The sequence below is a fragment of the Puma concolor genome, chromosome B1, assembly GCF_028749965.1.
Source record: "Puma concolor isolate L17-30 chromosome B1, mPumCon1.1.hap2, whole genome shotgun sequence".
Taxonomy (NCBI): Eukaryota; Metazoa; Chordata; class Mammalia; order Carnivora; family Felidae; genus Puma; species Puma concolor.
Window position 1 is genome coordinate 149892778 of NC_141670.1, and position 144179 is coordinate 150036956.

Genomic DNA, 144179 nt, shown 5'->3' on the forward strand with positions numbered 1-144179 from the left:
ATAAGTGTTAGGGAGAGCCTGTAGAAGACAGATGGATCTTGCAGAATGACAGTGGATTATTGTAAACTCAGTTAGATAGTGATTCCAGTTGTAGCTGCTATTCCAGATGTGATTATGTTACTAGAGAACATATAAACTGAGGCCCTTATACAGAACCATTCCTTGAGGGGGATCTGTCACCTAGCTGGAACAGGTTATTATCAACATAATGTTGAACTACTTCCACTATGGGAAGACCAGCACTTTGTTCTCACTGGAATAGACACTTAATCTCTATATAGATTTTCCTTCTCTGTACATAAAGTTTATGCCAAAACCACCATCCATGGATTTATAGAGTGGCTTATCCACTGTCATCGTATTCTACACAGCATCACTTACAATTTTTTTTAAATGTTTTTATTTATTTTTGAGACAGAGAGAGACAGAGCATGAGCAGGGGAGGGGCAGAGAGAGGGGGAGATGCAGAATCTGAAGCAGGCTCCAGGCTCTGAGCTGTCAGCACAGAGCCCGATGCGGGGCTTAAACTCATGGAGTGTGAGATCATGACCTGAGCTGAAGTCGGATGCTCAACCGACTGAGCCACCCAGGCGCCCCCACACAGCATCACTTTTGATGAAGGAAGTCTTTGTATAGAAATGAAGTGTGGTAATGGTAGTTTCCTCATAGAATTCACCAATCCTACTCTATCCCCCATCACCCTAAAGCCACAGATTTGAAAGAATGGTGGATTGGCTTTTTGAAGACTCAAATATGGTACCAGCTAAGTAACATATGGCATACTTTGTGCAGCTGAGGCAACATCCTCCAGGATGCAGTATATGTTCTAAATCAGATAATGTATGTGGTGCTTTCTCCTATAGACAGAATTCATGGGTCTGGGAATAAAAGGGGGTAAAGATGGGAGTGACTCCTTTCATTATTATGTTATATATATATTATATTACATATATATATTTATTAATATATATATGTATGTTATATATATAATATTATGTTAATAATGTATTGTATATATTATTCATATATAATGAAAGGAGTCATTCCCATTTTTACCCCTAGTGATCCACTAGCAAACTTTTTGCTTCTTGTGACTTTGGGTTCTGTTGGTATACAGGTCTTAGTTCCAAATGGAGGAATGTTTTCACCAGAGGACACAAGAATGGCTCCATTAAGCTGGAAGTTGAGACTGCTATCTGTTTACTTTGGGCTCCTCATGGTAATCAATCAACAGGCAAAGCAGGTAGTTACTTACTGTTCATGGTGTGGTGATTTGATCCTGACTACCAAGGGGAAATTGGGTTACTCCAGCACACTGGGGATAAGGAAGAGTACGTTTGGATTGTGGAAGGTCTCCATTTTACATGCTCTTACTCTTCCCACGTCAGGTGATTTAAGCCAAGGGAGGAACTACAACAACTGAGTTCAAGTAGGATTAATGATCCACACACTTCAGAGATGAAGGTTCGGGTCACCCTACCAGGCAAGGAACCATGACCAGGTAAGAAGCTTGCAGAGGGCAAATGGAATTGATAGTAGTTATAAATACCAGCTACAACCGCATGACCGGGAGTAAAACTCAGGACTGTAATAGTCATAATTATTAAACTGAGAAAATTACTCTAGCCAAATCAGTGATTATACAAACTTCTGAAGGCTTTACAGCATTTACCAACTATTTGAGTTTATTCTGGAATTTGCACTTCTAAAAGGAAAAGGATTTCTTAAAAGTCTACTTTTTTTCATCACCTACAAGCATATTATATAATATTAAATCAATTAAATGCTGTTCACTAAGGGTTGTGATTTACTATTTTACATACTCAAACTTAGTACACAGCTAAGGCAGTGATGACTTTCTGGTATTTGCTTTAGGCAGAGATTCCTAAGTAGTATTCATCACTTTATATTCTGGTTATTTATTCACTGATACATTTCCCAGGCTAGACTACAAATTCCATATGGGGATATTTTTCCTCTGTTTTATATGCAGCACCCATCTAATGCCTAGACCCTAGAAATAAGCCATGTGTGTGTGTGTGTGTGTGTGTGTGTGTGTGTGTGGTGGGGGGGGGATGTTTTCAGCATGTGTGGTTGTATAAATGAATGAACTAACGTTACAGGTAATTTGAGTAATTCTGAAGTGACTTCAGAATTGATGATTGTAAGTAAATGTCCTTATAATCATTTAAGAAAGGTATAACGAAATAATTTTGGTATCAAAAAGATGGGAGTCTGAATGCTGTCTTTGCAATTTGTTAGTTATTAAGCATTGGGCGCCTTACTTAGTCTCTCCAAGTCTAAATTTCCTCTTTTGCAAAGTAAGGTAACATTTTGCAGCATTGTTATGAGGGTTGGAGGTAATTTGTACACCTGACACAGGGCTTAGCTCAGAGTATGTGCTCCAACTTCATTAAAGACAGTTCTATTATTATTTACTACATGTGTCCAGGAGTAACTAAACAACTCTCTGTATGAATTAATAAACTCAAATTATTCAGAAAACAGAAAACAGTTTATGACATTCTGGCTCATACCTGGAATCGTTTTAAAAACTTAGAATACTCTTATAAACCTTGGGAAATTCCCTCAAACTTTGGGTTTTGAGAAATCTTCATCTATAAAATTGGTATCTCAACACGTATCCTACCTATATTATAGAATTATTAGAAGAATCAAATATGCAAATGAGTTTTATAAACTATAAAATGCTAAACAAATGCTAATTATTGTTATATCTTTGACCTAAATGCTTCAACCATAATTGTGAGAACATTTTTTTTGTCATTGCACTATTATAGCAATGCATTTTTATCTCCTTGTCCATTTCCCAAAGAGCTGAAACTTGCCACTTGATTCACAAAGCTATCTTGAGGCCCAATGACCTAGTGTTTGCTACAAATTCATAAAACTCTCATCCTTAGAGACATATACTGCAACTGCCAAAAGAAGTTTTAAAGGCAAAATGTTACGTATTTTATATTCATCAGCGTATTCTGCTGGTTGAAAACCTACTGTTGTTTAAGTAAACTTAGAAACTTTAAAAAAGTCAGTAGCACATTTCATCAGCTACCTAATGTGCTATTGACTCTCCCCATAACCTTTACCTTAGAGACGTTAGAACAAGAGCTTTGTATAAACAAACCAAGATGGCCCTAGGCAGAATAGGGACATTGACTTTGTGTTTTTATGTGAAGTGGGGGTCATGTTGTTTTCTGTTTTTGTGTGTGTATGTGTTTTTTAATGTGGCTTTATAGCTAGCAGTTCCTAAATTTAGCTGAGTATCAGAATTGCCCAAGAATTCACCCCAGTTCTACTGAGACAAAATAATACAAGGAGGAATCCTATAAACAGTATTTTGAACAAATTCCAGGTCCTTCACATGTAATCAACTAAGTATCTCTGTCCATGGACCACTGGGAAATTGGCTCATCTTGCCTCAGTGTTGCTTTTCTCTTCTCCACTTCAGTGCTCTTTCCTTTGCTAGTGGTTCTTTACTTTCCAGGGTCCCCAAACGTCAGGATAAAATCTATCTGATATGTCATTAACACCCTAGTGTGACTTAGTTTAATGTGTCATTTCTTCAGAAATGCTAATGGTGTGATGTGAGAGTCTATGATAGGTTGGGGTGGGGGTGGTTGAGGGTGGGGAAACTTTGCTTCCTGGCCCCCAAAATGACTTTCTTAGACAATAGCTTCCTTTAAGGTCAGCCTTCCCATAAATAAAAACTTTTAAAAAGGCAGCCTTCCCATAAACTCAGTCCTATATGTAAATCACTATATGGAGATGAATTTGAGGAATAGAGTGAAAATGAAGTCCAGTGAAAATGGAAAATGTGGATAGCACCTGGAATCTAGACTTGCAGGTCCCTATAAACCTTGCTGGTTTTGTTTTTTGTTTTTCTTTTTTAAAATTAGAGTAAATGTCTGTGACCTTTCTAAGGAAATAGTGGATTATTCTCACTAGAGTTATTTAACATGGGATGTATCTCCACTTGGCAGAGATGCTGTAAACAAGATTCAAATATTGGATCAGAATCTCTCAATAACCTTAAAACTTTTTTCTATCTCAAAGACTTTATGTTCTCTGATATAGTAAAATTATTTTTTGGTTTGATATTTCCCCAGTTTGTAACAAGTTGGATTAAAGTCTTTACTTCTCATACATGTCTGTTAGCTCCTTTAGCTTGACCTTTACTTTGCAGCCTATGTCCGGGACTGCCATGAGGCTTATAGAGGGCACTTTCAGGAAAATAGGATTTCCATCATTAGTACAGATAGGTCTTGAAACATGTATATACATGTTTATTGCAGTATTATATACAATAGTCAAGACATGGAAGCAATGCAATTGTCCATCAATAGATGAATAGATAGATGTGGTATACATATACAATGGAATATATTATTCAGCCATAAAAAAGAATAGAATCTTGCCATCTGCAACAATATGGATGGATCTGGAGGATATAATGCTAAGTGAAGTAAGTCAGTCAGAGAAAGACAAATACTATATAGTTTCACTCATATGTGGAATTTAAGAAACAAAACAAATAAACACATTTAAAAAGAGGCAAAAAAAAAAAACCAAACTCTTAACTGTAGAGAACAAAGTAATGGTTACCAAAAAGGAGGTGGGTGGGGATGGGTGAAATAGGTAAAGGAGATTAAGAATACATTTATCATAATGAGCATTGAGTCATGTATAGAATTGTCAAATCACTCTATTGTACACCTGAAACTAATACAACACTATATCTTAATTATACTGGAATTAAAAATAAACAAATAAATACATTTAAATCCTTCGATACATTATTAACAAATACATATTGAAGTAGTTATATGACAATTACATTTTGATTAAAAACATAAATAAATCCTGAGGTAAAATCAGAGGGAAGAAACAATTAAAATGCAACAATAACCACTTCCTTTAAACAGTATCTAAGAAAATAAAAACACACGACTTACTAGGTTTTTCCTAAGTACTAGATACCTCACAATTCTATGTGGTAGTTAATGTTACCTTTATTTTTACAATTTGGGAAAGCAAAGCTCAAAGATTGAGTAATGACCAGTTACACAGCTTGACAGTGACATAGCCAGAATTTTATGAGAATGTGACTCTAAAGTCTTATGTTTTTCCTAATTAAGCTATGTTGTTAAAGAGGGAAACATTATTCTACAAATATCATTGCTGATTTACCTTTTCCTTTCATACCTTCTTTTCCCCAGTGTCCTTTGTTTCTTGTGACAAGGATCTCATTGGTCTCTTGCATTTCCTTTTCCGTTAGCTCTCAGTTTAGGAACACACTGGCTTCAGAATATTCTCTTAGCAGGTGGAAAACTTGTCAAAATCCCAAATACAGAGGAATTACCAAATTTAGAAGTGAGGAAACTGCACCAACCATCTCTGAAAGGATATACAACAACAATATCTTTGAGAAGTGGATGACTAGAGATGAGTGGCTAGAGGCTACCTTACTCTGTGTGTGTGCATATATGCATATGTGTATATATAATCTTGCATGGCTTGACTGTTTTTTAAACACTGTGTTCACGTATTACCTATTTTAAAGAGGTGATTGTTCAGAATGATGCCTATTAACAAAGGCTTCTTGGTTATTTAGTATCTTGTGTGTCATTTGATGTTCAGAGACTGGGCTCTGGTTGTACCCTAGCTTTTGCCCTCCTAGGAAAAGCTAGTTGATGTGATTACTTCTCCTTAGCTGACTAGTAAAAACCACTACCACCTTATCTTTGTAAATATGGCCAGAGGCGGGGTGCATGAGTAGCTCAATGAAGCATCTTGATCTCGGCTCAGGTCATGATCTCACACTGTGAGTTTGAGACCCCCGCTAGTGTTCTCTCACTCTTTCTCTCTCAAATAAATAAAAAACTTAAAAAAAATACATATATGTATATATATATATATATACACATATACATATATGTGTATATACATATACACATACATATATGTGTATATACATATACACATACATATATGTGTATATACATATACACATACATATATGTGTATATATATATGGCCAGAGGTGCTCTATTCCATCATTCCTCTTTCTAAATATCCTCAATGAGCTTTACGCAGTATCATCTCGGCATTCCCACAGAATTCAGTTTTGTAACCACCTCATCTATTTGGATAAACAGTTCCTGTCAACTGTGTTGACAATGTGTTCTGAGAGCTCCCTCAGGAATATAGGTCACATTTCCAGTCTTGTTCATATTTGACATGGGAAAAATGGGCTATTATCAATATAAATCATACTCTTATTTTTATTTATATTACTATTTCTTGATAGTACATTTCATTAAACAACAAATTTCTTTTCTAGAGACAAATCTTAACAAGCTAACTTTAACAAGTGCAGAAACTGTAGTATTTAGAAGTTTATTGGTCTGTCACGTGCCGAGCATAAAGGGTATATTTTATTTCTTGACAGAATGGTTTTCCAAATGCAATCTATGGGAGAGACCTAAACATTGTTTAGCATGGACTTGTTAGTAGTGTCAATTGACAAAGCAGACGCAAGAAACACATCGCTGCAGCAAAGACAAATTTTTGAGTTTGTGGCTCCAGTCGATCAATTTTCCTTGTCAGATAAAAGAATGAAGCAATGATAGTGGTGATAAAATGCACCTCTTTGTCTTTCCTTGGAAGTAACTTTCCTGAAGTTCTCTTGCATCTAGTCAATGTAATAAACTTCTTCCTTTAATCTTGGATGATGAATAGCATCTTAACCACAGGTTACACAAATGGGCACCATTTCTTTATGGTACTTCACTTCCATCCTTTTTCCTTTTGCCACCCTAGGCTTATTGACATCCTTGGTTCATGATTTTTTTGTTCCTTTCAAATGCAAAGAAGGCTGTGGGGTGGGACCTTTAAGATTAACTCCACTTCATTGCATATCAGAAGAAAAGTATGTTCACCTCCAAGAATTGAGGGGCACAGAGAATGTGTTCCTTCAGTTATTTATTAGTAATCAAACAATCATCCCCTTCCAGCTCCTCTCCCAGCTCACAATAATGTGCTCTTTAGAGTTAAGAGGACTTCTTTTGAAAATTCTTTCCTAGCAATGAGAGATGACTGTTTTTCTGTCCTCCTTATTCTCTCCTAAATCTAGTGTTTCTTTCCACCAATTTAGACTAGCTCTACCTCATAAATCCTTGTCAAAGAAGTAGGTTGACACTCTGTCAATGCTACTCAGCATGTAGTACTATAATAAGTGTCAAATGACCATATCCAAAGAACAATATGCTTTATGATAGAAACCATGGAGGAACTCTCCTCTATATAAAGCTAATCTCTGCACCAGAGCTTTGATGCCTAGTCCCTTTCACCCTTCTAGGAACCCTCTCATCAATTATGCCTATTTTCTCTTGGTTACTCAATTAAATCCTTATCGACTGAATCCTTGCCCAACATCATTTCAACATGTTCTAATCGAACCCAATTTAATCCAAACAAAGCAAAATGAAACGCACTTTTGACCTATACTTCCTTTACTGACTTACGCCTTTTTCACCTACAAAATCAAACTTATTTTGGACTTCTATCTCCATTTCCTCATCCCTGCTTTATTCTGGCCTCTGCTATCACCCCTCCAAACAACTGTACACAAGATTCCTGAAGGCTTCCCATAGCACTAAATCTAAGATACTTTTTTCTTGTTCTCATCTCATTTGACAGGTAAGTAACGATCTTAGTAAGGACTTGACACTGGTGAATACTCCCTACTTCTTTCCAGAAATACTCCGTTGGCTTTCTTTAATTTGCTTTTAATTCTCTTACTGATCCTTCTCTCTTGCAACTTCATTTTCCTCTACAGGCCATTCAATATTGTAGTATCTCACTTCTTTTTAGGCCTTCTCTCTCTAACCTTGATCCTAACAATCTCATCCAAATCAGCAGTTTCATTTATACTGACAACCCCCAAATGAATATTTTTAGGACAGATTTCTCTGGCTTAACACAAAATGGGGTTGACTTGCTTCCAATATCTCTACATTGAATTCTAAACTTTACCCACCCATCTCTCCCAACTCCAAATAACAATCAAATTACGGAAAACAATATTCCCCTCTCTAACGTAGCTTCAAATCCTGTTGATTCTACTTTCTAAAATCTCAAATCTTCCCTCTTCACTTCCATCATCACTACCCTAGTCAAGTCCCTCGGTGTAAATTATTTGTCCAAAAGTCTTTTTATTTCCATGATAAAAGTTTAGTCCTAGAAAGTGCTATACTTATTTGGGTTATAATTTTATTTTACTTTATTTTATTTTATTTAATTAATTTAAATGTTTATTTATTCTTGAGAGAGAGAAAGCGCCGTACAAGCAGGGGAGGGGCAGAAAAAAAGGGACACAGATGGGGGCGCCTGGGTGGCTCAGTCGGTTAAGCGGCCGACTTCGGCTCAGGTCATGATCTCACGGTCCGTGAGTTCGAGCCCCGCGTCGGGCTCTGTGCTGACCGCTCAGAGCCTGGAGCCTGTTTCAGATTCTGTGTCTCCCTCTCACTGACCCTCCCCTGTCATGCTCTGTCTCTCTCTGTCTCAAAAATAAATTAAAAAAAACGTTAAAAGAAAGGGACACAGAGAATCCCAAGCAGGCTCTGTGCTGACAGCACAGACTTGCCACTCCAACTCACAAAGTGTGAGATCACGACTGGAGCCCACATCAAGAGTCAGATGCCCAGTCAGCTCCCCAGGTGCCCCTAAAATAATATTTAATACAACTTTTAAACCCTGGTGTTCCAGGGGTCCTGGGTTCCAGAGTAGCTCAGTTGATTGAACATCCAGCATTTGGTTCTGGCTCAGGTCATGATCTCACGGTTTGTGAGGTCGAACCCCGGATTAGGCTCTGCATCGACAGTGTGGAGCCGGCTTGGGATTCTCTCTTTCCCCTATCTCTCTGCCCCTTGCCCGTGCTCTCTCTCTCTCAAAATAAACAAACTTAAAAAAATAAAAATAAAAACCTGGTGTTCTGTAAGTCATTAGTGTCCATTTACAAAACTTATTGTTCTCTTTATATTATCTAGACATATATAAATCTAACCATCACTTTGATATTTGGTCTGTAAGCCTATTATTATATATCCCTGACTGCATAGGGCATAGCATCATGCTCAGAACACAAGAAACACTTAATGATTATTAGATAAATGAATAATTGTTAAAAATTAGTTTCTATTCTCCCTTATGTTCTATTTTAATAGTGTTAAATATTGGGTGTTACTCCTGATTATAATCTGCAAAATTTCATTCTATGCATTGAGATTGCTAATCCATTCAGATTTGTGTATTATGGAGGATGGCTTCAGCTATTAACAAAATGAAGGCAAGAGTAAATATGGGCAGAATCCCTAACGTTCACGGACTGTGAATTCAGATGAATACTGAAAGGGTGATTGACATGATCCTTGGGGTTTGCTTTAAAATATTCCAGCAAAGAAAAAAAATTGGGCGTGGTGGTGATAGATAAAACAAGACTGAAAAGTGTTGATAATTTCTGAAATTCTGTCATTTTATTATACTTTGAGATTTTCTTGAATAAGCAGTTTTAAATCTTTCAGCTTTTCCTATTTTTTTTTTTTTTTAACTCTCAGAACTCCCTTTTGGTTAATAATCTGTGATGGATCCTGGACCCTGGAGGAGGAAAACTTCACAACCAGTCCTTTTGCAAACCTCTGCCTGTCCACCTGTGAACACGCTAACTTATTACAGGAGGCTTTATTTTTGCTATATACATTATCAGCAGATAAGTATCTATACATTTCCTTTTGAAAAGAAAGTTGTGGGGGGCACCTGAGTGGACTGGACTGCTCAGATCAAGATCTCAGGGTTTGTGGGTTTGAGCCCAAGTCGGGCTCTGCTCTGACTGTGCGGAGACTGCTTGGGCTTCTCTTTCCTGCTCTCTGCTCCTCCCCTGTTCTCTTTCTCAAACTAAATAAATAAATAAACTTAAAAAAAAAAAAACAAATAAAGTTGGCCTTTGGCACAGATCTCAAATTTACGGGGTACTAAACCTCCTCCGATATTATACCAACCTCTTTATAACCAGAGTAGCACAATTCTTCCCAGAAACGGCCCTGTTGCCCCTCACGTCACGCGTTTCGGGGACGGTGCGGGGGCGTCGCCAAGCTGGCGTTCCACGACTCGGCCCTCCCCAGAGCAAGAAGGCCTTCGCCTCGTCCACTTCGGGCCTCAGTTTACATCGAAGGAAAGAACAACCGGGCGGTCGGACCCAGGCCCCGTGGCCACCCCCCCCCCGGGCCTCCGGCAGCCCCGCCCCGAGGGCGGAGACCGGGCGGAGCAGCGCGCTCTCCTCCGCCTCCTCCCGACTCGTTGCTGCCCCGGGTGCCGGCGGCGCATGTGCCTGGCACCCCCTCCCCGGCCCTGGATTCCACTCCCCCTCCGCTCGCGCTGCAGCCGCAGCCGCCTCCAGGCCCCGCGCCGCCTCCGGAGTCCATGGCCGGGACGCGCTGGGTGCTCGGGGCGCTGCTCCGGGGCTGCGGCTGCAACTGCAGCAGCTGTCGGCGCACCGGCGCCGCCTGCCTGCCCTTCTACTCGGCCGCCGGCTCCTTCCCCTCGGGCGTATCGGGCCGTCGCCGCCTGCTGCTGCTGCTCGGGGCGGCCGCGGCCGCCGCCTCTCACACGCGGGGCCTCCAGACCGGGCCTGCGCCCGCCGGGAGGCTGGCGGGGCCACCCCCCGCGGCCGCCTCCGCCGCCGCCGCGGCCGCGGCCTCTTACCCGGCCCTGCGTGCCCCTCTGCTGCCGCAGTCGCTGGCGGCGGCCGCGGGCCAGGCGCGGAGCTACAGCCAGGTAGGTGGGCGCAGCGAGGGGCCGCGCGCGGGACCCTTTCCCGGCCGCGCGCACGCGCTCCCGCGCCCCTCCGCGTGCGCCTCTCGTGCACGCCCGGGGATCCGCGGCACGCGCCGCGCACCCTCCCCCCCTTACCCCCGCCCGCCCAGTCCTCCTATTGGGCCCCAGAACAAGGGACGCTCTCCCAGGCCTCGGGTTTTCTCCTTGTTTTGTTCTCTCGAGTCTCTGGTCGGTTGGGCAGTGTAAGTGTGGCTAGGGGTGAATGTTGAGGCCTTGTTTCCCGCCGGCCCATGGTAGGTTTTGTGAGGCTGTTGATGCCCCCACCCCGCATCCCTGTCGCTCTCCGCCCGCTGGTGGTGAAGTTGGGAGGCTGGACCCGCGGAGGGTTGGGAGTTTCCGTGCAGTCAGAGCACTAGGCCTAGGCGGCCCTGGTGCGCCTCGCAGCCTGCTGATGGGGAGGTTCACGCACAGAGTTACGTGGGCTGGGTTCGTGGGGAAGGAGCCTCGTCGCCAGCGCTCCCCTCTCCCTCGTGTCCATGGGGAAAGGCGGGCTGCCCCAGTTTACTGAAGGTCACCTCTGCACTTCACCTCCTCTAGCCGAAGGTCCTTTGGGACCATGGGTCGCCGCCGACGGGAGGACGGTGTGGAGACTGAAATATTGGGGGAGGGGACCTGGAAGAGGGGACGCTTAGGGGTAAAGCCACGACTTGGGGACCCAGGAGGGAGGCTACAGTGTTTTCTTTTTTAAAGTCAGTGTGTGTCCTTTAAGAACTCGGATTGCAAATATTTTGTGCCTTGTAGGAAGCTTTCTTTTCTGCTTGTTAACGTGGCGTCTGGGAAATATCAGTACACGTTTTGACTACCCACTTCTGATACCTTGGATCATATTTATCTAATTCAGTTTGTGCTTCTCCTTGAACTTAAGGGAAACTGGGAGGCTAATCAGCATGGCTTCTGCCTGCCAGTGGCTGAGCTAATGGATTTGAATCCTGGCCCAGTACTTTGTGCTGCCCTTTTCGTAAAAGCTTGTGATGCTTGTGGAATTCTGGGAAAATGGGGAATGTTGCCTTTATTAAAAAACACAAACTATCTCTAATAAGCCTTTGCCAGCTGGCTACTCTCTTGATTATTTTTCTGTGAAATTGACTATAGTATCTGTTGAGCCTTTACTAGTGTTGTTACACACCGTGCTTACATTTATCATTGACTTCTTAAAATTCTATGTAAGTCTTCATGAAAATGAGGAGAACATACAGAGGAGTGAAGTATCTCTTTAGCCCGATAGAGTGCAAGTCACTTGTCTTAAAACCTGAGTTGTCTTTCCACATTGATAATTGTGCTTGTTGCATTTTTATTAAGTATGTAAGAGACTTCTGCTAGAGGTTTACATTTATCATTACTTCTTGTAGTTAGACGTAAGTCTTAATGTAAACGTGGGATGGTCCAAAGGAATCTCTTTCCTTAGGCCAGTAGAGTGCAAGTCTTAAAATTTCAGTTGTCGTTCCTGGTTATGGTTGTAGTGCTTATTGGAATCTCATTAAATTCTAGCGTTTGCTTAGTATTGTAAAATAGAGTTCTTCGGGTATGTCTCAGGTTTCTGTCACCTTATACTACTACTGTCACCTTTTATGATCTTTCCCTTATTCAGTTGGTCGGATTTGCCATTTGACAGATTAATCTTTACACGCCTCCTGCTGTCTTGTTTTACCCAGTCCTATCTTTTATTGACTCCCCTTTGCCTACCAGGTTAAGGGAACACATTGAGCTTGACACTCAGGTGCCTCTGCTATATGGTACCAAGTTCCTTTTGCCAGCTCATCTTCTTTGGCTCCTAATTGTCCCTTGCAGTTTAGCCAAATGGGATTATTGCAGGTTTGCAAATGGACTGTTGTTCATGCTGCTGCTTCCCCTCACCTCTCAAACTGGAATGCCCTATCTTTTACATATGGCTGTCAAAATTCTGTCCTTTCAAGGCCCATCATATATTATGTCTTGATTCTTCTGTTAATGCTCTGTTTTGAATTCTTCTAATAATCTTATATCTTAATTACAGCACTTAAAGCATCTTGTCTTGTAATGCTTGTCTTAGTTTAGATGGTAAGCTTTTTGAGATGAGGGCCTAACATGGCACATGGTGAGTAGGAGGGACTTGTATTTGTCAGATTGAAGGGACTCTTCTTGTCCTCCCTTAACTAAAATACTATTGTTATTGGGGCTGATGAATTTAAAAACAAGCCCAGAATAAAATTTATGTCCTGCCAAATCACTGGGATATACCTGCCTGTTGCTTTAGAGTATACAATTTAAGCCAAAATAGGATGGGTTAGATTGGGAAGTTTATTTCTTGCCTCTGAAATAGTAACTGTCTCCTAAGAATAACATTCGGAGTGTTAGTTTGCGGGAATAAACAATTTCTAAGTAGGTTGTCAGAGAGGTATTTTTACATTTTTCCATTTTTCTTGGAAGGAGTCCAAAACGACCTACCTGGAAGACCTTCCACCTCTCCCTGAGTATGAATTGGCTTCGTCCAAGTTAGGAGAAGAAGTGGATGATGTTTATCTCATTCGAGCTCAAGGATTGCCGTGGTCGTGCACTATAGAAGATGTGGTTAACTTTTTCTCAGGTATATTTTATGTATGTTTGAAATATGTAATTTTGTCTGAGTTTTTACTCAGACAGGTAGTCTCACAAAACCCAAGTTAAGCTATGCTATAGACGTCTTATTTGATATTTGGGAATTGTCTAGTTCTGACTGGTTTCATATCATACCAAGTAACACCATGTGTACCATTTGTGGCATAGGCCAGGTTTAAAGACTTTAAATGCAACTAAAAAATGTGGTGTTCAAACTACATGGTAGAAACCAGTTTTCTCTGAAGTTCAAAAAGCAAAACCTGTTAATGATAGCTCTTTATATGTAACACATACATTTAGAATACAGGATCACTTAGTGTCAAGCAATATAATTTCCTTAATAACATTTTTGGAATGTTTACATATCTACAGTTAGTTTTTAAGTTCTGTATCTGACTGTGATTTTTAATATTCCTCTAAAAGACCTTTAGAAGATGCCACCTTAAATGTTATAAAATCATATAATAATATATTGTGTACTTTCATGTGCATAACATTGAGTGGGTCAAGTATTTTATGAAGCCAGTTACATCTTCAACTAGTTGCCATTATAAGTATGCAGTATGGGGATCTTTTCCTTGGTAATGAAAAGGGGGCACAATCAATTATGGTAACAACATTATTCTTATAGCATTTTAGAGTTCTTATAGTTACGATTGTAACAAAAGAAAACACTTCTATATAAATCTAATCATATTTTAATTTTTTAAGTGATTTGAAACTGATTGTAGAAGCATTGGGAAGGGCATAATTTGTTCTGTGTTGAGCTTGTTTGCTGTTGTAATGATCAGGAGATTATAAGCTTATATGTTAAGGTTTGCTGTCCTTTTCAAGTGGAACATCTTCCAGACATCCACCTTATTAGCATTCAGACGCCTTCAGTGATGGGGGTTTCTGTAAGGAATATGATAGGCATTTTGGTTCATGCGTTGTTTTGTTGTTGGAATTGGAAGATTGCATTCTAGTGACTTTTATAATTGAAGTAAAAGTTTGATTTCTGGTTTTGATTTTACTCACATACTTTCAGACTGCAGAATTCGCAATGGTGAGAATGGAATACACTTCCTCTTAAATAGAGATGGGAAACGAAGGGGTGATGCCTTAATTGAAATGGAGTCAGAGCAGGATGTGCAAAAAGCCTTAGAAAAGCATCGCATGTACATGGGACAGCGGTATGTGGAAGGTATGTGAAGTCACGTTCTGGCTTTTTGTGATCAGTATGTTAGCCTATACTGTCTAAGGCAGTTCATTTGATCCTTAGCAATAATGAAGTAGTTAGATGTTAGGAATATATCCTTTTGTAGGCTGTGAAAATGAAGCTCAGAGATAATCTCAGTTTCTTATTTATAAAATGAGGATGTTGACCAAGTTTACTTCACAAGATGGGATGTTTAAGTCACAGCTGGCACACAGTAAATAGTCAATAAATATCATTTGTTATTTTAAAATTCTTGGATAACCCAAGAAGTGTGATTTTTTTTTAATGTCTTCTTCTGTTATGTAAATTTGCGTACTTTTTGTGCTTTTACATTGCAGTTTATGAGATAAATAATGAAGATGTGGACGCCTTAATGAAGAGCCTGCAGGTCAAATCTTCACCTGCGATAAATGATGGTGTGGTTCGTTTGAGAGGACTTCCTTATAGTTGCAATGAAAAAGACATTGTAGACTTCTTTGCAGGTGCTTTTCAGTTATATCATGTTTATGAATTATATCATGTTTATATCAGTATATCAGTTACATTATGTTCATGCCTTGTTTTTTCCTCCTGTTGTTTCCTTTTATATCTTAGATGAACCTTTTCTCCTAGGTAACTGCATTCAGTTATATTTGGTTCTTTAGGGGAGAACTCTTCACTCAGATTACCAATGTTTATAGAAATGTTTTGACCTATCATGCTGATCTTTGGTGGACGCCACATTTCGAAATTATTTCATGTAGGTTTATTTTACTATTGAGAAAGGTAATCTCTCATAAGAGTGGCTGTATTTGTCTAAGACAGTAACAATTTATATGGTTTAAAAGCATTATCATCTAATTTTAGCTCTAAAAAATGTACCAATATTAGTCATGTTAGTCTAAATTCTTATTTCTCCTACAACACAATTAATGGCAAAAAAAGAGAGGAGAGATTGTGTGTTTTAGATGGACTGCATGGATTCTAAACATTCTGGAAATACAGATGTGTAGGTGTAGCTGGATAATAATTTTCTTTCCATTAGGCATGTATTCAGCTTAGAGACTAGCAAAATACACCTAAAATTTTAATAATAAAATTTAAAAAAATTAATAGTGTGTGAATGAATGTGTTATATTCTAAGGATAAAAAAGACTCCTGTCAGCATTAATTTGTAATAATTTTTTGGTGTCCTAGGACTGAATATAGTAGACATCACCTTTGTCATGGACTACAGAGGGAGAAGAAAAACAGGAGAAGCCTATGTGCAGTTTGAAGAACCAGAAATGGCCAACCAAGCCCTCTTGAAACACAGGGAAGAAATTGGTAACCGGTAAGTGAAGCAGATTCTAATAATGTGGAAGTATCATACATTGGGTCATTTTATGAATGCGCTGTGATAGAACTGTAAAATTATCTAAACACAGCAGAGAGGATAGCATGATGACATACAAATGCCTGACACTTAGGATTAACAAATTATTAACATTTAATATATCTGTTTTTTTCAGTAGGCATCTTTAGAAAGCATTTTCTTACCTTATGTGATCCAAGTATTATCACATCTAACAAAATTAGCAGTAATTTATTATCTAATGCCAGGCCATAATCACTTTCCTAATTGTACCAAAAATGTCTGAGTTGGTTTTTTTTTTTTTTGGTGCCGGAATCTAGACATGGTTCACAAGGTGCATTTTGATTGTTATGTCTCCATTTCTCTTAAACTAGGGCAAGTTCCCTTCTCCTTTATTTATTTTTTTTTTATTCTCTTCCCCTTTTTAAATGCAACTAACTTGAACTAACTTGAATAAACTGAATCAGTCGTCCTGTACAGTGTCTCGTGTTTTATATTGATCTTATTGCTTCTTCATTGTGTCACTAGTTTCTTTGTATCCTCTCTTATTTCCTGAAAACTGGAAGTTAAAGCTAAAGTCTTAATTCTTGATTCAGGTTAACATTTTGATATGGATACAATATAGGTGTTTTTGTATACTGCGTATTACATCACATTAGAATGCATATGATGGATGGGTTCATTTGTGTCAAATTTGGAGGAGTACTCAAAAGTGTCAAATTTTAGATTGCTGTTTTACTGCTTTCTGGCTGTGTTATTTGGCTGCTTTGAAGTTTAAAAAAAAAAAGAAAAGCCATTTTAAAGTTGTGTATTTCAGGATCTTTGTATAGAATTGATTCAAAGGTCTTTATTAAATTTTTAGATAAAAATATGTATGCAAAAATACCCTCTCCCCCCATTTTCTTTCAGTAGTTTTCATGTTTTCTTGTATGTCTTAGGACAAATACATCAATGTTTTTATGTGGTAATGTTATGGCAGTGTATAAATCTCTTCAATAAATTAAGAAGTGGTGCCTATCTAATAGTTATGGATCTGTAAATACAAATGATTTTTGCAATTCAATCTTGATAACTTAATTTGGAAAAGCAGTCTTGAGGGAAAAAAAAACACAAAAAAACAAGCTGGTTCCAGAAGCTTGGATTTAATAGATAATCCCACTGCCAAGTAGATAGCAAGTCAGAATTGACATTTAGTTCATGAATCCTCATTGACGTCTTGGTGTCGTTCTGGGGGAAGTTAACTCCTCATATACTGTGAATTTTTTAAAAAATACATTTATTTTGAGAGAGAGAGTGCGATTGGAAGAGGGGCCGAGAGAGAATCCTAGGCAGGCTCCATGGTCAGCACAGAGCCCAACACAGAGCTCAATCACATGACCATGAGATCATGACCTGAGCCAAAAATCAAGAGTTGGACACTTAACCAGCTGAGTTACCCAGGCGCCCCTGGTTTTTAATATCTTATACAGATATCATTAATTTTCACAGAATTGACTTGTGAGGCTTCAAGAGATTGATAACCAACTATAAAAAACAAAACCTTTCTTACCAGATTATTTTCATACACACAATTAATCTTTGCATAGTTGTCCTCATGAAGCAAGACAGAATAGAAAATACTGTTAAAGGGTGCCTGGGTGGCTCAGTTGGTTAAGCGTCTGACTTCAGCTTAGGTTATGATCTCAGGATTCGTGAGTTCAAGCCCTGCATCAGGCTCTGTGCTGACACCTGGGAGCCTGGAGCCTACTGCAGATGCTGTGCGTTCCTCTCTCTATACCTCCCCCACTCATGCTCTGTCTTTCTCTCTCAAAAATAAACATTAAAAATATAAAAACTAGATAAACATTAAAAAATTTTTTTAAAAAAGAAAGAAAATACTGTTAAAATGTATATGAAGAAAGCTGTTATCTTGGGCAGGGATGTGAGAAAGATTGAATCAGTGACCTGTTCTGTTGAGAGTACTTTTCATGGGCTAATATCTATATCTTATCTTACTTTTCCTCCATCACTTGTGTTTCATAACACCTTTGTGTTGGAAATATTATATATGTATGTTTTATTTTAAACGAGTTCAGTCTAAAGTTACTTTGCATTGCTTGTGCCTGTTTACTTTTGCTTTGACATAGATATATAGAGATATTTCCAAGCAGAAGAAATGAAGTCCGAACACATGTTGGTTCTCATAAGGGAAAGAAAATGACATCTCCTACTGCTAAGTATATAACTGAGCCAGAAATGGTCTTTGAAGAACATGAAGTAAATGAGGATATTCGACCCATGACAGCTTTTGAAAGTGAGAAGGAAATAGGTAAGGACCTGCATCCTGTTGAGATTTAATAAGTCTGTCTTGTGATACTAAAACATTTTTTATGAACATGTTGTATGAAATGATTAGATTATAGGACCAAGGAATTGAGTTGAAGATTTATCGGTCTTTGAGTGTAGTTATGTACTTTGAATATGTGCAGCAGGGCTTAATTATTTCATAAAGTTTTTTTATTTAATCATTTTTGTAGATTCTGTATAAAAAGCTGGGTAGCACAAATATAAAAGGAGGTAAAATGTCAACATTTACAGATGAGGGGTGCCTGGATGACTCAGTCAGTTAAGTGTCTGACTCTTGGTTTTGGTTCAGGTCATGATCTCATGGTTTGTCAGTTCGAGCCCTGTGTTGGGCTCTGCGCTGGTAGCGTGGAGCCAGCTTGAGACAGAGTCTCCCCCCGCCCCTCCCCTGCTCGTGCTCTCTCAAAATAAATAAATTTAAATAAACAAAGATGAGAAAAGATGTGGGTAGAGAGCAGAAATGTTGACTGAATTAAAGAGTTTTGTTTGCCTCTGTATTTAATTATTCCTCTGATTCCTGACCACTAAGCAACACTGAAGTTTGATAAATCCTTTTTAAACTGGTGCTATGGGATTATCCCATTACCATATTTATTCTTTTTTAAGTGGCTATAACCCCCCAAATTTCTGTTGCCTCTATTTCTTCACTCATAATCATTTTTCTTCTCTTTGTTCTTATAGAAAAATCTGTAGTTTGTAATCTGGTATTAGTTTGAGGCACTAAATCTTTGCACTAAATATTCATGGGGGTTCAGGTGATATTTGTTAGGTGTCACACATTTCAGATTATTTTTGCTTTTAAAATTAAAGCCCTTCCTGGGGCTCCTGGGTGACTCAGTCGGTTAAGCGTCCAGCTTCAGCTCAGGTAATGATCTCGTGGTTCCAGAGTTGTAGCCTCTCTGCTCTCAGCACAGAGCCTGTTTCAGATCCTCTGTCCCTCTCTCTCTCTCTGCCCCTCCCTGCTTGTGTGTGCTCTCTCTCTGTCTCTCTCTCTCTCTCAAAAGATAAAAAATAATAAAATTAAAGCCCTTCTTTACTGGTTCAAGAAGAATTGAATAATTGGACATAAAGATTATGCCTAATTATAATCTGTTAATAACCCTTGAAGCCTTTATGTTCCTGATAGTGCTTTTTGTTCCACTTCCCAGAATTACCTAAGGAGATGTCCGAAAAGCTTCCAGAGGCTGTTGATTTTGGAACCCCATCTTCACTACATTTTGTCCACATGAGAGGATTGCCTTTCCAAGCTAATGCTCAAGACATTATAAACGTGTGTGGCAGTAAGATACCCAATCTCAATAGGTTTGAACAAAAGTTCTAAAATTGAACTTCTATTAATTTGGGAAAGATAGAGAAGAAAATACCATATTTCTGAACTATCTTTGGACAGTAAGATGGCATCTCCATTGTTGTAGAGGCTGAGAAGTGTGGGTTTTATTAAGGTCAAATGTATAATGATAAAGAGGATTTTACAGATACAAAATAATGTGGTATATGTTTAGTATTCTAATTAAGAAAGTTTGAAAAAACAAAACACCAAAAGACAGATAAACACAGACAAAAAAACGAAACAGGAAAGTTTGGGTTTTCTCCAAAATGGTTCATTTTATTCATTTTTGAGTTTAGGAAACAGACTCAGAGGGAATTTGTCACAAGGCAGTTATATACTAAACAAGAATCTAGTGTTCCTATGCTTAGAACCATGTAGGCTTCTTCGTCAGGATTCCGTAATTCTTGGAGAAAAGGAATTTTAAAAATACTCTTATAATAGATAGTATATGAAAACAAAAGGAAGCAACAGCCATATTGACTTCATGAACTTGAGGACATATACGTAAGGTAGATTCCAGCCTAGACTCTTCAGTTAGTGGTGGGGCCTCAAAATTGTCTTCATTATTTTAAAAAAACCCGATAGGAGTCATATCTTTAACCAGACGGAAGTTGCACAATCTCATTAAAGTATTACATTCGTGTTGCTTTGGTTTGAAATGATAACCATACTCAGTGTGGTAGTGGTTTATGTAGTGCTGGTAAAAAACCTGATTCACAGGTACATGTCTGATGAAAATATGGTAAAAACGACTTATTAAGAAATGAAGTATATTTGATGGATGCTGTTTAGAAACAGGGAAGGATAAATTAGGGAGGAGTAATAAAAATAGTCCTTGTTGGCATAAAAAAGTTTGAGTATTCTTTGTGTAGTGTACTTATAGTTTACGTTTCCAGTGAACAAATATTTGAAATGTAACCTTGAGTTCCAAAAGGATCAGAAAAGCCAGAAGAGATGGTAGATGTGTAACTACATTGTTGCCTAAGGAGATTTCCTAAAAACAAATTTATTGAGCGTATGAATCAGAGTCTGAAAGAAAAAAATGCAGAACCTTAAGACTTCTAGAAATTGGGCCTCCTACCATTATGTTCCTTTTGGCTTCTTTTGTTGTTTAGTTTTTTGCTCCACTGAAGCCTGTTAGGATCACCATGGAATATAGTTCCAATGGGAAGGCCACTGGAGAAGCCGATGTGCACTTCGATACCCATGAGGATGCTGTTGCAGCTATGCTCAAGGATCGGTCCCATGTTCGTAAGTGCTGCTCATGGTTTCCATTGTCATTTTGGATGTCTGTCTTTGCTTACAAATGCCTTTCTGTATTTTGAGTTTACCTAGACTTTTTACTTGGGTAAACTTGCTCTGTTAATACTACTAAATTACATATAAAAAGGGCAAAACACTATATTGTAATGAAAAGCATTTGTTTGCTAATTCTGCATATTTCTATACAGAGTTAGGTAGGGGTTTTTTTGCTTGTTTTTAGATTTTGTTTTTGTTTTTAATTAGGAAAAGTAATGGACAAAGGGTTTGAGTTGCTGTCTGAACTATGAGAAAATGGCTGCAGTATTGTTTCTCCCTTTTTAAAAGCTTTATTTTTTTTTATTTTTATTTTATTTTTTGAAGTTTATTTTGAGAGTGAAAGCACGAGTTGGGAAGGGGCAGAGAGAGAGAGAGAGAGAGAGAGAGAGAGAGAGAGTCAAGCAGGCTCCATACTGTCAGCATGGAGCCTTACAGGGGACTGGAACCCATGAACCCCTGAGTTCATGACCCTTCAGCCAAAGTCAGACGCTTAACTGACTAAGCCACCCAGGCACCCCTTCCTTTTCAGTTTCTTAAAATGAATCTTTTTTTGTCATTCTCAGACCATAGGTATATTGAATTGTTCCTGAATTCATGTCCAAAGGGAAAATAAGACTTCCAAGGACTCCAGATAATAAGGTAAATTTAAAAGGTACAATTGTGGGAATTATTTTCAGTTGATAAATTAAGCATTAACTCATTTATAATATGGTGGAAACCATTTTTTTTTTTTAATGAAGATCAAACTAATCATGATATTGAGCATCACAAAGAATCTTTTGGCATCATTCCCAATATTCATGAATCTATGTGCCTAAAATTAATTTTTACCTTTAATACCTATTAATTATATCACACTGAAAATGTGCTTACTACGTTAGTTTTTCTTCCTATAAAATTTAAACATATTTTCTCAGTTTCTAAGATATTAAGATGTTTAAAATGATTCTCCTGAAATCGGGGTGTACATTGTTATGTTCACTTAATGTAACACTGTCTCTTTTCCTAAAAAAGTGTTATGAAAATGGTTGTCCTAGGAAGTACATGATTTCATAGTTAACCTATGACAAATCTAAATGTTTTGATGTCCCCTCCCTTGACTAAATGTTATGTGGTATCTTTTATTTCCCTCTAAAATCTTTTAAAGTATTATAATCATTTTTTTGTATATAGTGGTACATTTGAGACTGTTAACTAGAATGATTTCCTGGAAATACATGGAGCATTTCTTTACTATAGTTGTCATAGGCTATTTTTGAATATTAAGTCCCACAATCTTGTGATGTTAGATATTAGTTAAATCCATGTTATATGTATTTTGTGCTTAATTGTGAAGATCTACTGTCTTCATACCAGGCTGTAAACACTAATGCCTAATAATTGTCCTTAACTTAATGGATTTGTCACCAAATGGACTTGCACTAAACCAGAAAGAAAAGAATTGATCATTTTAAATGGTCTGGGAATGGCAACGCTTTTTTTTTGTTTGTTTGTTTGGGCAACACTTTTTCATTGTGAGTAAATGTCCAACATTTTTCATTTTATTTTCAGGATGAAACAGGAAGCATTTCATTTGCACATCTTTCCTGGACGTGGAGTATAAAGTTCCAGTTTTGTAGCAGCAACTGCTAGAGAAAGGATTTGGGGGTTTTGGGTTAATTGCTTATAAGACAAATTACATAGTGGACTATTTAGAAAGGAAAAGGAAAGTTTCAGTTTGGAATTATGAAATAAACCACAAATTTAAATTTTTGTTTAATCTTCAGGATCTGATTTAAAAATCTGGTTTTTATTTTATACGATTAAACACTTTGTTTTCATAGAAGTTATGTTACCCAGTGTAAAGACTACATATTTTTTTTCAGCACTGTCCTTGAAAATCTTCCTCCCATTTTGCAGATGATCTGTTTGAGGTTTTGTCTTTCTGCCTGTGAATTGAGAGCTCTGATTGTAAAACTTCTCTGGAATGAAATGCTGATTTATTTTAACCAAATACTCACCAAAGCAAGGAAAGGTTTCAGACCTTCAAACCATTATGGTTTGGCAGAGTAGTTATAATTTTAGGTGTATTAGATTACTTAGGTAGGGGTAGAAATTTAAAAGAAAGAATCAAAACAAAAAATAAGTACCACAGGTTAGTGAGTGTAAATGACAACAATTTGGCAGTTTTAGGTCTTTAGAAATGTTTTGCCTTTCTACGCCTTGTGCTAAAGGCATTTGACATTGGTGCCTGTAATACTAAAGGAGAGAATTCTAGTCTCAACTTAAAAGTTCACTGAACACCCACCCCCAACGTTTTTTGATTTTGGGTAAATCATAAGGTGTGTGTTAGTCTCAAAACTGTGAAGTGACATGTGAGAGAACAGTCCTGACTGGTAAGGACATTAATGGCTTCACTTGAATTTAAACCAGCTCCCTAGAGGAAAAAAATGTGTCTCCTCATTTGCTTTTTCAGTGGGATAGCATATCCCGTATTTTAGAACAAGTAGGGGTGCCTTGCTTAAATAAAAATAGCATTTAATGTATAATTGTGTGAAGGGTTTATGGATAAAGCTGTACTTCTGTCACATTGTGACAGTACCTTCTGCTTAATATTAAACAGCTTGTTATTTAAATATTGGATCAAAATGGCTGGCTTCAAAATGTAGTCGTTAATAAACTAACTTTCTGTGCACCTGTGTAGGAGAATCAAAGTCCTGTATACTTTCTTTGCCTTGTTCCTGTTCTCAGGGTGACGACTGCCACATAGTTACCAGGAGATACAATTCTAGTTCTTAAAATTGAATTAGCCCAGATTTCTGAGAGGTGATATCTGGAAGAGAGATGATGCCTTCTCTCACCTAATACATAACCATATTTGATTACCAGCTAAGATATGAAATCACTGTACTGTAAGTAGTCAATAAATGAAGGCTTGTTTCAGGCTGCAGATTACCTAAGAGTATTTATTTTGGAGTGTGTGTATCAACCAAATATATTTTTGTTACATCAAGTCCTGGTATAGTGTAAGAAAACATTGTTAATTTTCATTTGTGTTTTTATCATATGAGCTTGAAGTAACCATCTTAACATCTTCAGTATTACTACTTAAATAGAAATGTGTTTTCATATATGGTTGAGTGTATCAAGCTATCAGAACTGGTGTCTATAGTGGAGTGATATATTACAATATGATCTTTTCTCTCTGTTTAGCAGTAGGTATCTAATTTGCCATGAAAAAAATCTGTAGGAACTGTTGGGATTGGGGTTGGTGAGAAATTCATTTGCAAATATTTTAAAGCCAATGAATTTTCATTTGCACATCTCTAGGAAAAGAATGAGAGCAAAGCTTATGTGGTGGGTAAGCATGAAGGGGTGTATCTTACCACACTAATGACTGAGTACTGCGTACAAAAGGTGGCCGTTCTTGGGAAGTCATTTTATAAATTCAGACACTTGACTATACTCCTTCCTTGAATAGGTGATAGCTTGTAATTTAGGATAGTAAACGAATGATTGCTGAGACGGCAAATGTAGTTACTGGAAGGGGAAGAAAAGCACGTAATAGCTTAAGAGTAATCTTTTATTCCATCCAATCAAAAGACATATTTCTCTCTCCTGAACTTTGACAAGACTGGATTGTGTATTATTATTAGCTATTGAAAGAAGTAATGACAGTGAATTTCGCCCTTCTGCTTGGGTCCTTTTGTGTCTTTATAATCTCTTTTGTGGTAAAGCTATAAAAATAGCAGGTTTGGATATGGCCAGGTTACCCATCCTGCTTTAGATAGCTACTAGAATTGCAGGAGGGAACTCTGTGTAGACACCCAGGAGGAGATGGCTAAAGATCATGATCTGATTGATACACCCGCTGATAGGAGAGAATGAAGCAGGGTCCCAAAGTGTTTGTCCTTCTGCCTGGTCGAATAAGGCTTCTGCCAAGTAGGAAAGGAGACTGTCCACTGTGGACTGGAAGTCTCTGTGGTGTAGGGAGGAGCAAGCAGGAGAAGGCCACTTACAGCCACATGCCCTTTTGAGGCAATGGCCTTGCTCATTATTAATCAACATGCCCTATTGGCATCCTCTGCCATAAACAGTCCCTTAGCAGATTCTCACTTGGCGAGGTTTTTTTTTGAGTTACATTCTATTCACTAACATTCCATTGTTCTAAGAGTTTCCCCTAAATTATGTGAAAAGGTTCACATTCAATTGGCAGGACCTTATTATGGAGTAGAATGGTTTATCGGCAGTAAAGTAGAGGCAGGCCTAAGTTCCAGGGGCTTTGAAAAAAATTGCTGTAATGTAGTAGGAATACATTTTCCCTCAATTCAGCAGATTAGAAGAGAATCTCTGAAGTTTGTAGGAAGGGAATAAAGCTGCTATAAACATTCATGTGTAGGTTTTTGTGTGTACATAAGATTTCAGCTCATTTGGGTAAATACCCAGGAGTATGATTGCTGGATCATATGGTAGGACTATGTTTAGGTTTGTAAGAAACTGCCAAACTCTTCCTAGGTGGCTGTGCCATTTTGCATTTCTACTAGCAATGAATGTGAGTTCCTGCAGCAATTTGTTCTTCTCAGCATTTGGTGTTGTCACTGCTTTGGATTTGAGCTATTCTGATAGATATGCGCTGGTTCTCTTGTTTTAGCTTGCAATTCCTTGATGACCTAAGATGGTCAGCATCTTTTTATGTGTTTATTTACATCTTCATATTGCCTTTGGTGAGACGCCTTTGGTTTGGTTTGCCGCCCAGTATTTTAGTTAGGTGGTTTTCTTACTGGATTTTAGGACAGGGATATATATATAGGAAGGTTTATTTTGGTTCTTAAATCTGTATGATATGAAAATAAATGGTGGGGTAATTTGTAAGTTGCTTATATTTTATTTTTTGAATGAAATAAAATCGAGAGATATGAAAGGGTAAACAGTGAAGTCTCCCTCCCATCCTGTTCTTCAGCTACATAGATCCCCTTCTCAGGCAACCCTGCCATCAGTTTCTAGTGTAAACATTCAGTGATATTTACTGTGTAGATAAGCAAATATTAGTAGATATTTTCATTTTAAAAATGTAAATTTATAGTATACTAGACATGCTGTTCTGTGCCACTTTTTTCCATTTAATACATCCTAAAGATCATTTTATATCCGTATATAAAATCCTCTCATTTTTTAAAATGTACAGTATGGATGTACATAACTTAACCTGTCCCTTACTGGTGAACAGGAAAATTGCAATCTTTTGCTACTGTAATGCTGAAATGAATTACCTTGTAATAAACTTATGTCATTTTGTACATGCATAAATTTCTCTAGGATAAATGGTCAGAGTATGTGCACTTGTAATTTAGATCTACAATTAAACTTATGTCTATAATTTGTTTTTTCTTAGTTTGCACCAGCAGTGCAAGTGCCCATTTTCCCATAGCCTCATTAACACAGCATATCAGCAGTCGGTTCTTGGCCAATCTTGAGAGGTTAAAAAAAAACCCAAAACACAATGGTATTCTTCTATGAGGTGGCATTTCATGTTTAAGACTTGTGGGATTTCCTTTTCTGTGAATTGTCTTTTTTTCTCTCTTAAAATCTCCATCTACTTATTCTCTTCATATTAATCTTAAAGCAGATCCAAGACATGGCATCATTTTATCTAAATATATTTCAGTATATATATTGTCTTTAAAAAGGACTTTAAAATAATACCACCATTCCTAAAAATACTAATTTCTTATCACAAATATCTGAAAAATAATGTTTTGAAAAGTTGATTTGAATCAGGATCTAAACAACAGTCCACACTCTGCAGTTGGTTATGACTTTCCCCTGTAATATTTTTTTTTATTATTATTAAAAAAAATTTTTTTAATGTTTATTTATTATTGAGAGACACAGAGAGACAGAGGATGAGCAGGGGCGGGGGGGGGGGTGCAGAGACAGGAGAAGACACAGAATCCGAAGGAGGCTCCAGGCTCCGAGCTGTCAACACAGAGCCTGACGCGGGGCTCGAACTCACAAACTGTGAGATTATGACCTGAGCTGAAGTTGGACCTTAAGTGACTGAGCCACCCAGGCGCCCGGCCTGTAATATTTTTTAATAAAAAATTTCAAGCATACAGAAAAGTTGAATTATACATATACCTATAACTACACCTAATAATATTTTGTCTTATTCTCTTCCTCACTTTATATCTGTATATTCATCAAGCTATCTTTTTTTCTTTATAGATGTCAAAGTTGCAGACATTGATCTTAAGCTTTGATTGATCTTAAGCTTGATCTTAAGCTTTTTGGAATACATATTGTTAATTAGGGTTTTTTCTTGAAGTAAAATTTACAGTGAAGTGAACAAAAGTGTATCTTCCACTTGATGAGTGTTAATGTACAATTGTGTAACACAAACCCCAAGCAAGCTATGGAGCATTTCCATCACATCAGAAAATTCCTTTTCCCAGTCAATTCCTACACCACTCCCATCCCTTCTCCCTGTTAGAATTTTGTTTTCACCATAGATTAGTTTGGCCAATTCTAGAACTTCATATAAATGGAGTCATACAGTATGTATTCCTGTGTAAATTTTCACTCAGCATGTTTTGAGATTTCATTAATATGTTTCAGCTCTTTGTTCCTTTTCATTGCTGAGTAGTATTCCATTGTATGAACATTTCACAATTTAACCTTTCACTTAGGTGAACAACTGGTGGACAATGGGCTGTTTCTAGTTTTTGGCTCTTATGAATAAAGTTGCTATGAACATTCTTGTGCAAGCCTTTTTGTGGATCTATGTTTTAATCTTTGTTTTCAGTAGTAGAATATCCTAAACTGTATGATTGATTATCTTTTTAATTTTACTAGAAATTGACATACCTTTTTCCAAAGTGGTCATCCTATTTTATATGGACCAACAATATGAGAGTTCCAGTAGGCCCACATCCTCATTGTTTGGTGCCAGCTTGTAATTTTAGCCATTCTGTGTGTAGTGGTATCTTGGTTGTGGTTCTAACTTGCTGTTCGTGACGATGTTGAGCATTTTTCATGTTTATTGGCCATACAAATATCTTCTTTAATGAAGATGAAGTGCCTATTATTTCTTTTAACCCATGTTTCCCCGTCCATTACTTTTGCCCTTATTTGAAGAAATAAGATTTATTTATAGAGGTTTCCACAAACTGAATTTTGCTGATTGCCTTTTTGTGATGTTTTTATATTGTGTTTGGGTTTTTTCTTAATAGGAGCCCTTCTTTTTTTTTAATGTTTTTATTTTTGAGACAGCATGAGCAGGGGAGGGGCAGAGAGAGGGGGAGACACAGAATCTGAAGCAGCCTCCAGGCTCTGAGCTGTCAGCACAGAGCCTGACGCGGGGCTCAAACTCATGGAGTGTGAGATGGTAACCTGAGCTGAAGTCAGACGCTTAACCGACTGAGCCACCCAGGCGCCTCATGGAGCCCTTTATTCTTGCAAGGAGCTAACTCTATGAATACCTTTCCCTCTGGCACTTTGTCATTTTGGTTGCTTATCATGGTAGAAATTATTTTTATGGGGGCTCTTGGGTGGTTCAGTCAGTTAAGCATCCAACTCTTGATCTCAGCTCAGGCCTTGATCTCAGGGTCATGAGTTCAAGCCCCTCATTGGGCTCCATGCTGGGCTTGAAGCTTACTTTTTTTAAAAAAACAAATTATTATTATGTGGTGCAATTCTTAAATCTCCCCTTGTATGGCTTCTAGGTTTTGTGTCACAATTAGGACATCCTAGTGAAATGATTTTGAAAGTACCTGGTAACAAGGCATGAAGCCAAGGTGGATTGGAATATGGATGGACCTAGTGAAACTCACAAGGATCACCAAGATACATTTAAGAAGCCGCCTTCCAAATGATCCAGACTGAATTTGAAGTCCACAGGTGAAATTTCACAAGTAATTTCAAAGACCGTGATTGCAAAACATAACTGGTTCTAACTGAACTAAAGAGGCTCTCAACCTTTCTTTCTGCCACGTGACAGTGACATTAGGGAATAAAGACCAAGAGTTAAAGAGAAACTGAGTTATTCACAATTTCTGGTAGGCTGGCTGTAATTCCATCCATTTCTTGTCCTCTTGAGAAAGCAAATGGGGGAATACAAGCCCAATACAAGTTGGGCTAATTTTTAACCTTTGACTTCTAAGAATAAATTTTTTTTTGAAGTTTATTTATTTTGAGAGAGTGAGTGTACAAGCAGAGGAGGGGCAGAGAGAGGGAGAATCCTAAGCAGGCTCTGTGCTCTTAGTGCAGAGCCCGCGGGGGGACTTGATTTCATGACCGTAACATCATGACCTGAGCTGAAATCAAAGAGTGGGATGCTTAACTGAATGGACCACCCAGGGGCTCTGAGAATAAATTGTTTTTTGACAGACCTTATAGTTGAATATGAATGGATGCTATTGTGTCGGAAAGCAGCACCCCCCAAATGGTAAGGCACTGTTGCTGCCTGGGGACTTGTATAGCTTTTCTACTGAACCTGCTTGTTGGAGGCCCGAGTGCTGTGTCTCTATCAAACTCAATTATTAACTTGTAGGAATCTGACATCGTCAGCAATGCTTACAACTGGTCACTGGCTCTATTTTTAACTAATTTTACATTTCAAGATAATACGTTGTCTGAATAAAGTTTGCCTTTTATTCTAAAGTTTATTTTTTAATTTATCTTGAGAAAGAGACAGCATGAGCAGGGGAGGGGCAGAGAGAGAGGGAGAGGGAACCCCAAGCAGGCTCTGCACTAGCAGTGGAGAGCCCCATGCGGGGCTCAAGCTCACAAACTGTGAGATCTGGACCTGAGCCAAAACCAAGAGTTGGTTTCTTAACTGAGTGAGTCACCCAGGCGCCTCCAAGTTTACCTTTCATTCTAGGTGTAGAAATGGTATTTCTCAGATACTTGATTTCTGATTTGATAGACTAAGATGCTTATAAGATTCTCTTATACAAAAGTAGTTGTGTTAACAAAATTAATTTTCCTCAGGAATGTTGACAATAAAAGATCTCAATAATTGACAAATCTTCAAGCCCACCAGCGTCTAAGAATCCTTGAGATTTGACCTGAGGGACTTTTAAGTGGATATATTAGGCTAAGTTATTTGAAAGATGTTTTATAATCAATCAAAACGTGGTCACTTCTGAAATACAATTCCTTAAAAAAGGTCTACATTTTCTGTTGAGCAAAGCTGAAATGAGGTTATAATAGACAGCGGTCCTGAGAACTACTTCAAAATCACTAGTCTGTCGTTGAGTCCTTTCACAGAATGGTTAAGTTCCCTTTAAGAGTTTCATCATACATTTTTATTGACTTACTCTGAGGAATAAATCTGACTTAAAATCCTCATTCTGAGGAAAATTCTTACTCTATTTGGAAATAACATCTAGGGAGTTAAATTAAGTTCTATAAGGTTAGACCTATAGTTAGGAGTATGAAAACACCCTTTTTTAAACTTTTAATTTCAGGATAGTTTTTGGTATACAAAAATATTGCAAGAATAGAATTTCTATATGCACCTCACCTAGTTTCACTACTGTTGACTTCTTACATTGCTACAGATTTGTCATAACTAACATTAGTACATTGCCATTAACTACATTCCACACTTCAGATTTTTTTGGCTTTTTCTTCATATCCTTTTTGTCTCCAGGGCACATTACATTTAGTCATCATGGCTCTTTAATCTTAGACTTTTTTATCTTGGATGACCTTGACAATTTTAAGGTATACTGGTCAGGTACTTTGTAGAATGTCCCTCAATTGGAGTCTTCTGAGGTTTTTCTCCTGGTTAGACTGGGGTTATAGGATTTGGGGAGGAAGAACACAAAGGTGCCATTTCACTACACCTTGTCAAAGATTCACGTTCTAAGCGTGACCTATCACAGGCATCAGTTTTCATGATCTTGCCAACATAGAGTTTGCTAAGTGACTATAAATTTCCTTTTATTTCTTTCTATATCATACTTTTTTGAAGCAAGTTACTAAGCATGGCCCACATTGAAGAAGCAGGAAGTTCCATCTTCTTGAGGAATAGTAGCTACATAAATCATTTGTAATTCTGTGTAGATGTGCCACTTCTCCCTTACTTATTTAATCTTTTATATCAATATGGACGCCTAAAGTTTTATTTTTTGGCTTATAATCCTATATTACATTATTTTGTTGCTCCCACTGTTTTTGGTTTTTATGCCACTTCCTTACTTTCTGGTATTACAAGATGTCCCAGACCTAGAATCAGCCATTTCTCCAAAGAGCCCTCGTTCCTTTTATTGGAGAATGGTATTAGAAACCAAACTTGTTTCTTTTTATTTTTTATTTTTGAGAGAGTATGAGCAGGACAAGGGCAGAGAGAGAGGGGGACGGAGGATCTGAAGTGGGTTTTGCGCTGTCAGCAGAGAGCCCAGTGTGGGGCTTGAACTCCCAAACTGTGAGATCATGATCTGAGCCAAAGGCAGGTGCTTAACTGACTGAGCCACCAGTCCCCTCAGAAACCAAGCTTTTGTTTTTTTTTTTTTTTAAATATGAAATTTATTGTCAAATTGGTTTCCATACAAAGATTGAATGCTGGGTTGTGCCCGTTGTTACCAAGTGTTGGCTTCCAGGCCCTTTCAGCAGAGGGAGCTGTGTACCAACCCATATTCATCTTCCCCAACCGAAATTCTGTATCCACTTTCCCCTTCCCTCAGCCTTTGGCAACCACAATTCTACTGTGTCTGAATTCGACTGCTCTAAGGAGTCTTGCAAGTGGAGTCATATGTCCTTCTATGGCTGGCTTGTTTCACTTATAATGCCCTCAAGGCTCATGCATGTAGTAGTAGATGTCACAATTTCCTTCCTTTTTAAGGCTGAATAATATTCCATTGTATGTAACTATTGCATTTTATTCTTTCATTGGTCAGTGGACACTTGGGTTGCTTTTCACATTTTGGCTATTGTAAATAATACTGTGAATATAGGTGTATAAATGTGTTTTGAGTCCCTGCTTTCACTTTTGACTACAGTATACCCAGAAAGGGAATTGCTCTATTACGTCTTAATTTTAATTTTTTCAGGAACCATCACACTGTTCCACAGTGGCTGCACTGCTACCAACAATGCACAAGGGGTTCTAATTTCTCCACAAGTTAATTTTGATGAAGTCCAACCTCTGTTATTTTTTGTTGTTAACTGTGCTTTTGGGGTCTTACCTAAATTTTTGCCAAATAGTTGTGATGAATTTTTTCCTCTTTTTTTCCTATGAGTTCTAGTTCTAGCTCATTTGTTTAGATCTTTGAACAATTTTGAGTTAATTTGTGTATGTTATGTAGTAGAGGCCCCACTTTTTTTTTTTTTTTTTTGGCATGTGGACATCCACTTTTTGTCAACAAATTTGTTGAGAAGACTGTCCTTTAAGCCCCTTTTGGTCTTGGCACCCATCTCAAAAATCTTTAGTCCATATATGTGAAGGTTTATTTCTAAGTTCTTTCACTTCATTGGTCTAGGTCTTTATGCCAGTACCATGTTGTTTTGATCACTGTAGCTTTGTAGTGAGTTTTGACTTCAGAAGTGAGACCTCCAACTTTGTTCTTTTTCAAGATTGTTTTGGCTATTTGGGTGTCCCCTGAGATTCCATATGAATTTAAGACAAATGCTTCTATTTCTGCAAAAAATATGGGTATTTTTGATACGGATACTTGGAATCTGTAGATGGTTTTGGGTAGTATTGACATCCAATTCATAAACATGGAGTGTCCTTCTATTTGTTGGTATCTTTAATTTCTTTAGGCAGTGTTGTATAGTCTTCAGTGTACAAGTCTTCTGCCTCTGGTTGTTTAGTCCTAAGAATGGTATTCTTGTTGCTACTGTGAATAGTGGAAAGAACAGTTTTTAAGGAAGACAGACCTATGAAGTCAAGCCTTTCATGACTTCGTTTCCTTGCTTTTGTTGACAGCTACACTAATAACAGATCGTTGGAGCTTTGTTTCAAAAAGAGAAAGGGCTGGGGCGCCTGGGTGGCTCAGTTGGCTGTGCGTCAGACTTCGGCTTAGGTGGTGATTTCACGGATCATGAGTTTGAGCCCTGCATCTGTGGTCAGCACAGAGCCTGCTTCAGATCCTCTGTCCCCCCGCCTCTCTCTGCCCCTCCCCTGCTTGAGTGCGTTCTCTCTAAAAAAATAAAACATGAAAAAAATGCTAAATAGCTTATGTGTACGTCTCAGTAAAATCTCAGTGGCTAATTATTCTTCCTCATATTCCATGTACAGAGCTGCCTCTTTTCAATTTAATTCAAAACTAATTATAAATAACTTTTGCTAGTTTAGGATAATTCCCCATATTATCTGTAGCACTTAGAACAGTGCTGAAAACATGTAGGTGGCCAAAAATAAGACGAATGAAGAACCACACACACACACACACACACACACACACACAGAAATATTTAAAGGGAAAAAAACCAGTCAACAACCTAGGCAAGACTATTAGATTTTATTCTTTCCTAGTACTCTTATAGCTCAACTTCACCATGTAACAAGCCAGACTTCCCGAATAACAACTCTTTCCCAGGCTATAACCCTTCTCAGGAGACAGAATTTATCAAGTATCATGGTTCCAGGATGTTTTCACCCCAGAATTCTAAACCAGTTACAGAATCGTATCTTCTTAGGTCTTAATTGGAATCAAACAATCTAGGCACATGTAACATAATCAAAATAGCATATACCATTTCTTTGCTTCCCTTGTGGAAAGCACATTCCTCTTTTCCCCCAAAGGGTTTGTTATGAAGAGATGTTTGAGTGTCACGTTTTCCAAGAAACCTGTCTACCAGTTCAAATTCTTGGCTCAGAATAAGGTATCGCTTATTCAAGAAAATTTAATAAATATTCTGATCTAATTGTTCTCAGACATGGACAAATTTGTTTTACACGCAACTTAGCTTTGCTTTCAATAACTACTTGCAAAAGTCAAACCCTATCTTTAAAATATCTTACAATTTTCCTTAGGACTTGGGAGAGCAGGGAAGGATGAGGAAGGGAGTTGGCTTATTTTTTAGTAGGACATTCTGAAAAGGGCAGATATTTACTTTTGAAGTCATTAAGTGGATAAACTGTCAAGTGTTTCTCTTGTTCTGATATTGAAAACATTTATAGCCCAGGGCCTTTCTGGTCCTGAAACTATAATAAATTATAATATTGTTTTAAGTACATTCAAAATTTATATTACTCTTTAATTTCTTTTCCCTGAGTTTGGGTTCACAGTTTGGTAGAGATACTTGAAAGAGGTAGTTAGTGGGGGTGAAGAGGAAACAATGTTTATGTCTAGCAGCACCCAGGGAAAATATATAATATCTATTATTTTGATCTCAGGTAACATTTATCTTTCCTCCTTGAATCTGCACATTAATAGAGGGAGATAATCATTTTCCTTCTCTTATCTGTTGGACTCTCTCTCCTATTATATTTACCCCAGTATTATTATCACTATTCATAAAAATGAATAGCCCCTCCAAAGACAAGCTACAGAATTAAGCCTTCAAGGTGGGATTGTTTAGATTTAGAAGAGAGGGGCTCAACTGAGTAACTTTTATTCATACAGTCATTAGGGAAAATGAGCAAACTTTCCAGGACCCCCAACTACTCACTGCCTTTTCTCCCTGGACCTGGTTTATTTAAATCATTGCTATCAACTCTGGAGTTGATTCTAAGGTCTGGGTTCTAGGAAATCTTGACATCTAACACAGGTACAGACACTGGTCCAGGCCTTGGCTTCCAGTCTTACGATGGGCTGGCGGAATACTGTTTCATCAGATGCTCATGGCAGGGATTGCAAACTCGCTCAGGCTTGATACTTGAGGGAAGAGGCAGTTCATTTGTTGAGCAGGCATCACAGAACGTTCCTCTGCAGTTCTTACACATATTCTACAAGGAGAAGAGGAGGTTAGGTGGGGGATAGAGGAGCAGGGCATATAGATGCATGGAATAGAAAAGGCCAAATATGGTAAGTGCTCAATACCTAATTATTGACTAATGTCTGCTATGTGCCAGATAGTATCTGACCAAACACAGTTTCTGTCTACAAGGAAGCCTACTGTCTAGTTCTTAGATCTAAATGAAGAGAAGCAGTGCCACAGAATTCAAAAGAACAAATAATACACAAATTGCTTACTTTTAGAATGTTCCCACCCATTATATTCACTTTTATGTGGGCTAATTCTAAAATTAGTTTGCAAGTACTTAAGAATACTCCAAATAAGGCAGGCAGGCAGTGAGTGACCTAGCCATGGACTGGGTAGCGGTAGCCAGCCTAGGATTAAAAAACTTGCTGAGCATGAAGTGAAAGTAGAATTCTTAATACCCTGATGTGCTTAATGCTTCCCTGTAATACTCTACAGACATATCTTTTGGGATATCAGCGCAGCAGGAGGACAGCTTCCCTGCATCCTCTTTATAGGGAAATCAGTCTCTTTATTAAGCATTTTGAATATTTAGTGGTCATGCAATGGGACAGCACGTGGGTCATTATGGCAGTGTCACTGGTAAGGCTGTGTGATAGGGTGGCACACACATAGCTCCAAGGGTCCCTAGTAAAGGCTGTGAAGAGTAATTCCCCCCGTTAATAATGCTGCTTTCTCCCAAACAATTCACCTTCCTGAGGATGCAGCAGAGGTAGGGGGTCACTTTTATTTGAAAGCCCGAGAGGGGGGCGCCTGGGTGGCGCAGTCGGTTAAGCGTCCGACTTCAGCCAGGTCACGATCTCACGGTCCGTGAGTTCGAGCCCCGCGTCGGGCTCTGGGCTGATGGCTCAGAGCCTGGAGCCTGTTTCCGATTCTGTGTCTCCCTCTCTCTCTGCCCCTCCCCCATTCATGCTCTGTCTCTCTCTGTCCCAAAAATAAATAAACGTTGAAAGCCCGAGAGGAATTTTCCTCTGACATATTGTAGTTACTGTGCAGAATTAGAAAAGCCAGAATTAGATTCTCTTCCAGAAACAGACATTATTTCTGTAATTCCAACTCTATAAAGGCAGTTCATCTTTATCTGATTCCGTTAAGACTAGGTCATATTATAGTTTTGCTTGTTAAAATTCAGCATGATCACAAAGGGTGGCATAGAGGCTGCAAAGGCAGAATTCGGCACATTTCCTCATCTCTTCCAAGCACTTGTTTCTTACAGTCATTTGCCCATTTCTTGAACATCTATGAACTGGGGACCACATGACATGCGGGGTGGGGGGGTGGATATTACTATGAGCAGGTCAAAGACCTGGCTATCAGAACACTTGCTGTATCTGAACACTTCCTTCACTCTGCCTACTCTAGCAAACTGGGGAAGCGCTCAAGCAGAGACCCTTGAGGACCCGAGGGGAAAACAAGTGGTTTTGGTGGAGAGAGCTCATTTCCCTCTCGGAGGCTGATTCTCCAAATAATTCAAAGAATCTCCCTTCCCCAAAACTGATTTGTTCTAAGCAGGATGGAGTACTGGAAGAGTACAGACTTTGGGGCCAAAGTCAGGCTGCAGCTGGGCCTTGCCACTTATGACTTGAGTAACTTTGAGAAATGTGCTTCACATCTCTGAGCCCAAGGTTCATCTACAAAATGATGTCACAGAGGAGATAAGCTTTACAACAGGGACGTGGTCTACGCTTTGCTCATTACTCTTTCTCCAGCACATGAGATAGCACATTCTACACAGCAGGCACTCAATAAACATTTATAAATTTGTTTTAAATTCTTTATATTTGTGTTCATGGGGATTTACTGACATGACATACTATGACTGAAAAAAATGGGTACACAATAAATGCTTGCTCCTTTTGCTTTTTCTCCCCACTCTGCCCTCTACACAGCAAAGTCCCTGTTACTGAAAGGGACTAGTGGTGTAACGGACATCCTGGTGAAGAACCTGTTTGGTTCTCAGCATCGTTACCTTTGCAAGGCGGCCGTCTTGCTGGCACAGCTGACATATCTGTGGCTTTGCGGAGAGCAGCGGCTGGTCCTAAACCACATATTGAGCCAGTTAGTTTCTCTTGGTCTCAGAAACATGAATACTTTCAGAATACTCATTTTTTTTAAGTTACAAAATTAATACAACCACGCTACAGGCTATCTGGAAACTAAAGAAACAAATTGTATACGGTCCTCACGCCTTAATACAACTCTACTAATCCTATCACTATCCTTGGAGCTCTTTTCACTTTTATAATAAAGTAATGTGATTTCAGTTATAAAAAGAAAATTCAAGTATACAAGTATGAAGTCAGAAGTTTTAAAAAGCCCCATCCCTCTTTTCCTATCATATCATCAGGAATAGAAAGCAATACTCTATTTTTCTTCTTTTTTCTTTTTTTTAAATTCCTAACAGATAAATGAAAGGGGTGACTCAGTCATAGCAGCCCGTCTTTCTCATGGGTTGTCATATCCTATTATATATGCAAAGTATCTTACAACCATTTATATTTGTTTATTTCCAAGTGAGCAAGAAGTATTTTTTCTGTTTTATAGAAGAGAAAACTAAGCGAAGAGGAGGTACTCTCTTAGGTCAAAGAGAATTTCTAAGAAGTGAGACGTGCCATTTCCTTAGTAAATTGCTCAGAGCTGTACTACTTCCTGTGAGAGTTTCAGGCCAATGCGTGTTTGTTGAGGATACTGTTAAAAGGACGGGGCACTGAGGCCTGTGTGCATTCATCTACTTCCCGTGCCGCCTGTGTTCAGCTAGGAATGGGACAGCCAACTACATCATTTACACGAGACGTTTGAGAACGGGAGATTCGGTTACCTGTTCATTCGCAGGGGGAGACGGCAGCCTACAATGGAAAATTAAAAACAGTAACAAACAGCAACTTATTATATTTCCATGTGAATCATTTCAAAAGCAAAGAAAAAGCATTACCATGGTTCTTTTATGTTGTTGGGACTGACGTAATTATTAATCTTGACCTCCAAGGAGAAGAAATTTTTGTAGTTAAACCTATTACTAGAATCTGATCCTTGACCTACATTATGGTTCCTGTTTAAAAATGGATTTGGAGTTACATTTGTTGTTTTCTTTTTACTGCCAAGAAAATAGTTAGCATTTGTATCCCAGCCTATAAAACTCCAATGGCCAATGCTATACATTTTAAAAGTTTCTTTTTTCTGATATTATAGAAACCTATTATATGTCATGTATTAATCCCCTCTTCCAAATATTCTTAAGATGTGAACTTTAGCAAATTAATGAGGGGGAGAATGGATGAGTTTGTCACAGTTCTGGGGATAATGCACCACACATCCACAGTGGCTCCAGTTCTCTTCCATCGAGTGGCAGGGTGACCACCAGAGTGACCAGGTTCTCAGCTGTTCCTTGGACCGTAATCCCAAGAAACCTGGGTATGTTTTAGGACTGCAGTTCAGGATCTGGGAGCTGCTTTAGACAAAGGACTTATACACAGAAGACATGGTAAGTAGAGGCAACTTAGGTGTGCCACCTTGCCTCTCTGCTCCTCAGTTTTCGCATCTGTAAAGTAGGAACAGATGATTAAACTTTCCTAAGAATTAAAATGTTAAGGAAATAATGAATGTGACGTGACACAGACATAAGGTAGTCTTGTCTTATATTCCCAGGGCCTAAATCAAAACCTGGCATGTAAGGTCCTCCTGATTGTAAAGTACTTGGTTTTAGGCTGGAATGGGGCCGATTCTGAAAGGCTCTTTTAAGTCCTTGTAAATTTTACAGCCTTTCTAGTTCCTTTCTGTGGCCCATGCTGATCTGTGGGGTAGTTTAAGGTTAGTCCTACATCAGACCATGCTCTCTTTGGGAGTAAACTTAAAGGCTTTGGAATCATTCTGGCCTTGGAGGCCAAGTGCCCGCATAATCAGTCTACTGTTGGGACTCTGATTTATCTTCTCCAGCAGCTACTTTGCTCAGGTGACACACGGCCTTATTCTTGAGGCATCAAAGCCTAGACAGGGACAGCTGCCAAAAATGTACACTGCATTGTTCTCTCCAACCCCCACTGTGGTGTCTTTCTTGTTATTAACCTTTGCTGTTGTTGTTGTTGTTGTTGTAACAGAGTGAATTTTGGAGCAGTTTTAGGTTCACAGAAAAACTGAGCAGAAAGTACCAACATTTCCCAGAAAGTATTTCCGATATACTTTACCGGCCCCCCATGCTCCCCCAATATCTACATTCTGTAACTGGGAAGGGGGGGAGGGGGTAGACAATGTTACAGTCAGCAAACCTACACTAACACGTCATAACTACTCAAAGTCTGCAGTTTACATTAGGGTTCACTCTTGGTGTTGTACATTCTATGGGTTTGGACAAATGTAAGACATGTATCTAGCATTACAATACCATAGGAGTATTTTCACTGTCCTAAAAAATTTTTACTGTGCTTATCCATGCATATCCCCTAACCCCTGGCAATCACTGTCTCCATGGTTTTGGCTTTTCCAGAATGTTATACAGTTGGACCACCTTTGTTTTTATTTTATTTTATTTTATTTTAATTATTTTATTTTTTCAATATATGAAATTTACTGTCAAATTGGTTTCCATACAACACCCAGTGCTCATCCCAAAAGGTGCCCTCCTCAATACCCATCACCCACCCTCCCCTCCCTCCCACCCCCCATCAACCCTCAGTTTGTTCTCAGTTTTTAAGAGTCTCTTATGCTTTGGCTCTCTCCCACTCTAACCTCTTTTTTTTTTTTTTTTTTTCCTTCCCCTCCTCCATGGGTTTATGTTAAGTTTCTCAGGATCCACATAAGAGTGAAAACATATGGTATCTGTCTTTCTCTGTATGGCTTATTTCACTTAGCATCACACTTTGTTTTTTAATGCAGTGGCACTGTGTAATATTTTGTTATATTTCTACTTGCTAAAATAATTGTTAAAAGTTCACTTCCTTGATACTATCCTAATACTTTTCATAGTGAGCAAATCAGATGAAGAGTTAAGAAAAAGACAAAGAGTTAGGCTGTTTGAGACCCTTAAGAGAAAGGACACGAGGGAAATGAGAGGATTTATGTGAAACATAGCTGCCCTCCACTAGCTCACAAGTGGAAACAAGTCCTACTCAAGTACACTAAAGACCCTGAGAAATGCTATGACTTGTACTTCGTTCCTTTGTGATGCCAATCCAGTAAAGATGAAACATAATCTTTGAAGTGATCATGTGAGTTTGAGGACTAACCAGGGGAAGAGTCGGAGGACAGCTTGATTATTACCCTGCTTTCTTCTAAAATGGACTAAATGGGTTTGGTTTTAATACGTGCTCTCTGCTTGACTTGTTCATGCCCCCTTTGAAATAACTTGCTGGAGTATTACTATTACAAGTCAGTGTCTGGTCAGTGCCATTGCCCATATGTATCGAAAGGTCCCTCTTTCCACCCAAAATACATTTATATCTTAGTATTTTATTAACAAACACCTGTGGCTTTCGTCCAGGGGCTTTTTAAGTTTAGCATTTTCCTCTTGAATTTTGTGCTTCCCATCCTGCCAAAAGAAAACAGCCCAGTATATTAATTATTCAGAATGCTAAGCAGTGATGATGCTGCAGACATTTTCTTCTGTATTGACTTAGCTTAGGCATAACACTAAGCAGCTTTATTATTATATGGAAGGAATTTACCTTCCAGAATATTTCCTCATTCTTTAATCACTTTCTTAACAAATTATTCTGATAGGGTTTGCAACAAATGATTTTCAGAGTAGGTATTCTCCTTAACTCTTGCAATTCAAATAAAATTCAGAATATATCCTATTTACTTGCAAAGTGAGCTCAAGGTATCAGTTACTGCTTAGGGTATGTTAGTTACTTCTGTCTATCTCTATATATCTTCACCTCCCACTCCCCAGTGAGCTCTGGATAACTGGTAAAACCAAGCATGGCCATATATAGCAGACTATAACCCTGTGGACACTCAGTCAAGCAGCTGCCACAACACCGTAACAACTTGCATAGCCTAGACACTGGAGTTTTGTATTTTGAAGGACCAATGTAAAGTTCCAAACATCCACTCTACCAAAGTGTGTAAGCCCTGCCTAGGCAGTTTTCAGTGACAAATTCTTTCTGTGGACACTGCTGTCTGCCTTGAGCTGCTGTCCATCAGCCTCCAAAAATAGAATGCACATTCTTAGACCACTCAAGTGTCAAGGAAAGGAGGTTAATGCAACATTTACACTCCTGGAACCCCTACCGCAGGACAATTCCAGATTGAGAAACTTAAGGCCTCACTGGAAAAGCAGGGTAAAAAAGGCCAAGAATTTAAGTAAATCTCTATAAGCCCTTCTAAGTAGATTTTATGTTTGCTAAACTAAAATAATGAAGTTGGCATGCTACAAAAGGAGTGGTATTTTGTACACTTTAAATTGCAGTGAATACTACTACATAATAAATTTCTATTTACCATTATTTTCTGCTCTCCAGCAAATTAGCATCTCTTTCTCTAGCAATTTTAAATTAAGAAGCTTATAAATTTGTCCTGCTTTGTTATATATGATGTAAACAAAGAAGATAATTTTTTCCCTGTGTTTGTCTTTGACAGAAAATGTATTTCATACGTTTCTGATTTTATTATTTAACAACATTGGCTCCCATTTCATGGATCCCAGAGATGGACTTTTCCGTTTTAGCTTCCTAACCACTACAGGAGCTGGGAGTCTCACTCCTAAGACTGTCCTGTAGATATGTCTACTCTTGCTCTTTAATCACTCTATGTTCCCTCTTCTAATTTCCCAAGAAAAGTAAAACTGGAATCCTCATGATTCTGAAAACGGTATACAGAAGCAAATCCATATTTAAGACAATTCTGTTAAATGGAAAATCAGGGTGGGGAAAGATTACTATAACATATTATTGAAGATGTTAGCCAGTAGAATCCCAAGGAACACCAGTTTTTGTTAAGATACCAAAACAATCTTAAAGCGAAAGGGATTAAGAGGGTCACTGGAAATCATGGTTACTAATCTTCTTTTCCAAATGAAATCAAGTCAGAGAGAGTGTCCAGAGACAGACTGAGAATCAAGGCCTTGTGTTTACCCCAGGTCTTGTCTGCCATCTACATACTCAAGGACACAGCAATTAAGCTCATGTTCCAGGAGAGAAAACTGTCCAGCCCATCGAAGTAGCCTCTAAAAATTAAGTAAATGAACAAGGGAATAACAAATATTACCGTTTTGGGTTCTGGCTTCTGAAAGCCCTTTCCTGGGATGTTCCTGTTGTTTTGTAACCTTCTTTCTCTTTCCTGTTTTAGCTCTAACTCAAGCTGGTGCCTGGGACAGATGGGAGAGGAAAAGGATGAAAATTTGGGTTTCTGCACTCATAATCTCTAAAGAACGCCCAACCCTTTTCTTAAAGCTCAGCAATTACATTTTAATACTTGATTAATAAAAGGATACCAGATATATATGGGCAATCAGGTTTTAAGGTGTTAAAATATAATACAGTAAAACCAGTAACACTAAAATACAGACATTTTAAAAATCTTTCTTGGGTAATTAAGAATGTACTTCAAGATCTCCTAGTACCCAAGGGTCACCACTCTCTGAATATCAGTATTAATATTAACTCTTTTTTTTTTAAGAGTCTTACAATATTTCTTTAACATTTATTTATTTTTGAGAGACAGAGAGAAACAGAGCACCAGTGGCAGAGGGGCAGAGAGGGAGACACAGAATCCGAAGCAGGCTCCAGGCTCTGACCTGTCAGAACAGAGCCCAATGCGGGGCTCGAACCCATGAACCGTGAGATCATGACCTGAGCTGAAGTCGGCCACTTAACCGACTGAGCCACCCAGGCGCTCCTAATGTTAACTGTTAATAAAGAGTTGTGGTCAACTGAATGGCAATTAGTAGGATTTGCTATAATGAAAGACAGTATTTACCAATTTTCAACAAGAAACAATATGAAAGCACTAACACTGTAGTCCCATTTCGTTTTAATTAGCTGGTCTCTCTTTATAGTTATGTGTTCAATGCCCAGTTACATCATCAGCCACTAATGTCCTTAGTAGCCATGTGCTTTTATATCTAACAACAAAGTTCTCTTTGTTTGAAGTCAGTGGCTTCTGCAGAGAATTGAGTCTCATTTGACAGATAATATGGAAGAGTTGTTAAGGACTTGCGAGTCAAGAGAGAGACAGGCTTTGAGAATGCTGCCACTGACTAGCTGCACTGTGTCAATCTGGACAAACTGAACCCATCTAAGCTTTAATTTCATCTGAAAATGGGGGGTAATATAGTCAACTACTAATAGGGTTGATGGGAAGATGTTAGGACAGAAAGCCTGTGAAGTACTTTGTGAAGTTTCTGCACACAGTAAAAATTTAGGAAATACCATTATTAGTGTTAGGTTGGCTATTAATTCTCTTACTCCTTTCTATTTATTTGGGACCTTGAATTCTAATTTCCTAATTCTTTGGTTGCAAAGCATGTTGACAAGATTTGGAAATGTTGATACAGGTGAAGCTTTCTGAATCTAATTCCAGAGAAAGGACATTACAAAGACAGAACAGAGGGGGCTGGATCCTGGGACCTCCTAATCTTGCGACTAGCCTTAGAATTACCCACGACCACCCTGTCAGCTCCTGCTGCCCTCTCTTCACCGCTGCCTGGTGAGCTCCTCCACTTCCAGCTGCAGACTGTTTATCTTGTCTCCGAAGTCCTGCTTGAACAGCCGGTTGTCCAACTCAGCAGACTGGCGGTCTCGCTCAGCCTGGCGCAATCTGGATGTGAGCCACATGAACTTGTGATAAAAAACAAAAGCCATGGTGGGGAGGAAGACCAAGTTTACAACACAAAATAAAGCAACCCAAGGAAGAAGGCATGGAGAGATGTGGCGGGGTGGGGTGGGGTGGGGGGGACAAAAAGCTTTGCAGGACACAGGGGAAGAAATTATATGGAGGAAAAAAGATGGAGAAGAAACAAATTCCAACGGAAAGTAAGATGAAGGTGAACCAGGCAGAGGAAAAGTTGATTTTCCAATTTTTTTTTATTCTAGTACTACAGTTTACAGCCATTAGATGATAAACAATAAAACATCACTTTTTAGAAAATCCATATCCAAAGCCAACCTCAAGTACACAGTAATTAAAGTCAAATCCACCTTTTGTTTGTGTTTATTTCCTAATAGGTTTGGTACCTCATATTTCTGCTTTACACACATAACTGGAACTTGCAAATGGGCAACTACCTTATTATATGTGGAATTAGAACATGTTCCTGGTCCTTTCCCTACACCACAAATTATATTAAATCACGGACATTACACATTAACCCTTACCAAGGCTTTTCAGCTGTTTCTATAAGGAAAAGCCTTTGCCAGAGTTTGGCCATCTCTTTCCTTTTCCATTCCCACCAGGTTGTGTGTGACTAAGTGGACAAACAACTCAGCACCGGGCCTATGTAAGATTCCTGATCGTATTCTCTGGAGAATTCTAATGAATGTTTTCTTCTATATATCCCATAACTTTGCACCTATAAAGAAGCATGTTCTAAAAGGTGAAATCTCTGGGGCTCTATATAATAGAATTTGAAAGCATGCTATCTGTAGTCTTTAAAATGTTTTATTTTAGTCTTTGAGCACTCCTCCCAAATGCTCATAGAAAAGGCAATTCATCACCACAAAAGGTTGATGAAGATAAGAACAGGTGCAAAATTATAAGAACTAAAATAAGTTCAAGAGCACAGGATATTCCATGAGGTTAGTCATATGCTCTTTGACTTGACTTTGGTTCAAGTCTGTAAGGACCTATAGAAGCACAAGTGAAATCTATCTTACTCTCTTAATTCTGGTTTTTCCAAGAAGAAGGTAAAGAGTTTCAAAAGCTGGAAGCAAAGGGGGGTTATCTTTGTTCCCACCTAAGCAGCTGAAATGCTGCAAATCATACCAAAATGAGAAAAAAACATTTTTTTGTCAAGACTTTTTGAAGGAATGAAGGCTTATGTACAGCCTGTTCCCCCATATCAAAAGTCATTAAAAAAAAAAATCCAAGTATTTATAGGATTATTTACAATGCAAAGCCTAGAAAGGGGTAGATCTGGGGTCACTTAGAAAAAGAAGCCCTGCTAATTAATCACTCTTGTGGTTATCTACTGGGAATGTTTGTTTTTAGACTAAATAATAATAAAGAGTTTATTATGTATCTATTTCCTACCTTGAGATGGTTTTCTAATAAAATTAGATAGTTAGTTTCCTAGAGACTAGCAAATCCCCATCTGAACAGAAAGTAATAGAAGCTCTTAAGTCAATGTTTCCAGCAAGGAATGACAGGTGGGGAACCATCACTCATGTCTATACCTTGTTGTCTTTGCTTCAAAAGGAAAAGCAAGATAGATTTGAAAATTGTGTAGTGTTTTTTTTTTTGTTTTGTTTTTTTTAATAGACGAGTTTTTCATTAAAATTGTTCTCTCTGAGCTACCTAAATAGGAAGTGGCACTGCAGGAAAATGGCAGAGGTAGAAGATGACAAATATTAGGAGGGTTTTCCAAGCTTCCACATTATTACGTTATCATAAGTTACCTAATCACTACCTTTATCTCTATGTACTTTAAAGAAATGTAATGATGCGGGTTTCCCACCCCCTCCCCCCCCAAAGTCACTAAGGCAAAAAAGTTGCAAGCAATCTTGGTTACTGAGAATAGAACTGTAGTGAGATGCTAAGTACTTATCCGTGGCTTGGGGAGTAAACCTACACAACAGAAGTGGAAAGGGGCCAGGGCCTAGGAGACACAGAGCTATTTTAGGAGAGTGCTAGTCCATATGCTGTCACCTCCTGTTCACTACGTCGCAGTGGCCGAGCAGGCCTGCTGGTACACACAATGCACCTAGAATCTTATATGGTCAGGGACTGCTTGTAAAGGCATCAATAAAATCTGCACACTGGGTTTTAATTAATTCCCTAGGCTTTTCTTGTGTGTGTGTTTTTTAAATGGTGTGTTTATCGGTCAACTCAGAAGTAATTTCTCAAAGTTTATTTGGCAATTAATTGAGAACTTATACTAAGGTTTCTAACTCTGGGGAGAAAATAAAAAAACCCACAGCCTATATATCAAACTGTTTTTTTTTTCCTTTCTTTTTTTTTAAAGTCCCAACAAATTCAAAGTCAATTTTTGGTGACATTTTATGTAGAATCAGAGCCTAAATGTAGTAACTTCCAGATTTCTTTCTTTACAATTAAGTTGTACGTCAGACTTGCGAGGTGACCACTTGCAAAGTGCCTAATGATGTTTGGGGATCAGTTTATTCGCTGCACTATTTAAGGTCTTTGCCTGTTTCACCAAATCCTTTTCACTAAATTAGTAAGATAAAAATAAAAATGGAGTGAAAGGGGAATGAGAAAATGAATAAACGGGAAAGACAAAAATAACAAGAGAAAAAGTCAGCTTAATATATGAAGAAGGAAGTCATTGTTTTAGTTCTGTCTACTTTAAGTGCCACGCCAAAAAACTATCAAAAAATAATTTGCACATTTCAAAAATACAACTTATGAACACCAAAATTAATCTGTTAAATCATAAACATGTAAGTGCTCATGAGCAAGCACTTAGAGAATGTCCTAGTTAGACCTGATACTCTTTTATTAAAAACCAGTCAAACCAGAAGTTTCAAACTTATTTGCTCATTTGCAATTAACTTGTGAGTTACCATTAATATGCAGTGCCATTTAGGACCACTTCCTGGTCAAGCATCATCTGAATAAAAGAAGTAACCCATTCATCCTTTCATTCACGCACCAGCTAAGTGAACATCTCGCATGTTTCATGGCACTGAGGCAGATCCAACGAGGGAACTTAAAAAATTCATTAACTAACCCTGAGAACTCACACTCTCATCAGAAGGTACACACACACACACACACACACACACACACGGCTGTAACGTGAGGCAGAAAGTGAGAAGTAAGCATTATGGGCAGGTATGGATATAAGGCTCTGGGAATTCCAACAAGGGCAAATGGGTAGATTACTGTTATCAGAGAAGTATCAGAGGAAGCTTTGGAGAGGTGGCATTTGAGTCTGAATGTAAAAAATGTATGTCAAGAACAAGGGAGTGGGAAGAGGAAGGGCATTTCTAGTTGGTGGGTCCACTAGGGAAGGAATGGATGGGGAAAGTGGAAGCATGTGCAGGGACCAGCAACTGTGTAGTGTTGCTCAAGTAAAAGAAGGGTGACCAGTGGGTGTTAAAGGTGGCATCACGGGCTGGCAACACAGAATGACCGTGGGTGCCACAACTCCTTCACAAGAGGATGTGTTTCGGGCAGACTGAATTGTAGGTACCAGTTGAAACAGCCAGTCAGAAGACGAAAACCCAAGACTGGTCTCCAGAGGGGACAGAGCTGGAGACAGACAAATTTAAGATAGCGGGCAGGGGTGACAGTGGGCACACAGAACCGCTCAGAAGAAAGGAGACACAAGAGGGAGATGGTGGGGAGGAGAGAAAGGAGCTAAAGCATTAGAAGGGCCCTCAGTACCCCTGACATCACTAGCACCAACGCATTCCGAGACTTCAATGATGAAGAAGAAAATAACAACTGTAAACATATTTAAAAGTGCTTTCATCCTCACAGGTTATCCCTCCTCCAACATGACACTGAAATGGGATGATGGAAGAGGGTTACTGTTCTGCTGTTCAAAACAGTCACAAGAGGCTGATATGTTTCTTAAAAATGTTTTCAGTGACATCTTAGAGAAACACAAAATTTAACTGGCTTTCTACCAGCATGCCTGGTGTTAAGTTGGGAGAATCTCATACACTTTGTTTGCCAAATGCAGAGCGCACTTCTCTTACTTCCAGCACTAAAAGCCCCAAGTGTTTCACTAAAGAAACAGCACTTTTACCTTTGTTCGAGTTGTTTGATGGTAGCAGCCATCTGATTAGTCTTCTCTTCCAAGCGACTGTTTAATTCACTTTTCTGTTTCACTCCTAAGTCTGAACTCTGTTACGGAAAAGAAGTATGAGTGATGTACATATAACGTAAAGTCCTGAAATAAATCACACAGGCCTCTTGAACCTTACGAGTAAGTGGGAGATAGAGAAATAGAAATGCTCATATATTTGTATACCAGTTAATTTCCTGATGGGGAAGAAACAAAAAGCAATGTTTAAAATTAATACTGCTGTAAGCATCTTTGCCACAAAAATGAACATCAGAAGGTTCATCAATTTATCACATTTCAGTATAAAAGCTAATGGAATACAGAACTCAGTTGGCAGGTTAGGCTGGAGAGTAGAAATTATCTTATGGATGTAACAGACCCCCTTTCCCATTACAATCTGAAAAGTGACCATGGCTTTCCAGAACAGCAACACAGGACCCTGCAATGGTCTGATTCTTAAAGTGGTTTATTGGCAGCTAGCCTCAAAATGAGATGCGACTCTGGGAAGCCCAAGGATCTTGGAGAGCCAGTGAGCCTATTCCTCTTATTCCCCCTACCTGCAGCTTAAAGGCAAGTTCATGCTTGAGAGCCCTGAGATCATCCAGCTGCTGTCGCAGAGACACCAGGGCGTCCTGCTTCTCACAGACATCCTTCTCCAGCATCTTCATAGCCAATTCCATCTCCTGTCGCATGCTGATCTGGATCTCCAGTTCTTTTTCAACATCCTGCCCCCAAAGGTAAATAAACTGCTTATTCTCTTTCATCAACTAAGTTCAAACTCTGTAATTCCAAAGGAAAAGGTGTGAACTCTCAGGTCTGAATATTTTGGCAAAATAGCTACAAGTTATCATTCAATGCAGAGACATTAACAACAATAATTAGGATCATCACAAAAATATTTACTCAATAATTTACAAATCTGAAAAACTTGGTAGGTCAAGATACTGCTATTTAATCTGTGTAAAATATGCACATACTTGAGACACTCCGTGATAGTAAGAGAAGGGATGTCATGTCCTATTATGGAAATGTATATAGAGTGCTACAGTAGCTACCATAAAATGAAATAGATGCAGTTCTCTTCAATGTGGATGTTACTGACATATTTAAGAGCTCAAGAAACCCAAAAGATACTTTAGGTCCCCAGCATAAACATCTCAATAACGGGGAATGATTGATATGGCTAACTGAATTTTTATATTCACTTAACATGAAACCCATTTTTGTTTCAACCATTATTAGTGCAACATTATTTGGAAGATCAAAGATACAAAGACCTGAGGTTCTTCTGCATCCATGCTGTGCCTGGGGCATATCTAGGACCTACTTGCTTGATTTCTTTTCTTTTTTAACAAACATGTATCTTATTGTGACATAAGGAATGTGGAAAATTTTGTGTGAGATTTTGATTTTGATGTGCCATCTGAGGTACTTCTCTGTGCATGGGTAGCATGATTAAATGAGACTGCTTCTTAAAATGCTGACATATATTATTTCTAGAATCTTCCTCATAGAAAGTGTTTTGAGATCTAATCCATAAACACATAGAAGGAAAATGATAGTCATTTCAAGGATACTAAGATTATATTGCTGTTTTCTCAGAACTCCTGAAATTCTATTCTTACACTGTTAGTTGGTGATAATTTTTAGTACAAAGCAGGGCACCTTTATTTGCAGGCTTTTCCCTATTTTCAGAAACACTATTGGTGGGGGGAGATCCTTTTGTCTGTCATATTATCAAAATTGTAGGAGTTAATATATCAATACCATTGATATATTAATATACTAATATTAATATACTAATACTTATTAGTATAATAAGGGGTGTCTTAATATACTAATACTTATATAAAATCTATTACAAGAGTATTATTCATTATTATACATTTATGCGCGCACACACACACACACACACACACACACACACACACACACACACACAAGGAGACAAATCAGAATCTTCACAGGGGCTTGGATCATAAAGTTTAAAAAGGTAGGTCCCATATACCTAATGTTCTTGTAACAGAAACTATAAAACTACAAAAGCTGTCTCAGAAAATGGACTGAGAAAGCATTATAGGGAATATGGGTTCAAAAAGAGTGAGGAACGGGGCTCTGGGGGGCTCAGTTGGTTAAGTGTCTGACTTCAGCTCAGGTCATGATCTCACAGTTTGTGAGTTCGAGCTCCGCGTTGGGCTCTGTGCTGATGGCTCAGAGCCTGGAGCCTGCTTCAGATTCTGTGTCTCCCTCTTTCTCTCTGCCCCTCCCCCACCCATGCTCTGTGTCTGTCTGTCTGTCTCTCTCTCTCAAAAATAAACATTAAAAAAAAAAGTGAGAAACATACACCTGAAACTAATGTAACACTGTGTGTGACCTACACTCAAATAAAAAATTTAATTAAAAAAAAGAAGTCATAGAAACAACTAATTAAAGTATCATTACAAGAGTCACAGAAGAGCTCTGTATGAACAATATTCTCATTAGCAAATATTATGATATGAAAAAATCCACGCTAAGACTTAGCTAAGAGGGTTTTCTAGATTTCGTTTTAATTGAGTCAGATAATTAAAAATTTCCTACCATTTTTAAATATTTTTTAATTTAATTTTTTAAAAGTTTATTTATTTTTGAGAGAGAGAGAGAGATAGATAGAGGGAGAGAGAAAGAGAGAGACGTGAGTAGGGGAGGGGCAGAGAGAGAGGGAGACACAGAATCTGAAGTAGGCTCCAGGCTCTGAGCTGTCAGCACAGAACTCAAGGTGGGGCTCAAATCCACAAACCCCAAGATCATGACCTGAGCCGGGGCTAGATGCTTAACTGACTGAGCCACCCAGGCGCCCCCAAAATTTCCTATGGTCTTCTAATATGCACTGTATTAATCAATTAGCAGCTAGCCCTTCCTATGGAAGAAGGTAATATCCTTGGTTAAGAGTGTTTTATACAACTAATGCCCAGTGAAGGTAAAAATCAACCATATGAAAACTTGCCTTTATGTAGAACCATATTCACAATAAACATACTCAAAATTAAAAAAAGAAAAAAGAAGAGTGAGAAACAGTTTTTTAGGATCTACAAAAATCTGTTAGGTCACTATTAATGTTCCTGACCCTGGTCTGTAAGATCAAACCTCTCTAAGTGGGCCTTTATGTTTAATGGGTTTCTGAACTACTAGAACGTAAGTGAAGTTTACCAGTCGCAACTGTGTCTCCTCCTTTAAATGCTTTCTGGCTTCACTCAGTGCTTGCCCATCTGAAGTTCTGTCCTGCTTAGGACCCTTGAAGAGATACATGAAATAGTAAATATATTTAAGGATTAAAAAAAAAAAACACCCTGTATAGCGTTAGCTGACACTAGTACTGCTGTTTAGTAAGGAAAAATGATTATATGTGGTTAAACGGGTGTAACAATGAATGAAGACAACAAAGAGATTGAAGAAGCTTAGTAAATAAAAAATTCTGTTCTGAGAAATCACATTTGTTTTCATAAAGTCCACACACGTAAGCCAAACCCATTACTCACAGCAAACGACTTCATCCCCACTCAGAGCCTAGTTGCTTTCTTTTTAGAAATAATTTTAATAACTATGGATATTTGGATTCTTAGGTCACAGAAGGTTAGAAGTATGAAGATAAAAGGGAGTGGGGAGACACTAATACTTTCAGGGAGAAGCAACAGATGCCAGTGACATCATAATAGCAGAGAAAAAGCACCCAGAGCAACCTGGAAACATTTAAGTATAGGTGCTAGAAGCTCTATCAGTTCCAACAGCCCCTACGGTAGCATCACTGTAATGTAGTACAGAATTGCCACTGTTGGTAATTATGATTTTCAGTCATCATAAAGGGCTAAATGTGTTAAATTATGTCCTCTATCTAAGACTGCTTAGGATTGTGTAGTACATAAAAGGTTTGCAAAAAAATCTGTATAGACATATATAAAAAGTTTGATACTTTAAGGGGTTATCTGGTAAACACATGTACATGGTAACTCCCAGTGGTACCAGATAAACACTTCTTAGAAAATAGTACCATGGACTAAAAACAATGATATATTTAATATAATGAATATAACCTTGAACTACAGTGCAAATCATTAGTACAAAACAACAAGAAATTGAATGAGACCTGTTCTTGGAATCTTTAAACAGATGTAGGTGGCAGAGAAGCCAAGGAGCATCTGTAGGAGAAGGAGCCTCACTCTGGCATAACCTCCATTATTCACTCGATTCTACATGGAGTCTTAGTAAAAACAGCATGCTATATGTCAAGTAGCTATACGTTTGCTACTTCCAAACAGTCCTCTAGAGTAGAGGCCCTCCCCACCGCCCTGCTAACACATTAACACATTTCTAGGAATGTTTTATAAATCCAGTAAGGTTAACCTTCCGATTGGATTCCAATATGTAGGAGCTTTCCTCTTTAACTCGTTCCATTTCTTCTTGCAAGGTAATAATCCTGTTGTTTGCAACTGCAAGCTGTTGAAAAAATTTAAAAGATAATCTTTTATTTTTCTTTTTTAACAGAGGATAAGATAATTCATGATCTGCTAGGACATCATTTTCAGGCTTGAATATTCTTAGAAGGAAATAAAGCTTTCTATGACTGCATAAAAATGTTCTCATGGTGTGGGAAGTTAGGAAAAGTATTTTTAAACTAGGTTAGGTAAAAATAAAAAATATCTACTGTTGCTTTTTGTGTGAACTCTTTTTCAGGACCAAAATGTTAACTTAAGATTGTTTATCTCAAGGGTATTCTCATGGGTAATTTATATTTTGTTATAATACCTATTTCTAAAATGTTTAATAAAGAAGTCACCTTGGGGCACCTGGGTGGCTCAGGTGGTTAACTGTTGAACTCTTGATTTTGGCTCAGGTCACGATCTCACAGTTCGTGAGATGGAGCCCTGCGCGGGCTCTGTGCTGACACCGTGGAGCATTCTTGGGATTCTCTCTCTCTGCCCCTCCCCTGCTCGCACACACGCAAGTATGCATGCATACTCTCTCTCTCAAATAAATAAATAAACATTATATAAAAAAGAAGTCACCTCATGCCTTGGGATTCATCTCACAAATGATACATAAGAACTTTGATAGATGATTTTTAAGAGTAAAGAAATGAACTAAGTCCTCTCTCTAAAAGATACCATTAAGTATCAAAGAGACTTTTTTATTTCAGCACCTAAACAGGTAAGGTAATGTTATTAGCAGTACACTGCTAAGGGGAAACATTTATATCCCCATTCCAACAGGAGGGGATCTCCTCATGAGCAGTGAGCATAGGTTCTGCTTAGTTCTGGTTCTAGTGTGTAAGTACAGAGGAACCTGGGCTCAGGCTGCTTTCTAGAGATGGGTCTGGAAGCCCATTTTTCCCTCTGCTCCATGGGCCTCACGGTGCATAAAAAAGTTAACTCTGGACAAGTGGGTCTGCTTTCTAGATCCAAAGACACCCTCAAATGGGTACTTCCAAGATTTTAACATCAGAGAAAGTTTTAGGAAACTATGTCTATATCTCCAAGTGGGCCTTCTAATTCAGCTTTATCAATAATAAAGTGGATATTTTTAAATTTTTTTTTTCAACGTTTATTTATTTTTGGGACAGAGAGAGACAGAGCATGAACGGGGGAGGGGCAGAGAGAGAGGGAGACACAGAATCGGAAACAGGCTCCAGGCTCTGAGCCATCAGCCCAGAGCCCGACGCGGGGCTCGAACTCCCGGACCGCGAGATCGTGACCTGGCTGAAGTCGGACACTTAACCGACTGCGCCACCCAGGCGCCCCAAAGTGGATATTTTTATATCATCATCTGTTTACAACTTCTCACTTTATCACACTGATTCATTCAGGAAAAGAAAAGAGGGGTTTTTTTTTTGTTTGTTTTTTTGTTTTTGTTTTTTTACTGGCCCTCTTAAATCCAAAATATATGGAAAAGAGATCTTGGTGGAAAAGACATCCAGATATAGATATATGGAAAAGGAATGAGACATATGGAAGAAACAGATCTGATTTGCCTTTTCTATTCTTTATAAAGCCTATACACAGTGCTTACCTATCTCTACAAATCCAAGGTTTCAATAAAATAAATGTTACTGGTAAAATAAGTACATGAATGAATAAATTAATATTGCTAATAAAATAAATCTAGGTCAGAAGGACAAGTTTTATGACTGAGGGAATAAAATTAATAACTATATTTACTGGGTGCTTATGATGTGTCAGACACTGGTCTAGGCCTTTATGTATTACCATTTAATTCACACAAAAACCTTACTATTATTTTATCATCCCCATTTTACAGAGAAATAGATCAAGAAATAGAGGCTTAAGTTATTGGCCAGGATTAGAAAGTTAGCAAGTGCCAGAGCTGGGACATGAATCCATGTAGCCCAGATCTAGAGACCATGCTTCACTGTTGGGCCTTATTGCCTCAACAGAGGAGCAGCAGAAACACAGCAGAAAATTTCTATGCAGAGTATTTCAGAAACTTTGTAGAGGGGCACCTGGGTGGCTCAGTCAGTTAAGCCTCCAGCTTGGGCTCAGGTCATGATCTCACAGTTCATGAGTTGGAGCCCCACATCACGCTCTCTACTCTCTGCTGTCAACACACAGCCCGCTTCGGATCCTCTGTCCCCCTCTTTCTCTGCCTGTCTCCTGCTGGTGTGTGCGCATTCTCTCTCACTCTCTCAAAAATAAATAAACATTAAAAAAAAAAAAAAAAGCTTTGTAGAGTAAAATTCTAAGGACCGTTTCCATTAAGTTTTAATATAATTTAAGAATCTATATCCAAAAGTGAAGCCCACAAGGCTGAGAAATAAGGAAGCTGTTTGAAAGTTGTAACAATGAAAATGTTCTGAAGGAAAATGTTTAAACAGCATCTTCCCGACCAGTGCTTGAACTTGGGTTTTATTTAGACCAAATCTATCTCACAGTACATAACAGGGTAGTTATAATCAGAAATACATAAGAGAAAGTCTTTGTCACCTGAAAATTTTATGTAACATTTTCCATAGAAACATCTAATGCTATTGAAGAAAAAAAATGTGGCTTAGCCGCTGGCAAATTAAAAAATTTCTTTATTAATCAGAAGCGAAAATGAGGTCAATATTTATTCTTATTTTGGGGACTTTCCTAAGGATTTTCACATATATATTCTCCTGTGATCTTCAAAGCAACAGTGAGGCTGAAAGGGGAAGTATAAATACCCTCATCTGCCAGTGAGGGATGGGGCCTCCTGGAGGTCAAGTGACTTACTTGCTCAGAAGCACATGACTCGTAAGCAGCGTGACATAAAAGCAGGGAATGCTGGTGTTCTGACCAGAGCTCTTTATATTATCTGCCCTACCACCCCAAGGAGAAAATGAGATCCTGGAGGGTGGGAGCTTGCCAATCTGGCACACATCAACCAATGCACACATAAATCTCTCTCTAGCTCTAGCACGTAAGCAGTACCAAATGTTTGTTGAGTGAACAAACGAACATCAAGCTGTATGCTAAAGGTTAACTCTAGGCTAGCCCAGACAAAACATTCATGCAAAAGAAAGCAAGATATCTGATGGGCCCAGGTTCTACGCCTTCATAGTCCAACTGGATAACAGACACCCCTGAGATAAGCCAGCTGGCCATTCTCAGTCAGAACAAGGGATTATGTCCTATTACAGACATTATCTGAAAAAGCCAAGTCCTTTATTTTCAAAGGAAGGACTGGTTCCACTAATGCACATTATTAAATTCTATGTCAATCAAAGTGTTTCCAAAACACTTACCTCCTCTGTCAGTTTAGTGTTGGATTTTTCTAATGCATCCACTTTTGCCTGAAGGTTGTTTACAGTAGCACTATCAAGAAAGGAAAAAAAAAAAAAACCCATAATGGTTTCTCTTGAAAAACAGAACAATATCTTGTACTTTCCATTTAAACACCCATCGCATTTATCATTCATTGTCTAAAGTCCACAATTCGTGATAGAATTGCAGGTTCTAAGACAGTTTACAAGTGGCTGTGTGTCTTAACTGTTACATCCTGGCCACTGAAGCTTGTATTTAAGAAGTACTTGTTGGATGAAATTAAGGAGCTGATGCACGGCACAGTATATAATAATGAACTACATGAATTAAGTGCTTGCCATACACTGAGCACTTTTCTAAATTATTTTATTTGCATTATTTCATTTACTCCTTTCAACAATCCTATGCATTAGGTATCCCCAAAGACAGATAACGAAGCTGATGCATGAAAGAGTAAATAATTGTCATGCTTCTATTTCACTATCAAATGTAAGCATACTTCTGCTTGACTAACATCTCCATTAATTCACTGTAGTCATTATTAGTTCTTGGTCTCCAGAGAAAATATACTTAAACTGCTCTGGAATTTTCTAGCTGGAACCAAGACTACTCAAAATTTATACTGATACTGGTATAATCATATAATAGGTCTTACTTTATTAAAATTGTTATCTTTTTAAAAGAATTGTAAGCAAGATAATAGTTAATGGATGGAGAGATCAATTTTTCTGAATTATTCAACAGTCTTTAGCATAACAAGAACATCAATGTACTTGAGGACACCAACAGAATTTGGATCGCTCTCCTCACGAAAGAGGAGATGGTTTCATGTTCTGGAAGTTCTGAAAAATACTTAGTATTTGGGAAAATAATGGTAGTGATGGCAAAGAGAGGGTAAACTAATACAATCAATTCAATGTATAAATGACAAATCCAAGGGACCAACAAGATTAATCGAAAGGTACCAAGGCAATGAGTGGATTACCCAAGATCACTCTTGAAATATGTGGCTGGATCTACTGAACGAAGAAGGCTGCTAGTTTCAGCTGGGTATGTCACATGGTTAAGAATTTTTAACTGAACATAGTCAATCACTAGAGTTATAATTACATACTAATCTTAAATTGCCTTTCACTAAAGGTCACCCAAACAGTTAAATGCCATTTATTTAGTGCCTAGCTCAGTGCCTGGTAAGCAGGAATTCAATTTATTTTTATCGAGTATTGCCTGAATTTATCTCATGGCTCATCAGTTTACTCTTTCCTTCCTTTGCAACAAAATCCCCAGTAAAGTAAAAGTATTGATTCATTCTTTACTTTAGATGTCTGTTGAGTTCCTCTACATAGTTCTTCTGATCCAGAATTGCAGTAATTTGGCCATCTCTGGGATGGGAGGGGAGAGTTGGAGGAAAAAACAGAAATAAAATAAATAACATTAGAAACACCAAGATCCTCCCTCCATTAATCTTTTCATATAACAGAGAAAAGAAAATTGTAGCACAGAAACCAGAAGACAGACCTGATGTATAATGCCCTCAAACAAGAAAGACTCAGAGATTTAAAAATGAAACAAAAAAATTCTCCATATTAACAAAGCCTTTGCTATAGCTTAAGTCCCTTAATAACTCAGGTTATAGGTATAACACTGTAATTTATCAGAGGCATTTAAAAATAAAAATTTTCATCTCACAACTGGTAGCCTTTTTAGCTTTGCTGGTATTACTTATGACAATGACTCTCCTGTGAGATCAAGACCTGAGTGGGGATCAAGAGTCGGATGCTTAACCGCCTGAGTCACCCAGGCGCCCCTCTGAGGTCTAATTTCTAAGGGCCATGTGGATATTCTGAAGTAATTTTACATTTACAAGAGCTGTAAAAGCAGTGCTGAGTTTGCGTTTATTCTTCACCTCATTACCCCGAATGTTAACATTGTACATAACCCCATATCGTATGTTTAATATTTCAAATTTTAAGAAATGGAGAATGCAATTTTCTGATCAAGAAGGCCACGTTTTCAAACACTACTTCAAGAGAAGGAGCAAGGGATTCCTTTTATAAACCTTTTTATTTTATTTTGTTAGCCCCTGAACCACACAGTAGAAAACCACTTAACCAAAACCTTTTTAGGGCTTAGCATGCACAATAGTCAGATACTTTTGGCAAGATTCTATTAAAGCTATATCATTGGAAATTCTTCCAGCAAGTGTGTTAAAGCACTACTGTTGTAAACATTAAATGCTATCGAAGAACATTAAAGAGAAAAGAAATTTAATTTTCTTTGTACATACCCTTCACTACCTTTACTGCTGTTCCCATCCTTGAGATACATTGAAAAATCTATAACTCCAACCTACAAAGAGAATTTTCAGAATTTAACATAAAATTAGATACTTTTTCCGAGGCATAATACAGTATCTCTTTCTGGGCACTCAGAACAGCAATGAAGTCATGACAGTTATTAGGAATTTTGATGAAAATGTAATGTTTTACTTTTATAGGACCAGAAGACCAGATCATGCAAGTCAACAGAAGATTTTGACAAGAAAGTCAAGGGAATGCTTAATATAAATTTAAGGTTTAAAGTTTCTTTCTCTTTTGTGTCTTTCAAGTATTTTGCTACTGAATCCCTATTCACTTACAGGAATAATAGTTTAAAAATGATAATTACAAAGAGAATGCACAGTTCCTTAAAGAAGTTTTGGAAAATATGGATAAATAAAAGGATGTAATACAAAACGCCCATAGTCCCAACCACCCAGATAGGACCACTGTAACAATTTGATATCTATTCTTCCAAACTTTCATTGATGCATTATGTCTAAATTTTTCAGGAGTGCTATTTCATTATTCAGTTTACTTATTTTTTTAATATAGGTCAAAATATCATATTTCCTTTTCCATTTTCTTAGACTAAAATGTAACAGAAATTTGCTGTAGTATTTCATAGAGAAGGGGTGAGAACGAGTCAGAATGAAAGCAACAGCTTTATTTAGTAAGCAATTAATACGTGCCAGGCCCTGTACTAGGTGAATTACATTACTAATTCTTTTATTCCACACAATAACTATAAGACATAGATACAGATACTCTTTTTTAAATCCCTGTATTTCAGCTAAGAAATGTGAAGCATCAAGAAACTACAAAATTTATTCAGTTAGAAAATAAAGAAGCAGAATCTGAACCTAAACAGTTTGGCTTCAGTCTGTATTCTTTTTTTGTTTTTATTTTTAAAAATTTTTAATGTATGTTTATTTTTGAGAGAGACAGAGACACAGTGCGAGCAGGAAAGGAGCAAGATGAGAGGGAGACACAGAATCCGAAGCAGGCTCCAGGCTCTGAGCTGTCAGCACAGAGCCCCATGCGGGGCTTGCACTCACAAACCGTGAGATTGTGACCTGAGCCAAAACCAAGAGTTGGACGCTCAACTGACTAAGTCACCCAGGTGCGCCAGTCTGTACAAACTATTTTAAACAGGGGTCACAGTCAAGAGAAAATTTGAAAAACACTCATAATACATAAATGAGTCAAATTAGAAGAAAAAACAAAGTAATTGCTTATATTCACATCAAAATTTTTACAAATACTATTCATGACTCACAGAATTTCTCTTAATTTGGTTGGTGTAATCTGATCAACCCAAATTCTGAGCTAACAAAACTCAGAGTGATGCACTTCGTAACTGAGCACACTGTGCATACCTGAGAGTCCAAGTCTTCTCCTTTCATACAGAAATTGGCATCAATGACGTTGAGACCCACCAAGAGACCAGCAATTATGGCTCCTTCTTCTTCCATCATGAGGGCGTTGGGTTCATAGAATTCGCTGTAAGAGAAATCCACAGAATACTCTGTTGTAACAAAACCTCAAGAATCCAATGATGTAATCATGAGACAAGCAGAAAATGCTGGCCTCATAGTTGAATATGGGTACTATGATAATAGAGAAAAGGTTAAAAAAAGGGGGGGGGGGAAGGTCTGAATACTTCATTTTAGATAATAGGTGCATGAATAGACTCTAGATAATAGACAGCCTAGCTGAAAGAGAAGTTGGTAGTTTCACTGAAGTGATTATTTATACTTTCCCCACATATTTGTATTTGAGATGCAAGGGATCATTTTTCCATCTTTAATGCATCTTTAAAAAATGGTTTTTTAAAAATTTGCCTCGGAGATCTGCTTTATTTGTAGGTGGGTGTGTATCACATTGTTGTTCTAATTTGCATTTACATGATGGCTAGTGAACTTATGTATATACATATAAATATATATATTTTAAGGTTTATTTTAAGAGAGAGAGAGAGAGGGAGAAAGAGAGAGACAGAGAGAGAGAGAGAGAGAGAGAGTCAGTCCCAAGCAGGCTCTGTGCTGCAAGCATGTGGGGCTCAATCCTATGAATCATGAGACTGTGACATGAGCTGAAATCAAGAGTTGGATGCTCAACCCACTGAGCCACCCAGGTGCCCTTACATTTATATTTTTTTAAAGTAATCTCTATGTCCAACATGGGTTTGAACTCACGATCCTAAGGTCAAGAGTCACATGCTCTACCCACTGAGCCAGCCAGGCACCCCTCTTTTTAATGTTTACTAGCCATTCTGATTTTCTCTTGTGAAACGCCTGTTCAAATCCTTTACCCATTTTTACATTTGCTCATCTATCCTTTTTTGAAAAAAAAAAAAGAAATTTTTTTTAATGTTTATTTTTGAGAGAGAGACAGAGCACGAATAGGGGAGGGGCAGACAGAGAGGGAGACACAGAATCTGAAGCAGGCTCCAAGCTCTCAGCTGTCAGCACGGAGCCCGATGCAGGGCTCACACTCACAAACTGCGAGATCATGACCTGAGCTGAAGTTGGAGGCTTAACCAAATGAGCCACCTGGGCGCCCTTGCTTTTTTCTTACTGGATTGAAGGAGCTCTTCACATACCCTGATTCATATCATTTATTCAATATATGTGTTACAAATATCTCCTTTCACACTCTATGGATTGCCTTTTAATCTTGTGTCTTTTGATGAACGAAGTTCTTCATTTTAATGTAGACCAATGTATCCATTTTTTCTTTAACAGGGAGAATTTTTTATGTCTTGTTTAAGAAATTTTTGTCTACCTTATATTGTCTTCTAAAATTTTTACTGTTTCCTCTTTGCCATTTGTGTCTATAATCCATCTAGAATTTTGTGTGCTGTTTTTAAATTGAATGTAACATGTCAACTTCCTGTCTTATTGCATCTGGGTAAATGCTAAGGTTGAGTCAAAAGCCTTTCCTGTTTTCTGGGTGTATTAAGTTTTAGCCTACCCTGCAAAGGACCATATATATGCCACAGTGACAGACTGAACACATGTAATAAACATCTATTCTTGGGTATGTGTGTGTGAGGTATGGGAGGAAGTATTAGTTGAACTATGTGAAATTGTCATGAAACAACTGTTTTTGATCTGCAAAAACAGCAAATTTATATGATTTGACCTCATATAAAATATAGAACATAGCAAGAAAAGAACAAAGTTCAATAAGATGTTCATACCTGAGAAGTTCCTTCTTATTGATCAAAGCTTTCATGTATTCTGAGAGTTTCTTTTGCATTAATGCCAAACGAAGCCAGGCTCTTCCTCTGCCTACTGGTGTCCTACAGAAACACATGAATCCAACAACTACAAGTAGCAGAGATAGAGGCCATAGTGGGACAGATTCACTTACTCTTGTCAATAGTCCCCAGTAATAACATGCACACTGAGCTCCTTACAACCTATTCTCCCACATTCCTATGTGAGGAGTTCTGTGTGGGCTGGTGGGACTGGGGTGTGTTTGGGACAACTGCTCTTGTGAAGCATGAATTACTGAGACTACAATTTGAAGATAAAAACCTCTGGGAGTCCCAAATGAAAATGTTCTATCACATTAGCATCGGTAAATCCTCATAAACTTAGTGTGGATCATTTAAGTGTCCAAATACTCGCAATGTGGACACAGTCCATTTAGGCCTCTATCTGATTAAAGTTAAACCAGTCTAATTTGAGAAAATGATCAGTCTTCTTTTTGAGTTCTGAGGCAGGTTCCCAGTGTCAGTTCCTGAGGTCCACTTGACAACGGTTTTAATCTTGGCTCTTAAAACTTCATTGAACACATTCTTTTTCTTAGTTGGGTCTAGCAACCTCCCTCCTAAGATCTGATTTCTTGAGACTCTAACTGATTCCCACAAGTACTTTTAAAAAAATAAGAAAAATTTTGGCATTTTAATATGAATACAACCTCTTTTAAATTAGTGATAATTATCCCTCACAGACACACTTCTCTTAATATTCTATATTAGCAAGTCTCTTGTAGTAGTACATATTCATAAAAACAGCATGCATTCTGGACTGTTATGAAATAAATGATTATGGTCATCATTATCTTTAGACTTGAAGGCAATGGTTAATGTTTTCCTAGCAGAATTGTGGACCTTAAACTTACTTAAGTCCTGGAAGATCTTTAACACTTGCTGTTATCTCTGCAGCTTCTGGAACAAGCTTTTCTACCAGTTCTAGAGGCCCCCAGAAGGATTTATTTTGTCCAAGAAAAGTTTTCTTAGCTAAGGTGATAAAAACAAAGCAATGTTTTAATATCCCTTGCAACATAAACATGCCCTCCACACACAAACACATATACACACTTCTCTCTCATCTATTTAATCCTTTTTATCAGAGAATTAATTCTGCATTATCAGACAGTTCTGAAATTATTCATGCTTTCAGAACAGATAACATTTTGTAAAAACCAAAAATCCCCCACTCCCCAAGACTCAGTCCTTCCTCTTTCAGGAAGAATTTATAACTAGACCTATAATAATAATAAAAGGCTTTAACAATATAGTACTTAAAGCTGTGTGGTACTAGTGAAGAAAAGAGTCCAATGGGAAAGAATATGTAACCTGCTTATGGTCAAGTGGAAGAACACAGAAGCAAGACTCAGGAGATATGAATTCTAGCACTTGCTCTGCCCCCACTCACTGTGTGACCTTGGGCAAATTACCTCCCATTCTAGGCCTGTTTCCACCTGTCCAACAGAACTGCCGTATTGGATTAGATACTCGTAATGTCCTTTCCAGCTCTAGCATTTAAGGATTTAAGCCCTGCATGTCTTTTAATTCAACCACATCCCTGTCTCCCTGTCTGTGCTCATATAGGGTGCGTTCCAATAGATTAATATTATTAATTCAAGCCTCTTATTCTTTGGCTCCAGAAAGAACACTTTTCTTGAACACGTATTGCTAGAAAATGGCTGCGTGCACATTTGCATTCTGGGGCCAGGGCCTACCCTTCAAGCCGTGTTTCAGGCAATGTTCCATCACCACGAAGAACTGCTGGAGGGGTGCATAGTCTGAGTCCAGAGTTCTTCCCAGGTTCAAAGCTGATTCAATCAAGCCCTTGATACTCAGCTTGGCCATGTTCATCAGGTTCATGCGTTCGTTAGCCATGAGATAATTAGGATCTACAGCCAAAGAGGGAGAGGATGGAGCCTGGTTAGTGGAAACAGCACATTTAGAAATTCAATGTTTCATTGTGTTGACGTTAGCATCGAAGGTGCAAAAGCAATGGTGGGTAGGACTGTTGGGTGTCTTGGCAAGAATGGAGACAGTGGTTTTGTATTCTCTGCCAAGTACTTGCTGTTAAAAAAAAGAAAGATGCCAGTTTCCTTTAGGAATATCCTTGATGCAACAGTGAAAATTACTTATTTTATCAAATTTCAAGCATTGAGTACAGTCTTAATAACCTCACCACCACCTCTGCCCTAACCTAACCTGGGTGCCCATCCTAGCTCCCTCACTATTGCACAACCTTCACACTGGTCTCTGTGATTCCACCCTGGCCCTGCCCACATCATTCTCTACACAGTTTGTGAAGTACTCTAAAAATTAAAGGCAATGTAGAAGAAAAAAAAGTACTTAAACTTTGTTCCAAGTATACGATTGACATTATTAGTATTACTATTTATGTTAATTAGCATTATTATTATTTAAACTAAACATTACATAAACTAAAAATAATTAACCGTATTAACTCCCAAAATTTTAAGACTTAGCATAGAGTGTGATAAATTATTTGATGAAAGGGACTAAGTACCACATTTTATCCGACAGAACTTGGCACAATCCAGGCACCTGCTACCTTCACTTACTGGGGCCTATGCTGTGCCAGGTACTGTGGGCTGCTTCTGACAGTTACAATTTCAATCCCTCCTTACGTCAGGCTGTGAGACAGTTACCAGTAGCACCAACTTACAAATGAGGCTAAGTGTGTGAAAGAGCCAGTCCCTGGGCCCAGCCAGTAAGAGACAACAAAGCCAGAGTTCCAACTATATAAATCTGGCTTTGTTGTGCTGTTCTCTGAGGTAGTAGTTTTAAAGAAAAAAAAGTCAGAATTGGTATATATATTGCCATTAATTCTTCCTTGCACAACAAATCCTTTAACACCAGGCCTCAAATGTGACTCTCTTTCCTCAGGGCAGGTAAGTGTTGAGACCAGAATAAGCTCACAACGTAAAATGCACAACAAAACTACCCCCTAAAACACAGCCGCTAAAACCAGTTTTATCAGACATTAATTCCCAACTTTGTTACTGGCATTTATGTGCACTCCAGTGTTTCTAACCTCCCATAATCACTGGAAGAAATGAATGGGATAAACGTGTGTGGGTGTGCATAAATGTTTGTGGGCAGCAACTAGATTCTGTTTAACCTCCCAATAGATGGCAAGAAAATGTCATTGGAGAGCTGGATTGGAGACTCTTGCCAGAATGGTGATGGATTTACACTTCTACATTGCCTCATGTCATTCTTCTTACAATCAGTAGCAACATGTTCAAGACATCTGTTTGTGGCCTGGGGTGCATAAACCATGCAGAAAGATGAACTAATGCCTAGGGAAATTAAATTCCTAATACCTCGGATGACTTAGTATGGTGCTATACCCTATTGAACTAATCTACATCAAACACAAACAACCCATTCATTCTTTAGAAAATACTGCTCTCAACTTCTGCACTACTAATGTTTTGGCCAGATAATTCTTTTTTTTGAGGGGGTGTGGGGTTGTTCTGTGAATTAAGTTTAGTAGCAACCCAAGCCTTTACCCACTAGGTGTCAGTAGCATCCTCCAGTTATGACAACCAAAAATATCTCCAGATACTGCCCAATGCCTGTCCCCTGGAAGACAAAATCAGGTTGCTTCCCCACTGAGAACCACTACTCTAAACAAATAATAAAAGAAGGTCAAACAAAAATCAGGGTAATTTGACATTAGGCATAAAAAGCTCAAAAGACTTCACTGCTCATTATTAATTATTTAATGCAGAAGGTAAAATGTTTATTATTTAATGCTTATTATTATCATTTTTGTGAATAGTATATAAGAGTATGGGCATTACAAATCATTTTAATTACATTTCCTGGTTAGTACGAAATCAAACTACTGAAAATAATTAGCACTTAAAATTAATTATTTCTTTGTTCCATTTTCTAATGTTGGGTACTAGTAAAGATCACCAAATCACTAACTTAATTTGTCACAAAATAAAAAATAATCTATTCAATCAGTTTGCTACTTGTCTTAAATCGTACTCGAGTGTAAAATGATTTTGTGGAATGAATATATGCTGTTAAAAAGGGTTGCAGCAACCCAAAGGGAGCATGGAAGGACTTCTGGGGTTCTGGTTTTTGGTGTGCAATTGTTGAGTGTGTGAAAATTCATTACACTGAATACTTACAATGTGATATTTCCTGTATATTTTATACTTTTAACCATAAAAGTTTTCATTTTAAAGTTTTGTTATATTGTATAGCCCAGAAAATTTTTTTTTTTTAATGTTTCTTTTTGACAGAGACAGAGACAGAATGCGAGTGGGTTAGGGGCAGAGAGAGAGGGAGACACAGACTCCGAAGCAGGCTCCAAGCTCTGAGCTGTCAGCACAGAGCCTGACGCGGGGCTCAAACTCACGAGCTGTGAGATCATGACCTGAGCTGCAGTTGAATGCTCAACCAACTGAGCCACCCAGGTGCCCCCCAGAAAATGGTTTTTAAAAGTGCATGGTTGGGGCGCCTGGGTGGCGCAGTTGGTTAAGCGTCCGACTTCAGCCAGGTCACGATCTCACTGTCTGTGAGTTCGAGCCCCGCGTCGGGCTCTGGGCTGATGGCTCAGAGCCTGGAGCCTGTTTCTGATTCTGTGTCTCCCTCTCTCTCTGCCCCTCCCCTGTTCATGCTCTGTCTCTCTCTGTCCCAAAAATAAATAAACGTTGAAAAAAAAAAATTTAAAAAATTAAAAAAAAAAAAAAAAAAGTGCATGGCTTTCAGGGGTGCCTGGGTGGCTCAGTTGCTTGAGCGTCCGACTCTTGAGTTTAGCTCAGGTCGTGATCCCAGGGTTGTGGGATCCAGCCATGTGTCGGGCTCTGCACTGAACGTGGAACCTACTTAAGATTTCTTTCTCTCTCTCCCTCTGCCCCTCTCCCCCGCTCGTGCATGGGCTAAAATAAAAAAAAAAAAAAAGTGAAAACAAATGCATGACTTTCACAATGTTATGTCATATTTTTTCTAGGAGAAAAATAACTAAAAACGTTTAACAATGCTAACATTTAACACTATTATTTCAAAATCTGAACTTCTGTTCATTCATTCATTTTTTTCTATAAATAGTGACCATCTACTTGGTGTTAGATATTTAATGCTGGGATTCCAGAGATAAAAGACCTAGTTCCTGACATCAAAGTGCTCACTATTTATCAAACTTGGTTTACACAAATGTCTGGAGAACGAAAACAGGGCAACTTACAGAGAACACTTGAAATTTCACAATAAACATTACCATCTTTGACAAAGATCAATTTTATTTCAGAACAAATAAAATTAAAATGTTTTTATATTAGGTCAAGTATCCTCTTTCTATGGAATCAAATGTAAATTTTATATAAATTTTAAGGCTAAGATACTAGATGCGATATTAATGTAAAATTTCAGACACACTGTATACAAGTCTAATACAATTTCTTCTGCCACTGGATGTGGAAAAGTTTGAGAGGCTGTGTAAACGTACTGTAATAAGAACACTAACAAAAGTATACACAGGATATTATGAGAATATGCACAGAAGAAAGCTACCTGACCTGGCTCCCTCTTTCCTTCAAAAGAACTTTTTTTTAAGTTTATTGATTTATTTTGAGAGAGACAGAGACAATGTGTGTAGGGCGAGGGCTACAGAGCCTGACGCACGGCTTGAACCCATGAAACTGTGAGATCATGATCTGAGCTGAAACCAAGAGTCAGATGCTTAACCGACTGAGCCACCCAGATGCCCCTTCCCTTCAAATTTAAAGGGCAGGTATGTATATATTAAGTTCTCAGAGATGAGGCTATTTGGTTTTAAAAAAATATTTATTTATTTTGAGAGAGAGAGTGAGAAAGAGAGCAAGTGAGAGACAGTGGTGAGGGGCAGGAAAAGAGGGAGAGAGAGAATTCTAAGCAGGCTCCATGCTGTTAGCGCAGAACCTGATTCAGGGCTCAAACTCACAAACCATGGCTTGAACTCACAAATTGTGAGATCATGACCTAAGCCGAAATCAAGAGTCAGATGCTCAACTGACTAAGCCACCCAGGCACCTTGAGACTGTTTTTTTTTTTTCTCCAGCTAATAAAATGTTTTTAGTCACTCTGTAGCATTTTAAGAAAATTAAGAAATACATATTAACATGGCTAATTCTGAACACTGTACTGAAAGTGGAAGAATGCAATTAAAGAAGATAAAGAAATTGGAGACATATAACCTGTGAAAGAGTGGGTCAAACATTACTCCTCTCACATGTTCTGTCTGATTCTACACCCAGAAAATCAAACAAAATATGCAAGAAAATATAATTCATTAAGGTAACAGCGTACAAAATTAATATACAGACATTATTAGGTGCCATACACATCGGTAACAGAGGGTGAGACTTTTGAGTTCAGTCTTTTTTTTTTAAATTTAATTTATTTTTTTTTAATGTTTATTTATTTTAGAGACAGAGAGAGACAGAGCGTGAACGGGGGAGGGTCAGAGAGAGAGGGAGACACAGAATCTGAAGCAGGCTCCAGGCTCTGAGCTGTCACCACAGAACCCAACGCTGGGCTTGAACTCACAGAGTGTGAGATCATGACCTGAGCTGAAGTCGGAAGCTCAACCGACTGAGACACCCAGGCACCCCAATTGAGTTCAGTCTTAAAGGACAGAAAGACATTGGTTTGGCAAAGAGCTGGGAAGGGAGCAGAATGGAAGGAACAGCTGGGGCAAAGGCACTGAAGAATGAAAAGAACTTGGCACACTAAGAAAAATAAAATGGAAAAAGTGTCATAGTTTATGGTACATATGAGTAAATGCTGTGAAATGAGATGAGGGAAATAGGTAAAAGACTGCTAAGGATCTTTGTTAAGGAGTACGGATTTTACTTTATCAGTAAAGAGTTTAATGAGAGGTGTGATGTCACAGATTTGAATCTTATTTATTTTTTAAAGTTTTATTTATTTAAGTAATCTCTACACCCAACATGGGGCTTGAACTCATGACCCCAAGATCAAGAGTCACATGCTCTTCCGCCTGAACCAGCCAGGCGCTCCACAGATATGAATTTTAGAGAAGCCATTGTCACAGCCACATGGAAGACAAACTGGAAGGGTGTTAGAACTCAATGCTGTGGAGCAAGTAAGGGTCTCCTGCAATAGTTGGGGAGAGAAACAATGAGGGAAGAGCCATCGGAGCTGTGGGGAGAAGAGGGAATTAATTAGCTTTGGGGGCTGTTCTAGGGGTAGGATGTCAGGATTTCAGGACTTGATGACCACTTAGATGTGAGAGGAGGAAGAGGAAGAATGGAGAGTAATTTTCTAGTTTTGGTGAATAGATGGGTAGGGGTACAAAGCACCATGGTGGGGAACACACCAGGAGCAGTGGACTAAAGAAACTACAGAAATGACTATAGTTACAATAATAAACTATATTAATTGATTTTCAAACCAAAGTTCTTTCAAACATATGTGTATGTTTACTATAGGTCTTCAAGACTGCTAATTTCTATATGAGGAAATATTAATGAACTTTACAGAGTAACGAGGCTCATTTAGTTAATAGTGATGACAAAAGTGAACCCAAAGTCACATAGCTAAGAGTGACACTGAGTCACACTGTTCTGCAAACCCATCATCTGACCAAGACCCCATTCCATCTCTTTAGTGAAATGACTAATGTTCATACAGAGAAATCTTGAAATATTTTAAGAATAATTGAAGAAAATTAAATTATACTTAACATATATTAATATTAAGTATGTTATATTGTACCCAATTCTGGGTAAGTCGGGAATAATTCGTATGTAACACAAGCAGTTACTCTTTAGAATTTCCTGGTTATTTGACAGATCAAAAATTTAGACTATATGAGAAACAAAAGTTGCCATACAGAGATTTTCAAAAGATACCTAAGAACATTAACATGAGATTAAAAATGACAAAATAACAAAGATATAGAGAGGAAAGCTTACTGTGTTCAGAATGTTTGAAGGCCAATAATTCCTAAATAAATCTATTTTGAACCTTTTCTGTAATATTTCTTTTTTTAACATATTTATTATTATTTTTTAAGTGTTTTATTTTTCAGAGAGCACGCAAGTGGGGGAGGGGCAGAGAGAGAAGGGGACAGAGGATCCAAAGCGGGCTCCGCACTGACAGCAGCAAGCCCAATGCAGGGCTCAAACCCACGAACCACGAAATCATGACCTGAGCTAGACAGACACTCAACCAACTGAGCCACCCAGGTACCCCTGTACTATTTCTTAAAAACTGGGCATAAAATTGCTAGTCCTTGATAGTGAACAAATTACTGAAAGCACTAGAAGATCTTATAATAAAACACAATTTGACTATTCTAATGACACTTGAGAATCATGAACTTTGACTCAATCCTCATTTAAGAATAATCAATAGGGGCGCCTGGGTGGCGCAGTCGGTTAAGCGGCCGACTTCAGCCAGGTCACGATCTCGCGGTCCGTGAGTTCGAGCCCCGCGTCGGGCTCTGGGCTGATGGCTCAGAGCCTGGAGCCTGTTTCCGATTCTGTGTCTCCCTCTCTCTCTGCCCCTCCCCCGTTCATGCTCTGTCTCTCTCTGTCCCAAAAATAAATAAACGTTGAAAAAAAAAAAAAAGAATAATCAATAGATGGGGTACCTGGGTGGCTCAGTCAGTTAAGTGTCCAACTCTTGGTTTCAGTTCAGGTCATGATCTCATGGTTTGTTCCAACCCCATGTTGGGCTCTGCGCTGAGAGCATGGGGTCTGTTTGGGATTCTCTCTCTCTGTCCTTCCCCTCGCTCACTTTAATAAATAAGTTCTCCAAATAAATGAGTAAACCTAAATAGTATTAAAAAAATAATCAATAGATGGGGTGTCTGGTTGGCTCTGTCGGTAGAGCATGCAACTCTTGATCTCTGGGTTGTAAGTTTGAATCCCATGCTGGGTGTAGAGATTACTTAGAAATAAAATCTTTTTAGGGTGGCTGAGTCGGTTAAACGTCCAACTTCAGCTCAGGTCATGATCTCACGGTCCCAGCCCCAGGTCAGGCTCTGTGCTGAGGGCTCAGAGCCTGGAGCCTGCTTCACATTCTGTGTCTCCATCTTTCTCTATCTCTGCCCCTCCCCCACTCATGCTCTGTCTCTTTCTCTCTCTCTCTCAAAAATAAATAAAAACATTAAAAAAATCTTTTCAAAAATGTAAAAATAATCAAGAGTCTTAGGACCCTTAGATTACCTATGTACCCATATCTATCTATTCTCCTTAATGCCATTCCAAATACCATATAAAATTCTACTCGAGTAATAAAGAGGAAATACACTTAAGTAACATTTTGTCTGGTTGAAATCTTAAAGACGTTAGTCAAGAAAATTTAACAACAAATTTGTTTATCCTCATTGCTACCTTTCCTTGGTAATAGCGTAATCAAAGATATGCTTCACTAAAATCCATCCTTATTATCAGGAACACTATATCCACCCACTACTCTTAATCTGCTTGATATTAATCACTTCTTTGTACCAATTAACTTATGACACCAGGCAAGGAGTCTCATTTCTTTGGGGCTTCAATTTCCTTATCTGTGAAATGAGGGTTAAGCTTGTTCAGTAATTCTTTTATCTGGTGGAAACAACACACACCCATATCGATCCTAATGACTCCCTGCAGCACCAATTCTCAAGGGGTCGGGGGAGTATATTATTAACTCTGGAATGGAGAGAAACAACAGGTTTTGGAAAACCCCACAAATGACCCTGATACCAAAAGAACTAGATCCTTGCCACTGCACATGTAGCCCTGGCATCAAAATTGGCATCACCTGGAAGCTTTTGGAAATGGGAGGCCTTAGGCTCCAATGGTACTACTGAATCAGGTTCTGCACTTTAACTCGACCCGAGGTGATCTATATGTGCATTAAAGTTTGTCAAGGCACTGACCTACATGACTCTTCCAGCTCTAGCATAACTTAATTCCATGATTTCACAGAAGCTTCCTCAAGGGCAACCAATAAACACATATACCAGTGGAAAGCCCCAGGAAGAAGGGGTAATAAAAGATTAGAACAGAAATAAACAGCACATTAAAGTACTGAGAAAATCAATGAAACCTGAAGTTGGTTCTTTGATAAGATCAACAACTGACAAATATTTAGCTTGATTGACCAATAGAAAAAGAGAGAAGACTTAAATTGCTAAACTGAGGAATGAAGAGGAGACATTGTTGACCTTACAGAAACAAAAAGGATTGGAAGGGAATACTACTGACAACTGTATGCCAAAATATTAGACAACCTAGACAAAATGAACATTTTCTAACAAAGATACAGATCACCAAAACTGACTTAAGAAACAGAAAATCCGTAACAGGTAAAGATACGGAATTTGTCAGTAAAAAAAACATCCCATAGAGGTGCCTTGGTGGCTTAGTCAATTGAGCATCTGAGTCTTGATTTCGGCTCAGGTCATGATCCCAGGGTCGTGGGATCAAGCCTCACATCAGGCTCAACATGGGCACTCTCTCTCTCTATCTTCCTTTGCCCTTCTCCCCTGCTCGCTCTCTCTCTCTTTAAAAACAAAACAAAACAGGGGCGCCTGGGTGGCGCAGTCGGTTAAGCGTCCGACTTCAGCCAGGTCACGATCTCGCGGTCCGTGGGTTCGAGCCCCGCGTCGGGCTCTGGGCTGATGTCTCAGAGCCTGGAGCCTGTTTCCGATTCTGTGTCTCCCTCTCTCTCTGCCCCTCCCCCGTTCATGCTCTGTCTCTCTCTGTCCCAAAAATAAATAAACGTTGGAAAAAAAAAAATAAAACAAAACAAGAAAAGAAAACATCCCACAGAGAAGAAGCTGGAACCAGATGGCTTCATTATTGAAATCAAACATTCAAAAAAATAAAGAATGAAAATAACCCTTCATAAACAATTCTAAAAAACTGGAAGATGGAACATTTCCCATTTCATTCTATGAAACCAATTATTACCTTAGATAAAAATCAAGCAACTGTATAAAAAAACTATAGATTAATAAATACCTCTTATGAATATAGATGCAAAACCCTCAACAAAGTACTTACAAACCAAATCTAGCAACATATAAAAAGGATTATACAACATGACCAAATGGTTTTTTAAATGACACCAAAAGTGGGGCACCTGTGTGGCTCAGTCGGTTAAGCGTCTGACTTTGGCTCAGGTCATGATCTCATGGTTCAAGGGTTTGAGTCCCACATTGGTCTCTGCGCTGATAGCTCGGAGCCTGGAGCCTGCCTCACATTCTGTGTCTCTCTCTGCCCCTTCCCCACTTGTGCTCGCTCTTGCTCTCTCTCTCTCAAAAATAAATAAATACTAAAAAAAAGAAATAATAAATGACTCCAAAAGCACAGCAACAGAAAAAACAACCGGATTTTATAAAAATTAAAAAAATCTGTGCTTCAAAGGACATCATTAAAAAGTGAAAAGAGAGCCTACATAATGGGAGAAAAAAATCACATTATATCCAATATCTAGAATATACAAAGAACTCTTACAATTCAACAAAAGACAACCCAGTAAAAAAGAATGGGCAAAGGATTTGAACATTTTTTTCAGAGAAGATATACATATAAATGGCAAACAAGTACATGAAATAATGCTCATTAGGAAAATGCAAATCAAAAACACAATGAGATACCACTTCACATTCACTAAGATGGATGTAATTAAAAAAAATTTTTTTAAAGGAAAATAACAAGTGTTGACAAGAATGTGGAGAAATTGGAACCCTAGTTCACTGTTGGCAGGAATGTAAAATGGTACAGCTGCTTTGGAAAACAGTCTGGCAGTTCCCCAAAGGTTAAACCATAGTCACCAATATGACCCAGCAATTCCCTTTTTAGGTGTATAACCAAAAGAAGGGAAAACACATGTCCATTTAAAACTCATACATGCATGTTCATAGCAACTTTACTCATAATAGTCTAAACATGGAAATAGTACAAATGTCCATCAATTGATGAATGGACAAATAAAATGTGGTATGTTCAATGAAATGTCATTCACAGCAATAAAAAGGAATGAGGTACTGATACATGCCATGTTATGTATGAACCTTGAAAACACCATGCTGAATGTAAGAAGCCAGGCACTAAAGGCCCCATGTTTAATGATCGTTTACATGAAATGTCCAGAACAGGCAAATCTATAGAAACAGAAAGTGGGTGAGTAGTTGCCAGGACCTGGGGGAAAGAGGGATAGGAACTCAATGGTAATAGATATGTATAGGGTTTTTTTTGTAGGGTGATGAGAAGGAGAAGGCTCAGTAGCTCAGCACTGGTCTTGTATAGGGTGATGAGAATATTCCGGTAGTTGTGATGGAGGTACAACTTTATAAATATAGTAACTACTAAATGATACAGCTGAGAGTGGTGACTCTTATGGTATTGTGGTATGACTCTTATGGTATGGTGAATTATATCTCAATAAGGCAGTTCTTTCAAAAAACTAGAGACTTGCTGGAGGGGAAGGGGGCAGGGGGATGAGTTAAATAGGTAATGGGTATTAAGGAGAGAACTTGTTTTGATGAGCACGGGGTGCTGTATGTAAGTGACGAGTCACTAAATTCTTCACCTGAAACTTATTGTTACACTCTATGTTAACAAAAAAGAATTTAGATAACAACTTGGAATGAAAAAACAAACAAATAAATAAAATTAGGAAGATAATAGCAGTATTAAAAAATTAAAAAATAAAAAAACTACAGACTTAAGATATATAATAATGTATATTATGTATGGATCCTGATTTGAATAAACCAATTAAAAAGAGACATATTTAAGACAAGCAATCTTTGAAAATGAGCTGAATAAATAGTAGGTACTATTAAGAAATTATTGGGGCACCTGGGTGGCTCAGTCGGTTAAGCGTCCGACTTCGGCTCAGGTCATGATCTCATGGTCCGTGAGTTCGAGCCCCGTGTCGGGCTCTGTGCTGACAGCTCAGAGCCTGAAGCCTGCTTTGGATTCTGTCTCCCTTGCTCTCTGCCCCTCCCCCGCTCATGCTCTGTCTCTGTCCCTCAAAAATAAATAAATGTTTAAAAAAATTTAAAAAATAAAAATAAAAAAATACAGATCTTCTTCAAGATACGATGGGGTTACATCCCAACCAACGCATTTTCCATTGAAAATATCATAAATTAACACCTAACTTTTAACAGACCTAGCCTATCTTAAACATACTCAGTCACATTAGCCTAGAGTTGGGCAAAATCATCTAACAAAAGCCTATTTTATCACAAAGTGTTGAATATCCCATGTCATTTATTAAATACTGTACTGAGAGTGAAAAATGAATGGCTGTATGGCACAGGATGGTTTTAAGTGTATCAGATGTTTACCCTTGTGACTGCGTGGCTTGACTGGGAGCCACATTTCTCTGCTATTGCCCACCATCATGGGAAAGCTTGGGAAAAGGTGAAAATTCACAACGTGAAGTATGGTTTCTACTGAGTGAATATCCCTTTCACACCACCATAAAGTAAAAAAGTCCTAAGTTGGGGGTTGTAAGTACTCCAGGAACAAAAATATGGAAATTGATGAAATAAGATCAGCAAATATTGACAATTATTAAAGCTGGGTGATGGCAACTTTAGGCTTCATTACTCTATGTAGTTGAAAACTTCCATAATTAAAAATAAAAAAGAGGTTCTGTTTTCTTTTGCTTCAGGTCAAGGCTTAACTGCCAACCTCCAATGAAAAGACCTACCTCTATACTGTTTTCCCATCTCTGAAAATAACCAAAAACCCCTTCTAATTGGCATTAATACTGAACTGAATGATCTTATTTGGTGATTTAATGTTTCCAAACCATTCTTTTATATACTATCACTCATTCTTGATAAGGCATTGTGAACTTTATATGTATATCCTGAACAAAGAGCTCCTAAAACCCTTAAAATTTCCTAAGTGATAAGAGCCATAGAAACATCTTTTGTTATATGTGGTTTTTGTCCCTGGCTCCTGAAATAGCTCCAGAGTTAAGGGTAAAAGAAGCATTTTTGGAAGGTCCCTAAGGATGGGGGCTGGTTACCCAGGAGCAATAGCCATGTGATTAAAGGGTTGGAAGTTTCAGCTGTACCCCACCCCCCAACCCCAAGGAGGGGAGAGGGGCTGAAGATTGAGTTCAGTCATCAATGACCAATAATTTAATCAATCAGGCCTATATAATGAAACTTGCATAAAAATCCTAACCAAAAGGGATGGGACAGCCACTGGGTTGGTGGACACACTGAGGTGCTAGGAGGGTGAAGCACCCAGAGAGAGTATGGAACCTCTGTGCTCCTTCCCACACACTTAGCCCTATGCACCTCTTCCACCTGGCTGTTCCTGAGTTGTATTCTTTTGTAATACACCATAATCTAGCAAGTAAACTCTCTTCCTGAGGCCTGAGCCATTCTGGCAAATTATCAAACTTTATGAGGGGGTCACAAGAACCTCTGATTTAGACCTAGTTGGTCAGAAGCAGAGGTGACAACCTGGCCTAGCAATTAGCATCTGAAATGAGGGGGCACCTTGTAGGAGTAACCTCCTAACCCGTGGAGTCTGCACTAACTCCAGGTAGATGGTGTCAGAATTGAACTGATGCTGGCGAATTGGTTGGTGTGGGAAAATCCCCCGCATAATTGGTGTCAGAAGTAGTGTGAGCAGTAAAGGAAAAGTGTTTTTCTTTTAGGCATCCACTATCTTTAATGTTTAAAAGATGTCCATTTACACACACTCTTTTCCAAGAGTTTCCTATGAAAATGCACTGGTTTCTTCTTCATTAGGCTCCCATATCATAATATAATCAATTTTTGTTTTGGGAGCTTCCCGAACTCAACACCACAGAAGAATACCTAGAAAATTTCCGGGAACATTTATAAGTTAGGACAACAGTCAGTCGTCTCTGTTTTGAAGCAACATAAGAAATTTAGGAGATAAGTACAAACCCAAAAGTTCCTTGCTTTGCTCAGCTTATTCCATAGAAATAGTTTAAATGTTGAGGGCACCACTGTGACTAAGGACAGCTAGAGCTCTGATATAGAAGAGTTAGATCTCCGTTTCTCACATTCCCTGATACTGCGAAAATTTCTCATTTCTTTGTATTTTACCTGTAAAATGTTGGGAGAGACAATCCTCCTTGGCCCTCTTGTGCCATTACACATCTTTACTGGGTTGTATCAAGACTGCAACAAGACCCTGACCACTCTTTTATCTGGGTCATCTGTCAGGGCTGTTTATGCAGCTGATAGTCATGAGAGGTGAGGCTTTCTTACTGCTTCCTATAAAAGCAATGGGTTCTCCAAAGTCAGTGTTCCTCAGCTGCAACACCCACCCACCACATGCAGAGCATCTTGCTGAGCCTTATGGTGTCTACTAGGTGGGACTCTTGTGCAAGACACCAGTATGCTGATGTTCAGGCTGTTTGCAGCGTCATGAGTAATAAAGTCCTTTGTCTCCCACTAGGAGTCTTGTATCTTTTGCCAGTATCTAAGAACAGAATCAGGCTAATTGTTCAGCTTGTAAATAGGGTAAACTCCAGACCTGACCAAAAACCTGGAATAATCTCGATCTTTAGGTTAATGCCGGGAATACTGTACACCTGTGTTCCAAATGAGACACCACCAAATACTGTAGGATTTGAGGAAGACCCTCAAGGTGAAATCACAGAAAACACGGAAGAATGCATTCCAAAAGGTGGGAATGGGTGTGTGAAATGAGGTGAAGAGAATTGGAATGGCATGGGGAGAGCTGGCAAGCATGGGAAAGGTGACAGAGGTGACAGAGTGAGAAAGGTGACAAAGTCAGGTGACAGAGGTCTCTAAAAGCAGACAGGTAATGAAACAGGTAATGAGAACCACTCTAGGTTTTGAGCAGAGAGGTGGTGTAATCAAAACTTTGAAGATGATGAGTCTGAGAGGATTATGCACAGTGAATTTGGGCGGGGGGCAGGGGGAAGAGGACCAAAACTGCCTGCCATGAAGGACTGTACCAGTTAAGGAAACAGAATAGTCACGAACAGCCAAAGTTTTTGCCCCGTGAGACTGGAAATGAAAATGAAAAAACTGAGTAACTATTTGGGGGTAAGGGGTAAAATCAGGTCGGTTTCAGATATGGTAAAGAACATTTATGTGGAAGTATTCTCAACATATTTTTTCATCACATAGCTGTAAATACAAATTAAAGTTTGAGGTTGGATAATCATTAGCATAGGGATAACAGTGGCAATTATTAGATGCTTTCACCAGAGGAGATGGTTTATACAGAAACAGAAGGATGAAGGGTTAGTTGCCCAGCCTTTGGAGGATGACAATAATTGTATGCAGGAAACAGAATCTAAAATAGAGCCATTTCAGGAAGAGCTCTCTTTCTTAGAGCTTAGTACCTACAGCAGCTTTCAAACTAAAGGTCACACTCCTTAGTGGAGTATAAAATTGATTTACTATGTCTCACCATAGTAAGGTCATGTATTGATACATGTTCTAGAGGTCATGTTCTAGGTACATACAAATAAATGATGTATGTACTGAGTTTTGATGAAAACATATTTTTACAGTGGGTCTTAAGTCAAATAGGTTTGAACTCTGGTGTAGTGGTCAAGGGCACAAGCTTTGGAGTGAGCCTGTGGGAGTTTGAACTCTACTTGAATTCTACCCTGTGCGATTCTGGGAAAGTTTATCTCTTTTTTCTCTGCACCTTTTTTTGAGATAATTGTTGATTCATATGCAGTTCTAAAAATTGTAGTTGTTGTGTGTACCCTTAACCTAGTTCCCCCAAATGTAACACTTTGCAAAAACTAGAGTACATTATCATAACCAGAATACTCATATTGAATTACAGTTAACACACACAACGTTGCCATCAACACAAGGATCCCTCATCTTGCCCTTTTAAAGCCAAACTCACTTTCCTCCAGCCCCCTACCCTCTCCTAACCCTTGGCAACTACTATTTTCCATTTCTATACTTATGTCATTTCAAGAATATTATATAAACGTAATCACACAGTATGTAACTTTTTAAATTGGCATTTTTTCCCCCCACTCAGCATAATTCCTTATATTCATCCAAGTTGTTGGGTGTATCAATAGCTTGTTCCTTTTTATTGCCGAGCAGTATTCCACCTGGCAATTTTCTTCACGGGGTAGGCCTCACTTTCTTCATCCATAAAACAATACTAGGGTTTTGAAGACTAAACAAATTAGTATGTGTTAAATATTTAGAAATGCTTGGGACATGCTAAGAATAAAACATTGTTAGTGATTAAAATTATTATGGTTTTCCATAAGTATAAGTGCAACAATTTAATTTAAAATAAACCTTTACTCAATGACTATGTGACACAGTGTTACATGCTAAGAATATCTCTTAGATTTGTTCCTTCCATTTTTCACCATGGCAGACATTAAGTCTTAACCCAAAAGAAAATGTCAAGGAACCAGTAAGCAATCTTGATCAAATAGTATGTCACAAAGGTGTATCATTTCCCTAATTCAAGTAACATCCCAACTATTTCAATGCTCAGAAAGGTGGGCAATAATCTGGACAACTGCAAATTCACTGAATCCATTTAAGAGGCTGGTAATGAGTACAGAAAGGAATTTAATATTTGAGAAACTAAAGATAGTAAATTATCCGCTTTTATTATTTCATTTAATCTTCATAATTTTCTCGTGAGTTTCCAAACTTTTAGACACAAATTAATAGTGTATAATGAGATGGGATGCCAGATGATTGATCAGTGTTGTAAGCAAGATACATTTTCATCCTCAGAAGACATTTCATATTCTGTTAGACAGGAGTGACAGACACACTGAATGTAAAACCAACAACCATCACTGTAAGAAATCAGTTTGCCAGAAGAAACTTCAATCTTGACAAAATTTAAAACAAAACAAAACCCAAAAGCTAATAGTTCTAATCTGCAACCTCCTAGAGTTTGTTATGTTAAAAAGCAAATTTTCAGGAGGCTGGAGGCCGGTGTTAACACTTCATCTATTAAAAAGTCAACTGTTATGACACATCCATAATAACAGATAAGAGACAGAATTGAAACAGTTCAGCGGTAAAGGTCTCCTGAAAAGATCTGAGTCTACATACATCTCAGCTTTCTCAGATCTGAAACCAGAACCCACCCCAGGCTCTGAGTTGCTAACTCTGTTACATGTGGGCAATACTCTTTAACTCATGTTTATTCTTGTAACAAGCACTTTTATAAAAACTCTTGTTATGTAATAACATAGTAAAACTCTAGCATTTTACATAACTGAAATGAGGCAAGAGAAGTAGAAAATGATAATAAAAAAGACAGGGATGAATGACTCAAAAAAGTTAATGAGTAAAGCCCCTTCCCTTCCACCATTCTGATTGTCATTTCTTTTAAAAAACTCCATTCCAGAAAGACTTTTCTGTAAATACGTTCTTGACCAACATTACCATACACTACATGACTGGTAATTTACTACTATCATCAAAGTATTGACAGTTCACATCTTCTGGGCTTTTATATTGTTACAATTCACCTCATTTCCCTTTCTGATTTCACCTGTGGCAATCATTCACAAAAATTCCCACAAAAACAAGATGAAAAAGAGGAGGCTGACTCTCACAGTAGGCTTGATTCTTTCAGTAGTACTTTGTATTAAAGAAATGGAATTTTGTCAGGTTGAGTCCTAGGGAAGAAGTCTTCAAGAAGGACATAGATTTTTTGGCTTTTATGCAGCATTTTTTTTTTACTACCTAGTCTATTAAAGGAATCGAAACCTTATACCTGTGTGGTGCCTGGTAAATAATAGTAATAGCAACTAACATAATAGTAAACGCTACTCACTGAACGAATCAACACCCTCCTCTTTGTTTTTCGTTGTCTATGAACTGTCAATCAACTAGGTAATACTGATTTGCTTTTTCATCGAATTATATGTAACTGGTTATATTAAAAGATGGAATAAAGACATAGTTTGACTGTGGGAAATGAGGTGAAACTCATAATAATTTACCCATTCAAAGTAAAGTGAAGAAGAAACTACTCGGCATCAGTAGAGACAGAATGCCTTAGTCTTGTCTGGTGTGACCAAATGGACTGAGCACAGTACCACCCCAGATCTCACATGGACACCAAGAAGTTTAAGACAACCTCTATTCAAGGATATTACACTTGAACTAGGACGATAAACACAAAAAGGAGAGAACAAGTAAAAAGCCTTAAGCTCCAAGTTCTGAAGAACTTGAGTGAATGGAGAAATGAACGTGGGCCACAGCTGTCAAGCAGCACTTCCTTCCTGGAGCACGCATCTGGGCTAGAGGGCGGTGCCCCAAGCACAGCGGGGCGCAGGGCAGGTAAGGGAGAAGGGGAGTAAGTGCTCTGGGTGGAATGCTGCAGGTACAAGGCAGGAGAGGAGGCTGACGGCACTCAAGGCACTCAAGGCACTCAAGGCACAGGCAATGAAAAGGCCAGTCTGCGCGCAGGGGCAGTCTCCTGTGTGTGCTAGGAGAGTGTGTGCTGAAGCTGGGGGACGTTTAGTGCCCAGGCAAAGTGGGAGAATGTAAATGACAGAGTGCAGTGGAGCCAAACTTCAATTTTTCTATTTTTATTATAAAATGTATAAATTACCTTGAGCTCCCTAAAGTTTGGTGCCGATTTCAGAAGAAACGATTGGTTTAGGGAAACTTCATATATTGGAGCATATGTGCTACTTTTGAAAGTAATTCCACTGGAAAGTAATGCTAATACGGGACCAAGATGAAAGTGCTTCATGTTATGGAAATCTACAAATCAGAACAACATTCCAGACTGGATACTTCAGATTCCTGGGATTGGTTTGTTTTTGGCCACTGTGGAATTCACAGAAATATATTTTTTCACAAATGATAAAAAAATGTGTTTACATCTTCCCAACAAATGAAAAAACAGCCTAGAAAAATTTGACATAATTTTGAAATAAAGTCCCCTTAAAACATTTATTATTAGGATATTTAACAAATATCCTAAAGGAACAGCATAAACATATATGCTTTACTTGGAACCACAAGGATAAAGATTTTAAGTGCAAGACTCTGAAAACCCTAATCCTGTACAAATGAAGTACCTGTATGGAAAATGTAGCAAATATTTTTATTACTCCAATTATTGCCATGGGAAATAAAACCTAAAGCTGACAGTCTCGCTTATGGAAAACAATCAAAAGGTGGTTAGAAATTAAAAAAAATAATAAAAAAAGAAATAAAGAAAGAAAAGAAAGGAAAAAAAGCTGAAAGATGTTGGTGTGGCACGCACCTTCTGTATCATCGCGCATTTGCTCCACCAAATCTGTCAAATCCTCCCAAGAGTCTTTGCAAACGGCAAAAAGAAAGGAAAAGAAAGATAAAATGTCATGCAAGCCAAGAAAGAAAAGTGCTATTAAAAACAAGGTTTCAAAAGGATAACTGAAAGGGAGATTTCCTAGAATTCTTTCAGCTTAACCCAGAGATTAACAGTGAAAACGGCTGGAAATACTCCTGAGAAGGGGTAGGACTCTAAGCAGAGACATCGACTACAACTATTAAATTTGTTTCAAAGCTAAAATCATTTCAAAGTTTCTAACAAAAGGAAACAAGGATTCATATCCCATAAAAAATAACAGATTTTTTTCCACTGAAAAGCAAGATTAGGCTCTTTGTATTTTAAGTGCACACAACATTGGCCTCATTCAACGTTTGTTTTGACCACTTCAGTGGAGCTGGAAAATATGTGGAATGCTTTTTAGAATCAGGCCAAATATGATACAAACTAGTGACTTTTCTTAAAATAACCACAGAAAAGTCCAAATACCTCTCTCAAAACCCTCCACCCATACAGTTCTTCCCCAAACCAAAAATAAAGGAAAAGATGCTGCTTTGAAGACAAAGTAAATCATTTATAATTCAATACAGATGTGCCTTCAGTTAAAAGTATAGTACTCTCTCCTTTTTCTATAAATTCAATATTCCTGTACACAGAATATTCCATGTGAGGGAGAAGGACAGGAAAGAATGCGAAGATTACAAATATAATAGGTACTTCTGTGTCTTAAAGCTGTAAGATGACTTTGGAAATAAGAGAACCTATAGAAATTTTTCAAAAAGTACACCAGCTTCGTCGTTCAGTAATTCTGAAGCTATTATATTATACACACCTGCAATATTCATATTCAAACTCACAAAATCAGGTGAATTTTGTGTGTGTAAATATGCAGCAAATAAAGGGACATTCTCAGAGGATGAAGCACAACAAAAATGAAAATGGGCACGATAAGCCTTCCATCTTGAAAAGTGTATCACAGAAACCAGCACAGGATCTGAAGCAACAAGTGGAAATCACCATTTAGGAAAGGAATTTATCATTTGTCCTGCTTTTTCACTAGTTTATTATATCATCACTGTAATTCTTCAATTCAACTGGTTAATTTCTAGCTCTGCTGTGGTATAGTGGTTATTCAAGTGGGCTGTAAGGGCACATTCTAGTTAAATAAATAAATATATGATCACTTATCCTGCAAAGATGTGCAAAAAACATACAAGTATGTAAAACATTTCAGTTTAAATTCAGAAAACAGGGAAGCAGATGAGGATGTAATATGTGATTATGTTGGTATTGTGATGTTGTGATTATGATAATATGTTGATATGTGATTAAAGTAGCAATTTTTGAAAACTATATATAGATTGTTGGTTAGGCCAGACATGGGGACAGGCAATGCAAGAAGAGTGCAAGTATCTATAACCTTTTACACTTGTACTGTCTCCCGATTAAAAAGTCTAGAAATTAATAATTAGAAAACCAAGCGCAGATGTAGGGCACAGGGAAATAGGATTAAATCCCTAACTTGCATCAACATCCCAAGGAAGTCACCTTACAAAGGGAGGCAGGAGAGCACAGTTCTGAGAGCAGATTCAGGATCACTGGGGCTGGCATCCCAGCTCCACCCCTACTCGCCCTATGACCTTGTCCCTGTACTTCATGTCTCTTACCTCAGTTTCCTCATTCTGGAAAACAGGGAAAAGAACAGTACCTATCTGACAACACTGTTGTGAGGAGCAAAAGAGTAACACACGCCAAGTCCTTCATGTTAATATTTTCCAGCCAAATATATTTTGAAATTCAGATTTTTTTTTAATTTTAGAAAGGCAAAATGGTAAATACTGAGGCCCAAACCCCCCCACAAAACCATGCAGAACTAGCAGGCTCCGAGGCAGCACTTCACAATCAAGCACATTAATATTTCTGCAGGAAATAAATGAATGTTCAAATTAAATAGGATAAATAAAGACTATAAATAACCTCAAATAAATTCAGGTCATGTCTTAGCACCAAATGAATTCAGGTGAATTTATGAAAAATGCTCTTGGTTTTCAGAGCGTTTTTGGATTCTGCAATTGTGTATATGTATGTGCAAAGCACTTAGTGTTTCATATAGAAAAAGCATAATATAAGTGCTAGTTACTATTACTTTATAGTAAATTAGTGCTAAAATACATTACATATAGATATATTTCCATATATCACTTTCAATATCCTGACAATATGCTACAGATTTATATTACATAGGATTATAGGTTTATAAGAATGTACTTCTTAAAAAAATTTTTTTTTTAATGTTTGTTTATTTTTGAGAGACAGAGACAGAGTGTGAGCAGGGCTGGGGCAGAGAGTGAGGGAGAGACAGAATCTGAAGCAGGCTCCAGGCTGTGAGCTGTCAGCACAGAACCCCATGCAGGGCTTAAACTCACGAACTGCCAGATCATGACCGGAGCTGGAGTCGGATGCCTACCGACCGAGCCACCCAGGCGCCCCAATAAGAATATACTCTTAACCATCACATTAGTTTACAGACTTGCTATGCTCACCTTGTGAAAGTCAGCAAGGTGAATATTACCATTTATCCTTCATTTTCTTCACCTAGAAACTATATTTGTCACCTAATAAAATAAAAGTACCTAATTATCGAAATGAAATATAAAGATCCTCTGAGATTCATGCACAGAAGAGCTCTGGAAAGTGAATTTCTAGGTAGGAATGGTTGGTGAGTACAAGGGACCTCTCTGACTTTCCCCTTCCGTGTCCCATCTACAAGTTTCCCAGTCTACTCTGACCAGACATATTTTCTGTTTTGTTTTTAAAACAAAAAGGTTCTGAGTATCAGGGTGATGGAATCAATTTAAAAGAGCCCTCCTCCCCTGAAAGATAAGAGGTGTGTTTTCTCCTTCTAAAGTTGTTCTCCCCTTACCTCGGCATGCTCAGGATTTCATTGCAATAAAGAATGGATACTGTGCTGTTCTTTTACATTCCTCAAAGAAGGATTTACAAAATATTTTAAAAATTATGCTATCTGGAATATGTTCAAATTGTCAAAACAACAATGAAAGTGTCTAATACATGAATCAAAGAAAGTACTAGCATGGATAACTCTGGTCTTGTCGCCAGAACGTTTCATTTTTCTAGGGATTATCCTTTGTTACTCTCAGCATGTTTTTGCCTGATCTAAAAATCTATGGTAACTTTAATTTGTGTCATAATAATACATATTCACAAGTTTCAGAGAGCGGTAACCTAAAGGTTTGCTAGTTGCTACAGAAGATAGTCCTGAATTAAAATCTTGCTATAGATAATGAATAATTCAGAGTTGTACCAGTCAGAACTGTGTCAAATGTACACTGTAAATGTTAAAGTAAATAGTAAAGGGAGCTTCCAAGGTTACTCTGGCTAAACAGACAGCCTCATTCCCACTCAGAACACTGATTCCTTATGAGTGCATAGCTTAGAAATGCCAAGTGGACTGTCACTGTGTGTGCTGCCCCAAGTCTGGTAATGAAACATCAGGACCACCACACCACTCTAAATGCTTGGATTACATGGTTTAAAATGGTGCACCTAACAGATTCAGGAGAAGCATGTGAACAAAGACATTTTCTAAAGTCAAGAAATAAGAGACAAGGCTGGAAGTGTACGAGGGCCCCGAATTAAGGAAGCATAGCTGATCTGAGGTTTAATGAACTATTTTCTTGGCTATCGTTCTGTTTCAAGTCTAAGAATGAGTAAGTCAGCAAACTAATATATATGGCACTATAAATAACTAATTAGCAAGTACCGTAAAATATTTGCTCTTACAGAACATGGTGACTCAATGGCAATGGCTGTGTGGCCTGGTAGGAGGGACCTTGGCTTTGGTACTGATATATATTTGGGGTAGGACCACTGCTCTCACAAAGCCTTGGGCCCTGTGTAGTTCCATCTTTTTTCTCTGATGAGGGAAGTAGCTGAAGCTCCTTCTCTCCTGAGAAATGCTTGAATGTGCTCAAAGTGCCTCGCCATTGTTTATGTATCCAGGGCTGTGAGATCTCTCTTCTTGATGGATTCTTTTTCCAGGAGTCTTATAACTATGGACAACAAAGTTACAGCCAAGTTTAGAGAAATATGTAACCAAGTTACATTGTCTCCTTGATGCTAGGTGACTCTGATTTAGAGTGTTATTTTTAAAAAGCTTATTAGTTTCTTGGGGGAAAGCCTTCTTGAAGCCCCAACTACTGATCATAAAGCACTCTTCAATGGACTGTTATGAAAATGAAAGCTAACTCATTTAAAGTACTTAGCACACCTTAGATTCAATGTGAACTTTACCTTTACAAGAAACTAACAAGCTGGATTCCACTAAGTATATTTGCCACAATTAAAAAAGAAAATAGGGGGAAGTGGGGTTAAAGAAAAAAAAAAAACAACTAATATTAAACAGGGTAAAAATAAGCCAACACAAGCAGACCAAATGACAAGTTTAACAGCTGAGATACTCTTAAACTAACTAGTAACATAATTAGCTTTAGTAATATAAAAATTAGTAAAGGAACTGCCAAACTAATTTTAAAAAGTACAAAGAGGTTCTGTTCTAATAAACCAGTAGTTTAGACCAAGATCTATTTCTTCCCCACAGTAGAGTTAAAAACAAAAATATCAGCAAAGAAACACAAATGGTCTTGGAAAAAAAGTAATATTAAGTGATTGTGATCTTGTGATTTATAATAAATATCTATTTGGTCTTCTTCCCCAGTCCCTGGCACAGGGCTCCCGAAACCCCTGTAAATTCCTAAGTGATAAGAGGCCTACAAGCATCTTTTGTTCTAATGAGGTGATTCTAGGTGGGCTCCTGGATGGGGGCTGGCCCCCAAAAAGACCAAGCCATGCTTCTAAGTTTGGAATTTTCAGCCCCACCACTCACTTTAGAGAGGGGAAAGGGGCTGGAAATGGAGTTTATTGATCATGCCAATGGAGGAAGCCTCCACAAAATCATAGTAGTATGGGGTTTGAAAGCTTTCCAGGGGGGTGCACACCCCAAATCCACCAGGAAGAAGCTCCTGCATTTGGGACCCTCCCAGACCTCACCCTATGTATCTCCTCTTCATCTGTATCCTTTTTTCATAACCTTTAATAAACTGGCAAACTTAAGTGTTTCCCTGAGTTCCGTGAACTGTTCTAGCAAATCACTGAATCTAAGGGGAAAGCGGTCACGGGGACGTCTGATTTGTAGCCAAGTTGGACAAAAGTTGTGGGTAACCTGAGGATCTACTACTTGTGATTAGTATCTAGAGTGGGGGGCAGTTCTGTGGGGCTGAGCTCTTAACCTGTGGGATCTGACATTACCTCCAGGTAGGCAAAGTCAGAATTGAGTTAAACTGTACACCCAGCCGGTGTCACAGATTGGTGTTGGACCACCCGCCCCACACACATACATCTGGTGACCAGAAGTGTTAGAAGTGAGGCGTCCTGAGTGAAAGGAGAAAGACACAAGAGAACTATAGGTTTTCCTAATACAGTTATCAACACTTGGGCCATTTAATACTTAGGCTTTATGTTGAACAAAGGCTTTTACTAAGGCAGATAGTACAGTGAGTTTGTACAGAAGTCACAAGTATGAAATATCACAGGCACTTCCCTTCAGAACTAAGTAACTGCGACATGAGGTAAACAGAGATTGGTATTAGAGAGATAAGAGAAGATAAAATGGATTCCTAAATCAGGTGAGCAGCTACGTGATACTGGAAGACTAAGGAGGACACGGCCTGATGGAGAGTGAGAGGATGAGGGAAAGGGGGCCTCCCCAAATTAGTAGAGCCTTTGCCACCTACCTGAATGGCTGCAATGGAAGAAATAATCATGAGGTGTCTGATACCTCAACTGGGAAGCTTGCTGCCCACAGGCCTAGACATTGTGGGATTCTCAGGTGAAATGTAGTACACCCTGAATTTTACAGCTCTAGGAGAAAGAGAAATCTCAGCAGCCTTTTCATCCCAGAAAACAAACTCCAGCAATCAAAAAATTTCTCATTGTACATTTAACAGTAAAACTCATTCTCTTCTACCTAAGATATTGTCACTGGCTTAAAGAAAAAAAAACCCAGATAAAACATAATCATGGAGTTTACAGCTGCTGAATCAACTGTTCTAAAAACCACAACTGTTTCATTTGGAAAGTTCAGATTTTAGTACTGTGAGAAACCACAACCAACTGCAGTAGCGAAAGACAAAAAGAAAAAGCTAATACGAAAGTTCACGATACCATGCTATTAAAATTTTTTAAAATGTTTATGGCAGCTTGGAAATGTGTATAAAAAATTAAAATATATTACTATTTGACCCAGAAACTCCACTTCTAAAGATGAAAATTGGTAAACTGTTCAAATTGTAAACATAATTTGGGTAAAAATACCCCAAATGAAAGTGGTGGCCAAATTTAGAAACAATCTAAACGTCTGTAATAAGGAAGTCAAAGAAATTATGGCATATCCAAAAAACTGAAGACATTAAGTGAGGTGATGCAGATTTCTATTTACTGTGGTGGAAAGATACCGCAGAGGGAAAAAGGCAGGTCACACAACACAGGAATGGTACGATTTTGCATGTATAAAAACTGTGTGAGCTTGTAAGTGAACTGTGTGTATGTATTAATAAAAAAGAGAATCTGGTTACTAAATCTTATTAGTGGTTATCAATAGGTGCTAGAACCGGGGCACCTGGGTGGCTCAGTCAGTTAAACATCTGACTTCTGCTAAGGTCATGATTTCATGGTTTGTGGGTTCGAGTCCCGTGTTGGGCTCTGTGCTGACAGTTCAGAGCCTGGAGTCTGCTTCAGATTCGGTGTCTCCCTCTTTCTCTGCCCCTCCCCCACTCATGCTCTGTCTCTCTCTCTCTCTCAAAAAATAAATAAACATTAAAAAAATTTTTTAAAAATAGGTGCTAGAACTTTAGGTGACTTCTACTAGTTTGTGTTTTACACTCTTCTGTATTCTGCAACTCTTACAATATGAATATATCATTTCTATAACTAGAAAAATAAAGTTGCTTTCATAAAATACTTATATACATAATAAATATTTTCTAAAAAAACATTATTTTCAGCAGACTGACACATATATGTTTTATTTTGAGAATATTTAATTATAACGAAAAATAAATAATTCCTTAGGGGCCATTTGTCAACAAATCTATTTCTCTGTCCCTCTATACATGTGCTTCTAAGCTCATCAAATCTTTCTATCTGTTCTCTGGCAAAGTTCAACTATGAAAAATTGCAAGGAACAGTTTTTTGTGTTTACTCCCCTGGACTCAAAAGCACTTCACAGCAGTCAGAGTGAATTGGTGGGGGTTGGAGGAACCACAGTGGAAAACTGCGCCCCATTATGCTTTCTATTTCCCCACAAAAAGGAGGTACTGACAAAACTCAAAATACAGAACCACAGCTGAAAAGCAGAGAATCCTGTGGGTACTCTCAGACGATAGCACTTGCCCTTTCCAGCCACGTCTTACAAGTACCCAGGTTTGGGAATCCAACGACTTGAATTCCAATCTGAGCTCTATCACTGAGTAGTTATCTAATCGGGTACAGCATTTACCTCTGGAAAATGATAAATATGTCAAAGAGAAGTTTAGGAGGAATGACCTTCTGCACTGGAAGCTGATAACCCAAGGAAGAGTCACTATAAACTCCATTAAGAAAGGCACAAATTAAAGATTAAAGAAAAAGCTCTGTTCTCAGAAAGGTCCAGAAAGGCTCACCAATAGAGCAAAGACAGTAAGGCACTGTGATTACGACAGTGCACTAACGTGGACACCAGTGCAGGCATTTGAAGGAGTTGGGAAGGAACTGGAATGGGAAGGAGAGTGCTGACTTCAGGGAGAGCACATTACAGTCAGCTCAGAGGCAGCACAAAGCTCTGCTGATATTTCTCTCCCAGGAAGGATTTTACAAAACTTGGGTAAAACTTACCTTGAAAGGGTGACTAGCCAAGCTCTTCCACAGCAGAGCAACAAGAAAGGGATGAACTTTGTCCAAAGAACTTTGCCCAATAGGCTTCCAAGATGGTATTACAAGCTACCACATCCACACTTCGAAAAGTTCACAAAGACTGCCTTCTGCACACGTAATCACAACTTGGAGAACCTGACAATATAAATCTGAGGCTATCAGGGCTGGTGGCAACAAATGTTCCCGTAATCTCACTGAGGGCAGATTATAAAGGGAGGTGTGCCATATTGAAAGCCAAGAACAGTAACAGGATTCCGTTTAAATCCTAACAATTCAGGCTTTATTTTCTGAACACTTCTGAAAGGAATAAATCAAATGCTGTACCGAATGCATCTAAGTCTAGACCTTGTGGGTCACCTGGTGTACTGCAGGCAGCTTTTAGAAAGCTCTGAAAACAAAGCATGCCAGTACACAAATACAGGCCTAGGACTCAGAAAAACTCAAAATATCTACTAGAAATATAAAAAAAAATTATTCTGACAATGGATGTGAAACTGTTAAGTAAAGTACTTATTAAATACAAGTCAGGCAGATGATCGCACACCTATACTGATATAGCCTTTTGCTTTAAAAAAGAGCATTTTTTTTCCTGATTATACTAATATACCCTCTTGCAGAGTATTTGGAAGACATGAAGTTTAAATAATGTCATAAAAGTCACCTGTCGTTCCACTGTCCAGAGGTAATTACTTTTTACGTATTTGGTACATTTTGTTTTACTTGTGGTGGATATGTACCCCTGCATTTAACACAAATTGTGACCACAGTGTATGTAGTTTGGGAAACAGCTTTTAAAAATTATATTCTAGGGGCGCCTGGGTGCCTCAGTTGGTTAAGTGTCCAACTCTTGATTTCGGCTCAGGCTTTGGTCTCCCAGTGTGAGTTCGATCTCCACATCGGGCTCTGTGCTGACAGCGTGGAGCCTGCTTGGGATTCTCTCCCTCTCTCTGCTCCTCTCCCGCTCTCTCATTCTCTCTCAAAATAAATAAGTAAAATAAACTTTAAAAATTATATTCTAAACAATTCCCTATGCCATTAAATATTCCTCCACAATCATCTTTTAGGGCTTGTTGTATAGATGTTCTGCAATTTACTGAACCACTTTCCTATTGGGCGACTCGGGTTGCTTTTAAAGGTCCTGCTACTATAAATCATTAAAACGGGGACTTGCCTGTTATTTCTGATTATTTCTTTAAGACAGATGTTTGGTATAATCATTGGGATTTAACTTGTCGAGGCTCTTGATTCACAGGGTTAAGTGAACCCCAACAAAGCTGCACCCATGTGCACGCCTACCAGCAGAGCCTGTGCCCAACGCTTCCCCTGCTTTCATCAGCACTGAATAGTATGCTTGGATTTAGTAGAAAACAACAATAAGGAACTATTACATTGTACAAAACTTCAACTTTCTAAGTAAGATACAGTCAATCTGGAATAGGAGATAAATGACTAAAAGAATTAAATTAAAAAAACTCAAGGGGCACCCGGATGGCTCAGTTGGTTGAGTGTCTGACTTGGTTTCAGGTCATGATCTCACAGCTCGTGAGTTCAAAGCCCCATATCAGGCTCTGTGCTGGCAGCTCAGAGCCTGGAGCCTGCTTCCTAGTCTGTTTCCCTCTCTTTTTCTGCCCTCCTCCCGCTCATGCTCAGTCTCAAATAAACTTAAAAAAAATATTTAAAAAACCTAAAAAAGCACAAATTGTGTGTGATGGAGGGAAGGTATTCCAATAATCTTTTCTTTCACCACTGATTATTTTCTGGAGTTATGGGGCATTACTGCATTCACCCAAAGTGTGTTGGATAGCTACCGTAAGCAGTACCTGGTACTACGAGGCCTTCTGAAGGATGCAAAACAAAGTTTTGCCCAAAGAACTTTCTATATAATTTCATAAATGAGGGATCACATAGATTAAAATGAATCACTGGAGAATGATTCCAAGTGCATTCAATCAAGTGGCACAGACACTACCCAATGATTCAAGGCATATGATTCAGGAGATGAAGAGTAACGGACATGCTAGAGAAGGCCTTCTGGATGAAGGGAGTCAAGGGGCCTTTCCATTTCTTGATATGATGTCAGCATGGAGAATCTCAAGAGGGGATAGTGTAACAGCAAGAATAATCAGGGTCCTGGCGAAGTGAGAATCTACAACCTGGCTGAAATAGGTTAAGTATGGAACAGGAGTATGAAAAAACACTAGATAAGTAAAATTACCCAAAGAAGGGCATGGAAATACTTGGCTAAAGACTAAGGATTCAATGTAGTTACTATTTCAATCCATAATCATGAACATTTCTCTTACCACAAACAGCTTTTCACATCATTTTGTACATCTACCTCAGAAACATTTTAAATTTAGCACATAAAGGTGCTGACCTGCCAGCCAGGTCAGTTTTAGCAGTGTGCCGCTGTTTGGGAGTATCTCTGCAACTACGTAAATATTTTCACGCACTTCATAAAAACGAGTGGAAAGAAGAAAATGAAAACAAGTGGATAAAAGCTAAGATCTCCACTTCAATTAATGGCAGTCACCAAGCATGCCCCAACTAGCATGCTTTTGGCCTCATTTTGATGTTCACTGGACTTACACTGGCCACTGCCGTGATCAACTGTGTACAAAACTGCTAGAAATAGGTCACCAGAGTAGACGCCCTTTGTTACATGCAGGTCTATTGGTAGACTTACATTTTACTGAGTTTTGCTATAGGAGTGCCCCAAGCAGACTGAACTGTGGATGCCTGAGTTTGAATCCTGGCTCTATCACTTACTACATTCCCAAATGTCAATTAGTAAAATGGGCGTAATAATCGTACCTAGGCTCAAAGGGTTGTTGCAATGATTAAATGACATACTATATACATATTACTTGGAACAGTTCTTGGCGCAAAATAAGTGTTCAATAAATGATAATGTCTCCTCCTGTTCCAACGCCATTACCACTTTTTCAGGAGTACTCTACATGTAATACAGAAGGCTGCCTGAAACAGGGCTCTTGTACAAGAATGAAAAGTTTGCTTTCATAAAGACTCATTTGGCAATTTTATGAAGAATGAATCAGTATAGGAAGAGAAATGAGTTTGGAGAAAAGCTGAAAGTAGGTGTAGGAATCTAGATGTGACACAATTAGCTCCTGGTAGTTGTACAAATGAAAATAAAAGACAGAATTAAGACTTTGTTGTGGAACACAGCACATATATCCTTCTTTTATGCCCTAACACATGTAGCACTATTTGCTTGTTTAATCATAACAGAAAACTATAATAGCCAGATGCCTTGTGTGTCTACAGGTGTTGTGTAAAATTCAGAAAGATCACTTATATATAGTTTAGTAAAGTGCTTTTGATACAAATGACATATATTCACTTATGAAAATTGGAGCCTTGATTTTTTGTCAACTTCAGTTGAAGTCATTTCACATAAGAACCTTTGAGTATTGCATGCTTATAATTTTCTTAGTAAATACATGTTCATCATCAAAAAGATAAATGAATGTTCACATATAAATAAGTGAAAATAGAAAGTCTGATCACAAATCTGCAGGTTACTGGGATTCAACATTAAGAGTAATAGTTTTGGGATGCCTGGGTGGCTCCGTCAGTGTCCGACTTTGGCTCAGGTCATGATCTCGTAGTTCGTGGGTTCGAGCCCCACATTGGGCTCTGTGCTGACAGCTCAGAGCCTGGAGTCTGCTTTGAATTCTGTGTCTCCCTCGCTCTCTGTTCCTCCCCTGCTCATGTTCTGTCTCTCTCTCAAAAATAAATAAAGCTTAACAATTTTTTTTTTTAAGATTAATAGTTTTGTTCTTCTATTAATTGGGAGAAATGACTATTAAGTCTTATTCAGGAGAGCTATTAAAATTCACATATAATATATGCTTATTTTATTAAAGTATAGGAGTAAATGCACATACATAATGAACTTATTGTTAAAACACTTAATTTTAATGTTAAAAAATTAACATTATGCACAACCAGAAGGAAAAAAAAACCCTACTACTTTCATCACTACTCCTAACATTTTGTTCCCAGTAAAGCATGTGAAAACTTACTGGAGAGGAAATTTGGAAAGGGGCTGAAAATAAATACTAACCACCTTTCAGTTCTGGCATTTGAGTCTGTGTAGTTCTTCCTCCCCATCCCCACCCCTTAAGACTCCCTTGCCTCCAGTTTATATCCAGATAACTCCTGCACATATTTTAGGTCTTAGCTCAAACATTACTTCAATTGGAAATCTTCTCTGGAATAAGATTTTTCACTCTGTACTACTGTACTGCAATGACTGTCATTTTACTTGCTTGAAGTACCCCGCCCTACACCTCCCAACCTATCAAATAAGCCCAGAAAATCCAAAGGACCATACTTGTTCACTTCACTGTACTAGGACATAAATTATAAGTGTGGGGCATAAATCATAAGTAGGATACTTAAATGCATGTTGAATGAAGGGCCAAGGTCTGTATGATAAAAGCTGAGTTTTTAAAGCATTATTCGTTTTTCCTTTGAGGGTTCTAATGGACACTAAGGATTTTTCTACAGGAAAAAAATGTCCAGATATAAAATTTTTTGAATGATAATTAGGATCACGGGTCCCAGGTTTAGAAGCTCTGCATTATAGTGAATTCATGCTCTGAAGTTTCTTGGTAAATAGCCCTTTGGTTTCCCCTGCCAAAACGCCCATTGGGACAGGCAACTTTTTCATTAAAACATACACATTTCACCCCAAGCAGGATGGGGTTATACTAGGGTGCAGTGATATTGATGAGTAAAAGTACATTAGTAAATGTCAATGGAGTGATCTCAGCATGAGACACTTCCCACAGTCACTGAATAATAAACACTTTTCCATTACATCTTTAGGGGATTTTTCCTTGCTTATTATATCTTATCAGTAGAATATTCCCTATTGTATCTGATCAGTAGAGTAGTTCCTATCAAATGGAAAAACCTGATCACAAATCTGCACCCATAATCTACACCCAGACTGTCCTTCAGGAAATGTGAAGGGGTGTCTATTTATTTCTTAGTCCCTAGAACTGGACTTTGCATCAAGGAATGCCTAATAAATATTTCTGACCAACAGGCAGACCAGAACACGTCCTTGTATGTCAAGGACAGATGTTTCATATAAACTACCTCTTTATACATTACAGATGCCAGCTATTCTAATGAACACTGAAGCAAAATGACACCACCAGGGCAACTGCAGAGTTATGCAATAATAGCATGTATTAGGTCTGCCATCGCATATAGTTCTCTACAATACCCGAAAACTATCGTGTCTGTCCAATATGTCACTGCCTCCATAGTCTGTCTCTTATTATCTGTATCTGAAAAGGAAGTTTCCTAAGTCAAAAAAGTAATTTCAAAGCTTATACCTGTCTTTGTAACCAGATGGTACATTTTACTGTATTAAATTGATCATCTGTGGACATCATCTCTCAACATCAGATTCCCATTCTTTAAAAGGTTAATAGGAAAACAAGTATTGCTTGATAACTAAGTTGTATTTTTAATCAATTACTTTGTTTTATAGAGCTCCAAGAAAGGATAATGCTAAAACATGAATTTAAGCTACTAATGGTCTACTTTAGTCTGTCTAGTAAACAAGTTCAGAGTGCTCCAAAAAATTAGACATAAAAACAAAAATATACATTAAAATGGTAATGTATTCAAAAACATGCTGCAGTTCAACCTAAGGCTCCATGAATAACTATTACACACATAAGTAACATTTATAGGGTTTACATTAATTATCTCAATTTTTCTCACCTACAATCAGATAATTACCACCCATAACTACTTGCTATTCTCCAGCTTGACCAGCTCTCCATGTACTGCTGGAAATGTCCCCCCTCTTCACCCTGCATCTGCCTGATGATCACCTAATTATGTACAATGTCCAAGCCAGTCTCACTCATTAAATGAAGCCTTTCCTGAACCCTCTCCTCTTCTGTGGAATCGGTCTTGGGCTCTTATCTTAGGGGAAATCTACTCACACAGATTTATAGATATCCTCCTGGTTTTAAAAAAAGGGTACTGAGAGAGAGATCACTTCCTTAACTACCAACAAGCACTGACATGATGACATGAATGTTTCTATTCCCATGTATTTTAGGGCTAAGCTAGGCGGAAACTCTAGGTCCAGGCCTGCACTGTGGGCTGCACAGTGAGAGGCATGAGCTGTTTTCAGAAAACAAAAGTTGGAAACTACAAATCTTCTAACTGAGGCCATGCCCAATCTTTATTCTTGTCTTAAAAGGGTATATGATGCTTTTTGTCCATTTTCTCTTGTGGGAGTCAGGGTGCCTCATTGCAGGATTTGTGTGGTTGGAAGGCTTTCCCTCCAAGAATCAGCTGGGAAGTATAATGTGAATCCTCCTGTGTGTCCAGGTACCAGGTGCTCCATTTTGTCAACAAGGTGAGAGATTCACAGTATCACTGGCCTGGCGATAACTGCTTACATGCTGATAGCTAAATTATACCTAATACTTATCACTGGTATTAATATTAAAGCAGACACTTCTTGAGTCCAAATGACTGTTCAGACATCCTGAGTTAGCCAGTGGAGCAAGGAAATAAAAGCTCTGAAAAACACCACCTTGTTTCCCAGGTCCCCAAACCCACAGATGTCTGGACTTTCTTTTATTATATCCATTTCTAATCACTTGAAATTATTGTTTCTCTTGCCCACTTTAAGGCAAAATTCCAAAATTCAAGGACAGTATTTCCCTATTTTCCTTCACATCCTCTATAGCTGATTTTAAGGTATTGGGAAGTTCCTATTTGTCTCTTTTCCTTAATCAAAGAATGTGCCACTTAGAGCTTAGGCTGCAGCCCTCGTACAGATTTCCATCACAGATTTCTCCATGAAGGATTCATACAGAACCACTATAAATGCTTACATGAACCATGAGCTCATTTTTGCTCACTCATAGGAATCCTGTTCAAAAAACAAATATAAATTCAAAGTACTAAAAATGTTAAAAATTATTTATGAAACACTAATATACTGGATTTTATAATTAAAGGAATATTTCGTATTATATTACTTTCAAGATGGATGAGAGTATTTTTAAAAACAAAATATGTAAATTGAGGCATTCACTAAAAGATTTCTTGGTAGCCTTCTAAAAACGTATTTTTCTTCCCTAAAGATTCCTAAACCTTTGGGGGTTGTTTTAAACAGTACTGGCATTCTATGGATTTCCAACTGATGTCTGCCAACCCCTGTGCACATTTCTGAGACTTAGAGCCAAGGAAGCTGTCCAACTGACAAACCAATTGTTAAAAGACGCAGCGGGTCTTAAAAACTACTTAAATATTGCCCTTAAAGACACACCCAAAATGACTGCTTTGTGTTCTGTGGTATTCATTCTCTCTAAAACTTTCTCAAGGCTAAGCCTAACGGGGGAAATAAAATCCTTTTCAGACATAAAGGGTGAGATCTGAGTCACGCTAAGATTGCAACACAAGGTCAAGGGCAAGGAATCACTTTTCCTAACCCAATCTGCTATGTGCAATTCACCTTATGCCCTCCATTCAGCAGATATGCCTAAATACCAGGCAGATGTTGATAAAGAATTTCTCATTTGTGAGCATTTCTGCATTATTTCAAAGCTGGAGAATAAACACTAGTTAAAAGGTCATTACATAAAAAACAAAATATTTGTAGCTATGACTTAAATTAACTCTCTTCCTTATGGCATTGACTTAAGAGAATTAAGGGTACAAGCTAAAAACCTGTGGTAATTTAGAAAAGGTTCTGGGAGAAAGTCACAAGTCAAGCAACCTCAAAGGTCTCAAAGGTACTGACAGTGGAAATTTCAAATGGGTCATCACAGTTACCACAAATAACTTATAAAAAGCAATGGCCAATAGATTCTATGGGTAGAGATTACCTTATTAATCATGTTTAACCTTTTTGAGGCATTATGCTTTTTAAAGCATCCATATTCATTAAATAAGCACTGAATGGAAAACTGCTTATCTACGGTCCATATTATTAAAAAAAAAAGATAATGTTTGATCAACTATTTTCTAGATATCATAGCCTATTTCACAGGTTATACCCTGATATCCCTTGGTAAAACACCTCAAGTGTTTCAACTATGTCAAGTACAATCCTAAAGTCATGCTGTCTTAACTTAATCTATTAAGAATTATTGTAATTTCTATAATATTTTAGTATATAATCAATATTAATAGCTTTTTCATTATCAATTAGGGCCAAATGTGATAAGTGACCTCACATGTTCTCTTTAGGGGCTTAAAGACAAAGAGCTCTAAATAGGCACCAGCATCTTTTGAAAGGATACCTCAGGGGGCAGGGAAATAATATTTTTTCCCAGTAAAGTAGAGAAGGTAAACTGGGTAGTAGGTAAGGAAAAAAGGTTGTCATGGTTGTTAACAGGTTAGAGTACAGAGTACGGGTTCTTCCTACCTCTCCCTGACCCTCCCAGCTTACTGTAACAATGAGGACGCTGGTGAGACACTAGTGGACGGGTTCTGACCATACCTTCATGGGTAGGCTCTGGGTCAGGTGTAAGTGAGATGTCATCCAGCTCTCGCAGGCAGAGCCATTCTCCATCCATAGACACTCGGAATTTGCAAAGGTAGATGGTCTCCATGGCAGCCTGTGTGATCTTGTCAGTGGTGGGGGTTGGCATATCAGTTGGAGGCGTCAGAGCAGACATGATGACTCAGCTGGGACCACAACACACACACACAAACACACACACACTCACCCCAACAAAAATAAATAAAACCTCCTTACCCCAAAACCCCAAATCCAAAGCTCTGAAACAAAGCTCTCAGGAAAAGGGGTGGGGGAGATTAAAACAAAACACAAGGAAAAATACCTTACGGTTTAAGAACCAACTGTTCAAGACAAGCAATCCTCTACTATCTTTTCTCATAGACAGTTCCTACCACATAGCAAAATAAAATGATGCCTGTTTTCTCTAGCTTCTGTTCTTTTATCTTCTCTTCCCTGCCCCCTCCTTTTTCAGCTGGGCTATAGGCTTTAAACGTTGCACAGCCGATGCCACCTTAGCTGGCTTTAAAAAACTGGTCTCTGAATGAATAAGTGAAAAATCCTCCTTTGTGCAGGAAAAAAAATACCCCCAAAAAATCCCAAAAAATAAACCAATATTTTCAATTTAGCTTAAAAAATATCCTGAACTGCAGAAATCACTTCCAGGATCTGCTCAGATGAGCCGGGATGCTGAGTTCTAATAGGATTGGTTGTGCGCAGTAAGCAGGGTGTTGACCAAAATGGCTGACTAATGAACTGAACTGAAAATCCAGGCTCATGTGACCAGCTGCTCTGAACGTAGGGCGAGCAATTCCCAGGATGCTTTATAGATGCTGCTGATGCAGGGAGAGCAATTAAGCTGCTGCTCTCATCCTGTACAACCCACTTCCAGACTGTGCTAGTCAAACTGTGATCAGACATAACACAATGCACCTATCCTCATCAATTCCCTCACTTTGGGATAAAAGGGCTAGATAACAGGAGGACAATTAACACTGGGTAATACTTCATTGCAAAGATGATGAAAGAGGCAGTTAGATTAATTTAGTAAGCACATAATTCACTTCCATCTTTTACCCTCATATACCTAGCTATCAAAGTTCTTTACTAAAGGTGGTGTTTTAAGAAAAGCCAAAGCAGATTTTCAAGTTAAATATCATACTCTCAGGCATTTACAATCTCCTTCTCCAAGGTACAAAACCTGACTTTTTAGACTGGATAGAAGTGCAAGAAAAAAACCTTGATGCTAAAAAAGTAAAATCCTTTCCAATTAATGGCAATCCCCTGCCCCACCCCCGCTTTTGAAGTTGTTGTATTTACCAAATTTCTTTTTTAATTGTTTTTAATATTTATTTTTGATAGAGACAGAGGGTGAGTGGGGGAGGGACAGAGAGAAGGAGACACAGAATCTGAAGCAGGCTCCAGGCTCTGAGCTGTCAGCACGGAGCCTGTCATGGGGCTCATGAACCTTGAGATCATGACCTGAGCTGAAGTCGGACGCTTAACCAACTGGGCCACCGAGGCGCCCCTACCAACTTTCTGCATAAAGTATGTATTATGTTTCTAAGTAAAAGATAAAACTATGTTATATTTTTAAAAAGCCTCCCATCCTGGAACATCCTAAGGGCATATTATCATATATTATCAACTCACCAACCAACCAACTCACCTACCCACATACATGTCTGTATTATCCAATGAGGCATTTATACCTTGATAGCAAAAAGTTAGGTGCTTCCTTTCTGAGCTGCAATAAATAATGAGATAAGGGATGATAACGATTTTCTTTGAAAATGTTTTGGACAATTGAAAACAAGTATTTTTTCTATTTAAGGATCTGGTTTTAAGGTGGAAGCTACAACTTCAAGAAATATATGCCAAGACGATTTATTCTATTTTAGGAATTTCATTCAGAAGGATACCTTGATTTTTGAAAACTAAAAGAAAAAAATTCTCCTTGAATATTATAATGACATTTTATATGTATATTACATACAAATATAATCTTTTTTTTTTTTTTTAATTTTTTTTTTCAACGTTTATTTATTTTTGGGACAGAGAGAGACAGAGCATGAACGGGGGAGGGGCAGAGAGAGAGGGAGACACAGAATCGGAAACAGGCTCCAGGCTCTGAGCCATCAGCCCAGAGCCTGACGCGGGGCTCGAACTCCCGGACTGCGAGATCGTGACCTGGCTGAAGTCGGACGCTCAACCGACTGCGCCACCCAGGCGCCCCGATACAAATATAATCTTAAAATTTCACAAATGTTGCATCCTAACTTGAGATTGAGCCCAAAGAAAAAATGCTAAGAATCAGGTTCTGTAGGTAAACAGGCATTTCTCATACTGTTAGAGGGAAAGCAAACTGGTACAACGTAAAAATGCATATACATATATGATTATTTACAATTAGGAAGAAAATCAGCAAATTACTAAGGAAAACAAAATACCCCAGGTTTATTCATTTCTATTTAAAATCTTTCAACATTATCCTACATCTGGACCCAAAGCTATTCATCGACTAATTTTCTCATTTAGTAAATATTCAGTCAGAGTATTCCACATGTCAGGCAGCGATCCAGGCACTGGGCATGCAGTAAGACAAAATCACCCTTTCAAAGAAGCAGAATTTATGTACCCAAATACTGAACACAAGTCTTCGTTTAACACATTCACATTTAATTATAGGTCGATTCCTTTCTAGACATACATACTTCCATCTTATACATTAAAGCTTAAAGGGGACAGTTTATAGTTTCACCATGCAATACTTTATAACCTAGTAAGCAGTCATTAAAATCTTTAAACTTACACTGAATAGTTCCTGGAATCACAATGCCCAAGAGCCCTGGCTTCTGTACGTACAACACCAAGACTGTAGGTCACTGACACATTCTTGAAATATAGAATAGTGAAAACAAAGAAAAATCTGGATGCTTTGAGATTTCCTGGTTCCATGAATATCTGAATTGAGCCTATCACAAACCATGACAATCTTTTTAGCAACCAATATGCATTTAATAACCTTAAACAGATTTGGATTGATTACAAGACACTAGCATACAAGAAAATCTAGGTCAATAAACAGAGAAGACCTGGTCAACATTCCTTCCAAAGGTCCTTCTCTCCAGGTAGAAGATATCAGGAGGGAAGCCCAAAGCAACTAACACTTCTGCCAAGGAGAGAAAAACCTTCCTGCACTGGTTATCTCTCAGTTTAAGGAGGCATTAGGAGTCATTTCAGAAATAAGAACTGTGGGTGAGCAGGAAAACCTGTCTTTCCACTATCTCAGTCATACCTGCTTGCAGGTAAACACCTTTGAGTCTTCAGTGTGGACACTTACTCACTGTTCACAGGCAATGAATTTCCTATGAGAACAAGCACTGTTTGTAGAAGACTAACAAATAATTCTAAACGTTGTTTAGTACTGTTTTTACATTTGGGTCTTTACTAGGTAAACATATTAGCTTAGGTAACATGAAGTCATCAGTGAGACAAACCTTGAACTTTGTTCTCATTTGATCCTACCTGTGAATAAAGGCACATCTTTGTAAGATGGTTGTGAGGAGGGATGAGGTATAGTGTGTGGCCCTAGAAGCAGAACTAACAGGCCTAAGTGAAATTCAAATCCAAGGTGATGATCTGAATAATACTATGTTCTAGTTGCTTACACAGCCTGAATTTTCCATCTTATAATTAATTCAAAGCAAATGAGATTCACTGTCAAAGTCAGAAGTCACTTTTAAAGAATACTCAGCTACTATTATAAGACAAAGTCTGATTTGTCGTGCCCAATGTCCCTGTTATACAATAGGGAAAAATTACTTAAGCTAGCTATCATTTATTGAATCTCTATTTTCTGTTAGGTGCTTTAGAATTCTTTTAATGTTTATTTATTTTTGAGAGAGAGAGAATGAGAGAGCACGAGCAGGGGAGGGTTAGAGAGAGAGGGAGTCAGAATCTGAGCTGTCAGCACAGAGCCTGACATGGGGCTCAAACTCAGGAACTGTGAGATCATGACCTGAGCTGAAGTCAGAGGCTTAACCGACTGAGCCACCTAGGTGCCCCTAGGTGCTTTATAAATACTATATCAAATCCTCACAAGAATCTGGCCAAGGAGATATGGTATGTCCTCTTTACATACAAGGAAACCAAAGTTGAGCCAAGTAACTGGCCCAAGATCACACAATTAACAAGTGGCTGATCTGGGATTCCAAGGTTTGTCTTAATGCCCTCAAACCAAAGTCCATGCTTTCTTTCATGCCCTGAAAAGTCAGCATTCCAATCCAAGGATTAAATTTTACTTAGGAAAAACAAAAACAAAACAAAAAGCACAAACAAAATAACACAATGTCCCCACAAAATTTCCCAAATATGAATTTGAACAAATTTAAGATTTGAGGAAGAAAAAAATTGTATTAGCTTTCACACTTTACAAACCACATATTCCACTTTCTCTTATACATTCAGTTCAGGTTTTTAATATGTGGGCATTTTCTGAGAAACTGGGATCCCAGCATAGATCTTTCCTGCTGTGTGCTGGCAGAGGGTAAACCAAATTCTTCCTGATCATAGTAAAGGATGATACACTACTTATTGTACTACCACTCTGAGGAAAGAGCAGGAAATAAGCATCTTACCAAGTTCCCGCCTCATCCACTAACTTAGTTGGGCATATTAAGAACACTTGAGGGGCGCCTGGGTGGCTCAGTCGGTTTTAAGTGTCCAAGTTTGGCTCAGGTCATGATCTCGCAGTTTGTGGTTTTGAGCCCTGCATCGGGCTCTGTGCTGACAGCTCAGAGCCTGGAGCCTGCTTTGGATTCTGTGCCTCCCTCTCTCTCTCTCTCACAAATAAGTAAACATTAAAAAAAAATTCAAGAACGCTTAATACAGTCAGTAGTGTGAAAAGATTAATGAAGGGGAAATGATTTTCTCAAATGACTTATTCCAGAACTTCTTCAAATAGCAAACTTCAAAATATAGTTTTAATACTTTAAAAATACAACCAATATCCATGAAATCATTGCCTAACTGATGAAATGAACCAACAAATTTATGTGTTCCTTCTCTCTTCTGAATTCCTGCCTCCCCTTTTGAGGCAATTACTTCTGAATTTTGTGTATATCATTACCTTACTTTAAAAGTATTATTATGAATATATGGATGCCTAAAAAACATATTTAGCTTCATCTTAACTTTATAGAAAGCGTTTCATGCTGTATGAAAGCCTTTCGCTCAACATTGCATTTTATTTATGTTTTAAATATTTATTTTTTCAGAGAGCACAAGCAGGGGAGGGGCAGAGAGAGGGAGACAGAAGATCTGAAGCAGGTTCTGCGCTGACAGCAGTAAGCCTGATATGGGGCTTGAACTCATGAAAGGTGAGATCATGACCTGAGCCGAAGTTGGACACTCAACCTACTGAGCCACCCAGGTGCCCCTCAACATTGCATTTTTAAAGATTCATCCACATTGTAGTGTGCTATAATTTATCTTTTTGGCTGCTGTATTATGAGGTAATATTCCATTGTATGTGTAAAAAATTTTCTGATCCATTTTCATGCTGGTGAGCATGTATGGGTTATTTCTAATTTTTTTTTTTTGTTTTAAATAATATTATTTAAATACTTTACAGAAATAGATTTCTTTTTTTTTTTTTTGAGTGAGAAAGAGAGAGAGAGAGAGAGAGAGAGAGAGGCACAAGTGGGGGAGCAGCAGAGGGAGAAGGAGAGAGGGAATCTCACTTGGGGCTTGATGTCACCACTGTGAAATCATGACCTGAGCCGAAATCAAGAGTCAGACACTTAACCGAATGATCCACCAAGGTGCCCCCAGAAATAGATTTCTTGTAGGTATACCAATTCTCAACAGGTCTGAAGGTAAGAAACTATTTCACATTTCTTTTATAGGTAGTTGTCTCCTATTACCTAGTTCCTATTGGGCACATACTGGTGCTTTTTAAAACTTATTGACTTATGCAACTAAATCAGTTTGTAAACCTCACAAGTTCTACTTCCCAAAGCCTCTGGGATCACAGTTTTACAATTTAAGAAAATAATTCTCCCACCCTCACCCCCACATTTTACTAGGTGCTGTCAGCACAAAAGGGTTTCTTTGATGAAATGCCATCATGATGACATTGGTGGAAAGTCTAGATGTTTCTGCTAAAGTATAAGATTATTCAGTTGAATGATCATGATTTTTTCACATGCTCCAGTCTTCCACCCACTTCTGTCCCTCTTCTTTCCCTCTCTCAGACAAAAATCTATTATGTTTACCTCTGATGCTGAGATTTCTACAATTGTAGATTTATACATTTGAAAGGCTCAGTATTACTTTGTAGATATTAACCAAGAATGATAATAAGTACTAAAAAATGATTATACCTGAGTTAATTATTTTGTTAGGAACAAAAACCACCAGGAGTATTACCATGCATAATCTTTTCACTTATTAAAATTAACCAGCATCAGGCTAGAGCTAACTCCTATCTTAGTAACTAAAACTGATTTCATGGCTAAGTGGCAGTAGGTAATGATTTACAGATGTAAAGCTACCAGCAACTTAGTAGATATCTTTGGAAATTTATCCTGCTCCTGTCCTGATTTACTCAACTATAAAATGAAACTAAAAAGCTAGCTTCACAAAGCTCATGGGCTCCATGAGAACTTTGCCTGCTTTATACACCATTATACATCTGCTTAAAACAGGACCTACCAAGTATCAGTCTCAAAAGATACTTGTTGGTGTAGATATGTAACTCCAAAGCACTCTATACTCTTGCAATGGTATATTTTCACCCTCCTGTTTCACCTTAACCATGAAAACTTCCAAGTTCCTCAAAACCAAGCTATATTCATGCCCCAACAAATAAGTCATTCTAACGCAGGCTTTAGTCACTTGTACCTGACAGATTCATTCATTTAACATGCAATGGGCACCTACTATGTGTTAGTCACGAGGGACATAAGAACAAGGTAGTAGACAAAAAACAGGCAATTACAGGTGCACAGACGGCTATTCAGTGTTGTTTACATACATAACTATTGAATTTCACATTTATTTATTCGTTTAGGAAGTAGGGCCTCACTGAGCAGAATGAGGAACTAACGGACTGCTGCTGTCTGAAAAGGAGCCTTCAGTTTAAGATGGGATTCCAGTAATGGGAGGCAGTAAAGGAGGCTGAGAGCATGTAGAGTCGGAAAGCCCACAGTGAATCCTAGATCCACCTTTAGAAGCTGAATAACTTTGGCATAGTATTTGTTTCTGTGCCTGTTTCTTCACTGACAGAATGGGGATAATAATATTAACTACTTCAGATTTCACGGAAGTAATGTTAAGTAAAATGCTTAGCATGGCACTTTGTACAAAGTAAGCAGTCAGTAAATACTAGCCATTATCATCATTATAGGTGCTTGAGGATTCTGGGGGGAAAAATGCTACCATCACATGAAGCGTAAGTCAGTAAGGATGAAAGCTCATAGGACTGAGGTAGAGGAAAGTCAAAAGGAGATGTGAGCAAAGGCGATGCTGGGGCATCTCTCAGGCCTTGAGGAAGGAAGACATGGGTCAGAACTTTACCAGGCATTCATATCAGGTGACCAGATTTCTTAAGTTCATAAAAAAGGCAGAGGAAGCAGATGTTTATGCCTGTAGAGTCCCTAAACAGATTCTAAAATTAGAGGAACCGTATTCTAAAAGGCAACATGCTCAAACAATTTCTGCTTTCTACATGCCTCTTGCTGTCACAGTCTGACAGGCTCTTTTCCTATGTTTTATGAGGTTTCAAATTTCCCCACCTCTGCCCCTATAAACTTCTTTTCAGTTTCCATGCCACTCCCTCTGACACATGCTGCCTGTCATGTCTACTTGGTACGGAACAAGTATAGAACCAGTCAGTCACTAACAGGGTCCCTGCAATCAGGGATACCCACCTTGGTCAGCAGCCCTTGCCTGGTGGGCTTTAGGAAGACCATGAACCTTCCCATTATTCGGAAGTAGTTACAGTAGGTGGGCGGGATCATACTGATACTCTCTCAAGTACCACCGCTCTGTAACTCTAAAAACATTTCCTTTCTCATAATTTTAAGTCATGCTATCTTACACTACTGACTTCCCAAAATAAATGTTACAGCTCACACTTGAGCCACTTTACCCTAGAGGAAGAAGTTTCCATGTTAATAAGGTTTGGGTGGAAAAACAACAGTTCAGATATCCTGCAAAACTCATTAAAAATTTTTTTTTGTTTTAATGTTTATTTTTGAGAGAGAGACAGGGTGTGAGCAGGGGAGGGGTAGAGAGAGAGAGGGGGACACAGAATCCAAAGCAGGCTCCAGGTGCTGACCTGTCAGCACAGAGCCTGACTCAGGGCTGGAACTCCTGAACCAGGAGATCAGGACCTGAGCTGAAGTCAGATGCCCAATCGACTGAGCCACCCAGGCACCCCTAAAATGGGGTTCTTTAGGGCGCCTGGCTGGCTCAGTCGGTAGAGCCTGTGATTCTTGATCTTGGGGTTGTGAGTTTGAGCCCCACACTGGATGTAGAGCTTACTTACTTACTTACATACATAAATAGGGACTCTTTAATTTATGATGGGGACCCATTACCTTTTGTACAATGGTAAAGAGGCAGCGTGTCTTTTAGGCAACACTTAATTATTTAAGGAATTTTCAAGTATGTTAGACAACAAGAAAATATCATTATTTCATCCAGTTAATTCTGCTATGTTATTCTCCCAGACTTTTTACTACCTATAACCTATACTAGAAGAATATGTTCTCTTAGCTTCTTTGTAAGATTCCATCTCTTTAACACAGATTTCTGCTAAACAAAAAGGAAAAAGATGCAAGACAGAGTAAGTCAAGTGAATATGTTTTGAGGCCAATACTAATCTTTTAGCTCCAAAAGTTGCTTTCTTTGCCACTTTTGCTCTGCTCTCTCTCTCACCAAACTTACTGCTTTCTACCTAAACTGATTTAATGCTTTGGTGAGGGAGCATACAGTGATTAAGAACATGAGCTGTGACACCACACTATGCAGGAATATGAATTCATTCTGTCCTTCACTTAAAAAAACTGCAATATAAACAAATATTGAATCATTATGTTGTATACCTGAAATTAATGTAGTGTTATACATCAGTTGTGCCTCACTAAAAATAAACAAACAAAACACCTCTGGGGATAGGGCCAGAAATCTGTGCTAACAAGATGTCCAGGTGATTGATAGGTGCAAAATCTGAGTTAAGAACTATCCTAAAACCACAGAATCTGTGTCTCCAGATTTGCAAATGCAAATCTAAGGCTACTCTATCAGAATTTTTGTATTTTATAATAATTTAGATAAGTCATTTAGAGATAGATACTAAACCAAATACTCTGACAAAAAACATAAGTTGTATACATCTACTTATATGAGTTCTACATGGACTCATTTTTTTTCAGTTTTCATTTTTTTTTTTATGTTTATTTATTTTTGAGAGAGAAGGAGAGACAGAGCACGAGCAGGGGAGGGGCAGAGAGAGGGAGACACAGAACCTGAAACAGGCTCCGGGCTCTGAGCTGTTAGCACAAAGCCCAATGTGGGGCTTTAACCCACAAACCGCGAGATCATGACCTGAGCCAACGTCAGACACTTAACCAACTGAGCCACCCAGGCGCCCCATTCAGTTTTCATTGTTAAGAGAGTAGTTTTTAAGTATCAGCTCTTCTATCTTCTATCAAATTTTAATAAAAATCAGCACGTACTGATAAATGTGAACTTTTTAGCTCTTTGCAGGGCACATAAAAATATTCCATAAAATGGCAGCCACTAACTACTACTACTATTATCTTACTACTCACATTCTTTCTTTGTTTGGATTACAGAACTACAGTAAAGCTTCTTTCATCTAATGGAGAGCCTTTTAGGATCCTCTAGTATCCAAAATGAAGCTAAGACCAGAAATAAGAAAAAAAACTCTGTGTATAAAGAATTAACCTACGATTATCAAGAGGGGGGCAGTCAAAACAAAGTCTCAAAGATTACATCTAATATTCTGAAATTGTTGTTTTGTCAATCAGAGTGTGAGCTTTTTGATAATGCCGGGCCAGAAGTGTAAGTAAAACAAATGAAAGGAAGCAGAAGGGGAGAAATTGGTTGGGAAGACAAACTGTGATAAGTTAGGCAGCAGTGATAATAAGAGCTGTATCAGGAAAGGAAGCAGCAGACAGGCTCTTGTAGCCAAAGGATGCAGGAATTGGGGGAATTGGGGGCATGAACCAGCTCCCCATACCTCACCAGGTCACTGCAGCTGTGGGTGGAAAAGACCCACCTGTATTTAGAGACTCTTTAGTTCTAAACTCTAGTTCTCTGGTAGTCACTAACTTACAATTAAACTGTCTGAAGATGGGGGCACCTGGGTGGCTCAGTCGCTTGAGCGTCCAACTTTAGTTCAGGCCATGATCTCACAGCTCATGAGTTTGAGCCCCTCATTGGGCTCTATGCTGACAGCTCTGAGCCTAGAGCCTGCTTCAGATTCTGTGTCTCCCTCCCTCTCTGTCCCTAACCCACTTGCATTCTGTCCCTCTCTCTCAAAAATAAATAAATGTTAAAAAAATTTTTTTTTTAAGTCTGAAGATGCTACATTTCTGAAGGGTTTTTTTCCTTTTCTATGGGTGTTTATATCTGTCATTTGACAAAATAGCATTTAATAGATCAGAAAGTGATTCTTAACACAGGTAAAGTATGCTTAACACAGTTGGAAAAGAGCTGAAAGCCTATGAATCACAGCATTGTAAATGGAGGAACCACTCTACGTCAATTATACCAAAAAGCTGTCTTTAAAAAAGTCACAACTCCATCTGCTATTCTAAAAACTACTAGTATAAAGATGAACCTTAAATACTTTTAGCTTCTCATTGTTCAATCCTTCCCCAAATACCTATCAGTTTTGAGCAGATGCCGCTATATTTACAAAATAGAATGGAGTATTTTTGTCTTTTCAAAATTAAAAAAAAGCAATACATCAGGTCAACTAATTAATGTGTATTCAACTGCTAACCAGGTATAATGTTTTCTGGAGTGCTATTAAACAATGAAAAAAGAAAAGAGACACAATAATAGAAATGTCCATGGAAGATAAATTAAGATCAGAATATATACATATACACACATAAATAATATATATACATGCACACATACATATATAATATACACATCTTTATATTGTATATATGTGTATAAACCGAACATGAAACTATTTTTTCATTTATACATAAATGAGACAGTTCCTTCCCCAACATAGATTCTTAAAGTGCATCTGTGAGAAAGCACATCTGTGAATGTTTCCAGAAACCCTCATTCTCTGCACTTTCCAGGGCTCAACAAGGCATTCACTATTAGCTATACTCAACTTTACAGTGGGTAGACATAGCAATGCTACCATTCCTTCCCACTTTTTTTCTTCCTTCTATTCCCCTCCTAGCCCTTCTACCATCTCACAACAGCACATACAAGTACAGAAAGAAAGTTGCTTCTTTGTTGAGTGCAACTTTTTTTTTTTTTTTTTTTTTTTTTGGTACATTGTTGGAAATGGAAAAGACAAAGTCAGAGATATGGGTTTATTTGCATGTCATTGCCCTAAACATAAATGTTAGCTGTGGCTCTGGGAGTTGGAAGAAGAAACGAATCACTGTCAGAAGCTGATAACTATGCAGACAGCAGGAGTGCCTCTTCACTCCAACACCAAGAAGCCATCTCTTACTCATCCATGAGAAGCCTTTTAAAGTTAGGATGGAAAAGGGAAGCATTAAAAGCATTGTACCACGGCATGCAAGTAGCTCCTTATATCATTTATGAGAAATTGGTGTGGAAGGTCATACACCAAAGGGGAAAAAGCCTCATGAAATATGAACCCATACATGTCTGTGAATGCATGCTAAAGTTCTGGAAGAAAACTCACCAAACTCAAAAGTGGTATCCTCAGAAAAGGTGGTAGGTCTCCTACCCAAAAGGAAAGTTCACTTTGTATTCAATGTACTCTTGTACTGTAAATATTTAAACAATGACAATAGATTTATGTTATGTGTTACTTGTAGTTTTTATAGATCAAATATTTTTTAAAAGGCATAGTAGGGGGGCGCCCGGGTGGCTCAGTTGGTTAAGTGTCTGACTCTTGATTCCAGCTCAGGTCATGATCTCATGGTTCAGGAGATCAAGCCCTACATCGGGCTCTGTGCTAACAGTGTGGAGCCTGCTTCGGATTCTCTCCCTCTCTCCCTCTCTGCTCCTCCCCTGCTCACTCTCCCTCTCTCAAAATAAACATTTTTTTTTTTTAAAGGCATGGTTAGGAATTTTTATGACATTTAAAAGCTAGAAGCATAAAAAATTAGCAGACTAGCTAATTAGCAGACTCAAAGACTCAGAAAGGAACATAATCCAACACAGCAAATCAGAAGCCATCCTTCCTGCTGTATTTAAACATGATGAATATATTAAGGATATTATATCTAGCATGATTTTACACTGACATAGTACACATTATGAACACTGAAAAGTTTAAGCTACCTTCCCTACACACATTTTTGTTATTCTTTATCAGTGTCATTTAAACAAAGCTGAACTCGGGGCGCCTGGGTGGCTTGGTTGGTTAAGGGTCTGACTTCGGCTCAGGTCATGATCTCACAGTCCGTGGGTTCGAGCCCCGCGTCGGGCTCTGTGCTGACAGCTCAGAGCCTGGAGCCTGTTTCGGATTCTGTGTCTCCCTCTCTCTGTGACCCTCCCCCGTTCATGCTCTGTCTCTCTCTGTCTCAAAAATAAACAAACGTTAAAAAAAAAAATAAAAAAATAAACAAAGCTGAACTCAAATGTAAAGGTTAATTTTTAAAATATCTGAATACAATCAAGGTATCTACAATAAAAAAGATGGCATTACCTTGATACACAACATCTCAAAATTATTATATTAAGTACTTTGGGCAAAGACATTAACAAGAGTTAAAAACTGGGTGATGGGGAGGCAAATACTCATTGGGTACTGAGGTTGAATCTAAGTACTGTCCTGGTAACTGAAATGAGAAATCTTTTTAAAACTGTTTCCTCGGGGGGCGCCTGGGTGGCTCAGTCGGTTAAGTGGCCGACTTCGGCTCAGGTCATGATCTCGCGGTCCGTGAGTTCGAGCCCCACGTCAGGCTCTGTGCTGACAGCTCAGAGCCTGGAACCTGTTTCAGATTCTGTGTCTCCCTCTCTCTGACCCTCCCCTGTTCATGCTCTGTCTCAAAAATAAATAAATGTTAAAAAAAAAAAAACACCAACAACTGTTTCCTCAGGTTGCTCAAGTGAACAGCCAGGAGATGCAGAGTTCTGATATCCAAGTACAGTAAAACCTTGTGACTGTAACTTGTTCTATGAGTGTTCCGCAAGACGAGCAAACCGTTCTAATAAATTTTAACTTGATTAACAAGCGATGTCTTGCAATACAAGTAGTACGTGATGCTGAATGTCACATGATCACAACTGAGCCAATGGTTCTCTCTCTCTCCCTCTCTCTCTACAGGATTGTGGGGTATGGTCCCATGTCGGTCTCAGGCCGCAGTATTTGGCAGAAATTTTTGCATGTTGGAAGGTGCCCACAACTGGCACTAGTGTGTTTTTTGCCACTTCAAAGCACCTCTGGACAGTCCCTTGCTTTTCCAAACAAGAGTAAGCTTAGGAATGCTTTGCTTCATTCTAGGTCAGGCTGCATGCAGACAGAGACCCCTTCCTCTGCTGCCTTCTTGCCAGACACATTACTGTATATGACAAGAGTTTATTTATACTGTACTTAACATCCGTTAACGATAGTGAAAGTCATCCTACACAATGACCCTCCTCTCTCGTCTCCCTCACACAAGCCATGAAGGTTTTCAAAGGTAAGTGAAGGTTAATTTATGCTTCTTTATATTGTATATTTTCTTTGTTATTTTGTATTATATTACAGTATTTTATTCATTTTCATATGAATGTTTTTGGGTTGTGGAATGAATCATCTGAGTTTCCATTATTTCTTATAGGGAAATCCGCTTTGATACACAATGCTTTGGATTACAAGCATGTTTCTGGAATGAATTAGGCTTGCAAACCAAGGCTTGCATACTGTACATGATAGAAAGTAATACTGCATTGACTCTGCAGGGCAGCCACAAAAAAATCTTTTAATTTATTGAGTATTCCTTTTTCCAAGTATGCATGTGTTCTGAAGTACATATAAAAATAACAAGGTGGGGGGGCGCCTGGGTGGCGCAGTCGGTTAAGCGTCCGACTTCAGCCAGGTCACGATCTCGCGGTCCGTGAGTTCGAGCCCCGCATCAGGCTCTGGGCTGATGGCTCGGAGCCCGGAGCCTGTTTCCGATTCTGTGTCTCCCTCTCTCTCTGCCCCTCCCCCATTCATGCTCTGTCTCTCTCTGTCCCAAAAATAAATAAAAAACGTTGAAAAAAAAAAAATTTAAAAAAAAAAAAAAAAAGAGAAAAAAAAAAAAAATAACAAGGTGGGGTGCCTGGGTGGCTCAGTTAATCCTCCGACATGTGATTTAGGCTCAGGTCATGATCTTGTGGTCACAGGATTAAGACTATGTTCAGCTCCATGCTGGACATGGAGCCTACTTAAGATTCTCTCCCTCTCTCTCTCAAAAAAAAAAAAAAAAAAAAGAAAAGAAAAGAAAAAAACAAAAAATAAGGTAAAAATAAAAACTCAGGATAAGAACTGCTCAATACATCTGTATTGTAAGGTAGAGACTAAGAGATCACACCTATGAAGCTTCAAGTCTTCATTCCTGATCTTGATCATGCTTAGGCCCTAATTTTCTAACAATACTTAAAAAAAAAAATCTAATCCTTAATAGGAGGAAGCATCAAGTAAATTAACTGAAATTCAGATAATCCCCACAGCTGACACCTCCACAGTTGAACATTTGCTCTGTCCATAAAGTTTGTGGGGTGCCTGGGTGGCTCAGTGGGTTGAGACTCCGACTTCTGCTCAGGTCATGATCTGGCAGTTGGTGAGTTCAAGCCCCGCATTAGGTGCTGTGCTGACGGCTCACAGTCTGGAGCCTGCTTTGGATTCTGGGTCTCCCTCTCCTTCTCTGCCCCTCCCACGACGCACCTGCGCACTCTCTCTCTCAAAAATAAATAAACATTAAAATAAATAAATAACTAATGGTTGTACCACAACCTTTACAGAATTATAAAGAATTGATAGGAGTGTCTTCATTCTATAGTGATGTGGTTAATAAGCAGATTACACAGAAATAAAATTTTAAGGAGAAAAAAGAGGCCATGCTTAAAGAACAAAGTAGAAAGCAGATTCCTTAGAAAATTGAAAGTAATGTTGTGAATATTATCTTTACTTCCTCTACTGATTAAAGGACTAATTTCTACCTTGATTAGGCACTCCCATTTTGAGATTAGCACATACTACTCCAACACACAACCTATGGTTTTACTAAGACTTTTTGTCAGTGGTCAGTGTTGGCCCTCTTTCTAGGTAAGTAACAGAAACGGTGACACTGGACTATTACCTCCAGCTGAACCCAATGGCTCCTAACCTAAGAGAATCATGCCCCCAGTTTCAGAGGTTTGGTGTTTGTTTAAGGAGCACGGGCTTGGTAGGCAAGGAATCTGGGTCAACTTCAGTCCTACTCTAAAGCTGTTACTTGGGTCAAATCATTCAATAACACTGATCCTCAGCTTGATCTGAAAACGTGGCATCCTATTTGTCTCACAGATGTGAGGATTAACTATGATAATCACAGCATATGCACACAGAAAACATTTGACTCTTAATGTCATAAGGGATGGATTAGGGGTAGAAAAGACAAAGTCAGGATTTCTTGGTTGTGTAGAGCAGTTAAAAGGCTTGCTCTGGTGAGAAAAGAAGTCTCTAGCTCTATTTCTGGGAAAGAGATTCCCTCATCACCTTAGGCAAGTTTCTCCCCCTTTTCGGAACTCATACAACAAAGTACTTGGCATTTACAGCATGCCTTGTATCCTCAGCCACATTTTCATACTGTAAGACCCTGTCATGTTAAACCAGATTTAACACTCCTCCAAGTCTTTTTACACACACTGCCTACTCTAGGACCCCGCTCCTGGCAAGTAGCAATGAACAGCTGTTGACTGATAAAGCAGAAAGTGAGGTCCGCTGCATTCAGGGGGCTCCCGAGGCGGTGGTATTAAAAGGTGGAGGCCTCTGCCTGCCAAATGATACGATCTCGGGAGGGGCCCCTCCAAAACCACACATTCCATTCATGTCAACTCGCGTACTGTTCCTGATTTCTCTTCTCAATCCCTTGGACGCATCTGTGATATTTACGGGTGTGGCGTGAACACTCGTAAAAATTTTAGTGGTACAACCGAGGCCGCCCGGGCGGCGGCGGCGCAGCAGCCACACCTACTCCGCGGCCCCAGCGCCTGGAGCTCACAGAAGGCGGGCCAACGGGGCTGCCGGGTCTCTGGGCGCCGCCCCCTCCTCGGCTCCTCCGGGAAAGGCACCCAGCCTGGGACCGGGGGCTGGGACCCGGCGAGCACGTGGGAGGCTGGCGAGGACGAGCGACCGGCCCAGGAGGGGAGGGGAAGCCGAGCCGGGCGGGAGCCAGCGGCCTGGGGAGACTCCGAGGTAAACAGTCCGGCGCCCGGACCGCGGCAGCCCCCCTGCACCCTTCCCGGCCGAATCCCCCCTTCCCGCCGCCACTCACGGTGCTTGCCGCCGCCGCCGCCGCTCGGGTAGCTCAGTAGCAGGAAAGGCAGCGGGGAGCCCGGCGACGGCGGGGTCCTCCAGGAGCGCTGTTGCTGCTGCGGCGGCGGGCGCGCTGCGAAGCCGGCGCCTCCATCGCCTGGGTAGAGCAGGAAGAAGGGGGCGGCCACTGGTGAGCCGGGATCCGACTGCCCGGCAGGAGAGGCCAGCGGCAGCCCCGCCTCGCCCTCTGGGTCCGCGCCCCCGGCTGGAGCGCGGCTCGGCTCCTCCAGTAGCTGCTCCCCGCCCCTCGCCGGTTCCTCGCTGCAACTTTCCGCGCCGGCGTTGGGCGGCGGCGCGGTCTCAGCCATGCTCGCTCCTTCCTTCGCCGCCGCCTCGTACTCGCGCCCGGGCCTGGGCCGGGGAGTAGAGGGTCACGGCGGCGAGCCGCCGCCTCGTCCCGTCCGCGTCGCCGCCGCCACCTTTCTCCTTGGCCGCGGGCCGGCGTCTGGGCTCCGCCGCGCCGTCTACAGCCCGCCCCGCCGGGGTCCGAGCCAGCTGGTGCGACGGCCCCGCCCGACGGAGCGGTCTCCCTACCGGCCGCCTCCTCTCGCCCGCCCCTCCCGCCCCGGCCCCCAGCCTGCGGCGCGGCTCCCCTAGGGGGCGGTGTCCTCCTCTTCCCACTTCCCACCTTCCGCTTCCCTCCGCCGGCGTTGACCTCCCTCCCGACCCTAGGGGAGGAAACGGCGCCCAGTGCGCGTCCTTACCCGCCCCCGGCACGGCCCTCTTAAACTGTCAGGTGTGTTTGCCCTCCCCAGTGCTTGAAAGGTGGGAGACCTGGCGAGATAGCTAGCGGCGTTTTGTGTTGCAACCTAACTTCAGCCGTAGCACGGAGGCACAAAGATCTGGGTGGGAGAAGAGGACAAAGCTAATTTTAAAAAGGAACCTCCCTCCCCCCGGGTATTAAACTGTACCATTTGCCTTTCACACACTAGAACTTTAACCGTTGATTCACGGTTTTGATTCCTGAGCTTTTTATGTGAGAAACTAGAGGTGGGTGTCTTCCTTCTACCACCTCTTTTGTTTCCTCTCTTGTGCGCCCTGTAGAAATCTTGTATTTGCTTTGACTTCAACTCCCTGGTTTTCCGGTGTTCTGGGTGCGCATGAGTGCATTTTAAGCCAAACAGATCAGAATTTATACGGCAAGCGCCTATTATAGGTCGGCAGTTTTCACTTTCATAGTGCTTCCGTCTCGCTAGTAATTGGCGCTGTTGCTTTATTCTGAATGTTTGAATCAATGATTACTGATCCTGTAATTCCCATAAGTAAACATTTCTTTCTCTAATAAAGACAATTTGCAGTATTATCGTTATTTCTTAGCTGGATTCTGTGAATGTGTCCTTGCATTTCCTAGCAGATTAGCTTTGTGTTCAGGTTGCAAAATGCTGGCATAGAATCCATGTTGACTTTTAATTAAAAATCACTGTTGTGTAACATTTTGCCCACTTGCTTTTCTCTTTCTCTGGTCCGTCTTTCCCTCTGTAGAGAAAGTTATACTTCTCTAGGAAACTAAACCTTTTTACTGTTAATATTCTCTGAAAACCACTCTCGAAAGTACAAGAAATTAACATGAAACTTCTAATACTCTTTTCCGTCAAAACTTTTAAGCAAAAAGTATTTAAACAGATGTTTACAAGAGGCTGATTTCAAGGAGTCTGACAATTTCTTAGTAGCTTTTCAGTTTCTGGCATTTCACTGACCTGTGGATCCCAGCGCTACTGCCTGCTTGAGTTGTCTTTTGAACCAGGATTCCTCTTTTGTAAAAATTATTCTATTACTTACTCATAGAGATGCGGGGATTAAATAAGAAATATAGGGAAAGCCTTTAAAACAAGATTTGGCATAGGGTAAAATAATTATTATAAGCTATATTTCATCACCGTGGCAAAACAGCATATGATTTACAGTAGTAAAACAAAACTGAGGGTAAAAAAAAAAAACAACAACTTTTCATTGTATCTTTAGGTTGTTTGGACCTTTTCATTTAAGTCTTGGTGAAGGTGCAAGTCTTAATAAAAACACACTTGCCTTTTAGGAATTACAAACTGTAATACCTTGAAGAGAAAAACAAAGATTCCAGATGTATTGCATGGTTTTAATGTCCATCCTTCACTGGATCTTTTATCTTGTTTTTGCGTGCAGAAAATTTTAAGTATTTTAGTTCCTTCACAGGGATGTTTTGAAATGTTTCAGTAAAGAATTTGACAAGAATATACACTTACTCCTTTGTAGGTAGAAGAAAAGAGCAAAGTCCTCACAAATCACAATCAGCCAAAGGAGTCACCGAGTTAAAGTGTGAAATACTATCTAGTCTAAGTTGCCAGCTTTCTCCATTCTAGTTTGTCAAGGTCCCTAGAGGTATTAGAAATATCGACATGCTGTGGAATTTTGCAGCGTATTGGGTGTGTGTGTGTGTGTGTGTGTACCTCTCTGCATTTACAAGCAGTTATATTTATGCTTTATGTCATTAATTAAGTGGCAGTGTAATGAATATAGAAAACCAGTTGAAGTATGAGTCCTTTAAAATTTATAGGTAAGGCTGTTTATGAGCCTTTTCTTTAAAGGTAGATGCTACTCCAAGTTCCTAGTTGCTTATGCTTTTAGCTTTTGGATCAATAATATAGTCACAGCTCTGCATAAACTTTAGTGCAATAAGAGTTGATTCAGCTGCAACACACATTTAGGGAAGCCAAGATTATAAAAACAAGCCTAAGCATGTTACTTCTTGAAAATCCACAGAACATCTTACTATACTGTTTTAAAGTGACAAAATCCAAGCCACTGTGAGAATCAAGCCTTATTAATTTTCTTCTGAAATAAAGCAAGACATTCTTTTCAACTTGCCTACATTTTCTTTTTAGTTTTCCATCTTTGATTTTTTTGAAACTCTTTGGTGATCTTAAGGATGGACACTTAGACGATAGGACAAAACTTTTTAGAGATCAATGTCATGGGTGAACTTTTAGCATAAGCTGTTTATTTATTTGTTTATTTTTAGAAAGTGAGAGTGTGTGCGAGTGGGGGAGGGGCAGAAGGAGAGAGAGAGAGAGAGAGAGAGAGAGAGAGAGAGAATCTCAAGCAGGCTCCATGCTTACCTTGGAGCTGGCATGGGTCTTGATCCCATGACTGCAAGATGATAGGATAAGCTTTTTAGAGCTATGATAAGAGCAAAAATACCTCTTGGAAACAGTTGAAACGGTTTTGTTTGTCTTTTTTTTTTTTTTTCCCGGTGTAGTATATAAGCTTGTTATCATTTAAAAATAATGGTTTCCTTGAGCTGTTTATGTTTCATTGTGTGGTACTTGGGAAAAGACTTATTTGAAAATAATACACTCAATTTAACACTTCATGCTTAACTTCTGATTTTATTGTTTTAAACTTTTTTTTAACGTTTATTTTTGAGGGAGAGAGACATAGCACAAGCAGGGGAGGGGCAGAGAGAGAGAGAGAGAGGGAGGCACAGAATTTGAAGCAGACTCCAGGCTCTGAGCTGTCAGCACGGAGCCCGACATGGGGCTCAAACTCATGAGCTGTGAGATCATGACCTGAGCCGAAGTCAGATGTTTAACCGACTGAGCCACCCCGGCACCCCAACTTCTGATTTTATAAGTGCAGAAATTTATTTATACCATTTAATGTAAAGCCTCAGTGTGAAAGCTCTCTGTAGAGTCTACTTAGCTTTACTTTTCAATCACAAGATTTTGATCACTGTTACTAACTTACTTTGGCAAAATATTAATTACAAAAATACTTCAATATATATGTTCTCTCCATGTTTATTTTATCTCTAATAGTCTTAGAAATATAAGCACTACTTGTAATGCAATTTTTTTTTTTTTTTTTTTTTGAAAGAGAGAATGGGAACTCGAGCACTTCGGGGAGAGGGGCAGAGGAAGCAAGAGGGAATCTTAAGCAGGTGCCACTATCAGCGCAGAACTGGTCTGGGGCTCCATCCAACAACCCTGGGATCATGACCTGAGCTGAAATCAAGAATTGGATATTTGGGGCGCCTGGGTGGCGCAGTTGGTTGAGCGTCCGACTTCAGCCAGGTCACGATCTCGCGGTCCGTGAGTTCGAGCCCCGCGTCAGGCTCTGGGCTTATGGCTCAGAGCCTGGAGCCTGTTTCCGATTCTGTGTCTCCCTCTCTCTCTGCCCCTCCCCCGTTCATGCTCTGTCTCTCTCTGTCCGAAAAATAAATAAATGTTGAAAAAAAAGATTTTTAAAAAAAGAAAAAAAAAAAAGAAAAAAAAAAAAAAGAATTGGATATTTAACCGACTGAGCCACCTTGGTGTCCCAGAATGCACTCTTAAGAAATTATTTCCCTTAAGCAATATATTTAACCTAGGTCACACAATGGCAGTTTTATTTGGGTGGGAGAAATATGGATGTGTTTTTCCATTTTTCTACTTTCCTGTATTTGCAAATAGTCTATAATGAATGCATTACCTTTATCATAGAAAATAAAACATGTTGAGGGATGATTTGGGTTAAGTTTGATAATTATACTTTTTTTTTTTTATGAATATCTAATAGCAAAGAGCAAAGTGGTGTTCCTTGTGTTTGCTGTGAAGTAGAGTTCAACTGCCTTACGGTAGAGAAGCTTATCATATATATTTTGTGTCAGCTTGGAGTTTTAATATCTCAATAGTGTTGTTGAAACTATCTGGTTGTTTGCTTTTCTGACCTATGACTTTATTCGCCATTTGTTCTGCTTCTCATACATTCTTTAAATTCTCTTTTAAATTTCTGTGAAATCTGTCCCTTAATTCGTTTTCTCTGCTTTAACTGAAATCTTCTTTTCTTGCCTTTATTATTGCAAAGGACACCTAGCTGGTTTTCCTGTCTCTGTTTTTAATCTATTCCCATCCCATTGCTCTATAGCAGTTAGAATGAGTAATTATCTGAAGGTTGATCTAATTATGTCACACAGATTCTTAAAAACCTTGCTTGCCTTCTCCATATCTGGGATCCAATCTAAGGTCTTTCATGATTTAACCCCTCCCCATCTTTTCAATATTATCTCCCAACCTTGCTTTGCCCTTGTTGCTTTGGATTAACTTAAATGTTTGGCATTACCCATATTGCTACACTCACTCTTCCTCCAAGATTCTATCAAGTGGAACTTCTCTGCCTTCCTTATGTAAGAGGTACATGCTTCTTTTGAGGTTCCATAGCATACTAAGCAGTTAATCACTCCAACTGCAACATGTCCATCTCTTCCACCAATGTATCTAGTCTCAAGGTTGACATCTTTGAGTTTCTCCTTTTTACAACACAACAGCTTTGCTCCTCTGGTCGTTCTCAGGCCACCTCCCTCACCAGCAATAAAAATCCCTTTCCTCTTTCTAAAATCTTCTTAAGGGGCACCTGGGTGGCTCAGAAGGTTGGTTGAGCTTCCGACTTCAGCTCAGGTCATGATCTCGCTGTTAGTGAGTTTGAGCCCCACATTGGGCTTGCTGCTGTCAACCTGTCAGCGCAGAGCCTACTTAGGATCTTCTGTCCCCCTCCCTCTGTTCCCCCGCTTGCACTCTCTCAAAAACAAACATTTTATTTATTTTTAATGTTTTTAAATTTACATTTATTTATTTTTGAGAGACAGAGAGAGACAGAACACAAGTGGGGGAGGGGCAGAGAGAGAAGGAGACACAGAATCGGAAGCAGGTTACAGGCTCTGAGCGGAGCCGTCAGCACAGAGCCCAACGCGAGACTCAAACCCACAAACTGTGAGATCATGACGTGAGCCGAAGTCGGATGCTTAACCGACTGAGCCACCCAGGCTCCCCAAAACAAATAAATATTTTAAAAAATAATATCTTCTCAAAATTCTGTGCCATCAGGACCCTGAATAAAAAAATGATTCAGAGAAGTTGGACTCAAAATGAAGTGTAAGGAATAAACTTATTTATTTAGCCTTAATTTCCCTTTATGTGTATCTTTGAATGTGGTGTGATTAGAAATGTAATGGGGTGCCTGGGTGGCTCAGTTGGTTAAACATCCGACTTTGGTTCAGGGTGAATTGGAGCCCTGTTTTCAGGCTCTATGCTGACAGCTCAGAGCCTAGAACCTGCTTCAGATTCTGTGTCTCCCTGGCTCTCTGCCCCTCCCCTACTCATGCTCTGTCTCTCAAAAATAAATAAAACGTTAAAAAAAAAAAAATGTAAGTACAGTTGACCCTTGACAATATGGGTTTGAACTGCACAGGTACTCTTATCTGAGGATTTTTTGAATAAATTGAGTCCAGATTGGTGAGTGTATTTTCTCTTCCTTTTCTTTAGCTTACTTACTTTATTATAAGAATATAGTATGTAATAACATATAGCATAAAAATAGATGTTAACCGACTGTTTATGTTATCAGTAAGGCTTCTGGTCAACAGTAGGCTATTATTAGTAGTTAAGTATTTGGGAATTCAAAAATGATACATGGATTTTCAACTGTAAGGGCAGGAGGTGGGGCGGGGGCCAGGAGTGTTGGCATCCTTAATCCCCTGTTGTTCAAGTGTCAGCTGTATGTCTAAAAGAGCTTATTTAATAAGTATAAAAAATTATGGGTGTTAATAAAGTTTTGTTTAGTCATCTACTTATTTTGAATATACTCCTGTTCCACCCATGGTAAGGTGATCTCCTAATATATTAACATAGGCCATTTAACATAGGCCATTTAAAGCAATGCTTAAGGATAAAAGGAACAGTCCCCTAGTGTAAAGTTTCCTGAGGCCCAAGGACTTCTAGCTTCAGAGAGTCCAGGAACCCACTTGTGGTATGTAAAATGTGATTAAGCCTACGTTATTGTACTGAGGGGCGGGGGACGGGGAAGGTCCATTGCTTTCAAGAGATTCTCACGGGACTAAGTTTGAGGTTTTGTAGTCCCATGTTAATACCACCCCATATTTCATTCTTGTAATTAATTGCAGTCATGTCCCTGTTATTAGCTAAGAGAAACCTAAAACTGGTGTGCCCAGGGCAGTGTTTCCCGAAGTGTATTCTGTAGACCATCTGGATCAGGATCATTTGAGGTCCCTGTTAAAAATACAAGTCCCTAAATCAACACCAAGTCAGCTAAATCAGAATCTGTGATAGTAGGGCACAGAAATCTGCTTTTTATTTTTTATTTTTTTATTTTTTTAAATTTTTTTTTTTCAACGTTTATTTATTTTTGGGACAGAGAGAGACAGAGCATGAACGGGGGAGGGGCAGAGAGAGAGGGAGGCACAGAATCGGAAACAGGCTCCAGGCTCTGAGCCATCAGCCCAGAGCCCGACGCGGGGCTTGAACTCACAGACCGCGAGATTGTGACCTGGCTGAAGTCGGACGCTCAACCGACTGCGCCACCCAGGCGCCCCAGAAATCTGCTTTTTAAACCTACCACATTAAGCACTCTGGATTGTAGCACTGTGATATGATAGATCCAAGGAGAAAATTAACTCAAGTGGAGTAATTTTTTTTTTTTTAATTTTTTTTTTTTTCAACGTTTATTTATTTTTGGGACAGAGAGAGACAGAGCATGAACGGGGGAGGGGCAGAGAGAGAGAGGGAGACACAGAATCGGAAACAGGCTCCAGGCTCTGAGCCACCAGCCCAGAGCCCGATGCGGGGCTCGAACTCCCGGACCACGAGATCATGACCTGGCTGAAGTCGGACGCTTAACCGACTGCGCCACCCAGGCGCCCCTGGAGTAATTTTTTTAAATGGATTAACAGTAACTAACACTAAGCACTTAACTACCTGCCAAGTGCTATTCTAAATGTACATTATATGGTTTAACTACTTAAATGGCTGTAACATCATATATTATCCAATGTGAGGAAACTGGGATGGAGATTAAGTAGGCCAAAGACACACTGTAAGTGGTGACCCTGGGATTTAAACAATCTGGCTCCAGAGGTCAAACTCCTAATTGCTACCCTGTATTATTTAAGGCAGACCATTTTATTCGTTTCCTCCAGTTTTTTGTTGTTTTGTTTGTAGTTTTGAAAATATTTATTCTTAGTATTTACTATCACTTAAAGCTTTACATAGAAACCCATGTAAAAAAGTCATTTTCTTCTTCAAAAATGAATAAAGGAATCCAGAAAACATATCTGCAATGCGTAGCTAAAGTAACTATATCAAATTAAAAACCTTGGCATTGAGAAAATATACTTTAAGCAAAATTGATTAAATTGTTTTTTTTTTAACATTTACTCATTTTTGAGAGACAGAGTGTGAGTGGGGCAGGGGCAGAGAGAGGGAGACACAGAATCCCAAGCAGGTTTCAGGCTCTGAGCTGTCAACACAGAGCCTGACACGGGGCTCGACCTCATGGACCTCAAGATCATGACCTGAGCTGAAGTCAGATGCTTAACTGAGCCACCCATGCACCCCAAACTTTAAGCAAAATTTAAAACATACATGTTAATGTTTGTTGATTTGGGTGGTGTTAAATTTTTATGTTTCTGTGTTTACACATTTAATGGCAAAATGCAAACGTGTTAAAAAGAATCACTACCTAAAAGAATTTTTTAAACTATGATTTATTACCTGAAGCAACTTTCAGCTTGAATGATTTGGAACTTTAGTTGAATCCTACATGATTTTGGGGGATCATTTATTATTCAGACAGTGGTACATGTTCCTCATTGTTATCTCTGAGATGTAAATTATACTGACCTTCACCTTTCTTGAATTACTTTGGTAATGTTAACATATTACTGTAACATTAACTTAAAATTCTTTTATTTAAGCAAGGAAGGAATAGGCAACTCCAGCTACTCCTCAGAGATGGAATTTATTTTTTTGTGTCAGATATGTGAGTATAATTATTCAAGTTACCGAAGCTATTTTTTATGTTTAGGATCACAAAAAGTAATTTCCCAGTTTGCCAAAAGCTTTGACCATTGAGGTCTGATAAGCAAATAAATTTATTTCTACACAAAAATTAAAGGATACATTAATTCCTTCATAAGAATATAGGTAAGAAACAGTGGCTTAGAGAAACTATCTCAAAGCTAGTCAGCAGGTAGAGTAAGTCACTGGATCACTAATTTGGTATTTTCTTCCACTTTAATTTTTAATATTTTTATTATCAATAGTTACCCATAGCTTAACATGCTGACATAAAACAGGTTGTTGCCTTGGACTGATGCCAGAAACCAGTAATCTATTTTATTGGAACTGTTACCCATGAGACTCCCCGAAGTTCACAAAGGAGTCACTATGGTAAGTGATCACATTGAGTAGTTAGCAATTTATCATTCCCGTGTTATGACGATTCCCAGCACATCTCAGTTCTCTTTGAGTAAATACAAAATTTGGGTGACATAAATATCATATACAGCAGTCTTTGTTACTTCATTAGCTATCAGTTCACATCAGGCAAGGTCATTTTTTATGTTCGGAATCAGGATAGCACCATCTATGGCCTAGCTTTTCCAGAATGAATTAACGTTTATAATGTATTGTGAGGTCTCTGAAGGAGTACTTGATACATTTGGGGGAATATTTAACAGGCATAACTTTTTTCCACTTTCCTAAATGGAAGGCTTTTCTTCCTTTAAAACATTTTTTCCTCACCACAACATTGTACATCTGGCAGGGATTTGACATAGAAAATCTTTTTAAGTCTAACTTCATTTCCTTGCTTTTGGTCTGTGCCAGATTTTCTGTATTTCAAGTCACCCAATGCTCCCCTCTTCTTCTAAACTTAGGACATTAAATATCTGAATCACTTTTACATATATCTACACTTTATTCTCTATATTTGTGCAATGATAGGAATCGCTATACTATTAGCTACATTTCACTCAGCACCTGTGTGTGAGATGTGTTAATTCTCACACTATAGTAAGAGCCAACACTTACTAGGTGATTATTGTATAACAGGGATTGTTCTAAGTGCTTTACATTAATTAACAATTTAATTATATTAATCCTCATAAAAACTCTATGAAGTAGGTACTACTACTAATAATTGCAGTTTATATGAAAAACCAAGAAATGGAGAGATGAAGCAACTTACCCCAAATCATAGACTAAGTGATGGAACTGGGTTAGAAACTTGGATAGTCTAGTCTACCCTCGAATTGGGAAAACTGTTTTACACCTGTTTCTCCTTTACACTACAGCTATACTCACAATACTTCTGACACCAGATGTGAATTTCCCCCCCCCACCAAGCAATTGTGTTGGGTGTTGTACAATTTAACTCAATTCTGACACTCTCTACCTGGAGATAATTCAAGTTGTTACCGTGGTTCTGACTGATCGGCTATAATCTGAGGTTCCCATGACCCCCTTCCTGGGTCCAATTAATTTGCTACAGTGTCTCACAGAACTCATGCAAACACTTATGTTTATTACCAGTTTAAAGGTATAAATGATACCTTTATGATATGGATAAAGGATACAGATGAATAGTCAGATGAAAAGATGCATAGGGTGAGGTGTGGGAGGGTGCCAAGCACAGAAGCTTCTGCCCCCATGAAGTTGGAGAGCATCACCCTCCGGTGTGGATGCATTCACCCATCTGGAAGCTCCTTTGAACTTCATACTATTGGGATTTTACGGAGGCTTTTTCACATAAGCATAATCAATCATCAGTTCCATTTCCAACCTCTCTCCTCTCTCCAGAGAATGGAGAGTGGGGCTGAAAATTCCAAGCTTCCAATTATGGCCTGGTCTTTCTGGTGAGCCATCACCATCATCCAAAAGCCATGCCAGGAGCCCACCCACAGTTACCTTTCGGCTCAGATCATTCACAGTCGTGGGATTGAGCCCCAGGTTGGGCTCTGCAGCAAGTGTAAAGCCCACCTGAGATTCTTTCCCTCTCTCTCTGCCTCTCCCCGGCTCATGTGTGTGCACTCTATCTCTCTCAAAATAAACATTAAAAAAAAATAAAGAACAAAAGATGCTCCGAGTGCTCTTATCACTTGGGAATTAACAAGGGTTTACTGTTCCAAGAATTGGGACAGAGCCAATACATCTATTTTCTATTATCTCACAGCTCTTAACCATTGTTATATCACCTCTCCAAGGTAGGTATAATTGTACCATGCAGATGAAGGAGTCTGACATCAAGTAATTAACGCAAAAACACCCAAACTGCAAAACCTTTACTTTTCCTACTGTATCAGAAAAGGAAGCGTAGGATGGGGCTTTGAAGCCAGAAAAGCTGCATTGAATCCTGACTCTACTAAATAGCTGTATGACCTTCAGAAAGTTGTTTTTCTGGGTCACAATTTCCTCATCTTTAAAATATGGCTAATAAAATGTACTGTACAAGAGTTGTGAGGAATAAGAAACTAAGTACACTAAAGTGCTTACAAAAGTACCTTAGCACTTACTAAATTTTCATTTTATTTCCAACCAACCTCTTTATGAGGAAACAAAAGATAAAATTACTTGACACGTGCTACTGAGAAAGCTGTAAGCCAGAGATAAAGATAATGAAAGCTCCTATTAAGCCTGTCTGGGTCCAAATCCCAAGTGTATGTCCTTTATAAAGTTAACCTCCTGGAATTTCAGCATCCTCATAAACGATACATGGAGAACAGTACCACGCCTCAGAAAGTCATTGTAAAGGTTAAATTTGGTGACACACAACTGGTACATGGCAATTGTCTAATAAATATTAACCAGTGATCATCTCTGCATCTCTAGCAGCTAGATATTATTTAATGAACAGTGGCATAGTTAGAACATCTTTTGTGCATTCCTTCTCTAGTCCTGTCATTTCCTTTCCTGGCATCATGCCAACTATTTTTCATTTTCATCTCACGGGCACCTGGGTGGCTCAGCTGGTTGAGCATCTGACTTCGGCTTAGGTCATGATCGTGTGGTTCATGAGTCTGAGCCCCACATTGGACTTGCTGCCGTCAGCCAGTCAGCACAGAGCCGCTTTGGGTCCTCTGTCCCCCTCTCTGCACCCCTCCCCCCTTGCACTCTCCCCAAAATAAATATTAAAAAAAAATTAGTTCACCATCGCATCTCTTTCCTACTGTAAAAACCAGGGTAACTAAAGAAAAATGTAACTTTTTTACTATTTAAATTTGTCACTTACCTAGCAGTAAAACTACCAAATTTTCAGCAAATGGAGTATACAAACCAACTGCTACAAGTCACCAGTACAGTATGGAAAATGGAATTTTTACCTTATTTACCACATTGACTATTAGAAATATTCACAATTAATGTAATTAAAGTATATCTTTCTACTTTTAACCGAAGTTCCTCTACATTCCTAAGCTTTTACTACACACAATGTACACAATCTTTAAGTTGACAAACCTATTAACAAGTATCCTGCTCATGAATTACACTTAGGTAAGTGAAATATGTGTCAGAACTGTTTTACAGACTCTTACAAATAAGATGATTGCAAAGGTACATTCTTTTCACTTTACAAGAAAAATATTAAAAGTGTTCTAAGTTTGACTGTTGCTTCACAACCATCTGTGAAATTTTCATAGACTACTACTTGACAGATTACTTTTTTCAACACCTCCGTTTTTCCCAAGTACTTTCATATTGCTTCCAAATATAAAAGTACTACCTCCATACTATTTTTTAGTATGACTTCAAAGGACCAAAAAAAAAAAAATAATCATAATAATAAAATAAAACTGAACAACAACCCAAATATCCCCGTCGACAAGAATTTTTAAAATTTAGGGTTAGGTATTATATATAAATACAATAACTTCAGTTAAAAATAAAAATTTATTGATCTAAAGTTATTGCCAAAAAACTTAAGCTAAGTGAAAACTTTATTTAAGCTTAATGCTCTTTTTAACTCCTGCACGAATGCCAGAGAGTTCACCACTATAACGTTGCTCTTCTCTACGAACTTCACGAACTTGGCCTCTTCTGCGAATTTTGGCTCTTCTGAACTTCTCCCGGTGTTTGACTCTAGGATTCCGATCAATCTTCTTTCTCCTAGGTGTAAGTCCCCTATTTTTAGCAATCTGATAAGTAATGGCTCTCTTTGCATTTTGATCTTCAAGAGCCTGTTCTTCAGTGCTATTTTCTTCTTTCTTTCTCTTCAACTTTTGCTTGTCTTCTATTTCTCTATAGTATTTCAGTGCAGCTTCTTCATCAAAATCAGAATCATCAGAAATATCTGTAACAGCAGAGGCAGCAGCAGCAGCAGTCTCTGAAACAGATTTTGGCTTGGCCTTGGTGGATTTTACTTTTAAACTCAGTTCTTTCTTTCCAGCATCATCCTTAAGTGTGAGTAGATGACGAATTTCAGAAGACAGCTTCTGATCTACAACCGACAACTTGTTGATCAAATTTCGGTAGGTAACAAGCCTTTCTATGACAGGATGTCCATGTGCAGGGACTCTCCTGGCTTTCAGGATCAAATAAAAACTGATGTTGGAGCAGTAGTTCAAATAGAGATTGTACTTGGTCCTCAGGTATTGGCTTCCTTTTCCAGATGGAATGATCCCTTGCTCCACAAACTGTAGCAATGGCTCCAGCTCATCCTTCACCTCTGTCAACTTAACTTTCAGGTCTTCTATCAGTTCCAAGAGCTCTGGTGATTCTTTCCGCAGCATCTTCAGCTTCTCTTTCACTGAAACTTTCGCCAGATCCTTCACGACCCGGGTCTCAGCCTCATCTACCTGACGTACAGGTTTTGCAAAGGCCTCTACCCAGGTCACCCCAAAATCATCCTCTTGCAGGCCTTGGGCAAGGCGCCGCTGTATGAGCTGTGCTTCTTCTTCCTCCTCTCTTTCCTCCTCCTCTACTTCTTGTTGACTTTGTCGGTTTCGGGGCTTGGAACCGTAGTCTGTGTCATAGTAAAGTTTTTTCCTCTGACCCCACGACAAACTGGGATCCACAGATGCCTCGGCCTCACTCTGCACGGAGCTCCCACCATCATCATCATCATCATCTTCCTCCTCCTCCGCACTCTCTCCATCTTCATCGTCCTCATCAGCAATATCTAGGGCTAGAACCTCCTCCTCCTCATCGCCATCCTCCTCCTCGTCCCCACTCTCCATTTCGCTCCAGCCTTTAGACAAGACGGCCCGAGATCGGGCCTCATGGAAATCATCTACCTTATCTTGATAGTAGCTGGAGTCCCCTGGCGACGGTGGCAATTCTAAATCGTCTTCATTTTCGTCCGCTGGGCCGGGACCTGCCTTGGCTCGCATAGCTGCCCACTTGGCCGCTCCGCGCCGCCGCGATCTCCCCACCATAACTCACGGTCTCAAATTCTACACCGACGTCGGGCTTTTGGCCACCTCTGACCTCAGCGCACGAGCCACGCGCTCCAGTAACACGCCTCTTTGAACAGCCACGCGCTCTCCTCCCAGGCGAGTGTACAGGCAAACAGGTCGGCTACAGATTCCACCTCCTTCCGGGCCCCAGGATCCTCTCCGCTTGGCGAGTGAACGAGGACTTCCGCTCAGCCCCGTAAGCTTTGTCACGTTAGGAGCTCTTCCGTTTTCGCTTTTGCACTTTAATGCCAATCTATTCCGGTGAATTAAAATCCTTCCGTGTAGGAACAATAAATACTGGAAGTTCCGTTCCGTAGAGCCCTGTGAGACTTCTTACTCTCGCGAGTCTAGGCGTGGATGGGACGCGGGATCTTGAGGGACCGCGAGGCGAAGTCGTGGGGGCCGGTAGAGGGGGCTCTATCTCTTCGCGTAGGACAGGCTCCTGGCTAGTTGTACTTGCGCCTGTACCGGGCGTTTCCGACCTGGAGACGAGCGTAGCTCTATGGGAACTCTCTAGGTTCTGGAATTGTTATCTACCTTCTCCGCCTGTCAGCCTAGAAGTTAAACATGTTGTTTTCTCTCCACGAAGTCTAAATACTCTCTATCTGGGCACCATAACCTGAGGCCGTGACGGCGCCGCTGGCCTCCAGAATCCTGGCAGAGCCTCGGATTAGCCCATCTCCAGCTCTCTGCCCCATCAGGGCTCGGTGACTCGGCGGTGATTTGTGTCTCTCAGGGTGTCCCCGAGGGGTGTCGGTGCCGAGCGCCCCGTTCTAGGATTTGACTCTCCCAGGAACTCAAGTTGGCTGCAGAAGGCACCGCACAGCTTTTTTTAGTGGACAAAGTTCACCCAAGATGTTTGGACCTGTCACTCTCAGGGGCGGACCCTTTATTTAATTCTTCAACATTTATTAAGCATGAGACAGTGGGTGAGACTCTGGGAAGACAATGGTGGGCAAAAGCAGACGCTGTTCCCGCATTTAAGTAATTTGTGGCCTCGCGAGGGACACGCGTTAATCAATCTCACGACTCTTGGCAATTCTAAATGGGATAGGGATTGTGAACTTTCGTCCAGTGTTACGCAGCGTTCAGCTGCCGAAAACACTCGACGCGCCTTTCACATCGCCGCCTTTGTACACGACATTCCCCTTATTTAAAAAAAAAAAAAAAAGGGTGTAGTCCTCCTACCCAAATTTGGGAAATTTTTACTGTATTGAAGAGATCTTAAGCATTTTCTGTGTGGTCTCTTTACTTACCTACTTGTCTTTTTCTTCTTTATACCTAGTAGATCTCTGCAAGCACTTATACTGAAAGGACCCAATACAGTGTCTGGCAGAGTAAGTTTAATGAATAAGTATTGAAATTACAGTATTCCTTATCTCAGATGCTACATAAAACACTGAATGAATGATGCATAAAGCTGCAAACGTTCCTAAAGGCAATAACCTGGCTGGAATGGATTTTAAGAAACATTAATTCAACTACTTTAATTTTATACATGTGGAAACAGACTTAGGGAGGTTACATTAGCATACCTGGCACAGAAACCAGGGGCAGGGCTCCCACACCAGGCTTTCACATTGAGCTGTTATCAGTCCTTTGCGTCTTCAGTGTGAATGAGTTTCAGACCTTTTCCTGAGGGTAGGTTTTGCTGGGTGGATGAAAGAAACCAAGAGCATAGGTTAAAATATTTGAGGAGGAGGGTGATAATAAGAGAAGAATTAATCAAACTTTAGAAGTGTTTTTAGGGCTAGAAGTATGAAAGGACTGTCCTATAATCTTAGACTAATTTAAGGTTTTCATACATTGCATATGATAGATTAAGATTTTTAGTATTAATGACACCTTCAAATGTAGGGAGTTGAGTTGAACTTTCTATATGATGCTAAAATTAAGAGTGACACACAATTTCTTTGGCGAACATATAGTGTCTTTAAGAAAAATACAAAATTTTAGAAAAGTGGTATTTTGAACTAAACAATATTTTTTTTTAAATTTTTTTTTCAACGTTTTTTATTTATTTTTGGGACAGAGAGAGACAGAGCATGAACGGGGGAGGGGCAGAGAGAGAGGGAGACACAGAATCGGAAACAGGCTCCAGGCTCCGAGCCATCAGCCCAGAGCCTGACGCGGGGCTCGAACTCACGGACCGCGAGATCGTGACCTGGCTGAAGTCGGACGCTTAACCGACTGCGCCACCCAGGCGCCCCTAAACAATATTTTTAAAGTGTTAAAAGTTATGTTAAGCATGTTAAAACCTTTATAACATTTTAGAAAATACAATTTAATGAATTAAAAAGGTATGGGTAAAAGTCCTATGTTCTGATGGTAAGCAAGAATTCACCTCTGAATGTGATTTTTAATAGGTTTTATCATTAAGCAAATATTAACTGCTTACTAACTGTAGCAGAATACTACATGTGTAGTAGATACAAAGGTAAATTAGCCATAGTCTCTTCTATTAAAGAGTTTATAATTGGATACAAAAGAAGACAAGCATACACAGATTACTAAATTACCGAGCAGTGTGTGATGTAAACCCAGTGCTGTGAGAGATCAGAGGGGCGAGAGATTGCCTCTGGATTGTTATTCTGGAACATTGCTTAAAAAAATGTTGCATCTAAGTGGGACTGTAATTATATCCTTGCTTTAAATGTATTAAAAGTTAAGTTTTATTTAGGCCCATAAATCCAAGTTTTTTCTGCTTAATTTTGTTGCAAATTATTTGAGAATTTATGGCCATATTTCAGGACCAGAATGCATACAGTTTTATAGAGAAATTAGAAAAATATTTTTGTTACTTTTAAAGGGAATGATCACATTGCTCTAATATTATGTAGTTTATACTAATGATTGCATTTCCTAACTATTCAGAATAGAGTTGCAATATCCAGTGCATATTGAGAGAATGCTATAGTCCAACATTCTCAGATCTTTTTGAAAAGGAACCATTCAGAAGCTAATTATTCAATTCCAGCAGCTCCTATAGCCTGATCTTCCATAGCTTAATCTTAGAATTATTTACTGTTTAGGTGGGGAAATTTTTCTTCTTAAAAAACTTGTATTTCTGAAAAGACAGCTTAGCAGCTTTGTTATAAGCCTGTGCCAATTAAAGAGAAAAACACATAGTCCCCAGAGAAAAGGAATAAATATTAAATAACATTTGACATTTAACCATTATATTTGTGGCAACTATAGTTTATCATCAACTTTAATATTACATTATTGTGATGCTTGGCTTAGGAGTTAGCAAGCTACACATAATGAAGGCCACCAGGTTTTTGTTTTGTTTTGTTTTGTTTTCTCGAGAATATCCTTTTTGCCTTATTCTAAGCTCTAAGACCTTTGGGGATTTTCTTACTGTGGAAGGTAGGGGTTTGTAAATGACACACTAAGTGTTATTAGGATACTTTATTCAGGGCATGAGTTCTGGGTGTTGAAGGTGTTCTATCGCCAGATTTGCTTAAATTGAGCTCAGTTATGGACTATACAGCAGTAGCAATTATAATAGCAACAACAACAATAACTAACATTGAGAGCAGTTATTATGGGCCAAGAGGTGTTATAAGCTCTTGAAATTCAGCTCTATGAGGAAGGTACTACAATATCTCTAATTTAAGAAACAGAGACACACAGAGCTTAAATGAGGTCATAAGGCTAGTAAGTGGTAGAACTAGATTTGAACCCAGACAATCTGGCTTAAAACCCACACTGTACTATAGCTAACTGCTTAGCTAGTACTGGCTTTCATATATTTTCTTAATAGGTTTTCTCATTTCCAGTCTCTGCTGTACATTTGATTCAGTATCATATGATATATCCTCCTAGAATATCATTTCCATCATCCCACACCCTTGTTTAAAACCTTTTTCAATGACTCTCAGTTACTATCAAGATAAAGTTCATACCGTACATGACCTTCCCTCAGTTTGCCAAAAAGTAGCCCTTCCAGCCATACGTTTTATTATTCCCCTACTGAAACCTTTCATTCTAACTTATGTGCTCTACTGCTCTAGTCTCCAAACATTGCTTTGCAATTTCAGTATCTTCATAATTACTTATGTTAGAAATTTACAAATCATTGCAGATATCTTTTTGGCTAACAAAGAAATCTCACATAAGTCCATAAGGGAAACTGTATGAGACTCTTTGAAGAACTATTATTGATAGCAGGGAGTTAGAGACAACCTGGATGCCTGTCCCTGGAAGAGCAGATCAATAAAAGGTCATGGATGAACATCGTGGAATTTAGAAGCATGGGATGACCATATATCTTGGTGGACCTGGTACAGTCCTGTTTAATCTGTTATTCTGGTACAATTATTAATAGCACTCTTTTACTCTCATGATTGAGGTTATAAATTATTTGGCCATCTTAACTACATAGTAATTAGAAACAGTGACTGGAAACAGTGGATTATATATCCACAGAGCAACATGAATTGATATTAAAAACATTGTGCTTGGGGAGAAAAGCAAAAAATGAGATACATACTACTATATTGTTCACATATAGAAATGCATGCACAAAAATACACGTTTTGTAAATACATATAAACAAAATAATGTGAAAAGAACAATTGTTTATGAAGGGGCAAAGAATGGGATGATGCTTGGAGATTAGAAAGAATGGGAGAGGAGCCTTCTCTGACAACAAATGATAATGTGCCAGAAACTGAGGAGAATAATCAATTATTTGCATCTAAGATTCAATTAAAAAACAAATAAGCAGACAGAAAATGACCATATAGGTCCCTAACTGAGAGTCCTTTAAAAGCCTCCAATATCTATGGGATCAAGTTTATATTCCTTATGATTTGACTCTTGTGTACATCTTAAACTTTACATCATACCCCATGCTCAGTGTCACCATACATAATATAGCCTTGTTTATATATGTGTGTATGTATACACACACATGCACACACACACACAGGCTGTGCTCTTTCTTGCCTCTTTTCCTTTGTACATATTGTTTCTTCTATACTTTTTAGAGAACTCTTATTTATCCTTTAAGACTAATTTTAAATGTCACCTTAAAAGCCTTTTCTGGCCTCCTCAGGGTGAAGAGCTTCCTCTTTTGCATTCCCATAATGTTTCGTACATCTTTCTCTTTATACTTACTGCTCTTCCTCCGCTAAGCCTATGAGCCCCATTAAGTCTGGGTCCATGTAGTCATTTTTTAAATCTTCAGAATCTAGGTCAGAACCTGAGTAAATATGTTGCTATACTCACTGTCAGCCTATCAAAGTGGCAGCCTTTAACAATGAATTGCAGTATCTTTTGTGCTTCTCTAGTCATCACTATTCTCCTTTTAAATGTAAAAGTAACATGTAATATTTAATGTATGGCTTTGTGTACTTAAGCTAATAGTTAAATGCACATTTACTTGCAATGCCAGTGTCATAGACTAGGTTGTGTTGACTGAAGTAAAAACAAGTAGTGTGTTTTTTAAATTTTTAATGCTTAGAGAAGTAGTAATGGTAAAAATAATTTTATATGATAGCAATAATGGGAAAATGCATCACTGATAGTTCATTCAGATAGTTCGATATAATCACAGAAACTCCTTGAACTATTTTTGGGTACGGAAAAGAAAGAAGGATTATTTTTAAGTGTAAAAAAGAAAATGGAAGACAGGAGGTATAGTGGCCATCTGCTTTCATTTCTCTCAGAAACCACTTACTCTGAAACCAGTAGGTTATATATTATTTTTGCAACTAAAGTCTATATCTATTTAAAGACACAAAAGTCCTAAAAGTGAAGCAAAATATAGAACTTGTACTGAAATATGGGATAAATATATGAACACTTTGAAGCTTTTAAAGATGACTTGGTTTGTTGGCCTTAATTACCAAATGAAGAATTTAATGAGATTGTGACACCACTTCCCTTTCCAAACTCTAATATAACTAAATACTATGTAATTATTTTGTAAACATTATTTTAATCCTTTTTGATTTTTTTTTATCATGAGGAACCTTGTCGATACAATTATTTATGTATTAACTATTGATTCAATGATAATTATAGCTTTGATGGTGAAGGTCTTCTGAAACATGGTTCAGGTAGAATATTTTTCTTTAAGCCATTCCTCATTCTCTATAGAATGAAGGCCTTAGTTCTTAGCCTTATGTATGTTCAGGATCTATCTTTACCTGGCTCCAACTTATTTTTCCAGCTACTTTCCTTCTATTTTCCTCAATGAATTCTACAGTCTAGCCAAACTAAAGCACTCATTGTTTTTTTTCTCTTTTTGAGATTTCTTTCTCTTTGCCTTTGCTTATGCTGCCCTACATCTCAATTCTTAGATGTCCTTCAAGGCCCAGCTAAGATCTTATCTTTTCCAGGCTGTATTCTCTGACATAGTTCCTTCCATTAGCATCTAATAGCCCTTTAACTCTTCCTATGTTGGGATTTTAAAACATTTTCTCTATTGTGTTAAGAATATTCATCTTTTCTGCCAGATATATCACTGTTCGTCTTTAACCCTTATAATATCTAATACACTTACTCAGTTGTATACTGTGTAATAGTAAGTACTGTATACTGTGTATAGTAAGTACTGATAAATAGCTAATCAAATGAGAGTTAAATTGAGCTCTGTTAAATTTCAGTAAGATATTAGAAGTTATTAAGAACAATCTAAGAATTTAATAAGCGTCTGCAAATGGGACATTGATCTGTCTCCATTTTTGATGTTATGTAATAACTTGGACTCTGCTAAGAGCAAAGGGGAACCATTGGAGGGTTTTAAACAGGACAAAATTAGAGAATTTATGGGAAGAGGTAAAATTATGTGTGAGGTTGTTACAGTCATTTAGGTGATGAATTTTAGTGTCTAAACTAGGGCCTTGGGAATAAGGATATAAACAGTGGGCAGATTAAGAGCTTTTTGGGAGATGGTATTATAGGACTTAGTGTCTGTTTCAGTGTGAAGGTCAAGGAGTTACAGTGACTCCCAGGTTTCTGGACAACTGAGTGGATGATAGTACCCCCCCCCCCCAACTAAGAAAACTCAGGAAGAAAGAGGTTATCAGGGTGCAGGAAACAAGGGTAAATAAATTTTGGACAGTGCATTTGAGGTGTCTGTGAAGAAGTTCAGGTGCCTTTTGACAGAATATATAAGTCTGAAGCTTGGGAGAAATATCTAAGCTAGAAAAGGCATTTGGGGGTCTTCAGCATTCAGTTGGAACATGAGACTATACTTGATATATAATTGAAAACAGACAAAATAAGGTTTGGATTGTTTTTACTTAAGTAGCTAGCACACATAAACTAGACCAGAAGGAGTATACTACCTGCCTGCTACTACAGTTATTGCTCTATCTGTCTGTCTGTCTGTCTATCTATCTATCTATCTATCTATCTATCAAATGTCAAATTTAAAAGGTTCAGATTAATAAATGAGCTAGATACAGTTAAATATGTAATTTAAACTTATTAAAGTTTAAGCATTCTAAATGTACCCTGTAAAACTGAGCCATGAAAAATTATCAACAAAGACAACAACAAAATACATCTGAATAAAGGCTCCATTCGTGCTTGACTCACATTTTTATCATGTCCAAAAGTTTGAATACATCTCTGGGCTGTCTCCAGTAGCTATTGTCAATAACATTGAATATTTTGGGAGATGCTAATTATGTATCAGGCACTGTGTTAGGTATTTAAAATACCTTATCTTACTATAAGATATCAGTGAGAAGGGTGCCATTATTATCCTCTTTTCACAGATGAGGCTCAGAAATGTGAAGTAATTTACCCAAGGTTATATAACTGGAACTTAAACCCAAGTCTGTCTCACACTGAAGTTGGTTTTGTCATTTTATTGAACCTTTTCCTAGTTCATATTTTATCACTAACGAAAAACTTGTAGAGCCCAGAGACATTCATTTCTGCTTCAGGGTGTGTTGAAATAATTTGGACCCTCACATGTACAGACTAAGACCGTTCAGAGATACAGTATCAAATTCAACCAATATAATGAAAGAGAAATATAAGAGAATTAGGAGGCATCGGCCATATTTCATCTCTCCAGTTTTGTTCTGGGGCCTGGGAAACCATGCATGTAGTAGATGTGTTCAGAGTATAAGCAAATAATCATAAGGCATAATTAGAGGCTCTCATTCAGAGATTGGTCTGTTGTTTCCTCATTGATTAATTTTGGGAAAATTTATTTTTTTTCTTCTGTGATTTTGGAAAATTGTTTATTTGCTATAAATTATTTTCCTTCAATTTCTTTTTGTCTACACTGATCGCCATATCAGAATATTACTTCACACTGTAAATTACCAGCTACTACAATTAATGTTCTACTATACAATATTTAAAATAGCAGTGAACACATTAGTGTTCACATAAGTGTTTCCTTTTATATAAATGTAAATAACTGATAATATTCTACTTGAAAACTTGTTTCATGTTGCTAAGGAACTGAACTAAATGAAGATATTTAATAATCAAGTATAATTATCTATACAAAATCACTACTCTACAACCATATCATACAGTAATGCCAAGTTTACATCCATGTAAATGTTTTAATTGTGCACAGCCCACAACACTGTAATAGGTACTTGAATGAAGGTATGTTGAAACATATAAAACACATTGTCTCTGGATTTCTGTTGCCATATTGAACATTCATTTCCTTGAATAGTCACGTTTTCTCTCATCCAAATTGTCAATGTCACAACCCTGAGATCAAGAGTTGCATGCTCCACCAACTAAGCCAGCCAGGTCCTCCTAAAGAGAAATTTTTTTAAATAAAAAGACATGGTTGCCCCAATTATACTAGGAAATTTTGAGCCAAAATGATAGCTATATTAATTTCTGATTGGTGCTAAAATAAATTACCACAAATTTAGTGGCTTATAGCAATACAAATTTATATCCTTACAGTTCGGTGGATTAGAAGTCCGACATGGTCTCATTGAGTTAAAATCAAACTGTCAGCATGGCTCTGTTCTTTCTGGAGGCTCTAGGGGAGAATATGTTTCCTTGCCTTTTCCAGCTTCTAGATGCTGCCTTCATTCTCTGGCTCATGGCTTTTTCCTTTAACTTCAAAGCCAGCAGTGTAGGATCTTCAGCCTCCCTTTCATTCTTTCACTCTTTCACGGACTGTCCTGCCTCCCTCTTTCCCTTCTAGGGGCCTTTGTGATTACGTTGGACCTACCTGGATAATCTAGGATAATCTTCCCATATGAAGGTTACCTGATTAGCAACCAAAATTCCACCTGCTACCTATATTCCTCCTTGCCATGTAATGTAACATACTCACAGGTTCTGAGAATTAGGACATGGGTATCTTAGATGAGCCATTATTCTGCCTACCATTATACCTTAGCATTTATTTATGTAAATATGAAAGAAGATGCTATATTTTCTCAACATAAAAGAATAATAATAATTTGCTAAAATATTTGAATGTTTACATGCTGCAGGCACGTTCTAGGTGCTTACAACTGTTAATTCTCATCAATCCCCTGAAGTATATACCACAGTTATGCTCATTTTGTAGATGAAATTGAGGAGAATAGAGTCACATTTGGAACCAAGTAATCTGACTCCAGAGCCTTTGCTTTGTTCAATAGGAAGATGGTAGATAGTGTGTCTCTTAAAACACATCTTTACAGTGTGTTATGTTGTTTTAGGTATTGTAAATTATTAGAATTAAGATACATTTATAGCTATAATGTAAAATTAGTTGGGAAATAATCAATTATGGCATACCTTTTAGGCCAAAGCAATTTATTTGAAACTCCAAGAGAGATACAAAAGAATTACTACGATTGACTTCAAAGAATGCATCCAGTATCTTAAAAATAATTGACTGAATATTCTCCACCATGGATTTATTCTTTCTTCTTATTATTAGAGGAAACAGACTTAGTGTGGCACTTAAAAATGAATAGAAGAGTTAGCAAGAAAAATTTTATTTTCCCATCTATTTTTCTGAGTCTTAATAATTCTTTATAATTTATATATAAAGACTCTTTAGAATGGGTCTTTATATATGTTTCCTCATATCCTGTTTTTGGGTGCCAATTGCTATTGCTCTATAAAGAGATCCCCTCCCTGCATCTGGAAAGCATTAACTTAGATAAATTACACACATAAGAAGAGAAGGGGTAAAAGTGTAAAGTAGTGTGCGCACTCATGTAAAATGATATAAAGAGATAGGAGATGAGCAATGAAGTAACAGAGAGTAAAGGAGTGAACGGAGTGGAATGATATTATGCAGGGGAGACACTAGAATTAGTTTCAAAGATTTTAGGAGTTTTAACAAGAGCTGGCAGAAAGGAAGAAGTTCATGGTGAGGAAAATAACAGAGTAAAAAAGATTCTGAAACAGGAATTAGCAAATCCTATACAGGAAAAGGAAAGCAGACATATTTGAATAGATAGCAGAGGCCTCTCCTGAAAATAGAATTTCCTTAAAGCAGTGAGGGACCAGACCATTGGACTTTATGAATTGAAAGGAACATATTGTTGTTTGAGGAGTTTTCTGGAAAACCTGTTTATTATTGTATCTCGAGAGAAATTAGAGAGAAATTACTGTTGGTATTTTTTTTAATGGATTTTTGGAAATAGGCTGTTTGTAAATTAAGACCTTCCCAGAAAGTCGTGTAAGAAGAAAGAGCTCTGCATGATAGTCAAACGACTGACATGTAATATCCCAAATAGCAGTTCTGTGAAAAGCCACTGCAGGTGCAAGTTTATTTAAAAACAGACCACAACACAGGTGCAATTCTCCTTATAAACATTTAACCACAAGAGACGACCATAAAGTCTATGTGGAAAGCCGTTGGAAAAAAAGAGAATTCAGTTTTTTGTTTGTCTTAATTTTTTAATTTTTAAAAAGAATTTGGGATGAAGTTTCTTCCTCATATTTTAAGTTCTTTTTAAACTTAGTTTTTGCCTCCTAATATTTAAATATAAATTTTACATATACTGTGATTAGATACAGATCAATATTGAGAAATTCTGTATGCAATACGCAAAAATGTTTAGGGTTAAAAAATGTGAATTAGAAGGATTTTCTCCATGTATATAAAGAATATTAATGACTTTTAGTCTTGTGGGAGGTGAATTGGACTGGAAGTTAGGAGGCCTATGCTCCTTTAACTTTAGAATGACGAAGATTAATTCTGAAATTCAAATTTTTTTAATGCTTATTTATTTTTGAGTGAGAGAGAGAGAGAGAGCATGAGCAGGGGAGGGGCAGAGAGAGAGGGAGACACAGAATCTGAAGCAGGTTCCAGGCTCTGAGCTGTCAGCACAGCCCAAACCCACGAACTGTGTGATCATAACCTGAGCTGAAGTCGGACGGTTAACCAACTGAGCCACCCAGGCGCCCCCAATTCTGAAATTCAAAGTAGATCCTAAACTTACACAATTCAAATGGGAAAAAAATGTTACTCCTATAAAGAAGTGCACGGTACTATTTACTGCAGTTCTCCCTTCACTCTGCCACAGTTCCAGAGCCTTCCTCCGTGCTACTCGTTTTGTCCAAGCTCTTTCCCATCTTGGGCCTTTTACTTGCTGTTTTCTTTATTTTGGAACAGTGTCTGGCTGATTCTGTGGTAGGCAGAATAACATCCCTGCACGCGCCCACCCCCCTTCAAGTGCATCCCCTAATCCCTAGAACCTGTGCATGTATGACCTGTTACATAGCAAAAGAGATTTTGCAGATGTGACTATGGGTGTGGGCCTTAAAATGGGGAGATTATCCTCAATTGTCTGGATGGGCCCAAAGTAATCACAGGAGGCCCTAAAAGCAGAAAACTTTCCCTAGCTGGGAGAAAGAGAGATGAGGCAAAAGCAGAGGCCAGAGAAGGACTTATCCCACTACTGTTACCCAGCAGGCAAGGGGATAGGGATGTCACCCCTAAAACCTTAAGGGACCAAATTCTTCCAAAAATCTGAATGAGCTTAGAAGTAGATTCTCTGCCAGAACCTCAAGATAAGAGCCAGGCTGGCTGACCCTTTGGTTTCCACATTGTGAAATTGGAGCAGAGGAATTAGCTGAGCCTACCGGACTTCTGAGTTATGGAACTGTGAGATAATACCCTTGTGTTGTAAACCACTCAGTTTGGGGTAACTTGTTACAGTGGTGTGGAAAGCCAGTACAGGCCCCTGTTTTAGTCTCGATGTTTCCTTAGAGAGGCCTTTCCCGAGTATGTCTTCTAAAGTAGACTACCTCAACCCTGCCCCACCTGCTCTTGGTCACACAACTTTGTTTATTCCCTTCATTGTATGTATCGCAAACGGTGATATTATTATTATTATTATTATTATTATTATTATTATTATTTTGTTTATCTTATTTTTCTTATCTGTGTTCCTCACTAGAATTTAATCTCTGGGAAGGCAGGGCCCGGCTGCTTATGGTCATCTGTATCTTTGCATCAAGTGTACAACGTATAAGACACATATTAGATCTGCAACATACATTTGTTGAAAAGTAGTTTTTGATATAATAGTAGATGGGGTAACCCCAAATGAGATGTAGAAACTTTATGGTAAGCCATGGTATATCAATATGATAAAATATTATCTAACTACTTCAGAGGTTAACGTGTGCTCTGTATCAATTTTTGGAAACTGGTATGTAAAATGTGCCAGTGACAAAAAAGAACACAAAGTAATTTGCGCAGAAGTATGATCATATAAAATGCATTTATATATGCTTTTAAAGATTAGAAATTAATTTTGGAAATAAAGTTTAGTATTCTTAATTCTACACTTAATACTCTACATTTGCTTGACCTATAATAATATGCAAAATGTAGGACAATTATTTAATTCTTAATCTACAAAATAGTTTCAGGATTAAGATTCTGAAAGGGAAGGGATAAGCATGCATTGTTTGCAGTGATAATTGGTCTTTATTTTTTAATAATGATTCTTAATTGTCTTTAATTCATTATGAATATATAAACTGTAAAAGATAATATAACAAACATATGCATTCTATTACTTGGTTTAAGAAATAGAGCATTACAAATACACTTGTAATTGCTTATATACTCCTTAACATTACTAAGCATATCTTTAAACTTTTACTGATAATAGTTCTTTTCTTTTTTCTTTTTTTCTTTTGGACGTCTGATCTTATTTATTCAATACTTGTAGAAAATTTTATTTTGACTGGACTCAGACTTAAAGGTAGAGGCTCTCAGAGAGGACAGCCTCCATCTCTTAGCAGTCTATCTGTTCCTGGCACTGTTCTTTGGCCTCCTTTCTCTCAGCCAAAAGTTTAGCATATTCTGCAGCCTCTTCCTTATCTTTCTTGGTACGCTGTTTCTTCAGAGCAGTATACCGATGTTTGTGTTGGAGGACGCATGGAGTAACAAGACCCTGAATCTTGCGTGCTTTGGTCCTAGATGTCTTACCTTCATTACTTAGGGGCTTTCTCACAACATACTGGTGGACATCATCTCCTTCAGAGAGACTGAAATGGTTGCAGATTCCACTAGCAATTTTGGGCCCCAGGCGATGAGGCACAGTAGGATCAGTGAATACAGAAATATTCTTCTCCCCTTTTTTTACAGTGACCAAATTGAGAACACGGAGATTGGCATCCATAATGCCCTTTCTTTTTCTAGTCTTCCTTGGTCTGTAGCAGGAATGCCCCTTACTCAGCAGCAGCAGCTGGACACGGCCATGGGTCAAAACATGGGGAAGCCTTGTTTGTCATTGCCACCACTGATTTGGACCATGTAACCTTTCCATTCTTCACCCAGGGCATCAATAGCAACGTCTCTGGTCATAAGCTTATCATAAAAGGTATGAAGTTTGCACTTCAGTGAATTTATGGCGGCCAGTAGCTGGGAAAGAGTTGTTCAGCTTCATCCTAAAGCAGCTTACTTCCTCCACTACACTATGGAAAAGAGCTGCTAATCGTCCTTGATAAGTTGCATCTGCTCTTGTAGAGTTGGAAAGAGAGTGCTCTACAGGAGTTTTGGGAAGTCCAGAGCAACCCAGCCAGGATCATCTTGTGGGGACGAATAGATTGCAGTCAGATAAAAGGTTTTAGCTCACTTTAGAAAATTCCCTCTTTAATCTTTGTGAATAACTGTGTACAACAGATTTGTGGAACTCTGAGTGAGTGTAGGGTGTTTTGGGACTTTCAGGATACTCAAAGTTAAACTGGTTGCAATGATATATTCATTATACTGTGTATATATACACACACATAAAGAATTTTCCACTTTTGAAGGCTTTATTTTGCTTCACTTCTCTTGGAGATAATTTTTGTTGCCTTGTCTCAGCAGAAGATCTTTCCTCTGGTGCTAGTAAGGTCTCCTCTCAGTTTAGTTTTCTGGGTTGATTCAAAAGTTACTTTTGTATTGTTTAGTGTCTCAGAGATACAGAAGGTAAAGATATAGTACATATAGATAAGGTATAAAGGCCATGTTCCTGATGACCCTGTAACATATTTTAGATGTTGTGTTTTTGGAGCTGATTTGGACAGTCCTATTAATTACCAGATCTTATTTTTCATATAAAGTTCAAGGACAAATGGGAACACTAAATTGTTACACTACATGCAGAATTTAATCCATTAAAAGGAAAATCAAGAGAGTTCAGCTACATCTTGGATTTAAAGCCAAGAAGGCTATTAAAAAATATCATCATCCCTTTTAAGTGTTTAAGTGGCCAGATGCCAGGATATCAAGGATCTTTTTATATTATGAAAGACTTTCAAGGGGAGAAATCACATGACATTAAAGATAGAGGCTGAAGAGAGATTGATTTCTTAAGATAAGTATTCATACTATCCTTACGGATGACATGGGGAATTACATTGTGTGTGATAGGATGTTATTATATGAATTAACTTGAACTGAAGTGCTCTAACCAAAATGTGCCTATTAATGGATTGGTGTTAGCTTACAGGTGAGACTTTAGATGTATGCCAAAGAAGTCTATCTTCAGCACTAACCCATTGAATATTTTTCTTAACAACTTAAGTAAGGATTCTGATGGCATGTGTATCAAGTTTGTAGATGCTGTGAAGCTGAGAGAATTAACTAAATCTGGACTTAAAAAGAATCTAATAGGTGGTAATGTTAGTCTGAGTTTAGCAAGATAAAACTTAGGGACCAAGGCTAAATCTCATACGCAAATTCCAACTGTTTAAGTATTAAATGTGGGGAGGTTATTACCTTATAGAAGCATTTATTTTTTAAAAGGGGAGTTTGGTTGACTGTAGAATTGTTAGAAGCCAATAGGGCAACATAGCTGC

The 144179-nt window shown here is 38.7% G+C and overlaps 3 protein-coding genes, 2 long non-coding RNA genes and 1 pseudogene across 13 annotated transcripts; 3 read left to right on the forward strand and 3 right to left on the reverse strand.

Moving 5' to 3' along the window:
* Positions 1–1297: 1297 nt before the first annotated feature.
* LOC147581940 (uncharacterized) lies at positions 1298–10038 on the forward strand. Its single transcript, XR_015250419.1, has 2 exons — positions 1298–1501; positions 9636–10038. It is a non-coding gene; the product is annotated as an uncharacterized LOC147581940 (long non-coding RNA).
* Positions 10039–10377: 339 nt separating this feature from the next.
* Positions 10378–23922, forward strand: GRSF1 (G-rich RNA sequence binding factor 1). Its single transcript, XM_086704888.1, has 10 exons — positions 10378–10851; positions 13318–13474; positions 14513–14668; positions 15022–15165; positions 15860–15995; positions 18143–18324; positions 19508–19629; positions 20805–20940; positions 21552–21627; positions 22540–23922. The coding sequence occupies exons 1-9, from the start codon at positions 10498–10500 to the stop codon at positions 21599–21601; spliced, it is 1437 nt and encodes a 478-aa protein (XP_086561014.1). The 5' UTR covers positions 10378–10497; the 3' UTR covers positions 21602–21627; positions 22540–23922.
* Positions 23923–26891: 2969 nt separating this feature from the next.
* On the forward strand, positions 26892–33147 carry LOC147581941 (uncharacterized). Its single transcript, XR_015250421.1, has 2 exons — positions 26892–28863; positions 32900–33147. It is a non-coding gene; the product is annotated as an uncharacterized LOC147581941 (long non-coding RNA).
* Positions 33148–33415: 268 nt separating this feature from the next.
* On the reverse strand, positions 33416–115178 carry RUFY3 (RUN and FYVE domain containing 3). 9 transcript variants are annotated; one of them, XM_086704892.1, is made up of 20 exons: positions 98303–99220; positions 97960–98183; positions 81411–81464; positions 62874–63047; positions 62031–62148; positions 61102–61203; positions 59276–59399; positions 57866–57927; positions 56895–56960; positions 55560–55629; positions 52184–52276; positions 50993–51076; positions 48361–48528; positions 47765–47862; positions 43531–43650; positions 42100–42199; positions 40356–40420; positions 37718–37745; positions 36869–36937; positions 33416–34864 (listed from the first exon to the last, which is right to left on the reverse strand). In XM_086704892.1, the coding sequence occupies exons 2-20, from the start codon at positions 98135–98137 to the stop codon at positions 34721–34723; spliced, it is 1917 nt and encodes a 638-aa protein (XP_086561018.1). In that variant the 5' UTR covers positions 98138–98183; positions 98303–99220; the 3' UTR covers positions 33416–34720. The 9 variants fall into 9 exon arrangements, 8 of the variants coding, with proteins under 8 accessions (XP_086561018.1, XP_086561015.1, XP_086561016.1 ...); XM_086704889.1 differs by lacking the exons at positions 97960–98183; positions 98303–99220 and adding an exon at positions 114687–115178; XM_086704890.1 differs by lacking the exons at positions 81411–81464; positions 97960–98183; positions 98303–99220 and adding an exon at positions 114687–115178.
* A 12222-nt stretch (positions 115179–127400) lies between these two features.
* UTP3 (UTP3 small subunit processome component) lies at positions 127401–129227 on the reverse strand. The gene has a single exon (XM_025921980.2). It carries the CDS (start codon positions 128901–128903, stop codon positions 127467–127469), a length of 1437 nt encoding a protein of 478 aa, XP_025777765.1. The 5' UTR covers positions 128904–129227; the 3' UTR covers positions 127401–127466.
* Positions 129228–142050: 12823 nt separating this feature from the next.
* LOC112858727 (small ribosomal subunit protein eS6 pseudogene) lies at positions 142051–142783 on the reverse strand (annotated as a pseudogene).
* Positions 142784–144179: the final 1396 nt, after the last annotated feature.

Bases quoted from the DNA above. Each gene is read 5' to 3' on its own strand.
- GRSF1 (XM_086704888.1), top strand. From the start codon at position 10,498: ATGGCCGGGACGCGCTGGGTGCTCGGGGCGCTGCTCCGGGGCTGCGGC. The intron at 10,852-13,317 runs GTAGGTGGGCGC...TTTTCTTGGAAG, and splicing joins AGGCGCGGAGCTACAGCCAG to GAGTCCAAAACGACCTACCT. The intron at 15,996-18,142 runs GTAAGTGAAGCA...GCTTTGACATAG, and splicing joins AGGGAAGAAATTGGTAACCG to ATATATAGAGATATTTCCAA.
- RUFY3 (XM_086704889.1), bottom strand. From the start codon at position 115,035: ATGGCTGAGACCGCGCCGCCGCCCAACGCCGGCGCGGAAAGTTGCAGC. The intron at 63,048-81,410 runs GTGCGTGCCACA...CTTTGGCTGTAG, and splicing joins AATGCGCGATGATACAGAAG to ATCCTAATTATCTCATGGCT. The intron at 55,630-56,894 runs GTAAAGAATGAA...CTTTCTTGATAG, and splicing joins GAACTCAACAGACATCTAAA to TGCTACTGTAAACAACCTTC.
- UTP3 (XM_025921980.2), bottom strand. From the start codon at position 128,903: ATGGTGGGGAGATCGCGGCGGCGCGGAGCGGCCAAGTGGGCAGCTATG.